Source organism: Acipenser ruthenus, chromosome 53 (assembly GCF_902713425.1).
Source record: "Acipenser ruthenus chromosome 53, fAciRut3.2 maternal haplotype, whole genome shotgun sequence".
NCBI lineage: Eukaryota > Metazoa > Chordata > Actinopteri > Acipenseriformes > Acipenseridae > Acipenser > Acipenser ruthenus.
Window position 1 is genome coordinate 7,670,736 of NC_081241.1, and position 111,731 is coordinate 7,782,466.

Below are 111,731 nucleotides of genomic sequence, written 5' to 3' on the forward strand. Positions count from 1 at the left end.
AACGCCTGGTCCTGGGGAGCATCCCACTGAAACGCCTGGTCCTGGGGAGCATCCCACTGAAACACCTGGTCCTGGGGAGCAGCCCACTGAAATGCCTGGTCCTGGGGAGCATCCCACTGAAACGCCTGGTCCTGGGGAGCAGCCCACTGAAATGCCTGGTCCTGGGGAGCATCCCACTGAAACGCCTGGTCCTGGGGAGCATTCCACTGAAACGCCTAGTCCTGGGGAGCATCCCACTGAAACACCTGGTCCTGGGGAGCAGCCCACTGAAACGCCTGGTCCTGGGGGAGCATCCCATTGAAACGTCTGGTCCTGGGGAGCATCCCACTGAAACGCCTGGTCCTGGGGAGCATCCCACTGAAACGCCTGGTCCTGGGGAGCATCCCACTGAAACGCCTGGTCCTGGGGGAGCATCTCACTGAAACACCTGGTCCTGGGGGAGCAGTCCACTGAAACGCCTGGTCCTTGGGGAGCATCTCACTGAAACACCTGGTCCTGGGGAGCATCCCACTGAAACACCTGGTCCTGGGGAGCAGCCCACTGAAACGCCTGGTCCTGGGGAGCATCCCACTGAAACGCCTGGTCCTGGGGAGCAGCCCACTGAAATGCCTGGTCCTGGGGAGCATCCCACTGAAACGCCTGGTCCTGGGGAGCATTCCACTGAAACGCCTGGTCCTTGGGGAGCATCCCACTGAAACACCTGGTCCTGGGGAGCAGCCCACTGAAACGCCTGGTCCTGGGGAGCATCCCACTGAAACGTCTGGTCCTGGGGAGCATCCCACTGAAACGCCTGGTCCTGGGGAGCATCTCACTGAAACGCCTGGTCCTGGGGAGCATCCCACTGAAACGCCTGGTCCTGGGGAGCAGCCCACTGAAACGCCTGGTCCTGGGGAGCATCCCACTGAAACGCCTGGTCCTGGGGAGCATCTCACTGAAACACCTGGTCCTGGGGGAGCAGTCCACTGAAACGCCTGGTCCTTGGGGAGCATCTCACTGAAACACCTGGTCCTGGGGAGCATCCCACTGAAACACCTGGTCCTGGGGAGCAGCCCACTGAAACGCCTGGTCCTGGGGAGCATCCCACTGAAACGCCTGGTCCTGGGGAGCAGCCCACTGAAATGCCTGGTCCTGGGGAGCATCCCACTGAAACGCCTGGTCCTGGGGAGCATTCCACTGAAACGCCTGGTCCTTGGGGAGCATCCCACTGAAACACCTGGTCCTGGGGAGCAGCCCACTGAAACGCCTGGTCCTGGGGAGCATCCCACTGAAACGTCTGGTCCTGGGGAGCATCCCACTGAAACGCCTGGTCCTGGGGAGCATCCCACTGAAACGCCTGGTCCTGGGGAGCATCCCACTGAAACGCCTGGTCCTGGGGGAGCATCTCACTGAAACACCTGGTCCTGGGGGAGCAGTCCACTGAAACGCCTGGTCCTTGGGGAGCATCTCACTGAAACACCTGGTCCTGGGGAGCATCCCACTGAAACACCTGGTCCTGGGGAGCAGCCCACTGAAACGCCTGGTCCTGGGGAGCATCCCACTGAAACGCCTGGTCCTGGGGAGCAGCCCACTGAAACGCCTGGTCCTGGGGGAGCATCTCACTGAAACGCCTGGTCCTGGGGAGCATCCCACTGAAACGCCTGGTCCTGGGGAGCAGCCCACTGAAACGCCTGGTCCTGGGGAGCAGCCCACTGAAACGCCTGGTCCTGGGGAGCATCCCACTGAAACGCCTGGTCCTGGGGAGCAGCCCACTGAAACGCCTGGTCCTGGGGGAGCATCTCACTGAAACGTCTGGTCCTGGGGAGCAGCCCACTGAAATGCCTGGTCCTGGGGAGCATCCCACTGAAACGCCTGGTCCTGAAGGGGTCTCAATATGTAATTAGTGTAACATTCACGTCAATCACACAATGTATGATTGACGTCTAAACTAGCCTATGGGATTTGTTCAGTCTGGAATCCAGGAAGTTATATTTCAGATTGTACTTTGATCTTATCAACTCGTGATGGCTACAGCATTTAGGGCATGCAAGGAGCAAGAAGCACATTTTTGGCAGATTTGTATAATGTGATATTTTGTAAGGTGGTATTTTGTAGTGTGAGATTTTGTAACAAATATATGTCGTCCTGGACAAGGGTGTCTGCTAATAAATAAATAATAATAATTTCATGGCAGCGACTTTAACCACACTGTAACCCCCGCAGTGATGACACCTGTGTCACTGAGGAAGAGGTTTCCCTCTCTTCCATGGAAGAGCCTGTTGGAGATCCAGAAATAGAGACTGAGGACCATCCATACACACCTTGGAACCTGCAGAATGTGGAAATGTACCTCTGCAGCTCATGTATCTAGCTTTGGTGGCACAACATTATTATTATTATTATTATTTATTTCTTAGCAGACGCCCTTATCCAGGGCGACTTACAATTGTTACAAGATATCACATTATACATTATTTCACATTATACAGATATCACATTATTTTTACATACAATTACCCATTTATACAGTTGGGTTTTTACTGGAGCAATCTAGGTAAAGTACCTTGCTCAAGGGTACAACAGCAGTGTCCTCCACTGGGGATTGAACCCACAACCCTCCGGTCAAGAGTCCAGAGCCCTAACCACTACTCCACACTGCTGCCCTGCACAACATTGGGAGAAATTAAGAACAAAGGCACACAAAAAAGTAAATATATGTAAGGCAGTCACTTGCTGTACTTTTATTCTAAGCAAAATAATGCCACATAGATTGAATTTTGTATTTATCTAGTTTTAAAATTATATATATAATTCACACAATGTAAAACTCAAAGGTCATTTGACCTAGTGATGTTCTATTTTCTAATGCTTATTTTTAATAAAAATGTTTAAGCCTCCATGGCAGAAACATACCAACTCCGAGGGAAATTGTTTTTCTCTCCATACATAGTGATCATATTGGCAATGTGAGGCGAACACAATTTGTGTCATTATCATGTTAAGAAATAACTTTTCCACAGATTTAAAGTTACATAGAACATTTATTTTTTAATTTCATTTTTCATTTAACCTGCGAATTCTCAATCAGTTGCCCAAAAATATACCATCACTGAAAAGTTAAGATTGGGCTGAAAAAATATATAGTTTTCCTATGTTTCCTTTAGAGAAATAGTGAGATATTTGACTTTGAAATGATTCAGACCCAAATTCAGGAAAAACCTCTAACACTGAGGGATCCAAAAGGGGAAGGGGTTAAAAATATTAAAATAAGAGAAACAGCATTGCTGGTGTCTGTTTGTTAGCTATCATGAAGCAGCCCTTCTAGCACAGCATGTTCACACTCATTGAAACAGCTATTCAAGAATGCAGTGAGAGATTGATCTCCAGATGCATCACAGGTACACAGAGAATCAAACACAGACCATGCAGACTGCAACAGGGATAATGCTAGACTAATTACCTAACAATGAAATTCTAATTAACAAACATCTACATAACAGCGAAGCAATATGAGCTCTGTAACTAAAAGCTTTCTGTTTATCCATGGCATGTATTTAGCAAAAGTGATTGATTTGAGCTGAGTTAGGAGGACAGCTCAGCAGGATTCGAATCGTCTGCTTTTCTGATCCGGGAGTAAACTGTGGAGGAAATGAAACTGGGTTAGGGAGGCAGGTATGGTTGTGTGCTCACAATTATACATTCTGGAGACTTTCACGTATAGCTGGTAACTATCAGTCCCATAGTGTGCACCCTATTAACAGTGCTATGGCAGGTGAGTCAGTCCCATGGTGTGCTATTGACAGTGCTATAGCAGGTGAATCAGTCCCATGCTGTGCTATTGACAGTGCTATGGCAGGTGAATCAGTCCCATGCTGTGCTATTGACAGTGCTATGGCAGGTGAATCAGTCCCATGCTGTGCTATTGACAGTGCTATAACAGGTGAATCAGTCCCATGCTGTGCTATTGACAGTGCTATAGCAGGTGAATCAGTCCCATGCTGTGCTATTGACAGTGCTATGGCAGGTGAATCAGTCCCATGCTGTGCTATTGACAGTGCTATGGCAGGTGAATCAGTCCCATGCTGTGCTATTGACAGTGCTATAACAGGTGAATCAGTCCCATGCTGTGCTATTGACAGTGCTATAGCAGGTGAATCAGTCCCATGCTGTGCTATTGACAGTGCTATAGCAGGTGAATCAGTCCCATGCTGTGCTATTGACAGTGCTATAGCAGGTGAATCAGTCCCATGCTGTGCTATTGACAGGTGAATCAGTCCCATGGTGTGCTATTGACAGTGCTATAGCAGGTGAATCAGTCCCATGCTGTGCTATTGACAGTGCTATGGCAGGTGAATCAGTCCCATGCTGTGCTATTGACAGTGCTATGGCAGGTGAATCAGTCCCATGCTGTGCTATTGACAGTGCTATAACAGGTGAATCAGTCCCATGCTGTGCTATTGACAGTGCTATAGCAGGTGAATCAGTCCCATGCTGTGCTATTGACAGTGCTATAGCAGGTGAATCAGTCCCATGCTGTGCTATTGACAGTGCTATAGCAGGTGAATCAGTCCCATGCTCTGCTATTGACAGTGCTATAGCAGGTGAATCAGTCCCATGCTGTGCTATTGACAGTGCTATGGCAGGTGAATCAGTCCCATGCTGTGCTATTGACAGTGCTGTAACAGGTGAATCAGTCCCATGCTGTACTATTGACAGTGCTATGGCAGGTGAATCAGTCCCATGCTGTGCTATTGACAGTGCTATAACAGGTGAATCAGTCCCATGCTGTGCTATTGACAGGTGAATCAGTCCCATGCTGTGCTATTGACAGTGCTATAGCAGGTGAATCAATCCCATGCTGTGCTATTGACAGTGCTATAACAGGTGAATCAGTCCCATGCTGTGCTATTGACAGGTGAATCAGTCCCATGCTGTGCTACTGACAGGTGAATCAGTCCCATGCTGTGCTATTGACAGTGCTATGGCAGGTGAATCAGTCCCATGCTGTGCTATTGACAGTGCTATAGCAGGTGAATCAGTCCCATGCTGTGCTATTGACAGTGCTATAGCAGGTGAATCAGTCTTCTGTAATCACACCTCTTCACTGCAGTGTAACTCTGCATTACAGCACTACCTCTAGTTAGTTACACATGTTTTAGTTTGACATATCTGAAATACAGCTGCCACAAAATAAAAAGACCAAATTAAAAATGAAGCTGGTTTATTGTAAAATAGTGCACACTACCCAGCTTGGAGTGTAAAGGGTTCATTTCACTCTGAGTAGGCTGTCATTCACATGTCCTAATTGCTTCTGTCTCAGTCCCTCTCTACTCCCCTGCAGCGCTGCCAGGCACACAGGCAAGCAGAAATAATCTAGAAACATGTCTGTTCAAGAAGTTCACTGTGATTCAGTAGAGTGGGGCGCTAACCTGGGCCACAGCGGGACACATTCTAGTGAATGTTGTGGTCTGAAGAGGATTATTGTGGATAATATTGTCCTTTCAGATTCTGGGATTTCCAAGTTCCTATTTTTGCTCTCTTTGTTTTGCTGAAATATGTTTCTATCCCTTGTTGTTTGCTTGATATGATTGTCTTCATATTCATCTCTGATTGCTTCTTGTTGTTTGCTTGATATGATTGCCTTCATATTCATCTCTGATTGCTTGTTGTTTTGCAGTATTGTGTTTGGTTGAGTCTTGTCTGGTGTTTGTTTGATCACATCATAATTATACTGGGTTGAAGCAGGTTCAGCTTGGTTAAAGTACAGTAAACCCATTTCAATCATACCTTTCCTAATGATTTATATATACTGTAACATTCATCATGTGCTCCATGGCCAAAAGTTTTGCAGCTTTAGAAGTGTAGTATTAAGACCTAATTAAAACTATAAATAACTATATGAGCACATGTTAGACGTTTTATTTTACATCATGTAATCAAAGAAACTACAAAATGATATCGCAATAAAAAGTCTACCGGAAGCCTTAATAGTAATACAGTAGTATTTCATGTTAGATTTCAAATTGTCACATTTTTCAGTTGTTGTCAATTTTTCGTTATGCACATGGAAAACTACACAGCGGGATGCATTTCAATATGTTAATGTACATTATTCAGCAAGTTTAAATGTGACTCTATGAAGCAAAATGCGTTAATTCTATAGGGAGATGCAACATTTTCGCCATAGTACTCACATTAAAATATATGACCCTCGTACACCACGTGTAAAATTTCACCCTAGCGTTTTATAATAGCCTGTGTAAAACAGGCAAAAACAAAAATGATCGCTTTTCTTCTGCAGATATTCATCCGAAGCCTAATGTCTGTTATTATAGCAATTCCCGAGTTATTCTAGAAACGCGTACAATCGTTCTGATGTCAATGAAAGGCTCGGCATTGTTAAACGATGCTGTTCTACTGTTAGTTGGGTTAAACATTATTTTTGAAAACGGCCCTACTAGGTGACAGTGACAGATTAATGTGACACTCCTATAACTGTTCTAATAGATGCCGTGGCGTTAAAGGACTACGCTTGTTAGACAGCATTTGATGATATTTAGCCTCTCAAATCTGTTGTTTTCTGTGGCCACATACCTGGGTGGTTTGCGTGAGACGGGTCACTCGTAACATTCTGGAGATGCGCTGTCGCTGAGTTGTCTTATTTTCCCCGCGGTGAGTGACTGTCAGATCCCAACAGAGAGCTACAGCTGCGTCGTTGTCCAGGCTGCTAGAGTTGCAGTTAAACTCTCCTTGTGAAACGACGTCAGTTTTGGATTGATTTGCAGGAGTTCAATACTTACGAAGCTGCTCGTTTATCAGTACTGATGATGTTTTCTCACCCTTTTCTTTCTTTGATTTTGAGAGCTAGATTTATGGCGATACATTTTTGGAAAGCGGTTAACCTCCAATAACACCTGACCTTTTGTGCACTGCACGCGTGATGGCGCGCAGGTGACGCCGGTCGCGCGCACATTGCAGTAGCAAACCTGTCCTGTGCAAACTATTATTATTATCACTGTTCAACCAAGGTGTGATTGAATTTCATTCTTATTTTGCGCAGTGATTGTAAAGTGCCCAATAAAATCAATTATTTAGAGTCTGAGCTATAAAAGGGGTTCCATCCCAGGGAAAGGATACAAGCTGATTATTAATATGTGAGCACTCGTGCAGTTACCTCTTTCAATGATCACAGCGGTGCTCATTACCAGCAGGTAGCAGATGATGAAGACACAACGGATTGTGGAGAAAGTTGAGCTGGAAATGAAATCCAGGAGGTCATCTGGACAGAGAGAGACATTGGAAAAGTGTTACTGAGAACACAGCTGAGGCAGTGAAGGGTTACCCCAGATCTGTGCAGTATATGAGGCACAGATGCTTGTTTCAAAATGTCTATATGATATATTGATGAATATTGTAAAGGGATGCTGAAATATGTCAGAATATCTGCTGGAACATATTGGCAGGTCAGCAGGGTGGTCCGTGATGAAGCCGTGCCCTCCCCCAATACAATAAAGTAGAGGCTGGGGAGGTGGAGGATAACGTTTAGATGAGTTAGGGATCGATTGGAGAAGCAAATCCCATGCCCCCCCACCCCCAATCTCAGCTTTATATATAGTGAAGTCTTGCTTCCTGATCCTAATCCTGTATCCAGCATCAGCACCTGCTGGCCCACTCCAGTCACTTTCCTAACCTCACCCTCCTCAGTCTTTGCTCCCCAGAAGCAGTCCCTTATTTTGCAGTAAATGCAGCTCACAGTGTTTGTGTTACTTACCGGTGAAGGTCTTCAGGGCAGTGCTAACTGTAAAATCAAACAGAAAGACAGCTTGTGTTTTCTAAGTGCACCACTCTCTGCCAGCCCTAAACCTGTCTTGATGTTCAGTTACATTGGTTTGTTTGCACTGCAATAGTTATCTAGTAGTTTAGAATAGCTTTGTTTAGGAACTTTGAGATCAGCCACCTGTGTCATACATTATAATGATGACTTCAATAGTTCAGTAAACAGAAGAGAGGAATCCGTGCTACAGATCAAGTTGAGAAACCCTTTCCCACAGGACTCCAAACCCCTTCACTTACACATTCCCACACCATTGGCATATGCAGGATCTGGAAAGTATATATGGGGTAGCGTCGATTGAATTATTTAATGTGCTTGAAGTTTTGAAACTATGAAGTGGTTGTTCCAAACTGAATCCCAGCCAAGGGGATGCCGATGATGTCAATGACAGAGATGCACAGGGCCATTACAACTAAGGTACTGCATCTCCTATAAATATTCCACACATTTCTCAACACACTGGACGCCTTAATATTGCCTGTTTAAAACTAAAGAGCCTTATCTTGATGGAAGTGCAAAGGCACATTTTAAACTGCATAAAACTAGAGAAGAACTGCTCTGAACAATCACGTAACTGCTCCTTTCTGCATCTCGGGTGTTTCAGACTTTGTTGCATCATTACATGGCCTCGGATGAGACGTAAAGCCGAAGTCCTACTGGAAGTGACTCTGCAGCAGCAGCAGCTGTGATGCATGGTTCAACCCCAGTCTCTAAGTCTCTCTGGATGCTAAATGACTTATTAATAATAATAATAATAATAATAATAATAATAATAATAATAATAATAATAATAATAATAATAATAATAATAATAATAGGCGTGAGAAGGTCAGATGTCAATTATTGTTCCTTTGCTCTGTTTTCCTCTCTGGGTTTATCAATTTGCTCGTTCAGTTCTACCCATCACCATTATTCTATAGATTTGAATATAATAGCCCCTCTTGCCTGTAGGAGTGGTGGTGGTAGGGTGCTGTTGGGAGGCATTTCCTAGAAAGAAAGAACAAAATAGGTTGAGGTTTGTTTTGATTGATGGTTGAAGCTGGGTCTATATTAACTAAAGGGTTAAAAAAAACTTCATAAATTCAATGACAAACGTTTCAACTACAATTATTTTCATTGTTTTCAAATATGTTCTTGAAGATACTGCAAAAGACTTCTAGTCGAAACATCTGTCTTTGACCTTTATTTATTTATTATTTTTTTTACAGTAATTTTAAAAAACTGATTGTACCTGAACACACAACCCCTGCACTATACTCCTGGCCGCAGAATGATGTTACAAGTTCTTGTGAATCACATCTCTCCAGTGATGATTCTTTTCCAGTACATTCCATTCTATACTGCCAGACAGGTTCTTGCCCCTTTCCATAGTGGGATCCTCTTAGAGCAGACACAGCGAAGCCACAGCCCAGCTCTCTGCACACAACCTGGGTGTCATTCATGTCCCAGTAACTACCACACACTGCCCCCCACACGCCAATGGAATTGAACTCAACTCTCCCAGAGCAGCTGCTGTTTCCATTGACCAGTCTGACAGGAACGGCAGCACCTGACAGTCAATAGAAGAGGAAATAAACTAGACATGTGCTGATTGGTCACATACCTGCACATATATACTTAAGAACAACATTGAAGTTCCTACCTGAACAAATTACACTGACAGCAGAACCATCTGTGCATTCCTGTATTCCGTTCTGTCCTGAAAGGCATCTCTCTAGAGAGGACTCTCTTCCTGTACAGCTTACTCCCAACAGCCAGGAGGGGTCTGTCCCTTCTCCAAAGAGTGCGCCCTCTTGAGGAGATACAGCGTAGCCACAACCCAGCTGTTTGCAGACCACATGAGCGGTGGCATTATCCAATCCATTGTCACACATTCTCCTTCTCTGACCTTCAAAATATAGCTCAACTCTCCCAGAGCAGTTATTACTCCCATTGATCAGTCTGATATCAAAGCCAAGTTCTGCCGTTAAACAAGAATACACATGCATTACACTTTGAAATGTTAACACATTGAAATGAGTTTAATGTGGAATCATTTCAAACCAGTGGATTACATTTAAGAAAGTGCAGAATGATATTGTTTCCTGGCAGGGTGTGTAAGAGGGAGAGAATCTCATCTGAAATTGGTATAGTGGAGGACAGATGTTGCCAGAACAATAGATAAGTATGAAAATGTAACGGGAAGGGTGAAGGGGGTGGGGGTGGGATCATTCACAAGAAAACAGAGTTCTGATTTCAATAAACTAATTGAGAATATCTGCTGACAGCTCTCTTTGCAGAGTACAATTTAACCAAATACATTTTGATGCAGACACATTGACAACCTGAGCCACTCTATAATTGTGCATTGGTTTTGAACAGGAGTCAATATGAAAATAATTGAGCAGTTCCATACATGAGTTGTCATGTCCGCATTGCAATCAATATGATAACGAAACAGAAGAAACGCCTTAAACATGCATGAGCCTGACATCTACATGAGTTACACAAACATGTTTTGCATTATTGTACAGAAAGCACATTGTGTATCATTTAGACATTATAACACAGTGGACGTTTTACACGTGCAGCGGCTCATTGTTTGTGAATCGCTGTAGCCTTCTTTTATATAATAATAAAAACACTTATTTATAAGAACCTACACCTGTGTTCTGTTGTATTTGAAATATATTGCTTTGTTTAATAGGTAGTATTCACTGAACAGCCCTGGTACAGTGAATTAATATAGAGTCAATGCTTTCATTATCTAAATCATTATTTCAGATTGATCATTTTTAGGTCATAAAGCACACATTGCCTGTGTTAAACCTGTTAAATACAAGAATAATAAAGACAGTGGTTTGGTTCAAACCCATAACTATGGATTTACAAAGTGCAGATGTTTCCAATATACCAGGATCATTGTCTGATTTTTAAAGACAGCATTTTGGGGAGTGGGGCGTTGCCTTCAAGAAGATCAGCCCTGGGTGTTTGCTTTTTGCTAACAACTCAACACCAAAAAATAAATGCAATTATTTATGATAAACCAACTATTGAGCCCTGCCCACAGCCAGATATGAGACTGCAAATAGTGGGATTTAGTTATGAGAGACGGGCCGAGACGGTCAAGCTGATGCACTGCGAAATCAGAAGGACAACATGCCTCTGGGAGCAGATCTTTGAGAACAGACATCTGTGTTTGGAGCAGATCTTTGAGAATAGACCTCTGTGTTTGGAGTAGATCTTTGAGAATATACTGTACCTCTGTGCTTGGAGCAGATCTTTGAGAGTAGACCTCTGTGTTTGGATTAGATCTTTGAGAGTAGACCTCTGTGTTTGGAGCAGATCTTTGCAAAGATTATTTGTATTAGCTGTATTTACCATCATTATTTTGTAATATTTTAAAATCAAATAGAAAAATGAAATGTTCATACCTGAACAAATGACACTGGCTTCCTTATGACAAGTTGTCAATTCTTTTACAAAGCAGCTGATCAGAGATTGTTCTTCTCCTGAACAATGATAACCTTTTTGCCAGTAGGGGGCAGTCGTTCCCAAAGCGTGCTCCAACTGAAGCAGACACAGCATAGCCACAGCCCAGCTCTCTGCACACAACCTGAGCGTGACGCATGTCCCAGTAATCCCCACACCCCGCCTCCCACTGATCCTTGTAATAGAACTCAACTCTCCCAGAGCAGTTGTTCGCTCCGTTGGCCAGTCTGATGTTTAGAATATCTGCCATTGAATACAAGAGAAATACATTTTAAATGTACACTTGTCAGACTTAAAATACAAATTCATAATTGGTCTGAGATTAATTACCCTTATTGTTTCACTATGATGAATGTATCACACAATCAAGGAATCAAATCCTTTATTTTTTTTAACTTAAAGGTTAGTATTTTGGATTAAATCATATTAACCAATTTGAAAACTTTTTGTGATTAGGGTGAACATTTATGTTAATAATTTCACATGTGAAACTGCCACTATTTCATTCTAAAGACAAGGAACGCAGAACAGGAATTATTTTGCCTCTTTCATGAGAGAGGCATGCCTCGCTTTCTTACGTCACCCAGCGTCTTGAACAGAAACAATCTAGCATGGAGCCTGAAGCGAGAGAGGTTTTGAATGCAGTAGAAACTCTGTTAAATACAACTGAGTTTCTTTAAAACGTACTTATTTATTAACAGCAAGACAAAATAACTACAGAAGGATACTTTTCACCTCCATTGTAGAAACTCTACAGCTCTACAGGTAGTATCAAACTGTCAGTTCATGCAATCAAACACGTTTCTTTTCTTTTTACTTTATTACTGAAATTGTTTCTCACTGGTCTGCATCGTGATCTGCTGTTGGGGTCTTTTTTTTCTTTCTCAATCTGTATTTTACAAAATAAGAAAACAAGACAGACATTTCCCAGCTCGTTTGTAAACATAACATCTTACACCTGGCAGGGTGTGGATTTGATGACATCATTCAAAAGAGTAGAAATACAAAACTGCTACAGAACTACAAACATGGAGCCACATTTTATTTCAGGCACTGCTTGTAAACAAACCAAGATTCAAGTTTGATTATTGATTATAGAACACCCAAGGTAAGTTTCAAGGTAAGAGTTAGGCGAGTGTAATGGCGTGAGAATATTTTGTTTGTAAACTTTTGTTGGGAAGGCGAATGCACAGCCTACCGTTTAAGCCTTTTATTTTGGCCCTTGTGGCACAGTTTGTTGGTTCCTGTGTTTTGTGTTTGTGAATGAAATGTATGCAGCAGCGTTTCACTGCAGCTTTTGTCTCCTAGTCTCTAATTCCTGCTGGTAACATCTTGGGCCGTGACGCTACCATGTCACACAAGTGGATGTGATTTTTTTGTGGGAATATTATCTGACATTTTGGGGTTAAAATACTTTCTTTGAACCAGATTTCTGCCAATGTGTGATCGTGACATCAAACTACCTTCTGAATAGCCAGAATGCCTCAGGCTTCTAACATCATAGTCCTGTAAATATAACCATTACACCCTTCAAATCCAGGATACTAACCCTAAATGTGTGAATACAGAGAGCTTCAACCAGATCTCTTTACCATGCTGTGCATCTGCATTGATACCAAGCTACTCAACCCGGGAGGTGAAGACATGGCCAAAGAAGTTTTTAAATATGTCACTGCTTTCATTTCTTACCTGAACAAATGACCCCAGCATCTTCACTGTGATTACAGCTTGTTGTTTCCATAGAGGTTATGCTGCATTGTGCTTGTGACTTTCCTGGAACGCATCCTATACTGGGTTTCCAGACAGGACCAGTCCCCTCTCCAAAGAGTGAAGCCTGTGGAGGAAATGCAGCATAGCCACAACCCAGATCTCTGCACACAAGCTGGGCAATTTCAATGAGCACATAGCACATTGTGCCCCATTGGACTTCGATATAAACCTCAAGTCTGCCAGAGCAGTTGTGACTCCCATTGACCAGTCTGATATCCCAGCTGCCTTCTGAAAAACAGAACGCATTAGCACAATATTTAAATGCAGCATAGTCATGCTATACTGAAACCGTATGCTCAGAATCAAAATGCTGATACAGCTAGACTACGGCAGAAGAGAGCAAAGTTTAAAAAAAAAGTCTAGATTTATTCAGGCATCCGAGAGGAAAAATGAAATTAAACAGAACACATTAAAAAAAGGATTTAAATAAAGTAAGTGTATAATAGCTTTGATTTGTTTTTATTTGATTTGGAGTGAACTCTGGGTCAAGCATTCCAAATCCTAAATTAAATGACTCGGAATGTTTTTGTCCTTGTACACTACACGTCAAAACAAATTACGCTTAAATATCCCAGCCCATTCCCCACACATATCCTGCAGTGTTATATACATAATACAGAAAACAAACCAACACACATTGTGCTAAACAGATCATATCTGCTCAAGCATTGTTAGTAATGGTGTATCATCCTGTGAAGCATCACACATATCACACAACGTAAAGGGCATAGTGTTAATTGATTTATTGATTAGCAATGAACTGAGGTCCCATGCTTTAAAGAGTAGCGGGAAAGCCAATTCCTTTGTTCTTTAGCAAGCCTGAGAGGGGTTGGCTGAAGGCTCACAACTGCATGTTAAACCAGGGTGAATGAACCGAGCACATGAACACCGGGTATGGAATAGGGGTCCTATAAGAATTGCCTCTGAAATCTCTTGTCCAGGTTGATTGTGGGGAAACGAGGTGGGGAAGCATATTGTCGGTGCGCTGGGCACTGAAGTCCACAGGGTAAGCATTGTGCACTGCAGCCCGTGCAACAGTCATACGCTTCCCCACAATCAGCCTCCAGGAGTCTTTTCAGAAGCAATGTTTTGCTGGAATAGTTAGTAACCATGGTGAATAAAATCTAATCAGAAACAGCCATAAAAAATCCTCATTAGGTAAGAAATGTAAAGAACATGATGACTTTTAAACCTTTAACCTCAGTGTGGTCCCCATGAGTGTTCATTAATATCTATCTATCAGGAGAGTTTTCAAAATGAGCAATTGTATCTGTTCATGAAAACACAGCAGCAAGGCTGATTGAAATGAAATCTGTTTGAAATGTTTGATGAAGGGGGTCAGGAGGTGGGGTCCTATTACCTGTAACACAGGAAGGAAGGAAGTGAACGGGGAGAAAAAACCAGTGTGGGGGCTGCAGGATCAATGGGCTTCACCTGAGTCAAAGAGAGTGGAAATAAAGAAGTGTGGAGAACAAAACGAGCAACACTTCTTAGAGCTTTACACAACTCCAGGAAATCAGCACATTGAAGTTTCCTTTGTGAAATCCTCAGTCTCTCTGTCTCACTGCAGCAAGAATGGCTTCAAAAGTATGGTCAGAGGATCGGTTCAGCTGTCCAGTTTGTCTGGAGGTATTGAAGGACCCAGTCACTATTCCATGTGGACACAGTTACTGTATGGGGTGTATTAAGAACCACTGGGATCAGATTGATCATACAGGTGTCTACAGCTGCCCCAAATGCAGAAAGACCTTTACCCCAAGGCCTGTTCTGTGCAGAAACACCATGCTGGCTGAAGTTGTGGAGGAATTAAAGAAGACAGGACTCAATCCTCCTCCTGCTGCTCAACGTTATGCTGGACCCAGAGATGTGCCGTGTGATTTCTGCACTGGGAGAAAGTTCAACGCTGTGAAATCCTGTTTGACGTGCCTGGCCTCTTACTGTGAAACACACGTCAAGTCACACTATGAGGGGGCTGCTTTCAAGATGCACAAGCTGATCAATGCAATTGGAAATCTGGAGCAGAAGCTTTGTGCTGAACACCAAAAGGTTTTGGAGGTCTTCTGCAGAACCGATCAGACGTGTATTTGCTTATTGTGTACACAAGATGAACACAGGAGCCATGATACAGTCTCAGCTAAGAAAGAAAGGACTGGCAAACAGGTAAGGGTTTGAACCATTTCCTTGTAGCTATCCTAGAAGATAAGAATTCCCAGGGATATTTAACATGTCTGTTTACTAGGTTATACAGTTTCACATTAGATCTGATTTTAATTGTATATTAAGAGTTATTTAAAGAGCCCTAGTTTTTTAATTGCTCTTTCTAAACTATGATGTGCTATAATGTATTTCATGGTATAGCAGGGGTGTTGTTACAGGTGTGGCTATCGCTGATTAACAGGAAAGACACAGGAGGTTTTCTATGATACAAAAAACACAAAACATTGAAAACAAAACACTGCTCGAAAACAACTAGAAAATAAAAGTTGACCAAACAAGAAAGGAGGTCCCGCTCCAGGAACAGTCTCCCTGACACCTCCTCTCTAGACTTGGATAGGATTAAAATCCTGGATTTGAAAATGCCCTGCCATATCTAGCACACACTTGATTGGCAAAAACATGATTTACAATCAAATAAAAACACACTATTTACACGTGCAGGACCTCAGCCCTGCCTCACAGGGTAAAAGGAGTTGTTCAGCTGTTTTGTGGTGCATTGGAATTTGTAGTGTAAAATTACATGATTTATATTCCTAGTGTTTTTTTATATGTATCTTGTGACTTAATAGAATCATATATCAGTTTCATTGTTTAAGATATTATAGTTTAATTGGTAAAACTGTTTAAAAATGACATTCCCAGCAAAGCCAAGCACATAATTTAAGAAAGCAAAAAAAGACCAAGATTAATTTAGAGGAACGGTAGGGTCGTAGGGTGTCATAGGGTGGGGTGTACATTCAGGCCAATCGTTTTTGCATTCTAAATCGGAAATCGGTAAACCAGAAAACAACTTGTTTTTCTATTTCGGTTTTTCATAAAAACAAAAACCGACCCGTTTTTCATTTTCCAATTTCTGAGTTTAAAGTACAAAAACTGATTTAGGCTTGCTTCCCATTTTTCATATTGCTTTTTGTAACAAAGTATTCGAAATGGAATAATCTGTAATACAAAACTAAATAATAGACCATTTAAAAAAAAAAAAAAAGTACTGATGCGTGCTCTACTCGTATCGAATGTGTCTCGGTGTTAGACGTTTTCTGCATCAATAGCCTACATTGATATCTATATCTATGGATGGATGCACCCCCCCCAAGTGAAACAAATTGGGTACCCGTGAATGGTGAGCTTATTATTTTTAGTATTATTATAATGCAGTGTACCTGAGTGATACAAGGATGATTATTATATTAACTTAACGTAGACCTGCGGCTGTATTATAATACAGTACTTTGTAACAACTGCTAAATGAATGAATAAATAATGTTGGTAAACAGACAGAACACTTCCACGACAATAAGCACAGGTGTGAAATTATTGCATTGTCATAACAGCGGGACACAGAGAGCTGGCCATGTCTGGCCTTTTTTAAAGGTCTTGAAGGAGCTAAATAATTAAGATATTAAATGTTGTGGAGTGTTTTCATGCTGCAGTGGGGGGTTCTTTTGTAACAGAATATGGAGAAGGTGGGGGTGAATTCTGTTTACAGTTTCGCACTGTATCGCAGTTCCTTCTTTTGTAAGAGCTGCAAACCGCAGTGAGAGAGGAAATGTTAGGGTGCGTTCACTGAGATCATTTTGCCCAGATTCTGTGGAGAATCTGACCAGTTTAGCCAATGATCTTCTAAGAACTGGTCAGATTCTGTACAGAATCTGCGCATAATTATCTCTGCGAACGCACCCTTAGCATCTTACAGAGCTTGCCATAGGATCACTAAAGGGAGCTGGCACGCTTTTATTGGTTGAATAGGTCTGTCCCTCTTCTGATACGTTAGTATATCTATCATTGTTTAAGTGTGTACCTGTTAGAGAAGCATTAACAGATTGCCTGTGAAGTGTTGTCTCTCCAGATATCTGCTTGAATAAAGACTACCTTCTTTATCACCGACTCTTATTTATTTTTGTATTACAGATTATTCCATTTCAAATACTTCGTTACAAAAAGCAATATGAAAAATGGGAAAACAAGCCTGAATCAGTTTTTGTATTTTCAACTCAAAAATTGGAAAATGGAAAATGAAAAACGGGTCGATTTTTGTTTTTTTATGAAAAACGGAAATAGAAAAGTCGTTTTCTGGTTTACCGTTTTGTGATTTAGAATGCAAAAACTATTGGCTGGATAGTTTACATGTTTTCAGGGTATTGGTGCAGCAAAAGTAAATTAGATTATTGAACTGTAATATATCTTTAAATCCCACGAGCAAGAACAACCCTCTGTTTCTAATTGTAATCTCGTTTTAAATCTCACAAGCATGTGCAATCCTCCAATAGAAATGCAGGAATGTGCTGCCACTCAGTTTAAAGCATTCAGAATGAATCAATGATAGATTCAAGTCAGGATGGAGGTTCATTGTCCGACTGCGCTGGAAAAGGTTGTTTTTTTGTTATTCTTTTTAGGTTTTATGTTATTTTATTGTATTTTTTCACATGGAAAGGAGTGAAGTCAATGTGAATTGAGTAACCATGTCCAGTGTTTTTCTGGTGTTTATTGGGAATACACTGATTTCATTGTTTTGTATCAGGGGTGTTTTATCTGTGTTTATCGATTAAAAATGGAAATCGGAAGCCCTAAATATCAATTAATGAGAAAGCTGCTTCAGTTTCCCAGGTGCTTGACAAAACAAACATGTAACTCATGCTAGAACAGTCATCATTCACTGTTACTAGTATGAAACAGTACCATTTAGTGGACAGCTACTGTGGATCAAGTGTCCTTTTGTATTGCTGGCAGTTGTGCACTAGATGGTGTTCTATCTTACTATTATACACACATGTTGTCTGATCTAGCCTGTGCTACAGATGTCTATGGCGTGCAATTGGAACTGAAGAACAAATTATATTAGAGAACCACTGAGAATTATTCCAAATATTGTAAAGAGGTAAAACAGGAAAAAATATATATTTTAAACTGAATTAATTCTGTCAGTTTCAGTAGCATACTTAAACAGGCCTGTGCTGGGTGTGACAGGCTATCACTCAATGCCCCATCAGAAATATCACTGTGTCACTGTGTTTCTACACAGAAGCAGCTGGGAGAGACACAGACAGAAATACAACAGAGAATCCAGGAGAGACTGAAAGAAAGTGAAGAGCTGAAACAGACTGTGGAGTCACTGAAAGTGGGTATTGACAAGAGGGGGTTATTATTATTATTATTATTATTATTATTATTATTATTATTATTATTATTATTATTATTAACAGATGGACTGGAACACATCTACAGAAGTTTACTGTCTATGTCTGATGTGTTTTTGATATCAATTCTAACCATGTCTCCTCTACTGTGTTCTTTCACTCAGAGATCTGCATGCATAGAAATAAAGGAAAGTGAGAAGATCTTTACTGAGCTGATCCGATCCATTGAGAAGATCCACACTGAGGTTATTGAGCTGATTGGAGCTAACGAGAAGGCTGCAGTGAATCAGGCTGAAGGACGCATGAAGAAACTGGAGAAGGAGATTGCTGAGCTAAGGAGGAGAAACGCTAAGCTGAAACACCTTTCAGAGACAGAAGATCACATCCATTTTCTACAGGTAACATCACTGCTTGTTAGAAAATCTCAAGTCCATAACTGGGATGGTTTCAGACAGACCTCTCCAATTGAATGAATCCTTGCTTTTTCCCAGGAATGTTTTGGACCCCATTCTGTTTCACTGAAAACTCCTTTTCTCCACTTTCCTGTTGTAGAATTTCCAGTCTCTCTGTGCCCCTCCTGAAGCTGGAGACTTACCCAGCATTACTCTCACTACAGCCATCTCTTTTGAGGCTGTGAGGAAAGCTGTATCTGAACTTAAAGACCATATTGAGGACTTCTGCAAGGGGGAATTAGTCAAAATAACCACAACAGGTTGGTGTGAAATAGATTCCTTTGGTAGAGATTTCTCAAATAGACCATGGCTTGAGGAGGGACAGGACTTGCAAGACATTAATAAAGACCTCTTGCAGATTGTTGTTTATATGAATTTTGCAGCAGGGAGGAGGGAGGCAGCTGGCAGGAGGGAGAGGGAGCGAGCATGGAGGAGGGAGGAAGGAAGCAGCAGGATAGAATGAGGAGGGTAAATGGAGGAGGGAGTAGGGAGCAGGAAGGAGAGAGCATGGAGCAGGGAGGAAGGAGCATGGAGTAGCGGTCAGGGCTCTGGACTCTTGACTGGAGGGTCGTGGGTTCAATCCCAGGTGGGGAACACTGCTGCTGTACCCTTGAACAAGGTACTTTACCTAGATTGCTCCAGTAAAAACCCAACTGTATAAATGGGTAATTGCATGTAAATACAGACGTGCTCAAATTTGTTGGTACCCCTCCACAAAAAACAAAGAATGCACAATTTTCTCTGAAATAACTTGAAACCGACTAAAGTAATTGGCATCCACCATTGTTTATTCCATATTTAATAGAAATCAGACTTTGCTTTTGATTTTTTATTCAACATAATATTGTAAATAATAAAACAAATGAAAATGGCATGGACAAAAATGATGGGACCCCTAACCTAATATTTTGTTGCACAACCTTTAGAGGCAATCACTGCAATCAAACATTTTCTGTAGCTCTTAATGAGACTTCTGCACCTGTTAACAGGTAGTTTGGCCCACTCTTCCTGAGCAAACTGCTCCAGCTGTCTCAGGTTTGATGGATGCCTTCTCCAGACTGCAAGTTTCAGCTCTTTCGATAGATGTTCGATAGGATTCAGATCAGGACTCATAGAAGGCCACTTCAGAATAGTCCAATGTTTTGTTCTTATCCATTCTTGGGTGCTTTTAGCTGTGTATTTTGGGTCATTATCCTGTTGGAGGACCCATGCCCAGTGACTGAGATAGAGCTTTCTGACACTGGGCAGTACGTTTCGCTCCAGAATGCCTTGATAGTCTTGAGATTTCATTGTGCCCTGCACAGATTCAAGGCACCCTGTGCCAGGCGCAGCAAAGCAGCCCCAAAACATAACCAAGCCTCCTCCATGTTTTACTGTAGGTATGGTGTTCTTTTCTTTGAAAGCTTCATTTTTTCGTCTGTGAACATAGAGCTGATGTGACTTGCCAAAAAGCTCCAGTTTTGACTCATCTGTCCAAAGGACATTCTCCCAGAAGGATTGTGGCTTGCCAATATGCATTTTAGCAAATTCCAGTCTGGCTTTTTTATGTTTTTCTTTCAGAAGTGGAGTCCTCCTGGGTCTTCTTCCATGGAGCCCACTTTCACTCAAAAAGCGACGGATGGTGCGATCAGAAACTGACGTACCTTCACCTTGGAGTTCAACTTGTATCTCTTTGGCAGTTATCCTTGGTTCTTTTTCTACCATTCGCACTATCCTTCTGTTCAATCTGGGGTCGATTTTCCTCTTGCAGCCGCGCCCAGGGAGGTTGGCTACAGTTCCATGGACCTTAAACTTCTTAATAATATTTGCAACTGTTGTCACAGGAACATCAAACTGTTTGGAGATGGTCTTGTAGCCTTTACCTTTACCGTGCTTGTCTATTATTTTCTTTCTGATCTCCTCAGACAACTCTCTCCTTTGCTTTCTCTGGTCAATGTTCAGTGTGGTGCACACAATGATACCAAACAGCACAGTGACTACTTTTCTCCATTTAAATAGGCTGAATGACTGATTACAAGATTGGAGACATGTGTGATACTAATTAAAGAAACTAATTAGTTTGAAATATCACTATAATCCAATTATTTATTATCTTTTCTAAGGGGTACCAACAAATGTGTCCAGGCCATTTTAGAATATATTTGTAGAATAAGCAATAATTCATCTCTTTTCACAGCTTCTTTGCTTTATTCTATGACATACCAAAGGCATGCAAGTATACATGATAAAATAGCTTTTAATTTCATCACTTTTCAGGAGGAATGAAGCATTATTTCAATGAGCTGTAAGGGTACCAACAAATTTGAGCACGTCTGTATAAATTGATATCTTGTAATAATTGTAAGTCACCCTGGATAAATAAATAATAAAAAATGTGTCAGTGTGCCATGATGATGTCACAAATAGTTATGTGACCCATGAAAGTGCATTTTGTCCCACAGGAAGGTATTTTGTGCACACAATTAGCATTTCGTCCAAAATAATTAGTATTTTGTGCACAGAATTAGTATTTTGTGCACAGAATGAGCATTTTATCCCACAGAATGGTATTTTGTTCAGATAATTAGCATTTTTCCCACAAAATTAACATTTTGTGAACAAAATGTGTATTTTGTCTCACAAAATGAGTTTTAGCCCCACAAAATATGCATTTCGTCTCACAAAATGACAGTAATGTTAAATAATTTTGGGGACGACACTGATAACTTACTGCTCCTCTATAAATAGCCAGAGAAATTAGCAGTCCAACATGATTTAACCCTTTTACATACAAACCCAATCATTCAGTTTGGAGCAGATAAGAAACAGGCGAATAAGAAGCTATTTGCAGCCTCGTGTGAAACTGGCCATTTGTGAACAGGGTTCGGGTCAATTCCTTTTTTTTCAATCTCAATTACTTTTTAAAATCAATTCCCATTCTCTTTTAATCAATTCCAACACATAATTGATCACAATTGTAATTCGCAATATTCTGTTAAAATGAGCTTCTCACAGTGGCAACAAATGACATTGAATTCACTCCTGTTTGTTAGTCAATTAAATCGACTTCAGATGAAAGATGTTGAACAATCACAACAATTATTATAATATCTCTAAAATATAAATTCCAATTCCTTTGAAGGAATTGCTTTTAAAAAGGAATTGCCTCAACCCTGGTTGTGCATTGCCTGTATATTAAACACAAAGAAACGCACAACTCTGGCTATGTACAGGACAGCCCCGAAGAGACTGCAACCTCAATCCAGCTTGTAATACAAACTAATGAACACCCACCTTAGTAAGCAAATGTTATTTTATAGTACAGTCCCGACAGACAACCCAAGATGAAATACTTACAACACAGCAGTCCTTCACGTCTGTATTAATAGAGGGGATCGTATCTTACAGGATCAGATATGACAGGCTCTGTATTAATAGAGGGGATCGTATCTTACAGGATCAGATATGACAGGCTCTGTATTAATAGAGGGGATCATATCTTACAGGATCAGAAATGACAGGCTTACTCCCCCCACACTGGGGAATACATGGCAGCATTAACTTAGGATACTTGATGATAATAACCTGGCTAATTAGTACTTCACATCTCACAGTACTAAGCAGCTGGGTTATTCTTTGCAAACATGTTAGTAGTTTTATAGTGTGTTTACTGTGTGAAGTAATAATATGTAATTGAACTGCATGCGTTTTAATTTCAGAGTTTATGTAGAAATGGAATGACAGAAAGGAGCTGTACAATATCTATAGAATACAGCATGGGGTGGTGTGTGATATGAGAATGTAATGCACAGCGAGGGGGTTATCCAGGCATTACATGCTCATGTATCACACACACACACACATTGCCTATCACACACATATACACACATAAACACACACTACCCCATGCAGTATTTTTATAATCTCTGGTGAACTCCATAAAGAAGTGTACTTAAAATAGCAACAACTTTGATAACGTGAAAACAGTTTAAAATAAGGTTTGCATTGTGTGAGACAGTACAGAGAAAACCGCAATTGCTGTGGTCTGTACTAGGAGTGATACGCGACTGCAACCAAAGAGAACACTTTGAACTTGTAACTTAAAAACAGCACGTTCCCTTTCAAGCACGAAATGGGTATCAACCCCTTTAAAATAATAAATAAATAAAAATAAGTTTTTTAAAAAAGAAACTCTTTGATAATAAGCTAACGTTTCCTGGAGTTTTTCGGGTGTTGTGGAGCTGAATTCTTCTTCTCTGCGGAGTAACATTGCTGTTTTGTTTTTGTTTATTTTTTTTGCCGTCAGGGTTTCCGTGGCAATTGTTAGGGAGCGTGTTAAAAAGACGCGCTTTCACATTTCTATTTTTCCATGTCTGTGTTCACCGGTTTGTTCTGAGGGTGGTTCATTTCTGTGAACCCTTTTTGTGTGAAGTGGATTCCCTTCAGTCCGAATCAGAGTGTATTTCAAAGCCCGTTGGTGTGGGTCCGGGTGATTTTTCGGGTGTCCGGTTTCTCCATGTTCGCGGTGACTCCCTCATGGAAATGCAGCTCTGTCCTCAGATGGGATGCGGAGCGGCTGTTGCCGAGGTGGTTCCGATGTTGGAAACGCGGGTTTCTCTTGGATTGATCAGGGAGGGCTGGACGGGTTTCTTTATCAAGCGCTCCCGAGAGGATTGTGGGATGTGTTGCTGTTTGACAGTTTGACGGGAGCTCGCGCTGGGGGTGCGCGCTCTGCTGCTGGGATTAATGAGCGCGTCTTTATGGTGTCACGTGACTGTGGATGAGCCCAATTGAAAAAAGATGCTCTCCAGTTAATATAACGTTGCTACACTGATAAACTGAACAGATGCACTTTGTGTTTAAAAATTAAGAGCATGGGGGATTGCGGTTTGGAGTCTGTGTGTGTTGTGTATTAATCCACATGTTTCAATTCTGTTTCTCTCTTTTTTCTGCCCAGTGAATAAAGTTGCAGTTTACAGTCTGCAGGCTCCAGAGCCAAGGAACAGAGCTGAGTTTTTAAAATGTAAGTCTGTTTTCACTGAAACATTTGATTGAAAGATGTGAGAAGAGCTAACACTACAGAACAGGGAAGGGTGGAGCTTGAGGGCAGCAATTCTTATTATTTATTAGTAATTGTGAAGCCATTAATCTACACTCCTCTCCAACAAGTATTGGTTCAGATGAATACATGCAGAATGACTGGGGGAGGGGCATTTGTTGCCTGTTTTTCCACTCAGACCTTTCTCTCCCTAAATATCTTGGTATCCCTGAATAGATAATCATCCCATCTTTTAATACATGTACAATGCATGTGAAACCAGTTGTGGGGTAAAATGAACAGCTATCCCTCCCAGTCATCCTGTGCTGGTAGTAAATGTATATTGCAGTATCACTGCACTTGTGGGATGGATTGCTCATTAAAATATAAGACAGATATTTGAAGAGTGGATGATATTCTATTGAAGATATTTAGTAAGCAAGGGGTCTGAGTGGGTAAAATGGCAACATATACCCTGTAGGAACATTAAGTGAACTGTAATTGTATGCAGAGCTGCATTTGATTAGTTCCAATTGAAAAAGTTTGATAAGATTGAGGAATTATAATGAACAAAACAATCAAACAACAAGTGGGTTTAATTAATAGCAGCAGCAGTTTATTGAAGACAGAAAAATAAAGACAGAGAACTTATCCAAAGTCAGAAATAAATCTCAAGTAAGAATTATAGATCAAATCTATTGATTATCAATCTTAATTATTACATTCTAAATATACTTGTCTATAAATAAGCAGGGAGGATGGAGCAGGGAGCCTGGAGCAGGGAGGAGGGAGCATGCAGGAGTGAGCAGGGAGGAGAGAGGATAGAGAATGTAGCAGGGAAAGAGGGGGCATAGTGGAGGGAGGAGGTAGAAGGGAGGAGAGAGGAGGGTGCAGGGAGGAGGAAGCATATAGGTGGGAGCATAGAGAATGAAGCAGGGAAAAGGGATGAGAGAATGCAGCAGGGTACATGCAGGAGAGAGGAGGGAGCATAAAGAAGAGAACAGGGAGGAGGAAGGAGGAAGCATGGAGGAGGAAGCATAGAGGGACTAGGGAACAGGAAGAATGGAGCATGGAGGAGGGAGAAGGGAGGAGTGAGCATATAGGAGAGAGGAGGGAGCATACAGGAGGGATTAGGGAGCAGGGAGGAGGGAGCATGGAGGAGGAAGCATAGAGGGACTAGGGAACAGGAAGAATGGAACATGGAGGAGGGAGAAGGGAGGAGTGAGCATATAGGAGAGAGGAGGGAGCATACAGGAGGGAGCAGGGAGGAGGGAGCATGGAGTAGGGAGGAGGGAGTATACAGGAGGGAGCAAGGAGTAGGGAGCATAAAGTAGGGAGGAGGGAGCATAAAGGGAGGAGGGAGCATAAAGGGAGGAGGGAGCATACAGGAGGAAGCAAGGAGTAGAGAGCATACAAGAGTGAGGAGGGACCAGGAAGTAGGGAGTATACAGGAGGGAGCATGGAGGAGGGAGGAGAGAGGATAGAGCAGGGAGGAGGGAGCATAAAGGAGGGAGTAGGGAGCATGAAGGGGGAGCAGGGAGGAAGGGGCATAGAGAATGGAGCAGGGAAAAGGGAGGAGAGAGGATGCAGCAGGGTGCATGCAGGAGAGAGGAGGGAGCATAAAGAAGGTAACAGGGAGAAGGGAGCATATAGGAGGGAGTAGGGAGCAGGGAGGATGGAGCATATCGGAGAGAGCAGGGAGGAGGGAGCAACAGGACAGAGGAGGGAGGAGGCAGCAGGGAGGAGGGAGCAGTAGGGAGCATACAGGAGGAAACAGGGAGCATAGAGGTGGAGGGAACAGGGAAGAGGGAGGACAGAGGAGGGAGCATACAGGAAGTAGGGGGAGAATACAGGAGGGAGCAGGAAGCAGTAGGGATCATACAGGAGGGAGCAGGGAGGAGAGAGCATACAGGAGTGATTATGGAGGAAGGAACATACAGGAGGGAGCAGGAAGGAGGAAGTATAGAGGGAGGAGGGAACAGGAAGGACAGAAGAGGGAGAAAAGAGGAGGAACCATAGAGCAGGAACTATAGAGGGAGGATGAATCAGGAAGGATGAAGCAGGGAGGAGAGATCAGGGAGGAGGGAGCATAGAGGAGGATGCAGGGACTGGTGAAGCAGGGAGGAGGGAGTGATTTGAGGATGCAGCAGACAATGACTGTTGATTTTCTCAGTGATTTGACTTTTCTAACCGTCTCTCCTCTACCCGTCCTCTTCTCTTCAATCAGATTCCTGTCAGCTCACACTGGACCCCAACACAGCAAATAGAAACCTTTGTCTGTCTGAAGGGAACAGAAAGGTGACACTGAGGGGAGAGACCCAGAGATATCCAGATGATCACCAAGAGAGATTTGACGTGTATGCCCAAGTGCTGTGCAGAGAGGATTTGTCTGGGACTCGCTGTTACTGGGAGATTGAGTGGAGTGGGGGAGGGGCTTCTATAGGAGTCACATATAAAGGAATCAGCAGGAAAGGAGTGGATCGATCCTGTGGCCTTGGATACAATGACAAGTCCTGGAGTTTGGAATGCTCTGGTTCCAGTTACACTGCCCGGCACAATAACAATAAAACTGTAATAACTGCCCCCCGCTCCCCCAGAATAGGAGTGTATCTGGACTTTAATGTCGGCACGCTGTCCTTTTATGGCGTCTCTGACACAATGACCCTCCTACACAGATTTCAAACCACATTCACTGAGCCGCTCTATCCTGGGTTTTGGTTTCGTTATGATTCCTCTGTAACAATCTGCCAGCTGAACTAGACTGTTTTGTGTTGTAAGAAACCCTTTGTATTGAACTCCCTGTCTGTCCTCTCCACTCCTCGGGTGAAGGGAATGTTCAATCTGACACAACTTTGAATGAAAGTTAGGGGGAGAAACAGCGCCACCTGCTGAGCGAAACGAGGGGAATTATTTGTTTTTAGCAACAAATGGATTTCATACGAAGTAACTGTATTCAATTTATTTTTAAGAATTGTTATGTTTTATATATATTTTAAAAAATAGCATCCAATAGTCAGTGCTGTAACAGTTTATAAAAAAGTGAACTTAAGTTTGCTTTATTGTGTGTGTGTGTTTTTGTTCTTGAGTTTTATAAAATGTTTGTTCTGTTTATTTTTTCAGATTTTAGTAATGTGATTTAATAAAAAAAAATTTGATTAACTGACTTTTTCTTATTTATTAGCACGGTTTTTCAAATTAGAATGAGGAAGAGGGAAATGAGAAAGTATTGTAAAGCATAGAGAGGTGTGGTAAAGCATAGGAAAGCATTGTAAAGCACAGAGAGGTCTGGTCAAGCATAGGGAAGCATTGTAAAGCACAGAGATGTGTGGTCAAGCATAGGGAAGCATTGTAAAGCACAGAGATGTGTGGTAAAGCATAGGGAAGCATTGTAAAGCACAGAGAGGTGTGGTAAAGCATAGGGATGCATTGTAAAGCACAGAGAGGTATGTCAAAGCATAGGGAATCATTGTAAAGCACAGAGAGGTCTGCTAAAGCATAGGGAGGCATTGTAAAGCATAGATAGGTCTGGTAAAGAATAGGGAAGCATTGTAAAGCACAGAGAGGTCAGGTAAAGCATATGTAAGCATTGTAAAGCACAGAGAGGTCTGTTAAAGCATAGGGAGGCACTGTAAAGCACACAAAAGTCTGGTGAAGCATAGGGAAGCTTTGTAAAGCACTCAAGAGTTCTGGTAAACCATAGGGAAGCATTGTAAAGCACAGAGTGTTCTGGTAAAGCATAGGGAAGCATTGTAAAGCACAGAGAGGTGTGGTAAAGCATAGGGAAGCATTGTGAAGCACAGAGAGGTCTGGACTCTAACTCTGGGCTTGAGACTCAGCTCAGTGATTTGGATTCCTGAACAGCTTCTTAGTAAAGGTATTATTCAGCATGCCGCCACACCGTGAACTAATAAGAAAAGACTTTCAGTAACTGGCAGGCTCTTGTGACATATCAGGAGGGTCATTCTCTTTACTCCTTCTTCTCCTTGGAGTCGGGTCCATGCCTCTCTCTCTACTGAATCACTCGTTCCTCAGTTAGCTGTGTTTCTCCTCTGCAACACAATTGAAACAAGTCCGTTGTTAAAGAGTACAGCGCTTCAAATGTCATGTTACTTTCTCTTTCTTTAGACCGGCCCCTTTTCATGCTGTTTGAAATCATCCCAACTGCTTCTTGTTATCACAGTTACTCAAATGCTGTGTTCGTTTTTGGAAACGTCTGTGTTGCTAATTGAGTGCCATGGGAGCATTGTATTTTAAACAATTTTGTATCAATTAAGATTATGTTTTGAATTATTCATTTTGAACTTTAAATATACAGGTTAATACTAACAGTTACAACAGCACTTAATAGGAAAAAAAAAACAACTATGATATTTTTGTATGTTTTGTCCAGTTGTTCTGCTTGGATTTTGGTGTCTGACTAATGATTTCCATTACACGAGAGCAGATGTTAAAACTTCATGCTGATTTGAACTCGGCTCTCGCCAAGATAAGCACCAACTAAGACGTAGCTTTACAGTAAACGAATGTGATCCATATGTGTCTCCATCCATTTACGTTTCCTTCCATATGATGATGTAGATATCCTTCTGTCTGGTGTTAATGGCTGAAGTGTAATGCCAGCTCCAGGAATCAGCTTATTGCCTCCCTAGCGCATCAGCACACACAACGGCTGCGATGCTGGCTCCGGGGATCAACCAAAGTGCGGCCTCCCCAGCGCATCAGCATGACAACCGTCTGGATTGAGCTAAGTAGGGTACATCTCTGGGGTCTTCAAGTGGGCACCTTCCATCCTCAGTGTTTCGTCGACTAGCCCACGACACCTCAAGAGGGCTCAACGGTGATTCTGGCGTCCCAGCATCACCCCCCTCCGTCCCCCACTCAACTCAGCCCAGCTTACTTACCTGTACATCAGCGTTTCTTTCTTTCTATTGTGCTTGAGATCCCCAGCCAGAATCTTTCCGTCTCAACCACAGCCAGTTGCTGCTCCTCTCTGCTGCTTCAGATAAGTTCTTCACTGTGCGACGCAACTCTTGGCCACTGAATCCGACGTCTCTGAGAAACCGGGTTGTAGAGTGTGCCACAAATCCTCGACAACCCACTTCCACTGGGTAAACCCGGACTCTCCATCCTCGCTGTTCCGCTTCAGTGGCTAGTTGAGCATACCGCAGTTTCTTCCTCTCATACGCCTCATGTACAGCATCCTCCCATGGCACTGTTAACTCTACCAGGTGAACAAGGCGTGCTGATCCAGACCACAAGACAATATCTGGTCGAAGGTTAGTGGTGGCAATCTCATGTGGAAAAATAAGCCGTTGACCAACATCTGCCAGCATTTTCCAGTCTCTAGCAGCTTCCAGTTGTCCTGGGCGAGGATTGGTTTTAACACCTTTTCTTGGTGGTTGCTCTCCTGGGCGGAGGAATGTTATCTTTAATGTTGTGTAATGTTTTGATGGAACAGGTGACAACTTATTGGTCATGTTACGCTTGTCTTCCAATGCTAAGGCCAAACATCGCAGCACCTGGTCATGGCGCCAAGTAAACCGTCCTTGGCTAAGAGCCACCTTACATCCTGTCAAAATGTGCCTTAATGTTGCAGGTGATGAACACAAAGAGCACGAGGGATCCTCTCCTACCCAGAGGTTTAGGTTCTGTGGTGATGGGAGAACATCATATGTTGACCTGATGAGGAAACTGATCCTGCTCTGTTCCATTGACCATAGGTCTTGCCAGCCAATCTTGCGTTGTTCCACACTCTCCCATCTCATCCATTCTCCCTGCTTGGCCTGGGATATGGCCTTTATACACCTCATCCTCTCCTCCTGCTTTTGCACCTCGTTGACTACCAGCTTCCTCCTTTGAGCTGGGGCTGCCTTGTGCCATGTAGGAGGAGCTGAACTGAAACCAAGACCCCCTCTTCCATGCTGAACTTGCCCCATGATATCACCAATTCGAAGGGCAGCCTTTGCATCTTCCACAGCTTTCTTTGCCGCCCACTTTCTTCCAGTTTTCAACACAGGTGCTGCCTCCAGATACCATCTGCTACCTACAGATGTTAGGACCGCCCAGTCCCTGACCACATTCCGGTGCCTCCTTAAGACTCACCTCTTCAGACAGCACCTGTAGAACTCCTCTGTTTTTCCCCTGGGACTATCACCTTTCCTTAAAGGCGCTTTATTTGCTCTTATCTGACCCCTATTTTACTGCATTTAATCCTATACTTCAGAGTACTGTAATCTGCCAAGTGTTTAATCTGTAGTATTTTGTATTTAACCATATCTTGATGTAACTATCACTGTCACTGTTATCTGCTGTATTATTGAATTGTATTTTGTCACACTTGTACTTGCCTGAACCAAAGTCATTGTATTTATCTTGCTCTTATTGTATTACTTGTGCTGTAACACTTGAAATGTATTTGTTTACAATTGTAAGTCGCCCTGGATAAGGGCGTCTGCTAATAAATAAATAATAATAATAATAATGTTGTTAGGGTTACCCGATTTGCAGTGAAAAACTAAATAAGACTTCTTTTTCTCCTAGTCACTGATGCAGTACCAAAATAACAGTATTGTGCAGTAAAGAAACAAGGACCAGGGGTCACAAATGGAGATTAGATAAAGGGGCATTCAGAACAGAAAATAGGGGGCACTTTTTTACACAGAGAATTGTGAGGGTCTGTAACCAACTCCCCAGTAATGTTGTTGAAGCTGACACCCTGGGATCCTTCAAGAAGCTGCTTGATGAGATTCTGGGATCAATAAGCTACTAACAACCAAACGAGCAAGATGGGCTGAATGGGGCCTCCTCTCGTTTGGAAACTTTCTTATGTTCTTACGTATTTAACACAATAATAGTTTTACGAAATTATAGTGGGTTAGTTGAATGCTGGTGTCTTAGAAAATATCAGTTTACAAAAGCTCCCTTATTTTGAAGACTCCATGTTCACAAGTATGCGGAAGCCCCTTTGGCAGTCAATATCCTCAACAACACGAAGTAGTGTGGAGTAGTGGTTAGGGCTCTGGACTCTTGACCGGAGGGTTGTGGGTTCAATCCCCAGTGGGGGACACTGCTGTTGTACCCTTGAGCAAGGTACTTTACCTAGATTGCTCCAATAAAAACCCAACTGTATAAATGGGTAATTGTATGTAAAAAAATAATGTAATATCTGTATAATGTGAAATAATGTATAATGTGATATCTTGTAACAATTGTAAGTCGCCCTGGATAAGGGCATCTGCTAAGAAATAAATAATAATAATAATAATAATAATAATAAAATCGACTCAACAAGCGGTCCTCTTCACTGGCTTTGTTACCATTAAAATATCGAAGCGAATAACGTCTTACACGCATTTGAAATTCAGCAAAAGTAATGCGCATAATCAACCTAAAATTGGGTTTCCATTCAAATCCATTTCTAGCGGACAAACTGGCCGACGTGATGACGTTGTGGGCGGAGCTAGTTATTCGCATCGAAAAACTGAAATACGCTTGAAAAATAGCGCGACAGACCGTTTCCACTCTTCAACCTGATTTTCCTTTACAAATGCATGCGAATACGATGACGTATCACATCTAGCGAATAACCCCAGTTTACTAAGCAGCAGTCTACTGTCCATCACTTCACACCAGTTTATTATTCACAAAAAATGATTATTCTGAAGGTATTGTAGCTTGCACGGGGGAAGGCTGCAGTAGGACTGGTAGGTGACGTCATCACACACAAAAACATAAGCCCGATATATATCGTGAAATAGCTTTCAAAAATCCGTGAGCGCAGAAACGCAGTTTGTAACTGTAAAACTAAGTTTTTAACTGTAAAATGGGAAAAAAATACAATTACGGTCATAATTTACACTTATGAAACTCAGTATACGCTTGGAGCACAGAGCACCCTGATATACTCACAGCAGAACAGCCTCCATTCACAAAACCTATAGCAACGCGATCATTAACGAGGGGAGCACAGAGCACCCCGATATACTCACAGCAGAACAGCCTCCATTCACAAAACCTATAGCAACGCAATCATTAACGAGGGGAGCACAGAGCACCCCGATATACTCACAGCAGAACAGCCTCCATTCACAAAACCTATAGCAACGCGATCATTAACGAGGAGAGCACAGAGCACCCCGATATACTCACAGCAGAACAGCCTCCATTCACAAAACCTATAGCAACGCGATCATTAACGAGGGCAGCACAGAGCACCCCGATATACTCACAGCAGAACAGCCTCAATTCACAAAACCTATAGCAACGCGATCATTAACGAGGGGAGCACAGAGCACCCCGATATACTCACAGCAGAACAGCCTCCATTCACAAAACCTATAGCAATGCGATCATTAACGAGGGGAGCACAGAGCACCCCGATATACTCACAGCAGAACAGCCTCCATTCACAAAACCTATAGCAACGGAATCATTAACGAGGGGAGCACAGAGCACCCCGATATACTCACAGCAGAACAGCCTCCATTCACAAAACCTATAGCAACGCGATCATTAACGAGGGGAGCACAGAGCACCCCGATATACTCACAGCAGAACAGCCTCCATTCACAAAACCTATAGCAACGGAATCATTAACGAGGGGAGCACAGAGCACCCCGATATACTCACAGCAGAACAGCCTCCATTCACTAAACCTATAGCAACGCGATCATTAACGAGGGGAGCACAGAGCACCCCGATATACTCACAGCAGAACAGCCTCCATTCACAAAACCTATAGCAACGCGATCATTAACGAGGGGAGCACAGAGCACCCCGATATACTCACAGCAGAACAGCAACCATTCACTAAACCTATAGCAACGCGATGAATGCAAAGATTTCTACATATACATACATATATATTTTTATAAATACAAAAAATAATGTAGGTGATGGATGTAAAATAGAAAAATATGTATTATTGGAAAATATATTAGAAAAACCAGAATATTCAAGAATATTTTCCATATAGAGATTTTAAAAGTAAAGGGTTCACAGCAGTTTTAATAGCCAAATCTGAATAGTAGGTGGCGACAATAAGTTTAGACAGAAACTTGGTGGCCATTAACTAAATAGAAGCAGTCTGGGTCTGTGTGTGAGCTGGGAGTAAGCTGCACTGGAGAAGTAAACAGCTGGGAGTGTATCAAACAGGTCTGAACTGTGTAAAAGGCTCTGTGAATGTTTCAAGAGTACAGGGGAACGGCTGAGCCACACTGTGGTTAGTCACAGGATATTTGTGTTGCAATCTGAAGCCGATTAAAAGTTTAGTTAGTCTCTCCAAAGAGGAGACAGTTTTAAAGGGCCAGATAGAGGAAGTCTGACTCCTGTCTATATTCAAAAAATAAACAGACACAACAGCATTCAAATATATCCTTTCCTTGGTCTTGTGTATCTGGTGCCCTGTGGCAATGTGCCCCGCCCCTGTGTGCGTTTGTGTGTTATATTTTATATGTTACATGTGTTGTGTTAATGTTGGTGTATAGAGATGGCTGCACGGGATATAAATGGGTGTGTGCAGCACAAGTTATTTAAAATGTATAATTGTATTTAGGCACGGGATTGCACATCACTTCACGTGCATGTAAAGTATGTAATATGTGAGCACGAGGTTGCACATAATTAATTCACGTGCTGGGATTCAAGTGAATAATTAGTTAGTAATTGAATCCCAGCACAACAGTATATATAGATGCACGTTTCATTCACTCGGGGTTGTGTGTTCGGTGAGTGGAGAACGGGTGTGGAGAGGAGGTAAAATAAACAAAGAGAATAATAGAAGAATAAAAAGTGTTTAAACTCACCGTGTTTGTTTGTCTGTTTAGCCACCGTTTGTTTAAGTGTTAGTCCGTTTTTGTTTGTCTATTTATTTTGGTGTAAAGTGCCGTGTCCCGTCTTCTGTTTGTTTAAACCTTTTATTTATAATAAACCGCGCAACAGCGTTTCATCATGTCACCTCATCTGTCCTGTCTCTGTGTATTCATTTCCTGGTTCTGACGTCACCACTCAGCTAGCCGTGTGACATGCCCCCAGACTGCAAACCCATACAGAGTCATAGCAGCCAACAGGAAAGGTGCTAAATCACAATACATACATATAAACACTCTCACTCACACACATGCACATTTATTTTGTTTTGGCTTTATTTCATTTTAAAATTGTCACCGCTAGGATCTTATCTAAAATAGTTGTAACAAACTTTTGAGCTTGTCTAACGTATGTATTTTTTCTTCTTCATTTCAACGCTTTGTAAATGTTTTCACCTTGTATATCTTTATATAACAAACACACACACACACACACACTGAGACACACACAGAGAGCAAACTTGTGTTCGTCTTAATTTCAGGGCTTTCAAACTTTGGCTTCCATTTCCAGGAACAAAACTGTGAAGTGTAAGGGCAACAAAAGTGAATAGTTTTACAATGTGTGCCCAAGTCAGCCTAGCTGTTGTCAATATTTTGAAAATCTTTTGTAAACAATGTTTTCTGATGAATAAAATGTGTGTGTTTTTTAATTTCAGTTAGTATAACTGAATTACTAGAGCCACATTTTTCAGTTCTGCCCAGTAGTTAATTTGAGAACATTGACACAAAAGTGTTTCTGGAAAGACAGTCATGTGAATGTGCTCAAAAGAATCCTGTAGACAGATTTCGCCGCAAGATTCCCGCACTAGTAAGCACTTTAATGGTAACAATCAAATGGTTTTCAAATGCTTTGTCATCGGAATCTTTTAAGTATGTACATTTCTTCCTTATTTTCATTTGTTGTTCCTTATTTTAAACATTGTCTTTTTCAACAGACACGCTTCTCTATTTAAGACCAGCCTGTGTCGCTTTACTTCTTCATAGGTCTGTTTAGCACTGTATGTACAGCATCTGATCCTTGTTCATTTTAAAAAACGTTGTCTTTTTCAACAGACACAATTCTCTGTTTAAAGCCATCCTCGGTCTCTTCCTTCTGTGACAGGGCAATATATCTCTGGACATGCAGCCTCTACACGTGTTAACAATTCACATTTCTCCCCTTTTTAAATTGTTTTTCATTTTTAAGTAACTGTATTGCAACCTTGTTTTTCCCATTTACTGTAAAGATTCGCTGTTGGTTCTGGACCGTTTCTTATCTTCGAACAAACGTACCAGCAACACCCTTAGCACATGACCAGCGATGCTGCTAGCCAGTGCTGGGCCCCCCTAGTTTCCTCTTTGCCTCAGACACAGACAAACACAGACACATTTGAGTTTTGTAGCATTTTATTTTAAAAATGTTTTTCTTCAAGCACATACATTGTAACAAAGTTGGAACTTGTGCTTGGGTCTCAAGCTGTGTAAAATAAGGTTTTTAAAATGTTAACAATGTATCCAGGTTCTCACATTATTTTGTTTTATTTATTCATTTATCTATCTATGTGGTGGTTAAGAAGTGTTTTAAACTGTTTAGCACGTTCTTTGTGTGTGATTGCGTCATTTACCAGCCCTATTGGTGCCTACCCCTGTGCGTGCTCTAATATTATATTATATTATGTCTGCAAATGACATTAGTAGAGTCACGCGATAAATGCGTAAGGGAGGCAGCACCTGTGTTGAAAACTGGAAGAAAGTGGGCGGCAAAGAAAGCTGTGGAAGATGCAAAGGCTGCCCTTCGAATTGGTGATATCATGGGGCAAGTTCAGCATGGAAGAAGGGGTCTTGGTTTCAGTTCAGCTCCTCCTACATGGCACAAGGCAGCCCCAGCTCAAAGGAGGAAGCTGGTAGTCAACGAGGTGCAAAAGCAGGAGGAGAGGATGAGGTGTATAAAGGCCATTTCCCAGGCCAAGCAGAGAGAATGGATGAGATGGGAGAGTGTGGAACAACGCAAGATTGGCTGGCAAGACCTATGGTCAATGGAACAGAGCAGGATCAGTTTCCTCATCAGGTCAACATATGATGTTCTCCCATCACCACACAACCTAAACCTCTGGGTAAGAGAGGATCCCTCATGTCCTTTGTGTTCATCACCTGCAACATTAAGGCACATTTTGACAGGATGTAAGGTGGCTCTTAGCCAAGGACGGTTTACTTGGCGCCATGACCAGGTGCTGCGATGTTTGGCCTTAGCATTGGAAGACAAGCGTAACATGACCAATAAGTTGTCACCTGTTCCATCAAAACATTACACACAAAAGACAACATTCCTCCGCCCAGGAGAGCAACCACCAAGAAAAGGTGTTAAAACCAATCCTCGCCCAGGACAACTGGAAGCTGCTAGAGACAGATGTTGGTCAACGGCTTATTTTTCCACCTGAGATTGCCACCACTAACCTTCGACCAGATATTGTCTTGTGGTCTGGATCAGCACGCCTTGTTCACCTGGTAGAGTTAACAGTGCCATGGGAGGATGCTGTAGATGAGGCGTATGAGAGGAAGAAACTGCGGTATGCTCAACTAGCCACTGAAGCGGAACAGCGAGGATGGAGAGTTCGGGTTTACCCAGTGGAAGTGGGTTGTCGAGGATTTGTGGCACACTCTACAACCCGGTTTCTCAGAGACGTCGGATTCAGTGGCCAAGAGTTGCGTCGCACAGTGAAGAATTTATCTGAAGCAGCAGAGAGGAGCAGCAACTGGCTGTGGTTGAGACAGAAAGATTCTGGCTGGGGATCTCAAGCACAATAGAAAGAAAGAAACGCTGATGTACAGGTAAGTAAGCTGGGCTGAGTTGAGTGGGGGACGGAGGGGGGTGATGCTGGGACGCCAGAATCACCGTCGAGCCCTCTTGAGGTGTCGTGGGCTAGTCGACGAAACACTGAGGATGGAAGGTGCCCACTTGAAAACCCCAGAGATGTACCCTACTTAGCTCAATCCAGACGGTTGTCATGCTGATGCGCTGGGGAGGCCGCACTTTGGTTGATCCCCGGAGCCAGCATCGCAGCCGTTGTGTGTGCTGATGCGCCAGGGAGGCAAAATAAGCTGATCCCTGGAGCCAGCATTACACTTCAGCCGTTAACACCAGACAGAAGGATATCTACATCATCATATGGAAGGAAACGTAAATGGATGGAGACACATATGGATCACATTAGTTTACTGTAAAGCTATGTCTTAGTTGGTGCTTATCTTGGCGAGAGCCGAGTTCAAATCAGCATGAAGTTTTAACATCTACTCTCGTGTAATGGAAATCAATTGTCTTTTGTTTGTAAATTCACTAGACGGCTAACACGTCTCCGGAGCTGTCGCCTTGGGCCAGCACTACCCGGAACAACACCACCATAGACACTGTTATTTGTTATCACTCACCTTGAGCACTACTGCACACACCCAGACTGGTGATTTGTGTTAATAGTACTGTGGGAGCGGATAACCAAAGTGCTGCGTGGGAAGGTGGTCTCCTGACCTCTCCCCCCATCTTCATAGCCGGCAGCTCCCCCTTGTTGGGCTATGGCCACAGTATTTCCTGTGGCAAAGCAGGGCTGGCAGCGACCCCAGGCGAACCGGAGCTGGCAGCGACCCCAGGTGAAGCAGAGCTGGCAGTGACCCCAGGCAATGGCAGGAGCGGACCCTCGGGAGGCAACGGCAGTAGCGGACACTCCGGAGGCGACGGCAGCAGCGGACCCTCGGGAGGCGAACTCGGGAGGTGAGCCCCTGTCCATGGAGGTGACAGAGGGAGCTCCACTTCTCCTTCGTACCCTGTGACTGGTGGCTCCACAGGCGACACAGAGCAGCAGATAACCCCAGGCGATGCGGAGCAGCAGGTAATCCCATGCGATGTGGAGCAGCAGGCAACCACAGGCGATGCGGAGCAGCAGGCAACCCCAGGCGATGCGAGGCAGGCATTCTTGGGCGGAGCGAGGCAGGCATCCTTGGGCAGAGCGAGGCAGGGCAGGAGCATTCCCTCCCATGGCGGTGGTGGTGGAAGCGGTAAGCAGTCCTCCCATTGTGGTGGGGGAGGGAGTGGCAGGTAATCTTCGGACGGTGGTGGAGGAGGAACCAGCAGGTATTCACCCTCTGCTGGTGGAGGTGGGAGCGGCCAGTAGTCCTCCCATGGCAGTGGAGGAAGTGGAGACAGAGGCAGCTCCTGCTGCTCTGCTCCTGGCAGTGGAGAAGGCAGAGGCAGCTCATGCTGCTCTGCTCGTGGAGGTGGTGGAGACAGAGGCAGCTCCTGCTGCTCTGCTTTTGGCGGTGGAGGTGATGGAGACAGAGGCAGCTCCTACTGCTCTGCCTCTGGCGACGGCAGCAATGGCTCCTCTCCCTCTGGTGCTGGAGACGGCAGCATGGCTCCTCTCCCTCTGGTACTGGAGATGGCAGCAATGGCTCCTCTCCGTCTCACGCTAGAGATGGCAACAATGGCTCCTCTCCCTCTGGCATTGGAGATGACAGCGATAGCTCCTCTCCCTCTAACGCTGGAAACATTGGCGAGGGCTCCTCTCCCTCTGGCGCTGGAGATGGCAGCGATGGCTCCTCTCCCTCTAGCGCTGGAGATGGCAGCGATGGCTCCTTTCCCTCTGGCGCTGGAGATGGCAGCGATGGCTCCTCTTCCTCTGGTGCTGGAGATGGCAGCAGTGGCTCCTCTCCCTCTGGCATTGAAGATGGCAGCGATGGTTCCTCTCCCTCTAGCGCTGGAGATGGCAGCGATGGCTCCTTTCCCTTCGGCGCTGGAGATGGCAGCAATGGCTCCTCTCCTCTAGCGCTGGAAACATTGGCGAGGGCCCCTCTCCCTCTGGCATTGGAGATGACAGCGATGGTTCCTCTCCCTCTGGCGTTGGAGATGGCAGCGATGCCTCCTCTCTCTGGCGCTGGAGACGGCAGTGACGGGGCTTCTCCCGATGGAGCTGGATATACCATATCTGCAGCCAGGTAAGAACATAAGAACATAAGAAAGTTTACAAACGAGAGGAGGCCATTCAGCCCATCTTGCTCATTTGGTTGTTAGTAGCTTATTGATCCCAGAATCTCATCAAGCAGCTTCTTGAAGGATCCCAGGGTGTCAGCTTCAACAACATTACTGGGGAGTTGGTTCCAGATCCTCACAATTCTCTGTGTAAAAAAGTGCCTCCTATTTTCTGTTCTGAATGCCCCTTTATCTAATCTCCATTTATGACCCCTGGTCCTTTTTTCTTTTTTCAAGTCAAAGAAGTCCCCCGGGTTGACATTGTCTATACCTTTTAGGATTTTGAATGTTTGAATCAGATCGCCGCGTAGTCTTCTTTGTTCAAGACTGAATAGATTCAATTCTTTTAGCCTGTCTGCATACGACATGCCTTTTAAACCTGGGATAATTCTGGTTACTCTTCTTTGCACTCTTTCTAGAGCAGCAATATCCTTTTTGTAACGAGGTGACCAGAACTGAACACAATATTCTAGGTGAGGTCTTACTAATGCATTGTAGAGTTTTAACATTACTTCCCTTGATTTAAATTCAACACTTCTCACAATATATCCGAGCATCTTGTTAGCTTTTTTTTATAGCTTCCCCACATTGTCTAGATGAAGACATTTCTGAGTCAACATAAACTCCTAGGCCTTTTTCATAGTTCCCTTCTTCAATTTCACTATCTCCCATATGATATTTATAATGCACATTTTTATTGCCTGCATGCAATACTTTACACTTTTCTCTATTAAATTTCATTTGCCATGTGTCTGCCCAGGGAGTGGTTAACAGGTAGAAAACAGAAAGTACTGATTAGAGGAGAAACATCAAAATGGAGCGAGGTAACCAGTGGTGTACCACAGGGATCAGTATTAGGTCCTCTGCTATTACTAATCTAAATTAATGATTTCGATTCTGGTATGGTAAGCAAACTCGTTAAATTTGCAGACGACACAAAAATAGGAGGAGTGGCAAACACTGTTGCAGCACCAAAGGTCATTCAAAATGATCTAGACAGCATTCAGAACTGGGCAGACACATGGCAAATTACATTTAATAGACATTTAAATCTTGTAACTAGATTTATAAATTATATCTGAATGTAAACATTAAATATATATATATATATATATATATATATATATATATATATATATATATATATATATATATATATATATTATCACAATATTTATAAATCTGGGGGAAAAATACAAGATTTATGTTAAATATGAAAAAAAGAATTAACGGGTTTTTTTACACATGGAACCCCATAGACACAGTATAGCTAAAATGTGCTCCCTTGTACTGGAACGGTGCCAAGAATATGGGCTTCATGTTTCTGTGTAGGCCAACATGTTGAAGTACTTTATTTAAAGCAGTTAAAAGGAGGCTGTGTGGTTCAGTGGTTAAAGAAAAGGGTTTGTAACTAGGAGGTTTCCAGTTCAAATCCCACCTCAGCCACTGACTCATTTTGTGACCCTGAGGAAGTCACTTAACCTCCTTGTGCTCCGTCTTTCGGGTTCACACACCCTAGTCTATGTAAGTCGCCTTGGATAAAGGCGTCTGCTAAATAAACTAATAATAATAATAGTAAAACATTCATACGTTCTTAATTAGCATTCTAGTTTGTTTACATTTGTTAGCCTTGAGTTTGATCGAAGTTCAATGTAATGGAGCACTGTGCCTTTAAGAAATGAATAATTTAAACAGAGGTAGGTCACATCACAGATGACGTGTTAATATGTCCATGGACTTAAAAAAAAGTGTACTGTCCATAGTTGTAGCTTACTACAAAGATAAGAAATAAAAGAAAATATATCTAAAAAAGCTTTACCATCACTGAAAAAGACACTGCTTCAAGCAAACCTCCATGAGTAGAAAATAGTTTATTGTTTGTATGTATTAAATAAATAATACATATTGCTGTAAAACATTTACTCGAACTGTGGCAAAAAAAAATAAAACATTGGTTAAAGAAGAAAACGGTCTTGTGCGTGTTTCTTTTAAAGGTGCAACAAACACAACATATATTATGATAATAATAGGAATAATACATATACTAATATTTGAAATTATTCTGTGTTGTGTGCAAGTGTTCGATATATGATGTCAGTGGGGCGTCTTAAGGCATTGTAGCAAAGTGGCTGCTGATTAGAAACAGATGCAGAGGTGATGCAGTGCAGAAATAATCACACAAAGGAAACTGTAATTCGGTTTGGAAAAAGGGGTTTCTTTTATTTGTAAACTCCTAGTCTGGCGACCAAACAATAATCCTCTGGCAATACACATCAATGTGTAAAGCACGGCAGGAAACGATAATAATGGTTTGCAGACCAAATATTAATAACACGTTATCCGCCCCACAATAATACTTGACATGGTCACCAGTCCGGGTGCCTGCAGTAGTGCTCACGGTGGGTGATAACAATAGAACAGTGACTGTAGTGTTGTTGTTCTGGGTAGTGCTGGCCCAAGGCGACAGCTCCGGAGCCGTCTAGTGAATTTACAAAACAAAAGACAATTAATAACAGTGCTACAAACAAACAAAACACTCACAAACTATTTTCTTTTAATACAATACAATGGGGATCTCTCCCAGTCCTTCCAGTTCTCTATCACTCGGAACCAATCGAAGGAAAAGATTTACGATCCTCTGTCCCCTTTATGCTATCACGCATCACCCCTTGGTAAACGAGTTCAGCTCTCTATTGTCTGCAGCTGCTACGTCGTTTCCCTTCCGGGTCAATACGTTCCTGCAACGGAGTCTCGCCTTCTTCCAGACTGACCAACTTCCCGGCCTGAGGAAAGAACTGACAGTCCAGCCCGTCCAAAGACTTCCCCTTTCACTGCTTAGTGCCCTCACAGGTTGGGAGGGATATTTACAACCAAAACTCATATTTCTGTCACAGGCATGTACTGTTCTTTTTTTTTTGTTGCAAATATCAGGAAGTTTAGTGTTGATTTTTTTACTATTTGCTTATTACGCATTAGCTTTCGACAACATCGAAGTTCACTATAAAGTTTGGTCCTGCGAAAGTCTTGCAAGTTGATTTGTAGCTTGAATTGAGTACATTTGGTCAGGCAATAGCAAACCACTCCTCCTTCTCAACCCACTTGCAGTCAACAAGCGATACCTGCTTTTTGAAGGGCGAAAAGAGCTTGTTTTGGTTCAGTGAGATTTCACTTGGAATTTTTCTTGTGTTTTGTTTGTTTTTTAACTTTGATTTGGCCCGGCCCTAAGTTTGCTTTATAAGTCTGAGTAAACACAGTGTTGTTTTTGTCAGGCTAGAAAACTATAAATGTTTCCTTAATCAGGCATGTGTTTAAATACTTTCAAAGACATTATCAGTAGGCACTCCCAAAGTCATTGCCAGTAAACATTTTAAAAGACTTCTTCCTGTTACTACAGTACTTGCCTGCTAACAACCTTGCTGGTGGAAACACAGGAACAACCAGTTCCCTTTTCCAAGCTTCTGCTGTAAACACATAACAAGAGAAGTCTGGAAGGCTGCCACCAGATGAGGTTTATATGTTTGAAGAAGTTTTTTAGGGGTTCATTTTTCAATGATTTATTTTAAATATTATTCTAAGTGGGGTATATTTAAAATCAGACCAAAACCATTTGACAAAACCAGCCAACTTATTATTATTATTATTATTATTATTATTATTATTATTATTATTACTATTATTATTATTATTATTAATTAGCAGATGCCCTTCCCAGGGCAACATACAGTTGTATACAAAAAAATACAGATCAATAATTACTTTACAATTAACAGCAAGATACAAAATACTGTACAATGACTTTAGTCCTAATAAGAGCAAATACAAAACACAGTACAATTTGACATTGGGGCATTTCATGAGCAAATAACAGTGCTGCTAGTTACATCAGGGTTAGATACGAGTGTAAGTGAAATACAAAATACTACAGATTGGGTTAAGTTTAGGATTAAATACAGTAAAATAGGGAGCTGATAAGTGCAAGTTAAAGTGCATTTAAGGCAGAGTGCTATATTGTCCAGAAGGGAAGAGTTCAGTTTTACAGGTGTTGCTGAAGAGGTGTGGTCTTAAGGAGGCGCCGGAAGGTGATCAGGGACTGGGCAGTTTTGACATCCATAGGAAGGTCATTCGACCACGGCGGGGTGAGGGTGGAGAAGGAGCAGGCTCTGGAGGCAGGGGAGCGTAGCGGAGGTAGAGCCAGTCTTCTAGTGCAGGCAGAGCGGAGAGGTCGAGTGGGGGTGTAGGGAGAGATGAGGGTCTGGAGGTATCTGGGTGCAGTCTGGTGAAGGCATCGGTAGGCGAGTACAAGAGTATTGAACTGGATGCAAGCGGAGTGAGCGAAGCAGTGAAGTAGCATAGGAGAAGCGAGGCAGAGAGAACACCAGGCAAGGAGCAGAGTTCTGGGTGAGCTGGAGCGGACGGAGGGAGGCCGCAGGGAGGCCGGCCAGAAGGGAGTTGCAGTAGTCTAGGCGGGAGAGTACCAGGGCCTAGACGAGGAGTTGCGTGAGGAAAGGTCGGATTCTTCGTATCTTGCTCAGAAAGAATTGGCAGGTGCATACAAGAGTGGAGATGTGCTGGGAGTAGGAGAGGCAGGGGTCCAGGGAGAAAAAGAGATTAAATAGTGGTCAGAGAGGTCCAGAGGGGTGACAGAGAGGGTGGAGGGGCAGCAGGCCCTGGAAAGGTGAGGTCCAGTTGACGGCCAGCTTTGTTGGTAGGAGGGGAGGAGAGAGAGAGAAGTTAAAGGAGTGAAGGAGAGGAAGGAATCCGGCAGAGTGGGTGGGGTTAGAGAGATGGATATTGAAATCACCCAGCAGGACAGTTGGGGTAGACAGAGAGGGGAGGGAGGAGAGGAGATAGTCGAGTAGTCAAGAAAGTGAGTGAGAGGTCCAGTGGGGCAGTATAGTACAATTAGCAGGAGTTGACCGGGAGAGATTAGTTGGACAGCATGAAATTCAAAGATGTTAACACAGCGTGAGGAGAGGTCAGAGGGGACAGAAAAGAGTAAGGAGGGAGAGAGGAGAAGGCCAGTCCTCGATCTACTTGTCCTCGCTCAGACTGGCACAGCTTAGACTGCCCTTGGTCGTGTGGCCCTTAGACTGCCACAGCTCAGACTGTCTAGTCACCTTGTTACAAAAATGATATTGCTGCTCTAGAAAGAGTGCAAAGAAGAGCGACCAGAATTATCCCGGGTTTAAAAGACATGTCGTATGCAGACAGGCTCAAATAATTGAATCTCTTCAGTCTTGACAAAGAAGAATATGCAGTGATCTGATTCAAGCATTCTAAATTCTAAAAGGTATTGACAATGTCGACCCAGGGGACTTTTTTGACCTGAAAAAAGAAACAAGAGCCAGGGGTCACAAATGGAGATTAGATAAAGGGGAATTCAGAACTGTAAATAGGAGGCACTTTTTTACACAGAGAATTGTGGGAGACTGAAACCAACTCCCCAGTAATGTTGTTGAAGCTGACACCCTGGGATCCTTCAAGAAGCTGCTTGATGAGATTCTGGGATCAATAAGCTACTAACAACCAAACAAGCAAGATGGGCCTCCACCGCCGTGGGAGGACTGTGTGTCGCTCCCACCTCCACCAGCAGAGGGAAAGTACCTGCTGGTTTCGCCTCCATCGCCGCCACCAGCAGAGGGAGCATGCCTGCTGGTTCCCCTGCTGCTGCCGTCCCGAGAGCCGGGGGGGGGGGGTGGAGCTGCCGTCTCGAGAGCCAGAGGGGGTGGAGCTGCAGTCCCTAGAGCCAGAGGGAGTGGAGCTGCCAGCCCGAGAGCCAGAAGGGGAGGAGCCAGGGACCCGAGAGCCAGAAGGGGAGGAGCCAGGGACCTGATAGCCCGAAGGGGAGGAGCCACGAACCCGAGAGCCAGAAGAGGAGAAGGCTGACGCCCCTCAGCAGCCCTTGCACATGCTGCTGAGAGGAGCTCAGTGGAGGCGCACCCGATTGCGACGGCAGGAGGTGCCAGCCCGACTTCAGAGGCCGCTAGAATGGCCACAGCCACCACCGCCAATGCCGGAGTGTCTGGAACCGTTGCCACTGGAGGAGCTGGAACTGCCGTTGCCGGAGTGGCCTTCGCCTCCGCCTCCTGTTCCAGAGGGTCCACTGTCTCCACCTGCTGTTCCCGAGGGTCCACTGTCTCCACCTGCTGTTCCCGAGGGTCCACTGTCTCCACCTGCTGTTCCTGAGGGTCCACTGTCTCCACCTGCTGTTCCTGAGGGTCCACCGTCTCTGCCTGCTGTTCCCGAGGGTCCGCCGTCTCTGCCTGCTGTTCCAGAGGGTCCACCTGCTGTTCCTGAGGGTTCGCCGTCTCTGGCTGCTGTTCCAGAGGGTCCGCCTGCTGTTCCTGAGGGTCCGTCGTCTCTGGCTGCTGTTCCAGAGGGTCCGCCTGCTGTTCCTGAGGGTCCGCCGTCTCTGCCTGCTGTTCCCGAGGGTCCCGCCATTGAAGAAAGCTTGGGGGATCCAACATCAACCCCACCCGCCACCACCCGCTGAAATAGCCCACCCGAGGGACATAAGGGGACTCTTGGGTGGAGGGCTTGGGTTCAAGGGGGGGGGGGGGGTTTGGCCGATTGCAGCCTGTGTACTTTGTATGTGAGGGGAGGTGTGTGGCACAGCAGGGCTCTGCCCTTGTAAATATTGGCAGGGATGGGGTTAAATTCTCCTCCCTGCCCAGGTTTATTGCGTCAGGTGGGAGCAATCAATTAATCAATTAGCACCCAGCCACCTGACATAAAAGGAGGCCTCAGAGCCTCAGTAGGGGAAGTAGCTGAGGAAGCAAGGGTGTTTTTCTTTGTGTGCTGGGTTTTTTGTTAATTTTTTGCAATCCAGTGAAGGTAACGCTTGCCCTGGAAGCTTTATTTTTGTAAGTTTCGTTTTGTGTTTATTTTGTGTTTTAGAAACCTTTTGTTTGGCCCTCGTGCCTGTTTATTTTGTGTTTTTTGTTGAGTAAAAGCTTTATTTTTGAACTTTCAAAACTGTCTCTGAGCCTCACCCTCTCTCATCCTGTCACATATGAATACAGCATTTTCTACAGCAGTGTGTCACAGTTTATAGAAACAAAATAAACTATCTCAGCCAAACAAAAACAGCTTAAGCAAGAAGGTTAAAAAACATAGAATAAGTGCATTACAGCTCAAAACCATCTCAAGGCAAATTAGTGTGTGATGATATATTCTGACCCATATATTATTCTGCTGGTTGTGTTGCTTATTTTATATAAATGGGCCAGTCTGTGCGTCACACTGCTCGAGTTCTTGACAAGAGCAACTCACTTTGTGGTGTTAGCTGCTCACATACAGGCATGGAAACACCCTTCACAGGATGTGTTGGTTAAAGAGCAGAGAGCAGAGATGCACATGGCATTGCTTTGCATGTAGCACAGGGGGCAGTTTTGCTGGCTGCAACCCACCTTTGTTGTCCTGAGCTGAAAGGGAAAGGCATTGCCAGTTATCAAGCCGGTTTGCCTACTCTGGAGGATATTATAAAATGTATTTCTATAAAATGGTTCCTTTTTGGGTAGAATTATTTAAGATAATGAGCTCTGAGGCAGGTCTGAGCTACCCCTTGATTCAGTACAGGCTGTCTTTGCCCTTCTGTCTCAGAGTTCTTGAGATTGCAGCCAGAAGGTCTCCTATAATGTAAGTCTGGTTCACTACCTGCTGCTATTCAGTGGTGTAAATCACCTTAGGAACTGGCCTTAATGGAAAAACATACTTTTATGCTTCATTCTCTTCTCCTCTAAAATCTCTGATATCCGCAAACTCTTTAACACCTCCTCCCCACCCCCTCCCGCTCCAACCCCAACACCCTCTGTCTCCCCTACTAACTCACTCTCCTTCTCCTCCATCTCTCCCCTCTCAGATTCTGACCTCTCCTCCCTCCTCCAGGGCCACAAATCCACCATGTCGGCCCTGGACCCTCTCCCCACTCACCTCTTTCAAGCTGCTGCTCCTGCTCTACTCCCCTTCATCTCCTCCCTTCTCAACACCTCTCTCCTCTCTGGCCTCTTTCCCTCTGCCTTCAAACAAGCCCTATCACCCCCCTCCTCAAAAAATCTACCCTCGACCCCACCTCCCTCCAGAGCTACCGTCCTGTCTCCCTCTTACCCTCACTCTCTAAAACCCTCAAGCGGGCAGTACACTGCCAGCTCTCTGCTTTCCTGTTTAACCACTCTCTGCTCGACCCTCTCCAATCTGGTTTCCGCTCTGCTCACTCCACTGAAACTGCTCACTTGTCTGTCACTACCGTGCTAAACTCTGCTAGTGCTGCCTCTCTCTCCTCTGTCCTAATTCTCCTCGATCTCTCTGCTTCCTTTGACACTGTCGATCACTCTATTCTACTATCCTCTCTTGCTGACCTGGGAATCTCTGGCACTGCTCTGGCCTGGTTCTCCTCCTACCTCTCCAACCGCACTTACCAGGTAACCTGGCGCGGCTCAACCTCCACACCTCACCCTCTCTCAACAGGAGTCCCCCAAGGATCAGTCTTGGGTCCTCTCCTGTTCTCTCTCTACACTGCTCCATGGGCCCCACCATCCCCTCCCGTATCTCTACCTGTCTGTCTGCTATCTCCTCCTAGATGCACTCGCATCACCTCAAACTCTCTCTAAATCTGACCTCCTTTTCTTCCCCTCCTCATCTTCCTCCTTCTCTGATCTGTCTATCTCCATTCCTCTGGAATCTACCATGCTCTCTCCCTCCTCCTCAGCTAAGAACTTTGGAGTAACCCTGGACCCCTGCCTCTCCTACTCCCAGCACATCTCCACTCTGGCACGCACCTGCCGTTTCTTCCTGAGCAAGATATGAAGAATCCGACCCTTCCTCACTAACTACTCCACACAACTCCTTGTCCAGGCCCTCGTACTCTCCCGCCTAGACTACTGCAACTCTCTCCTGGCTGGCCTCCCTGCGTCCGCCGAAGCAAGATGGTAGAAGCCGTGGAAAAAAAAAAAAAAAAGAAACTTTTTCATCAGTGGATCCCTGAATCAACAATGATGATTTATATTTTAAACCAAGCATCCAGTTTGTCTATTAAACTGCTCCCCCACATTGGGACATATCTTCAAAGTCTTTGCTCCAGTCTTGAATTAACTCCTATTATTTTTAAAACAGGTAATACACCTATTCATTTTTACCAAACTAGAACCAAAATGAAGTTCATTAAAGGATGGAACACATGGCCCATTGTCTGTATCCTGATGTCAGTGAGTCTATTGAACCCCAAGGAGTTTCTCTTGGCACGCCTGCTTTGGTAATCAATGTTAAAGTGGTCTGTGTTAATCAGCACAGAGGATTTGTCCAGATGCTTTTCTGAACAGTCTCTCTAACTGGTACTCAGCCACCAGCCCCATTTAAAATAACGACCAGTCATTGTATCAGTGTGGTGTGAGCAAGAGGAAGGGGCAGGACAGTGAACCTTCCCTCAGAACAGAGCACTGTGCAATGCACAGGAAAGTCACAATCAACTGAGAGCTGCACACTGAACATGAGGGCACATTGGGGGACACTCTTCCAGGGGGCATTCTGCTTACTGAGTAAGTCTGGATTCACAATGAAATGTATCTAATACACTGCTGGGGGAGGCTCAGCCAGGGGGCATTCTACTTACTGAGTAAGTCTGGATTCACAATGAAATGTATCTAATACACTGCTGGGGGAGGCTCAGCCAGGGGGCATTCTGCTTACTGAGTAAGTCTGGATTCATACTGAAATGTATCTAATACACTGATGTTATTAGTGGTGTGCTATTAACAATACAGGGGGTGATGTGTACCCTTAAAGTTAGACTGTACAGCTAAAAGCTTAGCGTCACTGTGAATTTTAGGACTGAAATTTTTAAAAATCAAGAAACTACACAATGATATTGCAAAAGTCTACCTGAAGCCATAATAGTAGTACAGTATTTCATGTTAAATTTTGAAATGTTACATTTTTGTCAGCTTTTTGTTAAGTATCTGGAAAACTACAAGTGTTATGTAATTCAATATCTTATTCAGCTGGTTTCATTATGAAGCAACATATTTTTAATTCTACAGGGTGTGCAAAACTTTTGTCCGTAGCTGTAATTCCATTGAATTCACAACAGTATATCATTTTTGAGTATTTTATTTTTTAATTACACAGTGGTCAGAGACAATGCATTAAGCTGCAGATTTCAATTGAAGCCAGACATTTTAAGAGAAGCAGGATATAGGCCATGCTCTGAAATAAAGCAAGAAAAAAAACAAACAAACAACAACAACAAAAAAAAAAAAAAAACATTCATGTTTGTGTTTGTGTTTGTGGAACAGAATTGTGTGTCTTTTTATAATAGCATGCATGAGGAGCTTTGTGAAACAGTAGTGGCATCTTGCAGTACCTCAAACGTATGTGAGTTTATTAAAATGACATTGCGAGTTGCACTAGTGTGATGCTGTATAATATGATGATATTAATTAATCCTTATGGGTTGTTGTGTGCCTTTCCTCTCACCTCCATATACATCAACACACCTTTGTGTGGGAGTGGGGTTTTGTGTTTGGAAATCTGTATTATAGATATTTGGAGTAAATAAAGTGTGTGTGTGTGTGTGTGTGTGTGTGTGTGTGTGTGTGTGTGTCAGTGTGTGTGTGTGTGTGTGTGTGTGTGTGTGTGTGTGTGGGGGGGGGGGGGGGGGGGGGGGGGATTCCTATAAACTTTAGTAGACAGTACTTCAGTATTCTGTTACTTCTGCTTTTATTTCTTTTGAGTTCACGTACCAAGCTCGTGTTTTATTTTAAGCAGCGTAGGTCTGTCAGTTTACGTAGTCACTCAGTGCGAGTTATTGTCTTAGGCATTGTTATATACAGTCTTGTTAAAACAACATATTGTATTGCAAAGTTTAAGTTTATGCACCGTTAATTCGTGCTTGAAATGAAAGTAAAGAGACAGTGACTAGATCGTAAAATAAACGAAGCAATTGAGAGGCAGCTGGACAGTGCTTCAGAAGGACCACGTTTCCAGCTAGAGAGAGCGAGGTAGACTGCAGCGACAGAGAGGTTTGCCGTGATCCAGAGACCGCAAGTAACCGAGAGCTACAACTGGGAGAAGCCTTTCAGAATTGTGAGTTTTTCCACAAAGTGTTTTCTTTTAAAATTGGTAGCGTAACTGTGTGTTCTCAATAAAGCTTGTGAAGGGGCCATTTTGTTTTATTTCTAGGCCACAACATACCCGAGCCACGATTCAGGCCTGCAACAGTGTTTGTTTGTTTGTTCGTCTGTCTACATGTGTGTTACACGTGGGGCTGGAGTGCACTCCACTAGCGTTTATTTTGAACAGAATATATTGGAAGAGTACATTTGAGTTAAAAACCACTGAAGCCTAGAGTTTTTAGTTACTGTTTGGTGACTTAAAAGAAGTTACATTTTGGGGAAAGTATTGTGTTATTGGAATTGTTTATATTGTATGTACAATTTACTTACCTGCAGTTCATTATATTAGTTTAACGTGAATCCCCATTTATAAAGATTATTTTTATATAAAATTCAGTACTGTGTGTGAGTGTGATTTTATTAGTTGTATATTACTCTTGCTTAATTTGCATTTGTTATATGGTTGAATATAAGTTCCTGTGGACGCGTGCCAATAATAGGGAAACCACGTGACCATCAGGTGGAGGCATCGCTAAAGAAGAAAAGTAAGTGTGATAGTTTAAGTCTGGTAACAGTGTGCAAAAACAAAAGGACCATTGGTTCTGGGATAATAGATAAGAATCCAGGGCCCTTACTGTTAGGTGCAAGGCCTATTTGTGTAGGGGTAAGTGAGACAAGTGTTACTAGTATAAATACCTTGTGTCTTGTTGCTGTGCTCAGTCTTGCCATGGTGTATGACTTTTGACAGTAAACTGTCTTCAGCAACCTCACCTTGTTAGCTGAGTTTGGCTGTTCCTCACCCAGTTTTATTCCTCCTACACAGCTGTTTCTGTTTCAGTTAATGATTGTGTTTCAACCTACATATTGAATTGATGATCATTAGCACCTGTTTGGTATAATTGTTTAATCATACACCTGACTATATGCCTACAAAATCCCTGACTTTGTGCAAGTGTACCTAGAAGAATTGATGCTGTTTTGAAGGCAAAGGGTGGTCACACCAAATATGGATTTGATTTAGATTTTTCTTCTGTTCACTCACTTTGCATTTAGTTAATTGATAAATATAATCTATTAACATGTCTATTTTTGAAAGCATTCTTACTTTACAGCATTTTTTCACACCTGCCTAAAACTTTTGCACAGTACTGTGTGTCATATATATATATATATTATATATATATATATATATATATATATATATATATATATATATATATATATATATATATATAAAGAAAAAAAAGAGAAAAGGATATTTCAGGTACTTAAAAAGGTAGAATAATTGATTACAAATCAATTATCACGACGTTTCGGACTACAAGTCCTTCATCGGCTGAATACAAAAAACACAGTGCTTTAAGAAGTTGATAAAAAACAAACAAGCAGTCTTTTAAACAAAATTCCAGAATGTTGATGATGATGATGTTGATGATGATGATGATGATGATAATGAACCTCAGAATAGAATGTTCATTCCAAATGGCTCCAAAGTGCCTAGTTTGAAAATAAGTTAATAATATAATAAATATATTGATTATAAAATAATATATATATAGTGGCTTCTAATGTGTCGCACGTGTTTTGATAGATGTGATAATTCGTATTACATTAATACATTATTTGTCAAGGCAACGCAATGCTGTTTTTATGGTGCAGCTATAAATGTTTTTACACAAGAATCGGTCCTCCATAAACACTGTGTTAATGGAAAATGTGGTATTAGGACATTTCAAATTCTACTTTCTGTCTGTTACATGAATAAACATACTTTTCTAAACCATTCAAAGTACATGGTATTCTTATGCTGCGTGATTAATCCATTTTCAGATAATACGGCCGTGTCGGACACTGACACCGATTCGAATAGCTTATAGGGTAGCAGTGTGGAGTAGTGGTTAGGGCTCTGGACTCTTGACCGGAGGGTTCTGGGTTCAATCCCAGGTGGGGGACACTGCTGCTGTACCCTTGAGCAACGTACTTTACCTAGATTGCTCCAGTAAAAACCCAACTGTATAAATGGGTAATTGTATGTAAAAATAATGTGATATCTTGTAACAATTGTAAGTCACCCTGGATAAGGGCGTCTGCTAAGAAATAAATAATAATAATTATAGAATCTGGTGATAACCGATCACATTAGCAGGTGATAAGTGGTGGAAAGACCAATCGTATTTGAACTTACAATCACGCAATATAGAAACGAGCGCCAGGATTGAGAAGCACTGGTCCATTAGAGGCTGATCACAACTGACTTTGTCTTCAATATTTACCAACAGGAGTAATTTAATTTACAATTTAAATTTCTTTTTTAAAAGCTAATTCATGCCTCCTCATAAAATCGCAGTTTTTTTTCTTCACATTCTTTGAGATAGTCTCTTATATTAAGACAAATTCAGATACTTGTATTCTTAGTATATCATTTATGTACTTTGTAAAAGCTATTCAGTATACTGTGCATTTATTATACAGCATATTCATATTGTAATTATGTAGTATATTGTCGATACATTTTAATGTATAATACAGTAAGCTAGAGGTTTAGTAAATATATTCAATAATCTAATCATGCATTAGATCTGTACTGAAGCTGTTTCTGTTTCTTCCAGGTCATCTCTTTGGAAAGCAGAACACATTTCCAGTAGCAGGTAGGTGTCTTTCACTGTTTCCAAGGAGATCAGATCATGTTCCTGAAAAGCTGCAAAACTGCATTGAACTTTATAAATAAATGTGATCATTTGTTACAAGACCATAGTGAAGCCATCAGTGCATCTTCAATATAAAAATCATGGTGTGGCAGGGTAGCTGAGTCGTGACGTCAGGTCAGAAGCAGGAACTGAAAACAAACTGACACCAGCAGTACTGCAGTTTCAAAATAACAAAGACGCGGCACCGTTTTTATATAAATAATACAAAAAAATAAAAGGTTTAACAAAAAGACACTTGCTCACAGAGCGAAAATAAATATTTAAACAAAACAAGTCTCGAACACAAGCAAAACAAAACACAGGTCAAGCTGGGCAATTGCTTTCACTGTTCCTGTCTTACTATTTAAGTTACGTTTTGTCTCTCGCTCCTCTCGCTCTCTCTGCTCCTAACACACCCACCCCGAGCACAGAAAGCTGCAGGCTTCGTCTGGATAAGGGCGTCTGCTAAGAAATAAATAATAATAATAATAATAATAATAATAATATTCAGGTGACCATCTCCCAATTAGCAATCACTCAATTAATTCAGGAGATGGCCACATTCTGCACGAGGTTTTTTTTTTTTAAATTATTCCTGGCAGAGGATGAGTACCCACTCTCGCCTCTGCCAGAACACATTTTAAATAAAACAATAACAATAAAACTCACAGCTACGACGTCATATTTACAAAACAATAAATAAATACTAAAACAATACATAAATACATAACAATAATAATAATAATAATAATAATAATAATAATAATAATACAAAATAACACAATAAATAAATAAATACATTTACACAGTATGGCTCTCTACCGCCCTGCTACACATGGTAACACGTTACATTGGTCTATATTTATCAACGGTTTTACAGAAATTTGCTATTTCTGACACTTTTTCTAAAGAGAATAAGCAGTAAAACGAATGAAAAATTACTTACTTACACACATCATCTTTAAATCAAACTGTACCCGCTGTGACGTACGCATGTTAACTCTCATTTGCATTTTATTCAAGTTTAAACAAATGTCGGAAATAGAGAATTTGTGTAAAAACCCTTGATGAATATAGGCCATTGTACCTGTAATTACTGTGTATTTACATAGTAGTCACTTTGTAGATACATATGTAGCCATACATAAAATTCCAATGGTATTATGCATATGCAATCAATATGTAAACACAAAGCCCAGAACTCACTGCACGATGCCATGGTCGCGTCTCCCTCGGGGAGGTCGCGTCGCATACATACACACATTATTAAATCCGACAAATGGGCACCACAGCTGACAAGTATATATGGAGCGCCATTTGTGCCAAAACTATCCAGCCATTAATTTGTCAATTTGTTTGTCAATTCATGAATTCGTCCATTTGTCCAGCAATTCGCACTGTGCTTGATGCATTTTTTTAACATTTCACAACATTTCTTACGCCTCCATTGACTCTCCATACAGAAGTCTCCATTGAAAATCAGCTGAGTCGAATATCTTGTTCAATAAAATATCTTTGGAAACGCCCTTCTAATAAACTGTAATATTATTGGCTGAAGCAGTTTTAAGTGAGGCTGGATTTTCATTGGTTAAAATATTAGTGTGTGCTGCCATTGGCTAGAAAGGTGGCAGTGTTGTCAGCACAGTGCGAGATTGACAGTTAGAAGTTTGTCTGTTTGTTGGGAAGTTTGTAGGGAAGTTCGTCTGGTTGATTGGAAATTTGCAGGTCAATTAAATAATGAATGACAATTCATCAGTGGCAGCAGTGTGGAGTAGCGGTTAGGGCTCTGGACTCGTGGCTTCAATCCCCGGTGGGGACACTGCTGCTATACCCTTGAGCAAAGTACTTTACCTTGATTGCTTCAGTAAAAACCCAACTGTATAAATGGGTAATTGAATGTAAAAATAACGTGATATCTTGCAACAATTGTAAGTCGCCCTGGATAAGGGCGTCAGCTAAGAAATAAATAATAATAATAATAAATGAATGTATCAAATGTTAAATTTTAACACCAAATGTTAGAGCTTAACATCAAATCATAAATTTAACATTGAGTATTAAATGCAAGTATTGAATGTTAAAAACTAGCATCAAACATTAAATATGAGCTTTATACATTCAATGTGCCTTTTATCCATTCGATGCATGCACTGGCAAACTGTCAATCAATCCCATCCGCCCCGCCCATTCCCACCCCTTCCACATCGGGGAGATCGGTGTTCTTCCTTGTTACCTGTTAACCTGTTCAGCCAATGAGAGGCTTCGATTTTCAAACTGAAGTATGGTAGCTGTCCTAATGGAGGTTAAAAAGAGATGCTCGACAGCAAGCTGGAGTTTTGTCTTTCTTTCCTGACAATAGTAATCAGCGACCTGTAGAGGCGCTAGGCCGTGCACACCGAGAGGGCGTACTGAGACCGCACAAAGCCCTCGAGTCAACAGCGTTTGCAGAGCAAGGCTGGACTCGCTGTACAGCTGTAAAGAGCAGTGGAAAAAACAGAAGGAACATGCAGCAAGCTGCAGAGGTTAGAATGCAGGCTGCAATCACTGAGAGATGTAGGCTGATGAAGACTTTTTATAATTTTTTTTTTTAAATGAAACGCAGTTGCAGTTGCATATGCATTAGCTCAGCCTAATTGCAAGGGAACTCACAAAAACTGGAAGAAGGAGCTCTAAAGAGTCAATCAGAACTGGCAAAAAAGGATTAGAGTAATACTCACCACTTTACCTACCTGTCTGTAAAAGGGAAAAGAGACTGAGCTCTCCGCGCAGGGACTATTTATTACCTCTGTGAGGCGGGACCGAGGACGTCACTCCGTGGAGGGGTTTATCGGCAGCTTTGATATAAAATGCTCAGCGAATACCAAGCAGGCATATCCCAACAGTATTCAATTTGGCGGTCATCTTCGAATTGAAAGGGAGCCACTCTCACACCTCTTTCAAACATCTAATCACTCACTTCTTCTTGAATGACACAACACTCACACACTAGCTGCTGTATTTTCAGTAGTTTTATTTTAGTTTGCATTTTCGGTCAATTAAACTGGGCAGTATACCGCAGCAGCAACGACATAGGAACATCTAGACTGCTCTGTGATAGCAATGTACTGCACAGTGCATCTAGACTGCTCTGTGATATAGCAATTTACAACATAGTGCATCTAGACTGCTCTGTGATATAGCAATTTACAGCATAGTGCATCTAGACTGCTCTGTGATCTAGCAATGTACAGCACAGTGCATCTAGACTGCTCTGTGATATAGCAATTTACAACATAGTGCATGTAGACTGCTCTGTGATCTAGCAATGTACAGCATACTGCATGTAGACTGCTCTGTGATCTAGCAATGTACAGCATAGTGCATGTAGACTGCTCTGTGATCTAGCAATGTACAGCACAGTGCATGTAGACTGCTCTGTGATAGCAATATACAGCACAGTGCATCTTTTTTACATCATGAATAAAACGGCAGAAATGTACTTAACTGAATGAATAATTCTCAATATACTGTGCTGTGACAAGGATGACCGAGGTTTGAGACTCAGAGACAGTTTAAAGTTCAAAATAAAGCTTTTTAATAAACAAAAATACAAAATAAACAGGCATAAGGGCCAAACAAAAAGGTTTCAAAAACAATCAACACAAAACAAAACTTACAACAAAAATACAGCTTCCAGGCTGGGCATTGCCTTCACTGGTTTCAAAACTTAACAAAACAGCACACACAGAAAACCGCTTCTTCTCCTTCCAGAACTCTCTCCTCTAACTGGGAGGCTGAGGCCTCCTTTTATGCCAGGTGGCTAAGTCCATAATTGAATAATTAATTGACTGATTGCGCCCACCTGAAGCAATCAATCTGGGCAGGGAGGAGAATTTAACTCCTTCCCTGCCAGTATTTCTAAGGGCAGAGCCCTGCTCTGCCACATGTGCATTGAAAGAGAACATTTTTTATGACATTAATGACAGCTAAATTACAACCCTCTCAGTTTGGAAAAGAAAAAATTTCTTAGCAGACGCTCTTATCCAGGGCGACTTACAATTGTTACAAGATATCACATTATTTTTTACATACAATTACCCATTTATACAGTTGGGTTTTTACTGGAACAATCTAGGTAAAGTACCTTGCTCAAGGATACAACAGCAGTGTCCCCCACTGGGGATTGAACCCACAACCCTCCGGTCAAGAGTCCAGAGCCCTAACCACTACTCCACACTGCTGCACACTGCTGAGCCCTAACCACTACTCCACACTGCTGCACACTGCTGCCCTTATTTATAATCGAATTACACCACCTGACAACTCGGAACAAGGAGACAAATACACTCTTTTATGGGAAATGAATTTCCACATGAGGTATCACTTACTTACATGTGTATAGCTTTACACAGAAATGTAGTTTTTGTCAACCACAGGTCTGCAGACACCATCTCCAATCTCTTTTTTTTCATCAGTAGAGGGAGTGGGCGGGGTATGGGGGAAGCACTGTCTGTAGCAACATACACTACTGTGTCAATTAAAGCTGTAGCGTACCCACACGTGCCAGCATAGAACTAGCATTTAAATAAATAAAAAAATGGGGAGGGAAACTTTTCAGTCGCGGGGCCCTATGCAACCGCATAGGCTGCATAGGCTTAAGGCTATGTGTGACCTGCACCTTTATTTAGAGACCACCTGGTCTCAGTGACCATTTTAAATGATATCTGTATTAATGGACCACCTGTCTACTAGTGACCACAATCCTCTTACTAAACAATGGACTTAAACCTGTATTAAGCAACAATTGTAGCAGACTTTTTAGAAAATCTGAAATCAATAAACATACTATTAAAACAACAGTGCTCTCTGTAAAGGAAGAGAGAAAACATCAAGAAACAAAAGGTCTTCCTCACTCTAGTTATCACAGAATCAGTGCTTCTTTCACAATGCTTTGTAAATGCATTATCTAAACAAATGTAATTCAATTACAGTGCTTCATTTTGGTATATTCAATCTTCTAGTCTTTTTACAGTGTATTTTAAACATACAGAATTATAGGAAGGCATTCATAAGTTATGGGCCCTTTTTTGAGAGGCCACCTGTGTTAAGAGGCCCCTATTTGACTGTCCCTTGAGTGGTCTCTTAATACAGGTTTGACTGTATTTTAGAATCTGCCTGCAGTGAAAACCTGGACTGGAATGGATCGCGTGGGCCAGAGTTGAGTAGCCCTGCTGTTATAATTGTAAATTAACTGTCTGCCTTGTTTCCAATTAAACTAATTCACTTAGATGGGATTCATTGTAAGTTAGCAGTCAGGATCCAAACTGTCCAGTTTAACTGAAGTCCAATGAGGGACACTGTTTGTAGGTAAGTATGACAGTTTAAGAGCTGAGGATCAGATTTTCTATCAATGTCTTCTCTTTCAGAGGGTGTTCCTGTCAGGCTGGTGGGTGGGAACAGCTGCTGCTCTGGGAGAGTTGAGGTTCTTCATGATGGCCAGTGGGGGACAGTGTGTGATGATTCCTGGGACATGAACGACGCCAAGGTTGTGTGCAGAGAGCTGGGCTGTGGCTCCGCTGTGTTGGCTCCAGGAGGTGCTCACTTTGGCCAAGGGGATGGAACAATCTGGCTGGATGATGTGGCATGCAGTGGATCAGAAACCTCACTGCACAGCTGTGGATCACAAGGATGGGGTAAACATAACTGTAACCACGGTGAAGATGCTGGAGTGGTTTGCTCAGGTAGGAAAGATTTATTTGTTTCTATTAAAAAAAACATTACAATATCAGGATCTCTTCTGCAACTTTAAGAACTCTTTTGTTGGATTCCTTTTTTGTGTTATAAACATTCTCTCAGGTTAAATAAGAAAATAGCATTGTCATTGATGAAAAAGGTCTTGAACAACCATTGATAACACATCACTTAAAACAGTCCATGAACAGAGCATTTTATAAACAATTAACTTCTACTCCCAAAGTCCCAGGGACCTGATTCCTGGAATGAAAAACTTCTCGTCCAGCATTGACTAGTGCAGACACCTTACTTCCTGCCCTGTGTATTTTAATTATTTGTTGTATTCCTGGGCCTCTTAATTGCTGTTGGGCTTGTGTGTTATTTTGAACTCAGTTATCTCAATTTATAATTCATATAGTTCCCAGGAATAACATATTACAGCCAATCAGTAAACTTCAATCACTTTTTGTTTAATTCAAACACAGTGGATTAGTGTTTTATATTGTCTTTGGGGTCCTATAGCTGCACAAAGTGCAAAACTTACATAGTAACAGAAAAGCTTAAAAATGCATGTATACTGAGGAAAGAGAGAATCTCAGCTCTACATATACTGACAGCAGTGTGGAGTAGTGGTAAGGGCTCTGGATGCTTGTGGGTTCAATCATAATCATAAATAATAATAATAATAATAATAATAATAATAATAATAATAATACTGTAAACTGACAGAAGAGAAATGTTTAACTGTACATAGAGGAGACAGGCTCGACTGTGCATGTGAACTGATAATGAAGTGCAGGCTTAACTGCCCATATAAGTAAATGTTTGATCCCTGTGATTAATGTATTGACCTCTGTTATCAGCATTGCAGAGTGTTTGTGTCAGGCTGGTGGGCGGGAGCAGCTCCTGCTCTGGGAGAGTTGAGGTTCTTCATGATGGCCAGTGGGGGACAGTGTGTGATGATTCCTGGGACATGAACGAAGCCCAGGTTGTGTGCAGAGAGCTGGGCTGTGGCTCCGCTGTGTTGGCTCCAGGAGGTGCTCACTTTGGCCAAGGGGATGGAACAATCTGGCTGGATGATGTGGCATGCAGTGGATCAGAGACCTCACTGCACAGCTGTGGATCACAAGGATGGGGTAAACAAAACTGTAACCACGGTGAAGATGCTGGAGTGGTTTGCTCAGGTAGGAAAGATTTATTTGTTTCTATTAAAAAAAAAAACATCTCAATATCAGGATCTCTTCTGCAACTTTAAGAACTCATTTGTTGGATTCCTTTTTTGTGTTATAAACATTCTCTCAGGATAAATAAGAAAATAGCATTGTCATTGATGAAAAAGGTCTTGAACAACCATTGATAACACATCACTTAAAACAGTCCATGAACAGAGCATTTTATAAACAATTAACTTCTACTCCCAAAGTCCCAGGGACCTGATTCCTGGAATGAAAAACTTCTCGTCCAGCATTGACTATTGCAGACACCTTACTTCCTGCCCTGTGTATTTTAATTATTTGTTGTATTCCTGGGCCTCTTAATTGCTGTTGGGCTTGTGTGTTATTTTGAACTCTGTTATCTCGATTTAGAACTCATATAGTTCAGAGGAATAACATTTTACAGCCAATCAGTAAACTTGAATCACTGTTTATTTAATTCAAACACAGTGGATTAGTGTTATATATTGTCTTTGGGGTCCTATAGCTGCACAAAGTGCAAAATTACACACTAACAGAAAAGCTTAAAAATGCATGTATACTGAGGAAAGAGAGAATCTCAGCTTTACATATACTGACAGCAGTGTGGAGTAGTGGTAAAGGCTCTGGATGCTTGTGGGTTCAATCATAATCGTAAATAATAATAATAATAATAATAATTATTATTATTTATTTCTTAGTAGACGCCCTTATCCAGGGTGACTTACAATTGTTACAAGATATCACATTATACAGATATCACATTATTTTTACATACAATTACCCATTTATACAGTTGGGTTTGTACTGGAGCAATCTAGGTAAAGTACCTTGCTTAAGGGTACAACAGCAGTGTCCCCCAGTGGGGATTGAACCCACAACCCTCTGGTCAAGAGTCCAGAGCCCTAACCACTACTACACACTGCTGCCTCTAATAATAATAATAATAATAATAATAATAATAATAATAATAATAATAATAATAATAATAATAATAATAATAATAATAATAATAATAATAATAATTATTATTATTATTATTATTATTATTATTATTATTATTATTATTAACAGAAGAGAAATGTTTATACATAGAGGAGACAGGCTCGACTGTGCATGTGAATTGATAATGAGATGCAGGCTTAACTGTCCATATAAATAAACGTTTGATCCCTGTGATTAATGCACTGACCTCTGTTATCAGCATTGCAGAGTGTTTGTGTTAGCTGGTATTTGTTCCACCCAAGTCCTCAGTGACTTAATTGGTCTAATTATTTAATAGCTGGATACATTTAATACCTAATCCAGGCCCCAAAATATTATAGGCAAATTTAACCTTGAATCAAGGACACATTTTAAATCATCAACTAATATTCCTTGCAAAACAACATTTTAAAAAATGTCAAATTGACTAAATAATAATTAGATCAATTAAGTAATTGTTAGCAGAAGTAGTGTCCACTAACCTGGGACTGAACCCATGACCCTCCAGTCAAGAGTCCAGAGCCCCCCTAATCACTAATCCAGAGCCCCCCTAACCATTACTCCACACTGACTGTCGATTGGACTAAATAAGGCAAATCAGCATTGCTAGGCTGTTAACATCTGTTGCTAAGGAACTAACAGTAATGGCAGACATAGCTTAAACATCGATGAACAGAATGCGTTTAACCTACTAAAGTGATGTGTTTTGCTCAGGTTCAATGACAAAGCCTTCGGTGTCCTTGGTGTCCAGTTATCCTTCATTTCTACCTGGTGAAGAAGCCAGCATCACCTGCACTGGCCCCTCCAGACTGCACACCAGCACTGATTTCTATCTGTACAGAAGTGGTTCTGGCAACTACATCACAACACAGAGAGCTGAACCTTCACAGACCAGTGTGACTTTCATTCTGTCCGACCTCTCTGAGTCAAAGCAAGGCAGCTACAGCTGTGTGTATAAAGTAACGGGGAGAAGTGAGACCTTCAGCTCACCTCACAGTGACCCTGTACACATCGCAGTGGGTGAGTGGACTTCTATTAGCTATACTGCTGCTGACACTGTCCTTCTCTTGAATCTGTTGGTAACCAATGAACACACAACTCTGTTCAGAACAAAGATGTTAAATCATCTGCTCTAAAACCAGCTTATTTCCAATTTGTATTTCACATATACAAGGATCACACTTGCTCTTTGTATTGTGTTTGGTTTTCTTCATGTTTTGGCAATCATACAGTAGCTTGAAAATGTAAAAGTAGACAGACGCTTGGCCAGCTGTGTGGAGACATCTGTTTAGTTGATCCCGATGAAATTGTTCAATGTGTTTGCTGTATAGGGGGCTCTCCAGGACCAGGGCTGGAGACACACTGTATTAGAAATGATAGGGGCTCTCCGGGACCAGGGCTGGAGACACACTGTATTAGAAATGATAGGGGCTCTCCAGGACAAGGGTGGGAGACACACTGTATTAGAAATGATAGGGGCTCTCCAGGACCAGGGCTGGAGACACAATGTTTATTAGAAATGATAGAGGCTCTCCAGGACAAGGGCTGGAGACACACTGTATTAGAAATGATAGGGTCTCTCCAGGACCAGGGCTGGAGACACAATGTTTATTAGAAATGATAGAGGCTCTCCAGGACCAGGGCTGGAGACACAATGTCTGTTAGAAATGATAGAGGCTCTACAGGACCAGGGCTGGAGACACACTGTATTAGAAATGATAGAGGCTCTCCAGGACCAGGGCTGGAGACATATTTATTTATTATTTATTTCTTAGCAGACGCCCTTATCCAGGGCGACTTACAATCGTAAGCAAATACATTAAGTGTTACAATACAAGTAATACAATAAGGGCAAGAAATACAATAACTTCTGTTCAAGCAAAGTACAAGTGTGACAAACCACAATTCAATAATACAGCAGATAATAGTGATAGTTACATCAGGATATGATTAAATACAAAATACTACAGGTTAAACACTTGGCAGATTACAGTATTCTGAAGTACAGGATTAAATGCAGTAAAATAGGGGGCAGATAAGAGCAAAATAAAGCACATTTACATGAAGGGTGATAGTGTCCCAGGATACAAACAGAGGAGTTCTACAGGTGCTGTTTGAAGAGGCGAGTCTTAAGGAGGCACCGGAATGTGGTCAGGGACTGGGCAGTCTTGACATCTGTAGGAAGGTCATTCCACCACTGCGGAGCAAGGGTGGAGAAGGAGTGGGCTCTGGAGGCAGGGGAGCGTAGCGGAGGTAGAGCCAGTCTTCTAGTGCAGGCGGAGCAGAGAGGTCGAGTGGGGGTGTAGGGAGAGATGAGGGTCTGGAGGTAGCTGGGTGCAGTCTGGTCATATATACTGTATTAGAAATGATAGGGACTCTACAGGACAAAGGTTGGAGATCACTGCTGTGAGTACAGAGATTAAAAAGTGTATCTAGAATGAACAGAATGTGTTTAACCTGCTAAAGTGCTGTGTTTCGTTCAGGTTCAATGACAAAGCCTTCAGTGTCCTTGGTGTCCAGTTATCCTTCATTTCTACCTGGTGAAGAAGCCAGCATCACCTGCACTGGCCCCTCCAGACTGCACAGCAGCACTGTTTTCTATCTGTACAGAAGTGGTTCTGGCAACTACATCACAACACAGAGAGCTGCACCTTCACAGACCAGCGTGACGTTCATTCTGTCCGACCTCTCTGAGTCAAAGCAAGGCAGCTACAGCTGTGTGTATAAAGTAACAGGGAGAAGTGAGACCTTCAGCTCACCTCACAGTGACCCTGTACACATCGCAGTGGGTGAGTGGACTTCTATTAGCTATACTGCTGCTGACACTGTCCTTCTCTTGAATCTGTTGGTAACCAATGAACACACAACTCTGTTCAGAACAAAGATGTTTAATCTTCTGCTCTAAAATTAGCTTATTTCCAATTTGTATTTCACATATACAAGGATCACACTTGCTCTTTGTATTGTGTTTGGTTTTCTTCATGTTTTGGCAAACATACAGTAGCTTGAAAATGTAAAAGTAGACAGACGCTTGGCCAGCTGTGTGGAGACACCTGTTTAGTTGATCCCGATGAAATTGTTCAATGTGTTTGCTGTATAGGGGGCTCTCCGGGACCAGGGCTGGAGACACACTGTATTAGAAATGATATGGGCTCTCCAGGACCAGGGCTGTAGACACAATGTCTATTAGAAATGATAGAGGCTCTCCAGGACCAGGGCTGGAGACACACTCTGTTAGAAATGGTAGGGGCTCTCCGGGACCAGGGCTGGAGACACACTGTATTAGAAATGATAGGGGCTCTCCAGGACCAGGGCTGGAGACACACTGTATTAGAAATGATAGGGGCTCTCCAGGACAATGGTTGGAGATCACTGGTGTGAGTACAGAGATTAAAAAGTGTATCTAGAATGAACAGAATGTTTTTAACCTGCTAAAGTGCTGTGTTTCATTCAGGTTCGATGACAAAGCCTTCAGTCTCCTTGCTGTCCAGTTATCCTTCATTTCTACCTGGTGAAGAGGCCAACATCACCTGCACTGGCCCCTCCAGACTGCACACCAGCACTGATTTCTATCTGTACAGAAGTGGTTCTGGAAACTACATCACAACACAGAGAGCTGCACCTTCACAGACCAGCGTGACTTTCATTCTGTCCGACCTCTCTGAGTCAAAGCAAGGCAGCTACAGCTGTGTGTATAAAGTAACAGGGAGAAGTGAGACCTTCAGCTCACCTCACAGTGACCCTGTACACATCGCAGTGGGTGAGTGGATTTCTATTAGCTATACTGCTGCTGACACTGTTGGTAACCAATGATCACACCATCAGGGTCTTCATTGGCTACACCAGCAGGACCCTCTCTCAGGACAGTGATTCTTATCCAGCTGTAGTGACACTAGTTTCGGACATTCCTGATTATTATTGAATTTCTTAGCAAACACCCTTATTCAACAATTGTTACAAAATATCACATTATTTTTATATACATTTACCCACATACAGTTGAATTTTTTTATTGAATCAATCTAGGTAAAGTTCTTTGCTCAAAGGTACAGCAGCAATATCCCCTATCTGGGATTGAACCCACAATCCACCTGTCAGGAGTCCAGAGCCCTGCCCAGCACACCTTCCTCTTCTTTTCCAGTGTTTCTGAAGCAGCCACACATCTCTCTGAGCCCGGCTGGCAGCGCTGTTGAGAGAGGAAACAGTTTTGAAATCACTTGCAGCTCTGCAGAACGCTACACAGAGAGCACCTTCCTCCTCTTCAGAGTCTCTGCAGGCTTCAGTGAGAGATGGAACAGATCAGCACCAACCATCAACCAGTCTGCCCACTTCAGCTTCCCTGCTGCAGACTCCACACATGAGGGGAATTACTCCTGTCAGTATCAGACCCGGGTATCGGGGAGAGTGTTTGAATCCCAGCTGAGCGAGATGCTCCACGTCACAGTCACAGGTAAGCAGAAAACAAATCACCTTCTGTGGAGCAGGAAATGTGTTGATTAGTTTCTGATGTTGTTGATTCATTAGTTTGCCTGATATAACTATGAACCGTCACTGTCCTGAATTTCAGTGTCAGTATCTCTGATCTGTCACCGTGTTGTATTTCAGTGTCAGTATCTCTGATCTGTCACTGTGTTGTATTTCAGTGTCAGTATCTCTGATCTGTCACTGTGTTGTATTTCAGTGTCAGTATCTCTGATCTGTCACTGTGTTGTATTTCAGTGTCAGTATCTCTGATATGTCACTGTGTTGTATTTCAGTGTCAGTATCTCTGATCTGTCACTGTGTTGTATTTCATTGTCAGTATCTCTGATCTGTCACTGTGTTGTATTTCAGTGTCAGTATCTCTGATCTGTCACTGTGTTGTATTTCAGTATCAGTATCTCTGATCTGTCACTGTGTTGTATTTCAGTGTCAGTATCTCTGATATGTCACTGTGTTGTATTTCAGTGTCAGTATCTCTGATCTGTCACTGTGTTGTATTTCATTGTCAGTATCTCTGATCTGTCACTGTGTTGTATTTCAGTGTCAGTATCTCTGATCTGTCACTGTGTTGTATTTCAGTGTCAGTATCTCTGATCTGTCACTGTGTTGTATTTCAGTGTCAGTATCTCTGATCTGTCGCTGTGCTGTATTTCAGTGTCAGTATCTCTGATCTGTCGCTGTGTTGTATTTCAGGGTCAGTATCTCTGATCTGTCACTGTGTTGTATTTCAGTGTCAGTATCTCTGATCTGTCACTGTTGTATTTCAGTATCAGTATCTCTGATCTGTCACTGTGTTGTATTTCAGTGTCAGTATCTCTGATCTGTCACTGTGCTGAATTTGTGTCAGTATCTCTGATCTGTCACTGTGTTGTATTTCAGTATCAGTATCTCTGATCTGTCACTGTGTTGTATTTCAGTGTCAGTATCTCTGATCTGTCACTGTGTTGTATTTCAGTGTCAGTATCTCTGATCTGTCACTGTGTTGTATTTCAGTGTCAGTATCTCTGATCTGTCACTGTGTTGTATTTCAGAGTCAGTATCTCTGATCTGTCACTGTGTTGTATTTCAGTGTCAGTATCTCTGATCTGTCACTGTGTTGTATTTCAGTGTCAGTATCTCTGATCTGTCACTGTGTTGTATTTCATTGTCAGTATCTCTGATCTGTCACTGTGTTGTATTTCAGTGTCAGTCCTGATTCCAGTCCTGTCTGCTGTCAGTGCTGCTGCAATGCTTCTGCTATCAGTATTTCTCATACTCCTGAGATGTAAAAAGAGAAGGACAGACAGCAGAGAGGAAGTGAGGAGCGCTGCAGGTGAGCGACAGCAAAGATACCAGCAGAGGGAGGACGTATTCATTGCCAGGCAACTTTCTTAGGACCCAGTGTCTCTAGGGATCAATTCAGTCACTGATCTTCATGTTGGTGGTCAAAGGATCGTTATGACAGTGGTTCAAGTTCAAGACAGCTAGATTGAAATCATAGGGGTGTCCATGGAAGAATTCTCTGTCATGATCCTTAAACCATGGCCAGGAGCTCCCATGGGGCGGTCACAATTGGCCAAGCACTGCCCGGGTGGGGAGGGCTCAAGAGGGTAATCCCTGTCTCACTGTGCACCAGAGACTCCTGTAGGTGGCCGGGCGCCTGCAGGCCAGCGGTGTTGTAACTGGATCTGTGTTCGTCCTCCGACGCATCAGGTCTGGTTGGCTTCACTGTGGGCTTGCAATGTGAAAGGAAGTGGGCAGCTTGATAGCGCACGTTTTGGAGGATGCTTGAGTGCACTTGTCTTCGCCTCTCCTGAGTCACTGCGGGGGTCGTAGCGGTGAGAAAGGGTCTTTAAAACAATTGGACATTTCAAATTGCTTTAAAAATGGTTTATTTTTAAATAACCCTTTTAGACGATAGACATTTTGAATTGCATTTGGCAGTAATCAGATGAATGCATGGTTTTAACCTGTCCAGTGCTGTGTGTTTGTCATTGATTATGTGCAGTCATTGTTTATGGGTACTGTGTTTTTGTGTGTGCTGATGCAGTTGTTCTATGTGCTTCTTTACAGTCAGGATGAATTCATACATTTCCAAAGGCGCTGGTAACCTGCACTCTGAGGATGCTGGTGAGGTCTATGCGAACACTGAGTTTTTCAAGGAAAGAATTGAATCTTTTCAGTCTTGAACAAAGTAGACTACGCGTTCAAGCTTGATTCAAGCAGACAAAATCCTAAAAGGTATAGACAATGTCGACCCAGGGGACTAAGAAGAGATGAGAACTGAGGATGGTAAAGAAGTCACAGATGACCTGGACTATGAAGAGATAAGCGAACCAGAGTATGAAAACTTTGATTTCAATCAGGGCAATAAGGGGGGAGCTGAAGAGGATATCTATATGGATTTCGATTAGCAGACAGTAACAAGGTGGAACTGTTTTACATTGAGGCCGGTACAAAAATAATCGCGAGGGATGCTGTAGAGATGATACTGAAAGATTTTTTAAAAAAATCAAATAAAATCAGCTTTGACAGATTTGCTCAAAGGCAGAGAACCAAAACATGATAAATAATGCTTTGCTAAGCTATAGAATGCCACTGCATTAAAGTAAAACAAGAAACATATAGTATTATTTTTCCTTCATTTTTTAATGGTTATTTACCTTTAAATTTAGAGTCATTTTGTAAAGTGTTATTTTATGGTTGTTCACCGTCACGTTTACAGTGATTTAACATTAGTTAAAAATATATATTTTACTTTCATTTTAATGGTTATTTAACCTTCACAATTTACAGAGGTTTTGTAACATGATTTAAATGTTTGTAACACAGTGTTAGAAATGTGCTGAGTGTTCTGGAAGCTTTGGCTGGGTTTAGAATTATTTCAGTAAAAATAAGACCGAAGTTGAGTAATATTTTCAATATACATACACACATTATCCATAGAGGCTTTATCCTATAAAACCGTGGTTTTCAATCTGTGGGTCGGGATCCACCAGTGGGTTGTGAGGCATGCTCAGGTGGGTTGACACAATTTGGCTTTGAGAAGATTACATTTAACAATTATTATTACCATATTATTATTTATTTCTTAGCAGACGCCCTTATCCAGGGCGACTTACAATTGTTACAAGATATCACATTATACATTATTTCACATTATTTTACATACAATTACCCATTTAGAGAGTTGGGTTTTTACTGAAGAAATCTAGGTAAAGTACCTTGCTCAAGGGTACAGCAGCAGTGTCCCCCACTGGGGATTGAACCCACAACCCTCCGGTCAAGAGTCCAGAGCCCTAACCACTACTCCACACTGCTGCCCATTTACTCTGAACCACAGCTGTTATTATTATTATTATTACTATTATTATTATTATTATTATTATTCATGTTCCGGTCAGTCTGCTGTTGCACAGACTTTGGATTGTGTTGAAAAGAAACAAAAGAAAAGCAAATTTCTCGAGTAACATTTTATCATCAGTCAAATTTATAGTGTGTCGCATTATTTTTTATGTTTACTGGTGGGTCATTGAGTTAAAAAGATTAAACTCACTGCTCTAGATGGGGATTTTCAATATATTTTATGGGATTGGAACTGGACCTGTTTTTTACACGTGTCTTGTGTTTAGTTTTGTACAGCGCTCTGAGATGCCTTGGCATGCCATATAAGAGAATGCATTTGTATTGTATTTTAAAATCTATTTTACCTTAAGCTTTTTATGGCTATTTACCATTCATATGTACAGCAATTTGTAAAGTGTTATTGTATTATCATATTGGTGCCACGGTTTGCTGTGCTATTGAATACAAGAGCATTAAAGTAAAAGAACAAACAAACAAAAAAACAACTGTTATTTTCCTTAATTTTTTAATTGTTATTTAAACTTCAAATTTATGGACGTTTTGTAAAGTGATATTTTTAAGTTTTATTGTCATTTACCTTCTAACTTACAGTGAATTAAAATTATATATATATTATATATATATATATATATATATATATATATATATATATATATACAGTACTGTGCAAAAGTTTTAGGCAGGTGTGAAAAAATGCTGTAAAGTAAGAATGCTTTCAAAAATAGACATGTTAATAGATTATATTTATCAATTAACTAAATGCAAAGTGAGTGAACAGAAGAAAAATCTAAATCAAATCCATATTTGGTGTGACCACCCTTTGCCTTCAAAACAGCATCAATTCTTCTAGGTACACTTGCACAAAGTCAGGGATTTTGTAGGCATATAGTCAGGTGTATGATTAAACAATTATACCAAACAGGTGCTAATGATCATCAATTCAATATGTAGGTTGAAACACAATCATTAACTGAAACAGAAACAGCTGTGTAAGAGGAATAAAACTGGGTGAGGAACAGCCAAACACAGCTAACAAGGTGAGGTTGCTGAAGACAGTTTACTGTCAAAAGTCATACACCATGGCAAGACTGAGCACAGCAACAAGACACAAGGTAGTTATACTGCATCAGCAAGGTCTCTCCCAGGCAGAAATTTCAAGGCAGACAGGGGTTTCCAGGTTTGCTGTCCAAGCTCTTTTGAAGAAGCACAAAGAAACGAGCAACGTTGAGGACCGTAGACGCAGTGGTCGGCCAAGGAAACGTACTGCAGCAGATGAAAGACACATCATGCTTACTTCCCTTCGCAATCAGAAGATGTCCAACAGTGCCATCAGCTCAGAATTGGCAGAAAACAGTGGGACCCTGGTACACCCATCTACTGTCCGGAGAAGTCTGGTCAGAAGTGGCCTTCATGGAAGACTTGCGGCCAAAAAGCCATACCTCCGACGTGGAAACAAGGCCAAGCGACTCAACTATGCACGAAAACACAGGAACTGGGGTGCAGAAAAATGGCAGCAGGTGCTCTGGACTGATGAGTCAAAATTTGAAATATTTGGCTGTAGCAGAGGGCAGTTTGTTCACCGAAGAGCTGGAGAGCGGTACACGAATGAGTGTCTGCAGGCAACAGTGAAGCATGGTGAAGGTTCCTTGCAAGTTTGGGGCTACATTTCTGCAAATGGAGTTGGGGATTTGGTCAGAATTAATGGTCTCCTCAATGCTGAGAAGTACAGGCAGATACTTATCCATCATGCAATACCATCAGGGAGGCATCTGATTGGCCCCAAATGTATTCTGCAGCATGACAACGACCCCAAACATACAGCAAAAGTCATTAAGAACTATCTTCAGCATAAAGAAGAACAAGGAGTCCTGGAAGTGATGGTATGGCCCCCACAGAGCCCTGATCTCAACATCATCGAGTCTGTCTGGGATTACACGAGAGAGAAGAAACTGAGGCTGACTAAATCCACAGAAGAACTGTGGTTAGTTCTCCAAGATGTTTGGGCCAACCTACCTGCCGAGTTCCTTCAAAAACTGTGTGCAAGTGTACCTAGAAGAATTGATGCTGTTTTGAAGGCAAAGGGTGGTCACACCAAATATTGATTTGATGTAGATTTTTCTTTTGTTCAATCACTTTGCATTTTGTTAATTGATAAATATAAACTATTAACATGTCTATTTTTGAAAGCATTCTTACTTTACAGCATTTTTTCACACCTGCATAAAACTTTTGCACAGTACTGTGTGTATATATATATATATATATATATATATATATATATATATATATATATATATATATATATATATAACAATTTCCTCTATATGACATGTATATTTGCCTACTGACAAATATTGAAGGGGAAATTTCTTGCCTGTAACTATAAATATGCTTCTGGCTCTGGGTCACATTCTGAAATGAGGAAGTGGTTTTAGAAATAACATCACTTCCTGCCCCCGCCCCCCTCTGCAAATATGGAAGACATCTGAATAAAATTTCTGCTTAAAACTCACTAGATGTTTTTTTTGGGGGGGGGGGAACTAATACACTTTTTATTTAAGAATACCAGTGTACAAAAAAAAGAAAAAAGAAACACATCTGTTTTCCAGCACCTGTGAGGACAGTAGACACGTATTTATGTACTATATGTTGGGAAAGAAAAACGGGTTTAGACACCCATGATGCATCATAAATTAATTTCTATTGAAAGAAGTATAGAGTTGTGTAACCCGCATGTACTTATCTGACCTTTTGCAACACATTATCTTCTGACTAATGAAAAAGGATATATAGTGAGAGAGAGAGAGGGAGAGAGAGAGAGAGAGGGAGAGAGAGAGTTAGAGAGGCCACAATTAAAACATTGCATTTGAAAAGCTTAGTATTCAATTCTAAAACAACCACTTAGAAACGTAACATTTTTTAAAATGGAAAACCATCTTTCATAGAACTTGGCTGGCTCTTAAAAGAGCCTTTGGTTTTAGAACAAGTTCTTTAAGGGGGTTACAGCTTAAGCACGCTCCCCGAGGATGCAGCGCGCCAGCTGGATATCTTTGTGCATGATGGTGACTCTCTTGGTGTGAATGGCACACAGGTTGGTGTCCTCAAAGAGCCCGACCAGGTAAGCCTCGCTAGCCTCCTGCAGCGCCATGACAGCGGAGCTTTGGAAGCGCTGGTCGGTCTTGAAATCCTGTGTGGTTTCTCTGACAAGCCGTTGGAAAGGCAGCTTGCCGATGAGCAGCTCGTGGATTTCTGGTAGAGGCGGATCTCCCTCAGAGCCACGGTGACAGGCCTGCAGCGATGAGGCTTTCACGCTGCTGGTAGCGGGAATGCTCTCGGGCAGCCTTGGTAGCTTCCTAGGTGCCTTTCCTCCAGTAGATGTGTAGCATGTGGGACATTAGGACCATGCAGAACGCAGTTGTTATGAACCCCTATAAAAATGGACTAGGTATCTAAGTTGGGAATGGTAAATGCTGGGTCTGTTTCTGGCTTCCATTCTTAAATACAATCTCATCAGGGGTGTGTTATCGCACTTTGACCACAACAGAACCGGATTAAGTGACCATTGACCAAGGACCCATGAACGTGACCACAATGCAAGGTTGAAAATGTAGTTGCACCATTTATGAGTATTATTGATGAACCAACAGGTTGATATATATATATATATATATATATATATATATATATATATATATATATATATATAACACTGACTAATGTCATAGGTGTGTCTGTCAGAAGTTCTATACCAATAAATCATGCAAAATATATCTCTAGGCAAACGTGTTAGACTGCATTGCGATGCATATGGACTATAGGCAGTTTGTTTCAAGTGCTTTCATTGTATTTCACTTAGTAATGTGAAATGATTTAAAAAAAATTGTGATCAACATCTACTTCGAGCAATCAATTAATTGTTTGAAGTCTAATGTGTATGCGTGTGAGTGTGTGTGTGTGAGTTTGTGCATTTCTCCCCTTTTAAATTGTTTTTTTCATTTTTAAGTAACTGCATTGCAACCTTGTTTTTACCATTTACTGCAATGATTCGCCATTGGTTCTGGACCGTTTCTTATCTTCTAAACTGAGCGACCAGCAACACCCTGAGCACATGACCAGCAACACCATGATCACATGACCAGCAACACCATGATCACATGACCAGCAACACCCTGAGCACATGACCAGCAATACCCTGAGCACATGACCAGCAACACCCTGAGCACATGACCAGCAACACCATGATCACATGACCAGCAACACCCTGAGCACATGACCAGCGATGCTGTTAGCCAGTGCAGGGGCCCCTAGTTTCATATCTTCGAGCGACACCCCTTAGCTCCGTGCGAGGCACAGTTTAGTGTACAACAGTGTTCTGTTTGCCTCAGACACATTTAAGGTTTTATTTTAAAAATGTTTTTTTCTTTAAGCAAATACATTGGAACAAGTCTAGCATAATGGCAGCCGATAGTCAAGGTTTGTATTGTTTTTTTATATTGGTGTTTTTAATGTTTTAAACTCAAGACAGTTTGTAGGGACATTTCAGAAGTGCTTCTGTTGCCTTTACACATGCGTGGATCTCAAGCTGTGTAAAATAATGCAATAAGGTTTTTTTTTAAAAAAAAATGTTGACTTAACCATGTATACAGGTTCTCATATTTTATTGTGTTTATTTATGTGTTGGTTAAGAAGTGTTTTAAATGTTTAACACGTTTTTAGTCTTTTTTTCAACAAACACGGGTCTCTGTTCTCTGCAGGTTTTAACAATTCACATTTCTCCGCTTTTAAACTGTTTTTCATTTTTAAGCGTGGTAACCTTGTTTTAACACTTTTCAAAAATTATTTTATTTGTCAACTCTATACATTTTAACAAACTGTTTTAACATTTCCAAGCTTATTTATTTTTTTAATAATATCTATTTGTATCAATAAAAGCTGCATCTACCACGAGGACATACGGCCATCGGATCTTAAGTCTTTTCTTAGTCAAATATCCTTGTTTTAACATTTTAATGCTTTAAAACTTTCAAGCTATTTTTATTTATTTATTTTTTCAACATTGTGTACCTTTTTGTTTTTCCAATTTGTACGGCTCATTTTATTTTTCTGAAATAAAGAACATAACAAACTGTATACCCCTGTTTTCAACCTTATTTTATTTTTCTTAAAAGCTTTTTTTTTAAACCCATGTATTCCCCTTGTTTTTTCCCCATTTCACTGATCCGTTTATTTTTCTGAAATAACACATATAACACAAATTAAAAAATAATACCCCAAAACTTTGTTTAATTCCCCATTTTAATGTGATAAACTACAGTCATGGTGGTTTCCAAAAGTGCCTTAAAGACTACAAACACGTGCCTGGATGGGAGGTGGGATTGCCATATTTACATTAAAACTACAAACATGTGACAGGATGGAAGGGTGGGACTTCCGGAATTGCTTAAAGCCTACAAACACGTGACAGGAACTAGGAGGCGGAACTTCCGGTCGATCCTGATTGGCTAAGGGCACCTGTCAAAACCAAATACTGCATTATCATTGGTTAAAAATGAACATGGTGATATCTGCAATAGCGTATAACTACTGTCGGGCTAGAGTAAGTCTGGCTTAAGAAAGGGTTGCAATATCACAGACTTGACTTGACTGGAAGCTGGACTTAAGCTGTACTTGAACAGTAAATCTAAAGTGATATAAAATTGCTCGAACACAATTAAATGTTTCTGTATTTGTTTCCCGGTAGAAACAGCAACAAGTATTAAAAATATGGCATGTGCATTTTTCAATTATTTTCTTTGATTTAAAAATACTATTCGATACTTAATTGACATAGTTATAGACATTGTTGTCTATAAGGGGAAATATTACTCATTCTTTGAAACCGAGAAACTAACTAAATTAGATGTAATGTAAACAAACATTACAAAAATGTAAAATCATAATGCCATTACTGTTAATGAGCAAAAGAAAGCCTGGGCAAAGATCGCCATAGCTGTGAACTGTCCAGTTACTAATTCCCATATTAAGAGAAATGTCAAGAGTATATAGGCTACTGTGTTTAAATATCAAAATTATAAATTGGCTATGCAGCAGTGTGGAGTAGTGGTTAGGGCTCTGGACTCTTGACTGGAGGGTTGTGGGTTCAATCCCAGGTGGGGGGACACTGCTGCAGTACCCTTGAACAAGGTACTTTACCTAGATTGCTCCAGTAAAAAAAAACACCACCTGTATAAATGGGTAACTATGTAAAAAATAATGTGATATCTTGTAACAATTGTAAGTAGATAAGGGCATCTGCTAAGAAGTAAATGTAGAAATGTATTTAATTTATTCAGACATTCTCTTAAATACATCATGAATATATTTAGGGCTTAATTTTATTTTTTTCCGGTGCTTATTTTTAGCTATTTGAGTTTTATGTAAATCGTTTTTTTCGGGGATTTAGTTTTTGATATATTGTATGAAATTAGTGTTTTCGGTTACTTTCCAAAATGCTTGAGTTTTTTTTTTTTCTGTCAAAATATGTATAGTAGTAACTGGACAGAACTTGCACACTTAAGCTGTCCCTTCTTTCCTTTGCTGTCTTCCGCAGTGAAATCCTTCTGGTCTCGGCACATCTGGGGTTTTTGTCTGGAGGCATTTTTGTACATTTCGCCACAATTGTGTTTTAAATCCTCAGTATTTTAACTAATACAGCTTGAAACCCCGCTAACAAGCCTCCATCCTGACTGTAATCTCGTTTTAAATCTTGCAAGCGGAGTCTCCAATAGAAATATAGGAATGTGCTGTCACTCAGTAGTTGGGGCGGGTTTAAAGTATTCTGAACGAATCAATGATAGATGCAAGTCAGGAAGGCGGGACATTGCCCAACAGCACTGGGAAATATATTGTAAAAGATGCCCTCCCGAGGGCACCGTATTTCTGGCAGAAAATAGACAGAGTCGTGTAATTACACCGGTGAGTAACTTTATTAAAATATAAAACAAGATTTGTTTCCCACCACCCAATGAACATGCCCTGTATGGGCCTCTAACTGGCTCACTTTGTTTCCCTGTCTAGGTCTACCCCAGGAAGATTGTGTTGGAACAGTCTTAGTATGGTTTCCTGTCTGCTGTTCCTTGGTGAAGCGAAGGAACAGGTGAGTGAGATCGTGGGCAACTGCTCCCTCTGCTGAAGCATGGCGAGCACACAGGTAAGTATACTGGAACTGGCTCCCTGTGCTGGAGCACGGAAACAGTACAATAGCTGGTGCTATCGTAGTGACTGGGAGCATGGCAACAGTACGATAGCTCCTGCTATAGTGGTGAAACTGTATCCCAGGTAAGTAAACTGGAGTGCGTTGAAACAGTACGATAGCTCCTGCTAGAGGTGAACTGTATTATTATTATTATTTATTTCTTAGCAGACGCCCTTATCCAGGGCGACTTACCATTATTACAAGATATCACATTATTTTTACATACAATTCCCCATTTATACAGTTGGGTCTTTACTGGAGCAATCTAGGAAAAGTACCTTGCTCGACCCTCCGGTCAAGAGTCCAGAGCCCTAACCACTACTCCACACTGCTGCCCTAGGTAAGTAACTGGGGTGCGTTGAAATAATACAATAGCTCCTGATATCGTGGAACAGTGGTAACAACAGTAATAAAACTGGTGTGTGTTTAAACACTAAACAAAGATCCAAAAACTTTGTCCTGTTGTCTGTGTATTTTGTTTGTCCAGTTCCACACAGTACACAAACCCAAATAAATGTTTATACATTTTGTCCGGTTGGCTGAGTGTTTTGTTTGCCAAATTCCACACAGTACACTTTAAGAAAAATCACACGTGTCCCGTCTCTAAACTGTATCACCGGCGCCAGCCCCGCCAGGACCAGAGACGGGCTCTGTGTACTTTCTAATATGCAGAGTTTATACTCACTCTCTGCTACAACTAAACAAATAAACCGGCATGTTTTCACAATATTAATCAATACTACTGCAGTGCACCGAAAACAGCAAATAAATGAAACTGGTTCTTAACATGAGACTTTCTTTTTTTATAACGAGCGAATTAGCAAGAAAACTTCCAACAACGAAAACCTTTCAGGCTGGGATTTCCATACGGCTGTAGATCTCTCTCTGGTGGTGTATACACCACTACTACCCACCACGAGTGATCTGCTGGCTTCTTTATATGTCGGCAGACTCTTCCCTTAATTCATTAACCCCGGGGCATCTGGGGAACGTAGTCTTTGAAGCCAGACAGCCTTTCTTAAAGGGCCTACGCCCTCTTATCACAATATTTATTATTATTTTTGTAGTAGGTTTTATTTTTTAATGTGAAAAGGGTAAAGTAAACATGAATAGATTAACCATTTCCACAGTTTTTCCGGGGCTTTCCGGTGTTTATTGGCTATCCATCGGTTTATTTATTAATTTTTTGTATCGGGGGTGTTTAATCAGTTTTTATCGGTTAAAACTCTAAATACTGTATATTCCATCTCTTGCAGTGGCGGGTATATTCAGCATTGCAGCATTTAAAGCCGAGGCGCATGGAAGTGACGACACGTCACAGATAGTAAGAATGATCATTGAGGAAATGGAACCGAAATGTTGTTTTTCCCCTATCCTGTAAACACGGCACTAGAATCGGATTCGTTTGGATTGGGGTTTGTGTCACGTGTTCTGATTAACTGCGATTTCAAATGCAAAGTTTGTCTCGCCATGTGTTTTTATGCTCGCTGATGAAAAAAATACATTATTGGGGAAATCAAAAACGGAAATATAATTCAACATCATTTTAAATATCTAAAAAAATATATTTCGGTCTATAAAATACATTATCTTTGCATTGCTCTGCGCATATGTACTGATTAATATAAGACTACACATCGGTGTTCGCTTTAGGATACTGTAACTGATTTGAAATGCTAAGTCGGACTTAGGTCACCCCTACCCAGGCAAGAAAGAAAGAAAGAAAGAAAGAAAGAAAGAAAGAAAGAAAGAAAGAAAGAAAGAAAGAGCTGGAATGTAAAAACTATCTTTACAAATACTGGTTAGGGAAACCAGGCGCCCAGACAGATAGTTTAGAGTTTTGTTAAAATTTAGTTCAGACACAGGTTTTGTTTAAACTCTTTATTTAGATTTCTCTGTTTTGTTTGTTTTTGAATAAAAAATGTGCTTAAAAACAGCTTGATGACTAGACTTGTTATTGACGCACCCACACAAACACAAACAGTGGTAAAGTCCCGGACCTTAACCTGACACAAAGGGCTTTACCACAAGAAATGAAGTACCTTTTGAAACATGTAACGCAAGTTTTATTGTATATATATATATATATATATATATATATATATATATATATATATATATATATATATATATATAACACCTTAAAACCTAGATTTACCTTGAACTTGTACTGACTCATCAGGTACCTTTCCGCTGAATGAAGATGTTCTAAGGAAATAGTTTGCCATTTGTTTTTCAGTCTACTCCATGGCTCAGTCCTCTAAGCCCTGTGATTAGTCTGGTTGGTCTTTGTTGCACTCTCTCCTTGGCCACAGTGTTCCTTTGGTGCTGTGCTGACCAGACTTGGACCTAGTCCTGTAAGTGTGGTCTCACCACTGCATTATACAACCTCCTCATATTCTCCTTGGATTTGTACTCTACATGGTGTACAGAATCCTCCATTGAAGGACCCTGATCTTTGAGGGAGCGGTGGCTTGTGCAGTGTCATCCACACCCAGCCTCCCTCGCTGAAGGTCTTTTCATCAGCGCTGTTTAGAGACAGGCTAGATCAGGTCCCAAACCTCAGCACATGTCCTGGTTCATCACAGCATTGATCCACTGTGGAGGAGACTAGCAGGTTAGAGAAAGTGGCTCAGTGTCAGGGAACTGGTGATCTGAAAACAACTGCTTCAGCCTCTCCAAACACTCCTGCAGCAGTGCAGCTCCAAACTGTGATAAAACCAGGTTAATAAAACGAGCAGATCGGACTCCCAGAACAGAGGCCAGGGATTCTGCACTTCTCCAGGGACACACATTCCAATCCAATCCATTCCACACCTTACTGACCCCCTTGCTGACCAGTGAAGAGGGGAAACAAGCTGATTCTAAAGTGGCACATTGTAAAACAGAATTGCGATGGACTTTTCACTATGCTCTCACCTCCAATGTGTTTAAAACTAAGGTATGCAAGAGCTGGAGGTGTGCAGCTGGTCTAGCTGACGAGAAGTGATGGATTGAGAGTATATAGTGTGTGGTGGGGAGTGTTGAGGAGGGGGTGCTGTTAATGAGAAGTGATGGATTGAGAGTATACAGTGTGGGGTGGGGAGTGTTGAGGAGGGGGTGCTGTTAATGAGAAGTGATGGATTGAGAGTATACAGTGTGGGGTGGGGAGTGTTGAGGAGGGGGTGCTGTTAATGAGAAGTGATGGATTGAGAGTATACAGTGTGGGGTGGGGAGTGTTGAGGAGGGGGTGCTGTTAATGAGAAGTGATGGATTGAGAGCATACAGTGTGGGGTGGGGAGTGTTGAGGAGGGGGTGCTGTTAATGAGAAGTGATGGATTGAGAGTATACAGTGTGGGGTGGGGAGTGTTGAGGAAGGGGTGCTGTTAATGAGAAGTGATGGATTGAGAGTATACAGTGTGGGGTGGGGAGTGTTGAGGAGGGGGTGCTGTTAATGAGAAGTGATGGATTGAGAGTATACAGTGTGGGGTGGGGAGTGTTGAGGAGGGGGTGCTGTTAATGAGAAGTGATGGATTGAGAGTATACAGTGTGGGGTGGGGAGTGTTGAGGAGGGGGTGCTGTTAATGAGAAGTGATGGATTGAGAGTATACAGTGTGGGGTGGGGAGTGTTGAGGAGGGGGTGCTGTTAATGAGAAGTGATGGATTGAGAGTATACAGTGTGGGGTGGGGAGTGTTGAGGAGGGGGTGCTGTTAATGAGAAGTGATGGATTGAGAGTATACAGTGTGGGGTGGGGAGTGATGAGGAGGGGGTGCTGGAGATGAACTGTGCTGGAGCTGGGAGCTGTAAGTTGGGAGCTGGGTGCTGTGCCGTGTGAGAAGCTGAGAAATCAGATTGCAACTCAAGCTGTGGACTTGGAGGATTGGAGCTGTGTGAGATCACTAGGAGCAGTAGTTGAGGATCAGTGGGTTTCCTACCTGGGAGCAGTGTGTTCATGAGCAGTGTTATATACACCCCCTCCCTTTAGACCTCTCTCCCCCTCTCTTTCTCAAGCACTTAGCCTGGGTAGACTGGCTGCACGGGGCTTTCATGTGTTTTAAATGGGATGTTTTAGTCTTTTAGGGGCTGTTAGCTTGACTAACCATCTGGAAGTGTCTGATAGCTTGATCCCAGAGTCGAGAAGCGACTGAAATCATTTGAACCCGAGCTCGCGCTCTGAAAACAACAGAGCCTCACGGGCTCGTGCCAGCTGGGCACGCTGAAGATGTGAAAAACCTGCTTTTATTTGATCCCACAATATTGTACTGTCTCCTTTCATTCAGTTTGTAACTTTGTTATCTTTTTGGTGTTTGTCTATCCAGAGCGGACATTTCAGTTCTTCTACACTTCACACCCTGAGCTTCTGGGAGGATTCAGGACTGTACCTGTAGTGTTCTTTGAGCAGCTTCACAATAGTATTACCCTGCTATCATTGGCTCCTTCAACTGGCAGGCAAACCTTTGAAAGATACAATAGGCTGAATCGCTCTGTTTTTTTTTCTTCTTAAAAAGACCTGTATGAAACAGGCTGGTCTGCTGGTATAGTTTAGTTACAAAGACCTGTATGAAATAGGCTTGTCTGCTGGTATTGTTTAGTTACAAAGACCTGTATGAAACAGGCTGGTCTGCTGGTATTGTTTAGTTACAAAGACCTGTATGAAATAGGCTGGTCTGCTGGTATTGTTTAGTTACACAGACCTGTATGAAATAGGCTGGTCTGCTGGTATTGTTTAGTTAAAGCAACACTGTGTGGTCATTGTTATAGTAGAATATTTTTTATGTGTGTTTAACATTTTCTCCAAAGCTTTTTTGTGCACTTCACGTTTCCAGAGAGCAGCTGCTGTTGACAGTCCTCTTAGTTTATGTTCATTTCAGAAGTAGGCGCAGAACAAAACATTTATTGATCATTAAAACTTTACAAAACATTTAAAGAAAAAGTACATTAAAAAAGATTTACATTAAATAGTGTACATGAATGTAAAAAATGGTTATTAAACGACATGCTTATTTAAATCTAAAAGTTTGTTTTTATGCTTGCATTTAATAAAACAGTGCATTTAATAAAACTATGCATTTAATAAAAACAATGCTGAAGGTTTTGTGAATCTGGCCCAACATTTCCAAATGAATCAAGTGAAAAGAATCTCTTCAACAATAATCTGCGCAGCTGCAGAGTTTGTCCTGAAGAGGGCGACAAAGGCCAGGCTTAAAACATGTTTCTGCTTTTCCACTGTGGGCAGATTGCACATGTAATGCAATCTGATTGTGATTTACGATATCCATGGAAATGTCTTCTTTCTTGAGATGATATTTCATTCACGTTATTGTTAAAATAAGCAAACAATTATAATATTGAAACTGCCTCACGCGTAGACGCGATGCATCTAATTAGATGCTTGTTAGGGTAATTATCCAACCATTTTAGAAATCTGATGAGAAAATTTACAAACATAATAATAATAATAATAACAACAACAACAACAACACGAGGAAAAGGCATCTTGTACCTATTGCTTGCCTGTATAAAGGTACGCATGAAGCTCCATGTTTAAATTGTTACCGAAGAGATTCCCCAGTGCTGTACCATGCTAAAAAAAACACCTTGATGAAAGGGAAGCCGATATCCAACAACCCTTGTATTGAGGAGTCTAAACTGCAGTTCTTTGTTTCTCCCAGCAGGGGGTGATAATGCCTCAGTGTTGGATGTATTTTAATCCCTTCAGTTCTGACCAGCACTTCTGGATTTCTTCAAAGGGAACAACAAATGGGACAAAAACATAGGAAAACCTGCTACATGCAGCACACACTTTTGTGTCATCCACAGGCCTGATTGAAATGGTATTCCTGACATGTATTCTGTGATGTGTAAAAGATGCATCTCCCTGACACAAGTCTGTTTCAGTCACGATGGGATCACAGGGCAATAGATCTGAGACTTTTGATAGAGGGCTGATAAGAGGTGCTTGGTTGGCTGGTGCTTCCATTTTCAAGGCGGCACAAATTATTACTGAGGCTTATTCACAAGGAACAGTCTCTAAAGTGCTGTGACTCTCTCTATGTATGGGCCATTCTGACTTGACTGCAGATTTCCACACCCAATACAACACAACCTGAAGGAATTAGAGGCTGGTAATCATTGAGGAATGGTCCCGTATCCCTCCAGCACAATTTAAAAAGCACCTTGCAGAATCGCTACCTGCCACGTCCAATCAGTGCCGTGCTGGCTGCCCATGGACACCCTACACCATATTGACAATGCTATGGCAGGTGTTTCCATTTTTTTGTACAAATAATGAAAAACCTTTTTCAATAAACAGATTAATTTTTAAATAAAAATAATAAATGACCCAGACAATTAAGTGTAAATCATGTGTGTTTAATGTGAGTTGTCCTGATTTGTTTACAGCTAATATACAGTTTTATATTTTCATTTATTGCAGATTTCTTATATCATCTATTCAGTGTTTATAACACATTATAAATTCTGTTACTACCCTGTAATACCGTATTACTTCAATTTGGCGATGCTGCGTTTATTTTAAATTGATCCAAATGACTGCAGCGCTTAAGAGTGCTGCCTCTATACGAGGGTGATTTTTATTAATCTGGTTTTCAAACGCTGCCGATGTTTTATTACATGACCTCATGACATTTTAGAAGTCAGGCGGCTGCTTATTTTCTGTAATACGGTAGCCTACCTGTATGTAGCAGTATGTGTGGCTATGACGGTTACCGAGATCCTATTAGGTGGGAGTTGAAAGGTCAGGGGAGTACTGTACCAGCGAATCAGGAGTGTGTATTGGTTGTTAAGGGGCAGGACAATGCTGTTGTGGCAGTGGAGTACAAGAGAGTGACGTAGATGTTTTCTGTCCCAGAAATGACCTCCGAATGTTAGTTTGATTTCTGTAAAAACTACAATACATCCTACCCGCTTATGTTTTTCCTTCCTCACTGTGACTTGCGTGTTTGTAATTTCTCTGCAAGAGAAACCGGAACTAACTCTTCTCATAGATAGTAAGCACACTGTATCTATTTGTACGGGAATTACAATTGAACTAAAAACCACCTATAGGAACTTAAGAATGTCACCAGGGTGTCACAGTTCACACCCAATTGTAGCCGACTACGCCACCTGGTGGTTATGGTCACCAGGACCCAGTATAACCATTACGTGTACCAATTTTTACTTTACACAGGTTCGTTAAATATTGCGACAGCAGGATGCAGGATCAGAGACCAGCACACCCAGGGACAGACAGCACAAGCGTTAACACTTTAAAATAGATTTTATTTTTAGAAAATATAAAACAAAATGTTTAAAACCAACCAATCACCACCCACATTATGACAAGAGTGGAAAAGTAGCAAATAAAAAAACTACATCCACTACTTTGCTAGGGTGAAAAGTAGCAAAAGAAAAAGTAGAAAATCTATTTAGGCCACGCCCACTTGCTGCAGGACCGAAATAACCGTTCTGCGTGGCCTCCTCTATTTCTGTGGAGGCAAGAGTAAACGTGTTCACGGCAGTTTCAAAAACACAAGTAAAACTGGCCTACCTTCCCTTTAAAAACACTAAGCTTAACTATTTGCTACAATATAGATAAAAAGGACACAAAATAGACACATCATTACTAAAAACAGCACGAACATTCCATTGGCTTTAATTGAAATGCAGGCGCTCCTTATAAATCAAACGAGATCATACTAAATCAAAAGCAAATACAGGGGGGCTAACAAACCGCCTGATAAACAAACAAAAAAAAATACAAGAGAGTAATACCTTCCCTGTATTTCTGTTAAGCTCGTCTGGTTCGCATTACTCTGCAGTTATTACTGTGTTTTGTTCCAGACTCGGATCCACGCCGCTCACGTCCCTGTTGCTGCTGCCGTACTTGATTCTAAATACAGATCCACGCCGCTCACGTCCCGAGGTTGCTTTCACTTTCACTCTTCCTTTCTTCTCTTCTCTTTTCTTTGTCCTCGGCGCTTTTTTCTCTGTTGCTTTCTTCTTCCTGTTGAATACAGAAACGTCCCCTACCTTTCTGTACAACCGACCTGTTGCCCGTTGACCTAAATTATTTCCACCTGTACCTGATCAAATCATTAGTCTGCTCGTAATGTCAGGTTTTAAATCTAAAGGTCATTTAGTGTTTGATGAGACCCCATATATACACAGTTCCATGAACACATACATTTCAATAATATAGCGTGGCGATCCTGCGTGAGACAAAGTATAGGATTTCAATCTCTGGAAGAAGTGGCTCAACTGTTTATTGTGCAGGTCTGGTCTGTTGTCAGTCTTCCACTAGCTTCATTACTCAGTCCTCCCTAGTTTCACATGCACTCTTTGTAACCCTCTTTGTTGCAGAACTTTGGCTGTGGTTTCACTTTTGCTATGCTTAAACCGACACGAGCGCTTGTTCTGCTTTTACATATCAGATGCACGTGGTTTCTGTTCTCACATGTATGTAGATACGTGCAAGATTGTCTGTTTGTCTCTTTCTCAGAAAACCATATTTTCATACTCCTCACATCTCACACGTTCCTTTGTGGTACTGTCAGCCACATTCAGTTACGTGAAAAGTTCAATAGAGAGTCCAGAGCATCGCCATACATTATAAATATCATGTAGTATTACATCTGATAGGTAAAAGCATCATCTTTCATATATTCATTTTAAATCTCCTGTAGAGAGGAGGTCATCCATGTTCTTTTTAGTTTTGTGGTTATTATTTGTTTATTTAGCAGACGCCTTTATCCAAGGCAAAGTTTTGTGGTAATCAAATAGATGTTTACTTAACTGATTGGTTTTCCTTTTAATAAGGTAAATGCCAGTGTAGAAAGCTGTGTGTCTGTAGGTGAGTGCCAGTGTAGAAAGCTGTGTGTCTGTAGGTAAGTGCCAGTGTAGAAAGCTGTGTGTCTGTAGGTAAGTGCCAGTGTAGAAAGCTGTGTGTCTGTAGGTGAGTGCCAGTGTAGAAAGCTGTGTGTCTGGAGGTAAGTGCCAGTGTAGAAAGCTGTGTGTCTGTAGGTGAGTGCCAGTGTAGAAAGCTGTGTGTCTGTAGGTGAGTGCCAGTGTAGAAAGCTGTGTGTCTGTAGGTAAGTGCCAGTGTAGAAAGCTGTGTGTCTGTAGGTAAGTGCCAGTGTAGAAAGCTGTGTGTCTGTAGGTGAGTGCCAGTGTAGAAAGCTGTGTGTCTGTAGGTGAGTGCCAGTGTAGAAAGCTGTGTGTCTGTAGGTGAGTGCCAGTGTAGAAAGCTGTGTGTCTGTAGGTAAGTGCCAGTGTAGAAAGCTGTGTGTCTGTAGGTAAGTGCCAGTGTAGAAAGCTGTGTGTCTGTAGGTGAGTGCCAGTGTAGAAAGCTGTGTGTCTGTAGGTAAGTGCCAGTGTAGAAAGCTGTGTGTCTGTTGGTAAGTGCCAGTGTAGAGGTTCCTGAGGGAAGGGGGGCATCTTTTTAAAATGGGCAGTGAGGCACCATTGAAAACTTCAAATGCCAGGTTTTCAATACACAATCTAGAACTTTACATAAGCAAAAGCCATATTGGCTAGCTTATCATAAGGGAACACATTGTGTTCTATCTAATATATAGCCCCACATGCACCACAGTAGTGAGAATGTTGTTATGTACGGTGACAGGGATTACCCTGTCTCTGGTTCTTAACTGGATGTGTGCCTTCATGGACGTTGCTGGGACGCGCAACAGGAGATGCGTTGCTAGGCAACTAATTGAGTATGTAGGCTCGGCCAGTGCTGTCCTGATGGGGGTGTCCTGGTTGGCTGGGGGCCGTGCCCAGGAAAGCAGCATGCAGCTCAAAAAGCGTCTGCGCCACAGCTCGGGGCTTAAATATTAAACATATCTTAATTTGGAGGAAAAAAAACTAATTGGCCACCATTCTTAAATATAATCCCTCCTATTATTATTATTATTATTTGTTTATTTAGCAGACGCCTTTATCCAAGGCGACTTACAGAGACTAGGGTGTGTGAACTATGCATCAGCTGTAGAGTCACTTACAACAACGTCTCACCCGAAAGACGGAGCACAAGGAGTGACTTGCTCAGGGTCACACCATGAGTCAATGGCTGAAGTGGGATTTGAATTGGGGACCTCTTGGTTACAAGCCCTTTTCTTTAACCACTGGACCACACAGCCTATTTTTTAGCCTTAATTCTTGTCATAAAATATGATCAATCAAAACAGTTATTCATATGAAATAAATGACATGATTTCTACCTAAACCGGGGGTGTACTTGTTTTCAAGCATTTATTTTTGTATTTATTTTAAATCTGGTCTCTGCTGCCACAGCATTTTGCCCAGGACTACAATTCCACAATAGACTGCAGAGATGACGCATGTCTAAGGAAACAAGCAAAGTGGGAATCAAAAGGATTGTTAGAAAAATGACGTTCTAATGTTCATTCACACACAGGTTATTTAGATTTCCAGAAAGCTTTTGACACTGTCCCGCATAAAAGATTAATTCTCAAACTGAACACAGTAGGAATTCAAGGAAATGCATGCACATGGATTAGGGAGTGGTTAACATGTAGAAAACAGAAAGTACTGATTAGAGGAGAAATCTCAAAATGGAGCGAGGTAACCAGTTGTGTACCACAGGGATCAGTGTTAGGTCCCCTGCTATTCCAAATTTACTTTAATGATTTAGATTCTGGTATAGTAAGCAAACTTGTTAAATTTGCAAACAGCACAAAAATAGGAGGAGTGGCAAACACTGTTGCAGCAGCAAAGGTCATTCAAAATGATCTAGACAGCATTCAGAACTGGGCAGACACATGGTAAATGACATTTAATAGGGAAAAGTGTAAGGTACTGCACGGAGGCAATAAAAATGTGCATTATAAATATCATAAGGGAGATACAGAAATTGAAGAAGGAATCTATGAAAAAGACCTAGGCGTTTATGTTGACTCAGAAATGACTTCACCTAGACAATGTGGGGAAGATATAAAAAAGGCCAACAAGAAGCTCGGATATATTGTGAGAAGTGTTGAATTTAAATCAAGAGAAGTAATGTTAAAACTTTACAATGCATTAGTAAGACCTCACCTAGAATATTGTGTTCCGTTCTGGTCACCTCGTTACAAAAAGGATATTGCTGCTTTAGAAAGAGTGCAAAGAAGAGCAACCAGATTATCCCGGGTTTAAAAGACATGTCGTATGCAGACAGTCTAAAAGAATTGAATCTATTCAGTCTTGAACAAAGAAGACTTCGTGGCGATCTGATTCAAACATTCAAAATCCTAAAAGGTATAGACAATGTCAACCCAGGTGACTTCTTTGACCTGAAAAAAGAAACAAGGACCAGGGGTCACAAATGGAGATTAGATAAAGGGGCATTCAGAACAGAAAAAAGGAGGCACTTTTTCACACAGAGAATTGTGAGGATCTGGAACCAACTCCCCAGTAATGTTGTTGAAGCTGACACCCTGGGATCCTTCAAGAAGCTGCTTGATGAGATTCTGGGATCAATAAGCTACTAACAACCAAACGAGCAAGATGGGCTGAATGGCCTCCTCTCGTTTGTAAACTTTCTTATGTTCTTATATATTTAATCTTCCTTCAGGCCTCAAGTAGACATTACAAAATACAATCTGTCGCATACAGAAAATCTGTATAATTTATTCATATATCAAACTTACTGTATATATATTAAAGTATCTAAATCAATAGGTTTTAAATCTAAAGTAATTTAATGTTTGATTATGAGACCCAATATATACACAGTTCCATGAACACATACATTTCAATAATATAGCATGGCAATCCTGCGTGAGACAAAGTATAGGATTTCAATCTCTGGAAGAAGTGGCTCAGCTGTTTATTGTACAGCTCTGGTCTGTTGTCAGTCTTCCACTAGCTTCATTACTCAGTCCTCCCTAGTTTCACATGCACTCTTTGTAACCCTCTTTGTTGCAGAACTTTGGCTATGGTTTTTCACTTTTGCTGTGCTTAACCCGACACGAGCACTTGTTCTGCTTTTACCTGTCAGATGCATGTGGTTTCTGTTCTCGCATGTATGTAGATACGTGCAAGATTGTCTGTTTGTCTCTTTCTCAGAAAACCATATTTTCATACTCCTCACATCTCACACGTTCCTTTATGGTACTGTCAGCCACATTCAGTTATGTGAAAAGTTCAATAGAGAGTCCAGTTCATTATTATTATTATTATTATTATTATTATTATTATTATTATTATTATTATTATTATTCATTCAGCAGACGCTTTTATCCAAAGCGACTTCCCTAGCCTAGTGGCTGAACTATGCGACTGCTGCTGCTGCAGAGTCACTTCCAATAGGACCTTGGTTTACTTCTCATCCGAAGGACGCCACTAAACTTACCAGTTCAATATTCCACTTACCTGGGATCATGTTCAGAGCCCTGAGGTATCCCTGTTCGTCTGGGCCGCCTTCTGTCAGACATAAGAGTTCCAGGGTATCTTCGGGTGAGCTCAAAGGTCCAGTATGGATCCTAATGTCTTTATAGCTGTGGTAGTTTATGTTGGTAATAGTTGTGGGTTTGGTAGTAAAATATGAAACAGTGTGTGAAAAAAATAATAACAGAGCATCGCCATACATTATAAATATCATGTAGTACTACATCTGATAGGTAAAAGCATCATCTTTCATATATTCATTTTAAATCTCCTGTAGAGAGGAGGTCATCCATGTTCTTTTTAGTTTTGTGGTTATTATTTGTTTATTTAGCAGACGCCTTTATCCAGGGCAAAGTTTTGTGGTAATCAAATAGATGTTTACTTAACTGATTGGTTTTCCTTTTAATAAGGTAAATGCCAGTGTAGAAAGCTGTGTTTCTGTAGGTGAGTGCCAGTGTAGAAAGCTGTGTGTCTGTAAGTGCCAGTGTAGAAAACTGTGTGTCTGTAGGTAAGTGCCAGTGTAGAAAGCTGTGTGTCTGTTGGTAAGTGCCAGTGTAGAGGTTCCTGAGGAAAGGGGGGCATCTTTTTAAAATGGGCAGTGAGGCACCATTGAAAACTTCAAACGCCAGGTTTTCAATACACAATCTAGAACTTTACATAAGCATAAGCCATATTGGCTAGCTTATCATAAGGGAACACATTGTGTTCTATCTATATATAGCCCCACATGCACCACAGTAGTGAGAATGTTGTTATGTACAGTGACAGGGATTACCCTGTCTCTGGTTCTTAACTGGATGTGTGCCTTCATGGACGTTGCTGGGACGCGCAACAGGAGATGCGTTGCTAGGCAACTAATTGAGTATGTAGGCTCGGCCAGTGCTGTCCTGATGGGGGTGTCCTGGTTGGCTGGGGGCCGTGCCCAGGAAAGCAGCATGCAGCTCAAAAAACGTCTGCGCCACAGCTCGGGGCTTAAATATTAAACATATCTTAACTTGGAGGAAAAAAAACTAATTGGCCACCATTCTTAAATATAATCCCTCCTATTATTATTATTATTATTTGTTTATTTAGCAGACGCCTTTATCCAAGGCGACTTACAGAGACTAGGGTGTGTGAACTATGCATCAGCTGCAGAGTCACTTACAATTACGTCTCACCCGAAAGACGGAGCACAAGGAGTGACTTGCTCAGGGTCACACCATGAGTCAATGGCTGAAGTGGGATTTGAATTGGGGACCTCTTGGTTACAAGCCCTTTTCTTTAACCACTGGATCACACAGACTATTTTTTAGCCTTAATTCTTGTCATAAAATATGATCAATCAAAACAGTTATTCATATGAAATAAATGACATGATTTCTACTTAAACTGGGGGTCTACTTGTTTTAAAACATTTATTTTTGTATTTATTTTAAATCGGGTCTCTGCTGCTACACCATTTTGCCCAGGACTGCAATTCCACAATAGACTGCAGAGATGACGCATGTCTAAGGAAACAAGCAAAGTGGGAATCAAAAGGATTGTTAGAAAAATGACGTTCTAATGTTCATTCACACACAGGTTATTTAGATTTCCAGAAAGCTTTTGACACTGTCCCGCATAAAAGATTAATTCTCAAACTGAACACAGTAGGAATTCAAGGAAATGCATGCACATGGATTAGGGAGTGGTTAACATGTAGAAAACAGAAAGTACTGATTAGAGGAGAAATCTCAAAATGGAGCGAGGTAACCAGTGGTGTACCACAGGGATCAGTGTTAGGTCCTCTGCTATTCCAAATTTACATTAATGATTTAGATTCTGGTATAGTAAGCAAACTTATTAAATTTGCAAACAACACAAAAATAGGAGGAGTGGCAAACACTGTTGCAGCAGCAAAGGTCATTCAAAATGATCTAGACAGCATTCAGAACTGGGCAGACACATGGTAAATGACATTTAATAGGGAAAAGTGTAAGGTACTGCACGGAGGCAATAAAAATGTGCATTATAAATATCATAAGGGAGATACAGAAATTGAAGAAGGAATCTATGAAAAAGACCTAGGCGTTTATGTTGACTCAGAAATGACTTCACCTAGACAATGTGGGGAAGATATAAAAAAGGCCAACAAGAAGCTTGGATATATTGTGAGAAGTGTTGAATTTAAATCAAGAGAAGTAATGTTAAAACTTTACAATGCATTAGTAAGACCTCACCTAGAATATTGTGTTCCGTTCTGGTCACCTCGTTACAAAAAGGATATTGCTGCTTTAGAAAGAGTGCAAAGAAGAGCAACCAGATTATCCCGGGTTTAAAAGACATGTCGTATGCAGACAGTCTAAAAGAATTGAATCTATTCAGTCTTGAACAAAGAAGACTTCGTGGCGATCTGATTCAAACATTCAAAATCCTAAAAGGTATAGACAATGTCAACCCAGGTGACTTCTTTGACCTGAAAAAAGAAACAAGGACCAGGGGTCACAAATGGAGATTAGATAAAGGGGCATTCAGAACAGAAAAAAGGAGGCACTTTTTCACACAGAGAATTGTGAGGATCTGGAACCAACTCCCCAGTAATGTTGTTGAAGCTGACACCCTGGGATCCTTCAAGAAGCTGCTTGATGAGATTCTGGGATCAATAAGCTACTAACAACCAAACGAGCAAGATGGGCTGAATGGCCTCCTCTCGTTTGTAAACTTTCTTATGTTCTTATATATTTAATCTTCCTTCAGGCCTCAAGTAGACATTACAAAATACAATCTGTCGCATACAGAAAATCTGTATAATTTATTCATATATCAAACTTACTGTATATATATTAAAGTATCTAAATCAATAGGTTTTAAATCTAAAGTAATTTAATGTTTGATTATGAGACCCAATATATACACAGTTCCATGAACACATACATTTCAATAATATAGCATGGCAATCCTGCGTGAGACAAAGTATAGGATTTCAATCTCTGGAAGAAGTGGCTCAGCTGTTTATTGTACAGCTCTGGTCTGTTGTCAGTCTTCCACTAGCTTCATTACTCAGTCCTCCCTAGTTTCACATGCACTCTTTGTAACCCTCTTTGTTGCAGAACTTTGGCTATGGTTTTTCACTTTTGCTGTGCTTAACCCGACACGAGCACTTGTTCTGCTTTTACCTGTCAGATGCATGTGGTTTCTGTTCTCGCATGTATGTAGATACGTGCAAGATTGTCTGTTTGTCTCTTTCTCAGAAAACCATATTTTCATACTCCTCACATCTCACACGTTCCTTTATGGTACTGTCAGCCACATTCAGTTATGTGAAAAGTTCAATAGAGAGTCCAGTTCATTATTATTATTATTATTATTATTATTATTATTATTATTATTATTATTATTATTATTATTCATTCAGCAGACGCTTTTATCCAAAGCGACTTCCCTAGCCTAGTGGCTGAACTATGCGACTGCTGCTGCTGCAGAGTCACTTCCAATAGGACCTTGGTTTACTTCTCATCCGAAGGACGCCACTAAACTTACCAGTTCAATATTCCACTTACCTGGGATCATGTTCAGAGCCCTGAGGTATCCCTGTTCGTCTGGGCCGCCTTCTGTCAGACATAAGAGTTCCAGGGTATCTTCGGGTGAGCTCAAAGGTCCAGTATGGATCCTAATGTCTTTATAGCTGTGGTAGTTTATGTTGGTAATAGTTGTGGGTTTGGTAGTAAAATATGAAACAGTGTGTGAAAAAAATAATAACAGAGCATCGCCATACATTATAAATATCATGTAGTACTACATCTGATAGGTAAAAGCATCATCTTTCATATATTCATTTTAAATCTCCTGTAGAGAGGAGGTCATCCATGTTCTTTTTAGTTTTGTGGTTATTATTTGTTTATTTAGCAGACGCCTTTATCCAGGGCAAAGTTTTGTGGTAATCAAATAGATGTTTACTTAACTGATTGGTTTTCCTTTTAATAAGGTAAATGCCAGTGTAGAAAGCTGTGTTTCTGTAGGTGAGTGCCAGTGTAGAAAGCTGTGTGTCTGTAGGTAAGTGCCAGTGTAGAAAACTGTGTGTCTGTAGGTAAGTGCCAGTGTAGAAAGCTGTGTGTCTGTTGGTAAGTGCCAGTGTAGAGGTTCCTGAGGAAAGGGGGGCATCTTTTTAAAATGGGCAGTGAGGCACCATTGAAAACTTCAAACGCCAGGTTTTCAATACACAATCTAGAACTTTACATAAGCATAAGCCATATTGGCTAGCTTATCATAAGGGAACACATTGTGTTCTATCTATATATAGCCCCACATGCACCACAGTAGTGAGAATGTTGTTATGTACAGTGACAGGGATTACCCTGTCTCTGGTTCTTAACTGGATGTGTGCCTTCATGGACGTTGCTGGGACGCGCAACAGGAGATGCGTTGCTAGGCAACTAATTGAGTATGTAGGCTCGGCCAGTGCTGTCCTGATGGGGGTGTCCTGGTTGGCTGGGGGCCGTGCCCAGGAAAGCAGCATGCAGCTCAAAAAACGTCTGCGCCACAGCTCGGGGCTTAAATATTAAACATATCTTAACTTGGAGGAAAAAAAACTAATTGGCCACCATTCTTAAATATAATCCCTCCTATTATTATTATTATTATTTGTTTATTTAGCAGACGCCTTTATCCAAGGCGACTTACAGAGACTAGGGTGTGTGAACTATGCATCAGCTGCAGAGTCACTTACAATTACGTCTCACCCGAAAGACGGAGCACAAGGAGTGACTTGCTCAGGGTCACACCATGAGTCAATGGCTGAAGTGGGATTTGAATTGGGGACCTCTTGGTTACAAGCCCTTTTCTTTAACCACTGGATCACACAGACTATTTTTTAGCCTTAATTCTTGTCATAAAATATGATCAATCAAAACAGTTATTCATATGAAATAAATGACATGATTTCTACTTAAACTGGGGGTCTACTTGTTTTAAAACATTTATTTTTGTATTTATTTTAAATCGGGTCTCTGCTGCTACACCATTTTGCCCAGGACTGCAATTCCACAATAGACTGCAGAGATGACGCATGTCTAAGGAAACAAGCAAAGTGGGAATCAAAAGGATTGTTAGAAAAATGACGTTCTAATGTTCATTCACACACAGGTTATTTAGATTTCCAGAAAGCTTTTGACACTGTCCCGCATAAAAGATTAATTCTCAAACTGAACACAGTAGGAATTCAAGGAAATGCATGCACATGGATTAGGGAGTGGTTAACATGTAGAAAACAGAAAGTACTGATTAGAGGAGAAATCTCAAAATGGAGCGAGGTAACCAGTGGTGTACCACAGGGATCAGTGTTAGGTCCTCTGCTATTCCAAATTTACATTAATGATTTAGATTCTGGTATAGTAAGCAAACTTGTTAAATTTGCAAACAACACAAAAATAGGAGGAGTGGCAAACACTGTTGCAGCAGCAAAGGTCATTCAAAATGATCTAGACAGCATTCAGAACTGGGCAGACACATGGTAAATGACATTTAATAGGGAAAAGTGTAAGGTACTGCACGGAGGCAATAAAAATGTGCATTATAAATATCATAAGGGAGATACAGAAATTGAAGAAGGAATCTATGAAAAAGACCTAGGCGTTTATGTTGACTCAGAAATGACTTCACCTAGACAATGTGGGGAAGATATAAAAAAGGCCAACAAGAAGCTTGGATATATTGTGAGAAGTGTTGAATTTAAATCAAGGGAAGTAATGTTAAAACTTTACAATGCATTAGTAAGACCTCACCTAGAATATTGTGTTCCGTTCTGGTCACCTCGTTACAAAAAGGATATTGCTGCTTTAGAAAGAGTGCAAAGAAGAGCAACCAGATTATCCCGGGTTTAAAAGACATGTCGTATGCAGACAGTCTAAAAGAATTGAATCTATTCAGTCTTGAACAAAGAAGACTTCGTGGCGATCTGATTCAAACATTCAAAATCCTAAAAGGTATAGACAATATCAACCCAGGTGACTTCTTTGACCTGAAAAAAGAAACAAGGACCAGGGGTCACAAATGGAGATCAGATAAAGGGGCATTCAGAACAGAAAAAAGGAGGCACTTTTTCACACAGAGAATTGTGAGGGTCTGGAACCAACTCCCCAGTAATGTTGTTGAAGCTGACACCCTGGGATCCTTCAAGAAGCTGCTTGATGAGATTCTGGGATCAATAAGCTACTAACAACCAAACGAGCAAGATGGGCTGAATGGCCTCCTCTCGTTTGTAAACTTTCTTATGTTCTTATATATTTAACCTTCCTTCAGGCCTCAAGTAGACATTAGAAAATACAATCTGTCGCATACAGAAAATCTGTATAATTTATTCATATATCAAACTTACTGTATATATATTAAAGTATCTAAATCAATAGGTTTTAAATCTAAAGTAATTTAATGTTTGATTATGAGACCCAATATATACACAGTTCCATGAACACATACATTTCAATAATATAGCATGGCAATCCTGCGTGAGACAAAGTATAGGATTTCAATCTCTGGAAGAAGTGGCTCAGCTGTTTATTGTACAGCTCTGGTCTGTTGTCAGTCTTCCACTAGCTTCATTACTCAGTCCTCCCTAGTTTCACATGCACTCTTTGTAACCCTCTTTGTTGCAGAACTTTGGCTATGGTTTTTCACTTTTGCTGTGCTTAACCCGACACGAGCACTTGTTCTGCTTTTACCTGTCAGATGCATGTGGTTTCTGTTCTCGCATGTATGTAGATACGTGCAAGATTGTCTGTTTGTCTCTTTCTCAGAAAACCATATTTTCATACTCCTCACATCTCACACGTTCCTTTGTGGTACTGTCAGCCACATTCAGTTATGTGAAAAGATCAATAGAGAGTCCAGTTCATTATTATTATTATTATTATTATTATTATTATTATTATTATTATTATTCATTCAGCAGACGCTTTTATCCAAAGCGACTTCCCTAGCCTAGTGGCTGAACTATGCGACTGCTGCTGCTGCAGAGTCACTTCCAATAGGACCTCGGTTTACTTCTCATCCGAAGGACGCCACTAAACTTACCAGTTCAATATTCCACTTACCTGGGATCATGTTCAGAGCCCTGAGGTATCCCTGTTAGTCTGGGCCGCCTTCTGTCAGACATAAGAGTTCCAGGGTATCTTCGGGTGAGCTCAAAGGTCCAGTATGGATCCTAATGTCTTTATAGCTGTGGTAGTTTATGTTGGTAATAGTTGTGGGTTAGGTAGTAAAATATGAAACCCTGTGTGAAAAAAATAATAACAGAGCATCGCCATACATTATAAATATCATGTAGTATTACATCTGATAGGTAAAAGCATCATCTTTCATATATTCATTTTAAATCTCCTGTAGAGAGGAGGTCATCCATGTTCTTTTTAGTTTTGTGGTTATTATTTGTTTATTTAGCAGACGCCTTTATCCAGGGCAAAGTTTTGTGGTAATCAAATAGATGTTTACTTAACTGATTGGTTTTCCTTTTAATAAGGTAAATGCCAGTGTAGAAAGCTGTGTGTCTGTAGGTGAATGCCAGTGTAGAAAGCTGTGTGTCTGGAGGTAAGTGCCAGTGTAGAAAGCTGTGTGTCTGTAGGTAAGTGCCAGTGTAGAAAGCTGTGTGTCTCTAGGTAAGTGCCAGTGTAGAAAGGTGTGTGTCTGTAGGTGAGTGCCAGTGTAGAAAGCTGTGTGTCTGTAGGTAAGTGCCAGTGTAGAAAGCTGTGTGTCTGTAGGTAAGTGCCAGTGTAGAAAGCTGTGTGTCTGTAGGTAAGTGCCAGTGTAGAAAGCTGTGTGTCTGTAGGTAAGTGCCAGTGTAGAAAGCTGTGTGCACCATTAAAGGCCTATGTACAAACGATAATCAAATCAGTTAAAACTAGTTTTAAAACCACTTACTTTTGTTGAAAGCGACATGATATAACTTTCAGTTAAGTGTCACGGAATGCTTTGCTGCCTGTGAGAATTGAGCAACACTCATATCATGTAACTAAATTAAATGTAACTTCTTGTTATCTGGGTTTCTGCTGACATTGGTAAAGAGAAGAAGAAACTCAGATGTTTACTTTTAATGTGCTGTGTCTCACACCATGCATCACGCTAGGGAAATAAGACCACATTTGTTCATGTAAATTACGTAAGATAGTTCTATATCTGTGCTGTTCGATGTAATTTCTGGGAGCAGCTCATTCCACAAACTAACATCTACACTGATGCAGCTCAGAAACTAGCATCTCTGTGCCAATGCCAGCTCAGAAAAAAACCCAACATCTCTGATGCCATGAAAACTCAGCTGAGAAACATCTACACTGATGCCAGCTCAGAAAACCATCAGCTGAGGCCTGTGTGTGAGATCAATGATGGATCACATTTGATTTGCTTTGTTCCTGTTTGCATTTTGATTCCTGAATAAACTATTTTTGTTTGACTTTATTTGAAGAAGATTAATTATTTTTTTGAAGAATCAAACCTTTTATAAAGCCATATTGACAAGGAAATAGATTGTGCACGTGACTGCAAACTATTCGAAACAAAATGCACAGTAATAACGAAACTTAAGGAAGACATATTTCTTGATAATGATGGAGTTCAAATAAATTATCACAAACGCAACTTGAAGGGCCTGCATTGCACATGTAAAGTTACCCATCATTTAACCAGCTCTCTTGATCTGAAACTTGAGTTTATTTTTGCCACACAGAAACTCTCATGCATAATATACTTGCATATCTGTGGAGCGCCCTTTCCCTGCTGTTGCTCATATTAAAGCACCCATTAGAATGTAAAAATGAGACATTTTGATAACACAGATTAGCTTCTTTTGTCTCAGTCATGGCTCCTGTTAGTGCTCCTAGTGAAAGTCCTACAGTGGAGTAATTCACTCGCCTCTCATTGCTGCGTTTCACTTTTCTCTGGAGGAGTGGGTTCAAAACTGGGGGGCTAGGTGGCACAGATACAGACAGACAGTGTGCTAATTCATTAGCTTCTAATTCCTGACTTTCACCTCTAGGGGTCTGGGTTCTCTGTCCCTGTGCACTAAAATGAATAAGCAAAGTTCTGGTTAGCCATACTGTACTGGAGTTCTGATATATGGTAGAAGGGGTCCAAATCCTGGTATAAAATGCAGGTACAGTACATGCACATAGACACACACAAGCATAACAATGAGACACACACATACAGAGACACAGGTGAGTGACACATTACCAAACACACACAGTTTACAGTAAAAGCAATGAATCTTATTATTTCAATGTATAGTTACAAAGGTTAGGGTTGTCAGGTTTATTATTATTATTATTATTATTATTTATTTCTTAGCAGACGCCCTTATCCAGGGTGACTTACAATCATAAGCAAATACATTTCAAGGGGCAAAAAGTCAGCAATTCTGTAACCCATCACAGGGTGTTGAATTAACTCTAAAGTATGTGGCACTTAAAAAGTAGCAAAGGGCATCAATGTCATAGAGGTGCGTAGCGGCAAGGAGGGAGAGTGTGAGAGAGGTTTGCATGGTTTAAGCATGTGCTAGACTAGTAGTGGTCTGCTTGTAGTGTGTGACAAAGTACTGCATTAGTGCAATATAGGAGTTTTATTTCAGCACTGCTCACAGCAAGGCAAGACCAACAAGAAGAAAAATTGAAATTGGAGCATCAAGGCCTCGGCAATACAAGGCTGGCTGAATATTTGTGTGGAATTGGTGACCGCACCTTTAATTGTGTCCACTTGTAATATTGCAAACAGCATGCTGCAGCTCCCATGCTCAATGTTAGTGGAGTCCTGATCTGACAGCATGCTGCAGCTCCCATGCTCGTGTTAGTGGAGTCATGATCTGACAGCATGCTGCAGCTCCCATGTTCAATGTTAGTAACTTCTGATCTGACAGCATGTTGCAGCTCCCATGCTCAGTGTTAGCGACTCCTGATCTGACAGCATATTGCAGCTCCCATGCTTAGTGTTAGTGAAGTCCTGATCTGACAGCATGCTGCAGCATCCATGCTCAATGTTAGTAAAGTCCTGATTTGACAGCATGCTGCAGCTCCCATGATCAGTGTTAGTCACTCCTGATCTGACAGCATGCTGCAGCTCCCATGCTCAGTGTTAGTGACTCCTAAACTGACAGCATGCTGCAGCTCCCATGCTCGTGTTAGTGGAGTCCTGATCTGACAGCATGCTGCAGCTCCTATGTTCAGTGTTAGTGACTCCTGATCTGACAGCATGCTGCAGCTCCCATGCTCAGTTATTATTATTATTATTTATTTCTTAGCAGACGCCCTTATCCAGGGCGACTTACAGTCATAAACAAAAATACATTTCAAGAATCACAGTACAAGTACTAATACAATTAAGAGCAAGATAAATACAATGACTTTGGTTCTAGCAAGTACAAGTATGACAAAATACGATTCAATAACGGAGCAGATAACAGTGTCAGTGATAGTTACATCAGGATATAAGAAAATACAAAATACTACAGATTAAATAACACTTGGCAGATTACAGTACTCTAAAGTACAGGATTAGATGCAGTAAAATAGGGGCCAGATACAGAGCAGGTAAAGCGCATTTAAGGAAGAGTCATAAAGTGTCCAGAGGGAAAAAAGAGGAGTTCTGTAGGTGCTGTCTGAAGAGGTGAGTCTTAAGGAGGCGTCGGAATGTGGTCAGGGACTGGGCAGTCCTGACATCTGTAGGAAGGTCATTCCACCACTGCGGAGCAAGGGTGGAGAAGGAGCGGGCTCTGGAGGCAGGGGAGCGTAGCAGAGGTAGAGCCAGTCTTCTAGTGCAGGCGGAGCGGAGAGGTCGAGTGGGGGTGTAGGGAGAGATGAGGGTCTGGAGGTAGCTGGGTGCAGTCTGGTCAAGGCATCTGTAGGCTAGTACAAGAGTCTTGAACTGGATGCGTGCGGTGATTGGGAGCCAGTGGAGCGAGCGGAGTAGTGCAGTAGCGTGGGCGAAGCAAGGCAGAGAGAACACCAGGCGAGCAGCAGAGATCTGGATAAGCTGGAGCGGACGGCTGGCAGACACAGGGAGACCAGCCAGGAGGGAGTTGCAGTAGTCTAGGCGGGAGAGTACCAAGGCCTGGACCAGGAGTTGGGTGGCGTAGTTGGTGAGAAAGGGTCAGATTCTTTGTATGTTGCTCAGGAAGAATCGGCAAGTGCGTGCCAGAGTGGAGATGTGCTGGGAATAAGAGAGGCAGGGGTCCAGGGTGACTCCGAGTTTCTTAGCTGAGGAGGAGGGAGAGAGTGTGGTAGATTCCAGAGGAACAGAGATAGAGAGATCAGAGGAGGGGGAGGAGGAGGGAAAGAAAAGGAGGTCAGATTTAGAGAGGTTGATTATGAGGTGATGCGAGTGCATTCAGGAGGAGATAGCAGACAGACAGGTAGAGATAAGGGAGGGGATGGTGGAGTCAGAGCTGGTGAAGGAAAGGAAAATCTGGGCATCATCAGCATAGAAATGGTATGAGAAACCATAGGATGCGATGACGGGGCCCAGGGAGTGGGTGTACAGAGAGAACAGGAGAGGACCCAAGACTGACCTTTATTACATATCGTGCCCACCTTTTCCACTACATTTATTAAATCACGACACTCATTCAATCTGAAATAACTTCGGACCAGTGTTAGAGCTATAGACTATAGCAAACTGTAAGTCCTATTATGAAATTATGTTTAAAAAAACCCAAAACTAAACTTCCCGAATGCGATTGTCGTAGCTCAATGGATGATATCCTTCCACGTCCCTCAGTTTGTGGTGGTTGAGCAGCGCTGGCTGTTCCAGCCTGTAGAGCGGCTCTTACAGCAGCAGCAGCTGCGCGCTCGATGATTGCAGGTGAGATACTGGAATCCGCCAGGATGTCTTTCTGAACGTGAACCTGACCGAGTCCGTGGAGATTCACCCGCCCGTCCGAAGAATGATGACGTCACAAAGCGGGCGGGGCGCATTTGCATATGAACTCCAGATTTAGCTGGCCGTTAAATATTTAGCTAAATGTTAAATCTAGTTAAGAGATTTAAGATTTAGTTAAATATTTAGCTAAATGTTAAATCTAGTTAGGAGATCTAAGATTTAGTTAAATATTTAGCTAAATGTTAAACCGTGTAACTATCCATCCATCCATTATAATTAACCGCTTACTCCTTTGCAGGGTCACAGTGAGCCGGAGCCTAACCTGGCATACACAGGGCGCCAGGCGAGACTACAACCTGGATGGAGAAAACCCATGTGAACACGGGGAGAACATGCAAACTCCACACAGACAGTACCCTAGGCCAGATTCGAACCCAGGACCCTGGCGCTGTGAGGCAGCAGCACTAACCACACCACCGTGCCGCCCTCCTGTGTAACGAGATTTCAATTATATCTGATTGTACACAGTTTAAAAAATATATATATTTTAACAACATTTATAAATCTGGGGAAGAAATACAATATTTAAGTTAAATCTGGAAAAAAAAGATATTAACGATTTTTTTTTTTTTTTACACTCCATAAAAGTCAGCCGGTACGACCCGGAACATCTTGTCAAGGTAATTCAATATTTCAACTTATCACAATGATAGGCTACATCATTTTTTTGTATTTTATGTCCTTTTTGTGCCTTCTTCTTCTTTGTCCGGTTATTATTGATGTTTAAGCAAAATAACTCGACGTCACGCAGGTTCCGGTCATGTGACTTATGATGTCAGAGCATGCTGACTGCCAAAGGGGCTTCCGCATACTTGTGAACATGGAGTCTGCAAAATAAGCGAGCTTTTGTAAACTGATATTTCCTAAGACACAAGCATACAACTATTCCACTATAATTTGATAAAACTATTATTGTGTTAAATACATAAGAACATGAGAAAGTTGCCAAACGAGAGGAGGCCATTTGTCCCATCTTTGCTCGTTTGGTTGTTAGTAGCTTATTGATCCCAGAATCTCATCAAGCAGCTTCTTGAAGGATCCCAGGGTGTCAGCTTCAACAACATTACTGGGGAGTTGGTTCCAGACCCTCACAATTCTCTGTGTAAAAAAGTGCCTCCTATTTTCTGTTTCTGAATGCCCCTTTATCTAATCTCCATTTGTGACCCCTGGTCCTTGTTTCTTTTTTCAGGTCAAAGAAGTCACCTGGGTTGACATTGTCTATACCTTTTAGGATTTTGAATGTTTGAATCATATCGCCACAAAGTCTTCTTTGTTCAAGACTGAATAGATTCAATTCTTTTAGGCATACTTCCTCCTGTATGCTCTATGCTCCCTACTGCTCCCTCCTTCCTGCTGCCTCCTCCATCCTCTATGCTCCCTCCGCTGTCCTGTTGCTCCCTCCTCCCTGCTCTCTCCTCTCTGCTCCCTCCTCCCTACTCTCTCCTCTCTGCTCCCTCCTTTCTGCTCCCTCCTCCCTGCTCCCTCCTCCATGCTGCCTCCTCTGTCTATGCTCAATCCTCCCTGCTCCTGCCTCCCTACTCCCTCCTGTATGATCCCTCATCCCTCCTCCATCCTCCATGCTCCCTCCTCCCTGGTCCCTACTCCCTCTTACATGCTCCCTCCTCCCTGTTACCTTCTTTATGCTCCCTCCCCTCTCCTGCATGGACCCTGCTGCATCTTCTTCTCCCTTTTCCCTGCTCCATTCTCTATGCCCCATTCCTGCCTGACTCCTCCTTCATGCTCCCTACTCCATCCTTTATGCTCCCTCCTCGATGCTCCCTCCTGTATGCTCCCTACTCCATCCTCTCTCCACCCTGCTCCCTCCTGTATGCTCCCTACTCCCTGGTCCCTCCTCCCTCCTGTATGCTCCCTACTCCCTGCTTCCTCCTGTTTGGTCCCTCCTCCTTCCTCCCTACTTCCTCCTGTATGCTCCCTCCTTTATGCTCCCTCCTCCATGCCCCCTCCTGTATGCTTTCTATTCCATCCTACCTCCACCCTGATCCCTCCTATATGCTCCCTACTTCCTGGTCCCTCCTCCCTCCTGTATGCTCCCTGTTCCCTCTTCCCTCCTTTATGCTCCCTACTCCTTGCTCCTTCCTGAATGCTCCCTACTCCTTGCTCCCTCCTCTCTGCTCCCTACTCCCTCCTGTATGCTCCCTCCTCCCTCCTATATGCTCACTCCTCCCTACTCCTTCCTCCATGTTCCCTTCTTCCTTTTCCCTACTCCTTTTATGCTCCCTCCTCCCTGCTCCCTCCTGTAGGCTCCCTCCTTCCTCCTCCCTGTTCTCTTCTTTATGCTCCATCCTCTCTCCTGCATGCACCCTGCTGCATCCTCTCTCCTCCCTTTTCCCTGCTCCATTCTCTATGCTCCCTCCTTTATGCTCCTTCCTCCCTGCTCCCTCCTCCAGGCTCCCTGCTCCCTCCTCTCTGCTTTTTTTTATAGACAAGTATATTTAGACTGTAATAATTAAGATTGATAATCAATAGATTTGATCTATAATTCTTACTTGAGATTTATTTCTCACTTTGGATAAGTTCTCTCATTTTATTTTTCTGTCTTCAATAAACTGCTGCTGCTATTAATTAAGCCCTCTTGCTGTTTGATTGTTTTATTCATTATAATTCCTCGATCTTATCAAACTTCTTCAATTGGAACCAATCAAATGCAGCTCTGCATACAATTACAGTTCACTTAATGTTCCTACAGGGTATGTGTTGCCATTTTACCCACTCAGACCCCTTGCTTACTAAATATCTTCAATAGAATATCTTCCACTCTTCAAATATCTGTCTAATATTTTAATGAGCAATCCATCCCACAAGTGCAGTGATACTGCAATATACATTTACTACCAGCACAGGATGACTGGGAGGGATAGCTGTTCATTTTACGCCACAACTGGTTTCACATGCATTGTACATGTATTAAAAGATGGGATGATTATCTATTCAGGGTTAACGAGATATTTCGGGAGAGAAAGGTCTGAGTGGAAAAACAGGCAACAAATGCCTCTCTCCCAGTCATTCTGCATGTATTCATCTGAACCAACACTTGTTGGAGAGGAGTGTAGATTAATGGCTTCACAATTACTAATAAATAATAATAATTGCTGCCCTCAAGCTCCACCCCTCCCTGTTCTGTAGTGTTACCTCTGCTCACAATGGAGTGACACATCTTTCAATCAAATGTTTCAGTGAAAACAGACTTACATTTTAAAAACTCAGCTCTGTTCCTTGGCTCTGGAGCCTGCAGACTGTAAACTGCAACTTCATTCACTGGGCAGAAAAAAGAGAGAGAAATAGAATTGAAACATACAACAGTCATTGTCTGCGCCGTCCTCAAGTCACTCCCTCCTCCCTTTTTCATCAGTCCCTGTTCCCTGCTCCCTACTCCCTGCTCCCTGCTCCCTCCTCTATGCTTCCTTCTCCCTCTTGTATGCTCCATCCTCCTTCCAAGCTGCTCCCTCCTCCTTGCTCCCACCTGCATCCTCGCTGCTCCCTACTCCCTGCTCCCTCCTCCATCCTCCCTGCTCCTTCCACCCTCCTGACTCCACCCTGCTCCCACCTGCATCCTCCCTGCTCCCTATTCCATTCTCCCTCCATCCTCCCTGCTCCCTCCACCCTCCTGCCTCCACCCTGCTCCCACCTGCATCCTCCCTACTCCCTTCTCCATGCTGCCTGCTCCCTCCTCCATCCTCCCTGCTCCCTCCACCCTGTTCCCTCCTCCCTGCTCCCATCTGCATCCTCCCTGCTCCCTTATTCCTGCTCCCTCCTCCAACCTCCCTGCTCCCTCCACCCTGCTCCCTCCACCCTCCTGCCTCCTCCCAACTGCATCCTCCATCCTCCATTCTCCCGCCTCCATCCTCCCTGCTCCCTCCACCCTGTTCCCTCCTCCCTGCTCCCATCTGCATCCTCCCTGCTCCCTTATTCCTGCTCCCTCCTCCAACCTCCCTGCTCCCTCCACCCTGCTCCCTCCACCCTCCTGCCTCCTCCCAACTGCATCCTCCATCCTCCATTCTCCCGCCTCCATTCTGCCTGCTCCCTACTCCCTGCTGCCTCCTCCATCCTCCCTGCTCCATCCACCCTGCTCCCTCCACCCTCCTGCCTCCTCCCTACTGCATTCTCCCTGCTCCCTACTCCCTGCTCCCTCCTCCATCCTGCCTTCTCCCTACTCCCTGCTCCCTCCTCCATCCTGCTTTCTCCCTACTCCCTGCTCCCTCCTCCATCCTCCCTGCTCCCTACTCCCTGCTCCACCAGCTATCAGACGTTATTTTTGGTGTTTTTGGGCGATCAGCCAATAATACAACCATTTCCACCATTTCTGTGTTTTTATTGGTCACACACACACAAATACACACACACATATAATAGAAATAATAATATGTTTTTATATTTCTGATAAATAAAACTAAATAATATAATAATAATAATAATAATAATAATAATAATAATAATAATAATAATAATAATAATAATAATAATAATAATAATTGGTGTTACACTTATGGAACACCGTTTCAAGCCCAGAGATACCAAAGTGCTGGGATGTGAATCTGCCCTCTCAGCAACGAACATATATAGACATGTTTTTTTTAAAATATCTCTTTATACATTTTTCAGCTTCGTGTGATTCTTATTCTTCAGCAGCGTACTGTAAGGTGTCTGTACGCATATGTTATTAATATAGTTATAACGTTATATTAAACAGCAACACATCCCACAATCCTCTCGGGAGTGCTTGATAAAGAAACCCGTCCAGCCCTCCCTGATCAATCCAAGAGAAACCCGCGTTTCCAACATCGGAACCACCTCGGCAACAGCCGCTCCGCATCCCATCTGAGGACAGAGCTGCATTTCCATGAGGGAGTTGTTTCATGTGTTGTAATAAAGACACGACAAGCTGTTTGTGTATAGAACCATGTTGAACCCCGTGACAACGCACAGGCCAAAGGTAAAACGGTAACTAGCATGCATAGCATAATGTGGTATAACAATGAGCCACAAGGTGGCGTAGTTTACATAATAACTCTACAACATCTCCCTTTTTATATATATATAGGTCCAGTTTCCTTAATTGCCCTATAAGTGAGACCCAAGCAGGAGAGTGAATTGACCAATCGATTACATAACACTTGGTTTGATTACTATTAGTAGTATTCATAAACACTTTTTTTTAAAACATGCCTTTCTGAGTAGAAAAGGAAAAGAAAGGAGAGAAAAACACAAACAAACTTGAACTGAACCCTCCTGTAAAGTCCTAAACAGGTAACCTATTATTTTGCTGTTAGATCAGTCACAAATTGAGTCTGTCTGGTATTCTTAACTGTCTTCCACTGTGAGAGAAGACAGGGATCTTGTCTGCAAGGAGCTGTTTCACTCCAGATGTAGTGCTGCACTCTCCTCTGGTTGGTGTGCTTGGCCCTGAAAAACCAACCGGTGTGCTAACTTCCTTGAAGTTCTCATCCTCGTAGCTCTCTGGAACAACAGCTGCACACTCTCCCCTTTCCTTACTTGGTCTAGCAATACTGGGGTTTGGGAGCACCTCCGCTGGGTCGTGTGCAGGCAGTCCATAGCCTTGTGCAGCTGGTTGTTCTGCCACTCGCAGATCCACGCGATTACAGTGGTAAAGGCTACCCTCTACATCCACAAGATAAGAGCGAGGCGCAACCCTCTGTACACAGGTACCCAGCCTCCAGCGGCCAGTCCTATCCCCAGGGAGTGGCTTCATATGGATCGGCTCACCGATGTTCAGTTCGGGTAAGTCTTTGGCAGACACATCATATTTCAATTTTGGAGATCAGGGTTCAAGTAGCTTGTTGGCTACTGGCAAAGAAGTCTTCAGCCTCCTTGACATCAGGCGCTGTGCTGGACTACTCTCCATGCCCTCAGTTGGCGTGTTCCTCCAATATAGGATGGCTTTCTATGGGTCTTTGCCCTCATGCTTAGCTTTCTTGCACAGATTCTTCACTATTTTGAAAGCGGATTCAGCTTTTCCATTAGCTTGCGGGTGCCGTGGCGAAGAGGTAAGATGCTCAAACTCCCATTCAGTTGCAAATCGTCTGAATTGCTCACATGCAAATTGGGGTCCATTGTCCGAGATCACTCTGTCCGGTTGGCCATGTCGTGCAAACTGTACCTTGCAACGCTTGATTGTGGCTTCAGCAGACAAGTCCGGGAGCAGCTCAATCTCCCAGAAGTCACAGTAATGGTCAACCATTAGTAGAAACACTTGCCCTGCATAGTTGAATAGGTCCATGCTTACACTTTGCCAAGGCCGTGTAGGCAGCACATGAGACATCATGGTTTCTTTCAGCTGCAGCTGTGCATATTCACTGCAAGTTGAACAACGGTTGACAAAGTCTTTGATCTCATTTTGCATGTTGGGCCAGTACAGGGTATTGCGTGCCTGCCTGTAGCATGCTTCCCCACCAATGTGGCTTGAGTGTATGCGTGTCAGCATCTCTGGTCTTAATGATTTTGGAATGATAACCCTCGGCCCTTTGTACAGTATGCCATTCTGAATGCTTATTTCATCCCTAAATGTCCAGTATTCTCTCACAAGGAGTGACACATCTTCCTTTAAGTCTGGCCAACCAGCCAAGACTGCCGACTTTAGCGCTTGCAATCTCTGTATGCTGTCTTATCTGGAGCAACCACTGGCCCGTGATATTTAAATAGCCAGCTTGGTTAATCTGCGCTATGTCATACTGCTCCTGCTGCACACTGCAAACTGTGTGTCGCTCCTGCTCAGCATTGGACATGCCATCAGTGTGTCACTGATGTACATCTCAGGGCCAGGTTTATAGAAAACATTGAGGCTGTAGTTCTGTAATGTGAACAGCATGCTTTGAAGGCGCTTGGGTGCGCTCAGGAGAGGCTTCTTGAAAATAGATATCAATGGCTTATGGTCAGTTTCTGCAGTGATCATGTCGTGGCCATAGAGATAGTGATGGAAGCGCTGGCAGGCAAACGCTATGCTCAGACATTCCTTTTCAATCTGAGCATAGCCTTGCTCAGTCGGGGTCAGCGCCCTAGTTGCAAATGCAACAGGCTGGTCTTCTTGTAGTAGGCAGCATCCAGGCCCACTTTTGCTTGAATCACTCTGAATAGTGACAGGTTTTGTAACACTAATAATACTGCAGCACAGGCGTAGCTGTGACCAAGCGTTTGATGTCCTGCACTGCACTGTCGTGCTTCGGAAGCCAGTGCCAAACTGCATCCTTGTCCAGAAGCCTTCTTAAGGGCTCACAAATCTCTGATAGGCGTGGCATGAATTTTGCCAGGTAGGTGACAAACCCAATGAAGCGCTGAACCGATTTCACATCCGTCGGCTGTGGCATCTCCCGTATGGCTCTGATCTTCTCAGGGTCAGCTTTCAGACCCTCGGAGGACAGAATGTGGCCATGGAAGCGAACCTCTTTAACCTTTATTTGCAGTTTCTTCAAACTAAGCCTCAGTTTTACTTGCCTGCAGCGATCCATCAGTGCCAACAGTTTGCTGTCATGATCGCGCTCTGCTTCCTCATCTGTATCCCCACAGCCAACCACAAGGATGTCATCAGCTATCGGCTCAATTCCACAGAGCCCAGCTAGGAGCTCATGTTGTTTACGTTGATAAACCTCTGGTGCTACAGAAACTCCAAAAGGCAGTCTGAGCCACCTCTTCCGGCCCCAGGGGGTCCAGAAAGTTGTCATATAGCTGCTCTTGTCAACTAATTTACACTGCAAAAATTCATCACGTGCATCAACAAGCATGAACACCCGTGCTTTAGGTAGTTTGTACAAGACATCCTCAAGTGTTGGCATGATGTAGTGAGATCTCCTCAGTGCTTGGTTCAGAAACTTTGGATCTATGCAAATCCTCAGCTTTTCAGACTTCGTCACAATTACCATGTTGCTTATCCAATCAGTTGGTTCAGTCACTGGTGCGATATGTCCATCTGCTTCATGTTTGTCTAGCTGAGCCTTTACTGCTGGCTTGATGGCAACTGGCACATTGCGTGGTGCACATTGAACTGGAAAGACATTTGGGTCAAGGTCAAAATGAACCTCTCCTGGTACACATTCTACTGGCCCATTAAACACATCATTGTACGCCTTTGTTAGCAGCTGCTTCGTCAAGGACTCCCTCAAGTGATGGTCCACCTTGTGGAGCTCGGCAGGGATGGAGAATTGAATCAGACCCAGGCGCTCACATGTTGAGCCGGACAACAGAGGTTTCTGACTGGCTTCCACAATTTCAAACTCAAGCTTGTGTGTAGGTCCACGTATTATACACTCTGTCCTGAAGATTCCCAGAGACTTCATCAGTTCGCCTGAGTACAACTTCAGTCTAGTGTCACTTGGCAGGAGTCGGGTCCCAGGTGCTAATTTCATTTTGTCTCTCAGGCTCATTACATCACATAAGAACATAAGAACAAAAGAAAGTTTACAAATGAGAGGAGGCCATTCAGCCCATCTTGCTCGTTTGGTTGTTAGTAGCTTATTGATCCCAGAATCTCATCAAGCAGCTTCTTGAAGGATCCCAGGGTGTCAGCTTCAACAACATTACTGGGGAGTTGGTTCCAGACCCTCACAATTCTCTGTGTAAAAAAGTGCCCCCTATTTTCTGTTCTGAATGCCCCTTTATCTAATCTCCATTTGTGACCCCTGGTCCTTGTTTCTTTTTTCAGGTCAAAGAAATCCCCTGGGTTTACATTGTCTATACCTTTTAGGATTTTGAATGTTTGAATCAGATCGCCGCATAGTCTTCTTTGTTCAAGACTGAATAGATTCAATTCTTTTAGCCTGTCTGCATATGACATGCCTTTTAAACCCGGGATAATTCTGGTTGCTCTTCTTTGCACTCTTTCTAGAGCAGCAATATCCTTTTTTAACGAGGTGACCAGAACTGAACACAATATTCTAGGTGAGGTCTTACTAATGCATTGCAGAGTCTTAACATTACTTCCCTTGATTTAAATTCAACACTTCTCACAATATATCCGAGCATCTTGTTAGCTTTTTTATAGCTTCCCCACATTGTCTAGATGAAGACATTTCTGAGTCAACATAAACTCCTAGGTCTTTTTCATAGTTCCCTTCTTCAATTTCACTATCTCCCATATGATATTTATAATGCACATTTTTATTGCCCGCATGCAATACTTTACACTTTTCTCTATTAAATTTCATTTGCCATGTGTCTGCCCAATTCTGAATGCTGTCTAGATCATTTTGAATGACCTTTGCTGCTTCAACAGTGTTTGCCACTCCTCCTATTTTTGTGTTGTCTGCAAATTTAATGAGTTTGCTTATTATACCAGAATCTAAATCATTAATGTAGATTAGGAATAACAGAGGACCTAATACTGATCCCTGTGGTACACCACTGGTTACCTCACTCCATTTTGAGGTTTCTCCTCTAATCAGTACTTTCTGTTGTCTACCTGTTAACCACTCCCTAATCCATGTGAATGCATTTCCTTGAATCCCTACTGCGTTCAGTTTGAGAATTAATCTTTTATGCAGGACTTTGTCAAAAGCTTTCTGGAAATCTAAATAGACCATGTCATATGCTTTGCAGTTATCCATTTTCAATGTTGCATCCTCAAAAAAGTAAAGTAGGTTAGTTAGACACGATCTCCCTTTCCTAAAACCATGCCGACTGTCTCCCAGGATATTGTTACCATATAGGTAAATTTCCATTTTGGATCTTATTATAGTTTCCGTAAGTTTACATATAATAGAAGTCAGGCTTATTGGTCTGTAGTTACCTGGTTCGGTTTTGTCTCCCTTTTTGTGGATCGGTATAACGTTTGCTATTTTCCAGTCTGTCGGTACAACCCCTGTGTCAAGAGACTGTTGCATGATCTTGGTTAGTGGTTTGTAAATAACTTCTTTCATTTCTTTGAGTACTATTGGGAAGATCACATCTGGCCCAGGGGATTTGTTTATTTTAAGAGCTCCTAGTCCCTTTAACACTTCTGCCTCTGTTATGCTAAAGTTATTTAAAATTGGATAGGAACAGGTTGACATGTCGGGCATGTTGTCCGTGTCCACCTTTGTAAAAACCTGTGAAAAGTAATCATTAATATATTTGCTATTTTTTTTCTTCATCTATGATTTTGCCATTTGTGTCTCTTAGACATTTAACCTCCTCTTTGAATGTTCTCTTGCTGTTATAATATTGGAAAAATATTTTGGAATTGGTTTTAGCCCCCTTAGCAATATTGATTTCTATCTCTCTCTTGGCCTTTCTAACTTCCTTTTTGACTTGTGTTTGCAGTTCCAAGTACTCTTTCTGTGTACTTTGTTTTTGGTCCCTTTTAAATGCTCTGTAAAGTGCCTTTTTTCGCTGAATATTTTTTTATATTGATCTATTAAATCATTTTGGCCATTTTGTTTTAGATTTAGATTTGTCTACTTTTGGGATGTAATTGTTTTGTACCTCTAGTACTACATTTTTAAAAAACAGCCATCCTTTTTCTGTGGATGTTTTCTCTATTTTACTCCAATCTACTTCTGTTAGTCTCTGTTTCATACCTTCATAGTTTGCTTTTCTAAAATTGTAAACCTTAGCTTTAGTCATTACTTTTGGGGTTTTAAAAAATACTTCAAATTAGACCATGTTGTGGTCTGAGTTTGCCAATGGCTCTCTGACCTCTGTTTTAGTTATTCTGTCTTCATTATTTGAAAAGACTAAATCAAGGCATGCCTCCCCTCTAGTCGATGCCTTGACAAATTGCGTTAGGAAGCAGTCATTTGTCATTGCCACCATTTCAATTTCGTCCGTCGTGCTCCCCACCGGGTTCTCCCATTTTATACGGGGGAAGTTGAAATCCCCCATTAGTATGGCTTCTCCTTTTCTACACGCATTTCGAATGTCATTGTACAACATATTATTTTGCTCAGTGTCTGAATTTGGCTGTCTATAGCATGCTCCTATTATTATGCCCTTTGAATTTTTGTCCATTATTCTGACCCATATTGATTCTGCATTGTTTTCTTTGTCCTGATTTAACACCTGGGCTTGAAGACTATTTCTTATGTATAATTATTTATTTCTTAGCAGACGCCCTTATCCAGGGCGATTTACAATTGTTACAAGATATCACATTATACATTATTTCACACTATACAGATATCACATTATTTTACATACAATTACCCATTTATACAGTTGGGTTTTTACTGGAGCAATCTAGGTAAAGTACCTTGCTCAAGGGTACAGCAGCAGTGTCCCCCACTGGGGATTGAACCCACAACCCTCCGGTCAAGAGTCCAGAGCCCTAACCACTACTCCACACTGCTGCCCACTACCCCTCCGCCTCTTCTGTCCTGCCTGTCTTTCCTATATAGTGTGTACCCACTAATATTATATTCGTCTCCATCACTCTCAGACAACCAAGTTTCTGTAACACCTATCACATCGTAGTTACTTGTTAGTGTAGTAGCTTCAAGTTCTAACATTTTGTTTCTGAGACTTCTAACATTAAGATAAATACATTTAATAGTTGCCCTTGTTTTGATGTGGTCTCCCTTCTGTTTTTTTTTGTTTTCTCCCCCCTTCCTTTCTAGTTTAAATGCTTCTGGACATCCTGAAGGATCCTTTCTCCGAGTAGATTGGTTCCCTTTCTGGTCTGGTTGGGGCAGGTTGTCACATGTGACAACCGCCCAACAACAGCCCATTGACATATACAACTATTGACAAACATTTTGCATCACCTAAAATTTTAGGATTGAGACAATAAAATATATATATATATACAGTGCCTTGCATAAGTATTCACCCCCCTTGGACTTTTCCACATTTTGTAGTGTTACAACCTGGAATTAAAATGGATTTAATTGGGATTTTTACCATTTGATTTACACAACATATATTACTGGGGAGTTGGGTCTGGAACCAACTCCCCAGTAATGTTGTTGAAGCTGACACCCTGGGATCCTTCAAGAAGCTGCTTGATGAGATTCTGGGATCAATAAGCTACTAACAACCAAACGAGCAAGATGGGCTGAATGGCCT

At 42.0% G+C, this 111,731-nt stretch overlaps 3 protein-coding genes and 1 pseudogene across 9 annotated transcripts; 2 read left to right on the forward strand and 2 right to left on the reverse strand.

Annotated features, from left to right (window-relative positions):
• Positions 1-7,739: 7,739 nt before the first annotated feature.
• Positions 7,740-9,761, reverse strand: LOC131723085 (scavenger receptor cysteine-rich type 1 protein M130-like). Its single transcript, XM_059016429.1, has 4 exons — positions 9,453-9,761; positions 9,042-9,359; positions 8,756-8,797; positions 7,740-7,774 (listed from the first exon to the last, which is right to left on the reverse strand). Exons 1-4 carry the CDS (start codon positions 9,682-9,684, stop codon positions 7,740-7,742), a joined length of 627 nt encoding a protein of 208 aa, XP_058872412.1. The 5' UTR covers positions 9,685-9,761.
• A 4,757-nt stretch (positions 9,762-14,518) lies between these two features.
• Positions 14,519-27,097, forward strand: LOC117432628 (tripartite motif-containing protein 16-like). The gene is made up of 6 exons (XM_059016739.1): positions 14,519-15,211; positions 18,288-18,383; positions 18,567-18,800; positions 18,955-19,114; positions 23,791-23,856; positions 26,099-27,097. Exons 1-6 carry the CDS (start codon positions 14,627-14,629, stop codon positions 26,629-26,631), a joined length of 1,674 nt encoding a protein of 557 aa, XP_058872722.1. The 5' UTR covers positions 14,519-14,626; the 3' UTR covers positions 26,632-27,097.
• A 20,703-nt stretch (positions 27,098-47,800) lies between these two features.
• Positions 47,801-68,827, forward strand: LOC131723165 (deleted in malignant brain tumors 1 protein-like). 7 transcript variants are annotated; one of them, XM_059016639.1, is made up of 12 exons: positions 49,398-49,812; positions 50,316-50,386; positions 52,451-52,489; positions 57,676-57,724; positions 57,934-58,248; positions 59,104-59,424; positions 61,132-61,437; positions 62,901-63,206; positions 63,872-64,177; positions 64,559-64,867; positions 66,083-66,211; positions 66,952-68,827. In XM_059016639.1, exons 4-12 carry the CDS (start codon positions 57,706-57,708, stop codon positions 67,065-67,067), a joined length of 2,127 nt encoding a protein of 708 aa, XP_058872622.1. In that variant the 5' UTR covers positions 49,398-49,812; positions 50,316-50,386; positions 52,451-52,489; positions 57,676-57,705; the 3' UTR covers positions 67,068-68,827. The 7 variants fall into 7 exon arrangements, with proteins under 7 accessions (XP_058872620.1, XP_058872622.1, XP_058872621.1 ...); XM_059016638.1 differs by having other exon boundaries at positions 49,398-50,386; XM_059016640.1 differs by lacking the exon at positions 50,316-50,386.
• Positions 68,828-71,251: 2,424 nt separating this feature from the next.
• On the reverse strand, positions 71,252-105,942 carry LOC131723086 (histone H3-like; annotated as a pseudogene).
• Between the last annotated feature and the right edge of the window lie 5,789 nt (positions 105,943-111,731).

What these genes read in the sequence shown, in the direction of transcription:
- LOC131723085 (XM_059016429.1), bottom strand. Translation starts at nt 9,684, where the DNA reads ATGTGTGACAATGGATTGGATAATGCCACCGCTCATGTGGTCTGCAAA. An exon ending in TGCAGGGGTTGTGTGTTCAG is followed by an intron (nt 8,798 to 9,041) that starts GTACAATCAGTT and finishes CTTTCTTTCTAG; the next exon opens with GAAATGCCTCCCAACAGCAC. An exon ending in TACCACCACCACTCCTACAG is followed by an intron (nt 7,775 to 8,755) that starts GCAAGAGGGGCT and finishes TTGATTTTACAG; the next exon opens with TTAGCACTGCCCTGAAGACC.
- LOC117432628 (XM_059016739.1), top strand. Translation starts at nt 14,627, where the DNA reads ATGGCTTCAAAAGTATGGTCAGAGGATCGGTTCAGCTGTCCAGTTTGT. An exon ending in AAGAAAGGACTGGCAAACAG is followed by an intron (nt 15,212 to 18,287) that starts GTAAGGGTTTGA and finishes GTTTCTACACAG; the next exon opens with AAGCAGCTGGGAGAGACACA. An exon ending in AGTCAAAATAACCACAACAG is followed by an intron (nt 19,115 to 23,790) that starts GTTGGTGTGAAA and finishes TTTTCTGCCCAG; the next exon opens with TGAATAAAGTTGCAGTTTAC.
- LOC131723165 (XM_059016637.1), top strand. Translation starts at nt 48,218, where the DNA reads ATGAGGGCACATTGGGGGACACTCTTCCAGGGGGCATTCTGCTTACTG. An exon ending in TGCTGGAGTGGTTTGCTCAG is followed by an intron (nt 58,249 to 59,103) that starts GTAGGAAAGATT and finishes CTCTGTTATCAG; the next exon opens with CATTGCAGAGTGTTTGTGTC. An exon ending in CCCTGTACACATCGCAGTGG is followed by an intron (nt 63,207 to 63,871) that starts GTGAGTGGACTT and finishes TGTTTCATTCAG; the next exon opens with GTTCGATGACAAAGCCTTCA.